This window comes from Notamacropus eugenii, chromosome 5 (assembly GCF_028372415.1).
Source record: "Notamacropus eugenii isolate mMacEug1 chromosome 5, mMacEug1.pri_v2, whole genome shotgun sequence".
NCBI lineage: Eukaryota > Metazoa > Chordata > Mammalia > Diprotodontia > Macropodidae > Notamacropus > Notamacropus eugenii.
The window spans coordinates 295,296,659-295,440,837 of NC_092876.1; the positions used below are offsets into that span (position 1 = coordinate 295,296,659).

General features: G+C 36.7%; 1 protein-coding gene across 1 annotated transcript; it reads right to left on the minus strand.

Moving 5' to 3' along the window:
* Positions 1-54,765: 54,765 nt before the first annotated feature.
* Positions 54,766-108,809, minus strand: HNMT (histamine N-methyltransferase). The gene is made up of 6 exons (XM_072613201.1): positions 108,500-108,809; positions 105,544-105,596; positions 80,938-81,045; positions 79,507-79,637; positions 76,649-76,742; positions 54,766-56,258 (listed from the first exon to the last, which is right to left on the minus strand). The coding sequence occupies exons 1-6, from the start codon at positions 108,688-108,690 to the stop codon at positions 55,903-55,905; spliced, it is 933 nt and encodes a 310-aa protein (XP_072469302.1). The 5' UTR covers positions 108,691-108,809; the 3' UTR covers positions 54,766-55,902.
* Positions 108,810-144,179: the final 35,370 nt, after the last annotated feature.

Consider the following 144,179-nt stretch of genomic DNA (forward strand, 5'->3'; position numbering starts at 1 on the left):
GCCCATTTTACAGTTGAGGAAACTGAGGCAGAGGATCAAATGACTTGCCCAAAGTCCCACAGCTAGTGAATATCTAAGGCCAGATACAAACTCATCTCTTTCTAACTTCCAGACACAGCACTTTAGTCACTGTATTATCTCACTGTTCCTAGAACAGCTCTCAAGTCTTTGGTACTTTGGTTGGTTGTAATATAATCCATTCTGTTGATAATATATGTGGGGGATTGGGTACAGTCTGGAAAATATTGTGATCTGTCACTTGTCCCATCCCAGATTCCTTACACTGAAACAATTATTTCAAATTCTTTGGGTTCTGACTTTCCTATTCATATTATTTCATTCCCTTAGAGACTCAACCCCTTTTAACTAGCATAGGTAGTTTTTAAGTATCCCCTGACACTATGTCTTTGAGTTAGCATTCTGAGGGGTTTCAAATATAAATGGCCTTGCAAAAGATTGTGAAATAGGCGAAGTTTACCTTGGGATCCTATCCGCTCCCCTTTTCACTGTCCTCTGCCTGGTAAGGCCTCTTTTTATTAGCAATAATTGCCCTCCTGCTTTTCTCTAGATTCCTAGGATCCTCACACTTCCCTACCTCTTCAAAATATATTTTGAGTAAAATTCCCACAAGGGGCCTGGCTTCTAGCAAGCAATCATGAGTTCGAATAGTCGTGAAGCAATGAAATCTAGTGCTATGAGAAAGGGGCTGAAAAGTCGAGAAACTTTGATGATAATCTGAAATTTTCCACTGATTAACTATGTGACCTTGTGATATTTCACTTCTCTGTACTTCATTTGTTTATCTATAAAAATGGGAATAATGATGCCCATCCCTTAAGATAATAGATGTAAAAGCATTTTGAAAAGTTACAAAGTTCTCTACAACCACATATTGCCATTGTATGAAGAAACTCAGTTGTGTGCTACCTATTTAGTGTTTTGCCTTTCCTAGAGCATGAATGAATGAATAAATGGAATATATTTTTTAAACACTTATTGAGTACCAAGCACTGTGCTATATGCATAAATACAAAAGCAAAGTTTTTCTTTGTCCTCAGAGAGCTTACATTCTAATGGATGAGACAACACCCATAGGAACATGGTAGCCAGGGAGGAGCACTTTAATCCTGATCATTTCTGGTATGGTAAATAGATTCATGGAGTAAAGGAAGGGTGGGCTGATCAGTGCTTTTCATCTAGGAAAAATGACAGGGTTGATTTGATCATGATTCTAGAAATAGTATGTGTGTTGTGTACATGTATGGGGTGTGGAGGGCGAGTAGGGTACAAGGTGCGCATCAAGAAAGTAGAGTGCATGGTGATAAGACAGTTGGTGAGACTGCTGAGGAGACCAAAGAATGAAGCATGGCAGGGGCTTTCTTAAATCAGTGTGTCAAAAGAGGAAGTCACCAATCAGAACATCATAGAGCAAGTCCTAGAGTTGAAAGGATTAAAACCTCCAGGGCACAGTCTCTGTCTGGTATATGACTCAAGGTGGTTGAAAGGTTTTTGAAGAAATACCTGGAGAGAAGGGATAACCCAGGGGTGGGAGATCCTTGTTATGTAAAGTTTGGATTCAGTCAATGGGCCACACTTGAGTACTTAGAGGACCACATGTGGCCTCGAGGCTGCAGGTTCCCCACCCCTGACCTATTTGGGGAATGGGAGGGATAGCATAGGGATGGAAGATAGAATGGTTAAAAGATGTAGTCACAATTTGTAAAATTACTATGACCTTCGAGTGATTAGCCACTCAGGTTAAGTCATTTACTCTCTCATCTTGGGCAGAATGTATATATATATATGTAAATGATCAAGGATAAGATCTCTTAGTACTAGCATCTGTTGCCTTTTGCTGAGGATCAGGAACATTTGATCTTTCAATATATTTTCCATCTTGATACTCTACAATATCCATAGAATACTTCTAAAATAATATATCCCCAGGAAGTTTGTTAACACACATAAATATTCCATTGTGTCATATAGTAATAAGGGGAAACAATATCGATGTTTAGCTGACAAGTCAACACCCTCAGTTGTGAGACCCAAAGTTTATTTTTCCCCTCTTCGGTTTGAAACTGTCAGTTTGAAACTAGCCACACTCAGCTGATGTTTCATGAAAGCTCCATTCTTTTCTTTGGCTTCCCCTTTCATACTAGGACATCTGCAGGTTCTGCTTTGGCATTATTCCTAATTACAGTATTATTAGCTCTCTTTTCATCTGTTCTTGGCCATTTAGCTTGTGTAGACTGGTTTTCCTTGCCCTACTGATAACATATAAGTCAGCCAGCTGTGGAAACAAATTCAGGATGTGTCAATAGATAACCTCATCCATCCTTAGTACCCTCATTTGACCCGTCTAGAGTTAACTGTCCCCTGAGACTTTTCTTTTGAATTCTAATCTATTATTTAGCATTACCCAAAAAAATTAACAACCAACAGACCATATGGCTTGAGCATCAGAATCTCATGAGTTCCTATTATTCCAATTTGGATAGCAGAGTCAAGGTACAGAATTATTTCTGATAGGCCATGTCTCATATGAAATTGCCATTCAGCAATATCACTGATTGCAAATACAGAATAATCTTTGCTCCAGAAATCTGTGTCTCTGTCTATGCTATCAGCCAAACTGAAATAGCAAATTTAAATAATCTAGCTTTGCCACTACCCAGATCAAAACTGGCTCTATCCATTGTCAAACATCATTGGACAGCACATTTCTGATCTTCTGTAATTTGTTCCCACCTAAAGAGATATTGGATTTGAAAAATAGTTATTGGGTCCAAGATTCCATGCAATCCTGCCCTGATTATTCATGAGATTCAGATATAACCACTTAGTGATTAATGAGGAGACAAGGGAAGGAGACTAACTGAAAAAGAGTCCCAATTGCATGAGTCCCAAAGCATGAGGCAATGAGGATTTTTATATACTGTAATACTTTTACCATAAATGTTCTAAACTCTGCATCCCTGGAACTAGGATTACAAGTGTAGGGAGTACAATGAGGAGACAAAACACTAAATATAAGTGATTTGAATAAATATCAATTACTGTGACTATCCTGAGGGGATCACAGGAAGAAACTGAATCATAGCAAGAGAAAATAAAGAAATATCAAAGGGCAGGGACGAAGAGAGTGGTAACCTGACGTAACTGTGTGGAAGACTGACCTTAGAATTAGGAAAACCCTGAGTTCAAGTCTTCTGATGTTTACTGGGTGATAAATTCAATTCAGCAAACATTTATTAGGCATCTACTATGTGCCAGGCACTGTATTAAATGCTGGGGATACCAAAATGGGCAAAAGACATTTCCATCCCTCAAGGAGCTTACAGTTTAATGGGGCTATTGGTGACAACTTCCAACAAATATATACAAGTCACTCGCTCTCTCAGTACCTAAGACAACATCCTAAAATTCTAGGTTACAGATGAGTTATAACACTATATTGGGGAGAGGGGATTTCCAGTGCTGAAATCAGTGGTCTGGATTATTTTCTCTTCTTCCTATTTATTTTAAAAAAATAAATGCTTGCTACAAGACATAGCTATCTGGGAAGTGAGAAGGAGAGTGATACAGGGGCAAATGTAGAATGTAGAAAAACAAAAGATATCAAAAAAATCTATTTTTTTTTAAAAAGGGATTGCTCAACAACCCATAGATAATAAAGAATTACTGGTATTTTCTTTTTTAATAGGCAAAAGCTAAACCAAGGTAACTAACTTTCCTCCTGCCCCTACTTTCTCTTTCCCTCTTCATTGCCCTCTAGAAAATGCTCTGCAAGACAGTCTGGTTGCTGGCTGTATCATTCTGATCATTTGGATTCTAAGTATGCCATACTGCTTTGGATGAACTGTGAGGAAAAACATTTACCTTTCTGTTCCCTTTTTCATCTTTTCCTACTGCAATTTAGTTGAAATCAAAATGCTGCTTTCTCTCCAGGATTCCAGTTAAGTGAAGTCCATGTGGAGCCTGTAATGCACAATTGAGTCGGTGAATGTGTGGATGTTAGAATGAGTACTTAATTTAATATGCTGCTAATGGCTACTGTCTAGCTGGTGATCTCCTGTCCCGGGTGGGGCCTTTAACTTTGGTAATTACTTGAATGGGCATCTCCAGGTGGAATGCATACATTAGCCTCTACTTTCCTAATGATTCAAGAAGTTCAATCTTTCTTCATTTAAATCCTCAGCCCTGAAAAAAAAAAATCTCAATTCTTTCCAGGAGAGCATTTTTTTTTTCCCTTGGACTTCAGTTCTGTTCCTCTTGACTGTTCCCAGTGAAGAGGCTCTCAATAAGCAATTAGGAAGTAGAGAGTGAGAACAACAGGAAGCTTGAAAGATGCTGAAACAACTCTTTCCACATTTTCTTGAAAGTCTTTCCAATTGAATGTGCTCAGACAACATCTTCTTGAGCCAAATGTGGTTCCAGAAAGGGAGAAAGGATCCAAGAGAGCCCCTATCAGACTCCATTTGTTTGCTCTGGCTACAGTATTTTTAGGGCCTGTGTTAGTGCCTTGTTTGTGAGCCTGGAAGCCTTAAGACTTTAGTTAACAATACGATTTAGCAGAGGCAGTGTGGTGTAGGTTCAAACCCCTTTTCCGACACCATTGAGGGACCATAGAGAAATTATTTAACTGCTCTATGCACCGGATCACTTTTAAGTTATAGCTCATTAATATATGATTTAATTGAAAAGGCACCAAACTAGGAGCTAGGAAACCTCTGTTTAAGTCATTGCCACATCATTTATTGTGACCTTAGTTATTTCACTTAATCTCTCCCCATCTCAGTTCTCTCATTTATCAAACGGGGGTAATCTTTGCTCTGTTTCCCAGGACAATAATTGTGAGAAAATGCTTTTGTTGAAAACTGTGATCTTCCCTATAAGTGCAAGGTATTATTACTATCACTATAATGTAACAATTTTTTTCAGTCTCACACTATGCACACAACACTCTGCTAATGGCTATGAGTAGGACGCTCCCCCCCCTCCCCCCCGCAAAAGACAAACTTCCTGATCCCAGAGAATGTCTGATCGTGGGATCATACTGAGAAAACGATAATGACACACATGAAACAGAATAGAAGAAACTAAACAGAAACCAAGGTACAAAGTCATGGTAGATGGATTATCAGGGTGTTGTTCAGCCATGTTTAATTCTTTGTGACCCCATTTGGTTATGCAAAAATATTGGAGTAATTTGCCATTTCCTTCTCCAGCTCATTTTACAAATTAGGAAACTGAAGCCAACAGTGTCAAATGACTTGGCTAGGATAACACAGCTAGTAAGTATTTGAGGCTGTATTTGAATTCAAGAAAAGAGTCTTCCTGATTTCCAGCCCAGTGCACTACCCACTGTACTACCCAGCTGTCCAGATTTAGAGTCAGGAAGCCTCGGTTCAAATCCCAACCATAACACTTACTATCAGGGACCATAGACAAATACCTAACTCTTTAAGCTTCAATTTCTTCATCCCTTCTAATAAGAGAGTTGTAATACTTTAATAACTTATTTCATGTTTTGTTATGACAGTTTGGTAAATGGAATCTGTCATTATTATCATGCTAATAGCAGCACCAATAAAAGCTTTTCATCTTATTCATTTTAGTTTCCAGAAGCACTAACCCTGCCAGAGATTCTGAATCCATGGGGGTACATTGTAATGTTTTGAGACTAGTAATTCTGTTGTTGGCATAACAAAAACAGGAATTAGAACAAGGATTGACAACCCCAACTGTCCTTATTTATTTTTGTTCCTGAATTGATTTTTAGGGTCACCAGGGCCAAGAGGGGAGTTACAACTCCAAGCAGAACCTTAATACTTTCCCAAAATAGTATTCCTGGAATGATTTCAAGGGAATCCAGACCAGTGACCCAGGTATATAATATAACTAAAAGAAATTTCATACTATAACTCAGGTAAGAATTTAGACTGAGTTGCTCTGAGCCACCAGGAGAAAAAAAAGCATTTGAAAAGACAGATTTAAAGATGCCAAGGGACTTTTTTAGCTGACTATATGTGGTTGATTGGGGTTTACATCACAAAAGAGCTAAGAATTTCCTCTGGGGCTATCAAGGTAAAAGAGCTGGCAAACTCTGCTTTCCACTGGGTGAGAAGAGGCACTATAATAACTGAAGAATAACAGATGGTAACAGAAAGCAGCCACAGAGGCATCCAGGGGGAGAAATTTATAGCAGAGAGCTAGGTGTCAGTGACAATAGAGTATCAGATCATGGCAGCTAGGTAATTCTGGAGGGAGGAGGACCTGAGTTCAAATCCCACCTCAGACCCTAGACATTTACAAGCTGTGTGACCTTTGGCAAGTCACTTAACCCAGATTACCTCACCTCTCCCCTATGAAAAAAGGATAGAGTATCTGAGGACCTAGGCTTCATGGGGAAAGCAATTTACCTAATGGTAGAACCAAAGAACACCTGAATAAGGAGTCGTTCCTAATACCTATGCCTGGTCATACTTGTTCCTTATAATATGTATTATTGTCACATATATTCACTGTATATGTCTCCTCCTCTAGAAGAATGTATCTCTATAAATACCTGGAAATCTTGTCTCTTATTTCATAACATATAATTGTCTTTTGCTTTGAACTCAACCGTGCCTTAGTCATTTGGTAAAAGAAGTAAATCAGTGGGAACTTTGAAACTCTCCCTAGTAGGTGCTGAATGGATGCTGACCCAGTCTCAAACCTAAGAGCACCATTCAGGAAGTCCACATGTGAGGGGGATACATTGGAGGCAAAGATAAAAAGGGTAGAGCTTTCTAGGAGCATTTCTTGGGTTTAGATTTATTCCCAAAGTGAATGAATACAAAGCCTGAGGCACTGGTCCAGCCTCAGCACAGCCAGGGCTACCCATCCCTCTGCGGAAATAACAAAGTCATCTTCGCTATCCCAGGAGGGCTAACTTTATCTGCATGCATATGACCATCCCAAAGTGTCCCCAGCTAACCTGAAAGAGTTGTTTATTAGAGCTTCTACATATCTGAGCTCCCAGAAGCCAATGGGCACCACGCTGTCATCATTACACTGTGACAATGTGCCCAGAAGCTACTGCAGGGCTCACTAAATTAGAGAGCAAATGCCAGACTTCCTCAGCATTATTATACGTACATCTTCCATATTCTCTTTATTGGGCTCTTGTATCTTGAGGGGGTCCTAAAAGGATGGAATGGAGGCTTGCTAGGTGCAAACGAGTGCTGTTTGACTATTTAAAGGCACATTTAATTAAACTGGATTCATTGCCTGCATGGGGCAAGTTAAATGAAAACTAAATAGATGGAGTATGATTACATATTATTAAGAAGACAGACAGCTCTGGAGACCAAACTCTTTTAACACGACATTAAGCTAAGCTCATTTCATATGCACAGTTTAGCACTGGCCTATAAGGAGAACGTGTTTTGAGAAAATCAGCAGAATGGTTATGAGCTCTAAACAGCTTTTAATAAAATGCAATGTTTCAGGGAAGGAGCAGTTTCTAAGCTTCACTTAAATATGCTAATTAAGGAAAATGAAGTTTCCCACTGATTCCAGGTTCCCTTTGTTATTATTTCTTCCCCCTTCCACTCTGCCCCCTTAAAAAAAATGTTGTGCCGATATAGACAAACAAGCAGGCTTTTCCCTGCTTTATTTTATGAACTATGAAAGTCTTTCTTGACTTTGTTGTTAGAATGACACCTGAGTTTATTGATAACTGCAGAAAAATCAATGTTTATCATAGTGATAACATGATTCAAATTGGATATCCTGAAGCCTGGAGCTGGATGGAAAGAGGCTAAAACTACCCATACTGCACCAGAAGCATGACAATAAACCCAGCTGGATAGATGTCGCTCAGACTGGCATTGACCATACTTTTTAACTCCCTGTTGACTCTGTTTTTCCCTGGACTTTGAGTAATGGCAAGTGTAGACACTTTACTGATGAACTCATTATGCTAAACTATATGATGCAAACTCTAAACAACCATGGAGGAAATGAAAATAAACTCATGTCAAGTGATCTTCAGCCATTTGAAAAAAATACTAACTGAGTCACATTGGTTTCTATGTGTTGGCAAACAGGGTTCAGGAAAAAGGAATCAGCTATTCAACAATAATGTGATTCTACAAACATTTATTAAATCCTCATGACACATAAAAAGATGACTGTGAGGTAGCCAGGTAGCATAGTGAATAGATTTCTAAACTTGGAGTCAGGAAGAACAGCATTCAAATCCTGTCTCATGAATTTATTAGCTGTGTGACCCTGGTTAAGTCACTTAACTTTTCTGAATTTCTGTTTCATCATCTGCAAAAGTGGAAATAATATGAGCACTTTTCTCATAGGGTTATTATGAAGATCAAATGAGATGATATTTGTAAAACTCTTTGTAAATCTTAAAGCTCTATATTATTGCAAGACAATATGCTGGGTACTATGGATATTGCTTTCAAACAGCTTTCATTCTTTTGGAGGAGACACAAATAAGTATAGAAAAAGGAAAATTGAGGAGAAAGATTACACTAGACTGGAGGAAATATGGGAAGGTTGAAGGAAAGAAAACGCACATGAGTTGTGCCTTGAAGGATAACAAAGATTTTGAGATTTAGGCAACAAAGCATTCCAGGCATATAAAATGACCTGTATGAGGACCTTGAGTTGAAGAAATGGTTAGCGATCCTGTCTGGCTGCAGTAAAAAGTTCGTGAAGGTGAAATAAGGCTGGAAAAGTAGATCCAAGTCATAATGGGGCAAACTCTTTAAACTTGAGTCAGGCTAAGTATGTTATGGCTAATGTGGAGCTGTTGCTCTTTGCAGCAACATTGAATTCACTAGCCAATTGCTAAGTGCTGGTAATGTGCCAGGGTAGGCCCTGGGGATAGAAAGATAAAATAAAATGGTCTCTATGTTTAAGGAACTTACCTTCATTTGGGAGAGAAATATAGAAAATCAAATTCAAAATATATTTTAAAAAAATCCAGGGGTGAGGGCATTAGCAATTCAAGGGATCAGGAAAGGCTCTCTATAGGAGGTAGCATTTGAGTGGAGGAGGGCCCCATTATTAGTATGAAGAACAAATTATGCCAAAGCAGGGCAATGAGAAATAAAATGTGATATACGAGGAAGTTTTAGCTGGAACATAAAATGGATGAAAGGGAATAATGTGCAATAAACCTGAAAAGGTGGGCTGAACTTGGATTTTGAAGGACTTTAAAAGCCAAACAGAGGAACTTGGGGTTTTTCATACTAAAGGCAAGAGGGAGCCACTGGAGTTCCCTTAGCAGGACAATGACATAGCAAGAACTGTGCTTTAGGAATAGTAATTTGTCAGGTGTTAGGGAATTTTTTTTAAGGGAGACTACAGGCTGGAAAAGAAACCTAATTGTTGGTGTAATGGTCCAGGTAGCAAGTGATGAGGCTCTAAATCAGGGAGATAGTCATGTAAATGGAGTGACAAAGATGGATGTGAGATATATTGTGAAAGCTGGCCTAAAAACTGACTTCATATGAGGGATGAGGGAGGAAAGAGTCAAGAAAAAGTCTAACATTACATACATGGGTGACTGGAAGGATGGTGGTGTCGCAACAGAAATTGAAAATTTGGGACAAGGAGAGGGTTTTGGAAGAAAGATAATGAGTTCTGTATCAAACAAGTTGAGTTTGGGATGTTTATGGGAAATCCAAGTGTAAATTCTAATAGTCACTTGGAGATATGATACAGGGGTTCAGGAAAAAGATTGGGGTTAGATGTATCATCTCCATGGAGGTGATGTTTGAATACTTGAGGACTAACGGAATTGCCAAGAAAGACAATATAAAGAGAAAAAGAGAAGAGGGCCCAGGGCATACTCCTGTGGCATGTCCATACATAAAGGGTAGGACAAATATTTGATCCTGCAAAGGAGACTGAGAAGGAGGGATTGGAAGGTAGAATGAGAGCTAGGAGACAATAACCAAGGAAGGAAATGATACATCAAAATAACCAAGAAAGGGAACAATATGTAAAAGGAGGATAATCAATAGTGTCAAATATTATAGAAAGGTGAAGAAGGCTAAGAATTGAGAAGGCTTTGGATTTGGCAATCAATAGCTGATTGTGTATTCGTCCTTTGTTGTCAAAGAAGACCTTGCCTTCAGAGAAATGATGACTTGACTTGCACTTGACTTTGTTCTAAGTGAGGGAGAGCTGTGCAGGTCACCAGCCTCACTTCTTCTCCAGAGCCATCTGAATCCAATGACCAGATATTCATCAGGATGACTGGAGATGATCCAGCATGAGGCAATTGGGGTTAAGTGACTTGCCCAAGGTCACACGGCTAGTGACTGTCAAGTGTCTGAGGTGAGATTTGAACTCAGGTCCTCCTGACTCCTGCACTGGTGTTCTATCCACTGCACCACCTAACTGCCCCCAGGAACTTAAAAACAAAGAAAGGGGGAAAAAAGCATGTCATGTGCCTAGCAGAACATTAGAAAGGATTGAAAATATGTACCAATAAATTTTCATTTCAAGAAAGCTTGCATGATAAACAGTACACATTATGTTGAGAACTGTTCATCTTTTCTTTGTTTCCTTGGAAATTTTCTTTTGTTCTCTGCTGTGCACTTTTTTATTTTGTTCTTCTCCCAGAAGTCTACAATTAAATGGGAATATACTATAGATATAAACATATACATATACATATACATACATATATAAATAGACATATGCTCTCCCAAGCAAATTCTTCTCCTGATCTTTATTTTTATATTTGTGCATATAACATTTTTTATCCCTCCTGCCTCCTCTTCAAGGATTCCTTCCTATCCTCCCATTCCCATAAATCTAAGCACCTTTCTATAGCTCCCTATAACTATTCCCTCACCCTCCCCTCTGAAGATCCTTCCCTTGTCCTTTCCCCCTTCCTTATCCCCTTGACATTTTATTTCTTCCGAAATTAGAAGACTTATATTCTTCTAAATATATAAGTATTGTTCCCTCTTAGACCCATTTCTGATGAAAGTAGGTTATCAGAATTACCAGCCCTCCTCCCCCATCTAATTCCTCTGTATCAATTCTTCTTGCACCTCATTTGTATAAAATAATTACTCATTTTTACTGCTCCTAAATGGTTTTAGTTTTTAAATTTGTATCATACTCAAGTTTACCCCAGTCTTTCCTATTAGAAATTATTAATTGATGATCTTAGACATATGCTTTGCATTTTACATATGTAAAAAGTAAACTTGTTACTAATTCACCTTATTGACTCCCTTATAATCAGTCTTTGGTATGTACCTTATGTTTGTCTTGTCACTTGTATGTCAAATCTATTTAATTCAGTTTTTTATGAACAAAGTCCTGAAAGTCTGACAGTTGATTAAATGTCATTTTTTTCATTCAGAATTATGCTTAACTTTGGTGGGTATGATGATTTCAGCTGGAGCCCCAGTTCTTTTGCTCTTCAATACATAGTACTCCAAGATCTATAGTCCTTTAATGTCTTGTGTGATTGTAATTGTGGCACCATCATATTTAAATTGTTTTATTTTTGTTGCTTTTAATATTTTATCCTTGAGCTGGGGGCTTTGGAATTTGAGTACACTATTCTTATGAGTTTTCTCATAGGATCTCTTTTAAGTGGTTATTGATGGATTTTTTCTATTTCTACTTCCCCCCTTCCTTGTTCTAATGCTTGAGTACAATTGCCTTTAATTATTTCTTGCATCATCGTATTGAGATTCTTTCCTTGATCATAGTTTTCAGTTGGTCTGATTATTTTTATGTTTTCTCTTCTTGATCTTTTCTCCAGATCTGCTGCTTTTCCTTTAAGATGTTTCACTTTCTCTTCTATTTTTTCATTATTTATATTCTGTTCAATTATTTCTTGATCTGTTATGATTTCACTGACTTTGCCTTGCCCAATTCTAATTTTCAAGGAGTCATTTTCTTCTTTAAGACTCTGGATCTCCTTTTCTAATTGGTTGACTTTCTTTTCTTAATCTTTTTTTATTTTTAGTTTTTTGCCCATATCTGCCATTTGATTTTTAAAGTCTTTTTAAAGATTTCCTATGAATTCTTTTTGGGCAAGGGACCATTTAACATTACTCTTTGGAGTAGAAGGGGGTTTATTTACTTAAGTATCCTCCACTGAAGATGAATCCCGGGTCTTCTCTATTCCCACAACAGCTTTCTATGATTGGATTCTTTCTCCTTTCCCTGTGCAATTTTTGTGGTAATAGCTTAATTTTTGTGATTACCTCTGTCCCTGGGGTATGGGGAAAGTGCCTCTTGCCCCAGATCTTCAGTTCTCCCCTCTTGCCTAGAACCAAAGCCAAACCTCCAAACACCTGTAAGTACCTGCAGTCAGGGGCTTTCTGCCTCACTGATTTGGCACTCATCTGGCATGTGTTCTTTCTTTCTTTCCCCCTGCTGCTCTTTGCAGCACAGAAGGGTCTGGAATCCCTAGTCAGAAGAAGTTTCCTTGATCTTTCCCAGCTAAAATAGCCCAATTCCCTTCACTATCCTGGGATGAAAGTTCCTGTGTTTGGGGCTGAGACACCCCCTCAAACCAACTAACCCCAGGGCTTGCTGCTGGTTGTTAAAGCAGAATCTAGACTGGAAGCATTTACTCTTCATGGGGACCAAATACTATTTTAGGATTTTTCTTCTGATCTCCTCAAGTTGTCCCAGGAAGACCCTTGTTGTGCCCCAGTTCTTATTTATTTTTACCCACACTTTGTTTGCCCTAAGGTGCTATTTTATCTCTTTTGTGGGGAAATGTCTTGAAAATTTGGAAATTTCTAACCTACTCCACCATCTTCCCAGAATCCTCTCCAAAAAGGCAGTTTTAAGAGGAAGAAATTAAAGCTATCAATAGCCATATGAAGAATTGCTGTTAATCTAATACAGAATTAGAAATTAAAACAACTCTGATATTCTACCTCATAGCCTTCAAATGAACAAAAATGATAAAAAAAGAAGAAAAATGACAAATTCTGGAGGGACTGTGGGAAAATCAGGAAAGGGAAGAGAATAAGTATTTCTATAGCACCTATATCTATGTAAAGCATGGTGCTAAGTTCTTTACAAATAGTATCTCATTTGATCTGCACAACAACCCTTCAAGGTAGGTGCTGTCATGATCTTCTTTTTACAGTTGGGGAAACTGAGATAAACAGAGTTAGGTAATTATGGAGAGTCAGGTAACTGGTAAGTATCTAAGGCTGGGTTTCAACTCCCATCTTCCTACCTCCAGACCTGGAACACCATCCACTGTGTCATTTAGCTATCACACAGGTATATTTATTATACTGTTCTGTGGACTAGTCTAGTCATTCTGGAAAATTTTTGGAAGTATGACCCCAAAGTTATTAGGCTGTGCATACTCTTCGACCCAGTAATATCACTTCTAGGTCTATATCCCAAAGAGCTCGAAAGGACTCATATATACAATAAATTTAAAACAACTCTTTTACTGTGGGCAAAAAACAAAAGGAAGCTGAAAGAGTGTTCATCTGTTGGAGAATGGCAGAACAAGTTATGGTATATGAACGTGATAAAATATTGTTGTGCTATAGGAAGTGATAAAGATGATTTCAGAGAAATCTGGAAAGACTTGTATGAACTAGAGCAGAATGATGAGAACAAAACCAGGAGAACAAATTTTACAATATCAATATTGTAAAGACACCTTGGAAAGACTAGGGAACTCTGATCAGCACAATGGCCAACTACAGTTCTAGCACACTCATGATGAAATGTCCTATTCAACTTGAAATAGGGAGGCTATGGATTCAGTGTAGATTAAGGTAAACCAATCATCTAAGTTTCACCCTTATTTCATATTGTATAGGAGACTGCAAGAGTCTACTAATGGGCAGATTAAAGGCAAGAATTTATTGTGTACCCTCTCCAATACATCCTATACATTGTATCCAGAGAAATCTTCTTATTGTGTAGACCATGTTATTCCATTGATCAAACACTTTCAGTACTCCCCATCACTTCCTGAATAAAGTCCAGAATCAATTGTCTGTTATTGATGACTCTCTATAATCCCTCCCTAAACACAATATTCTGGGCTTCTTTTCTATTACCCTCAAAGGAATGCATGCTCTTTGAAGTCAGGGACTACTTTTTATTTTGTTGAACACATACCTACCACATAGCACATAGCAGCCACTTAAAAATGCTTGTCAAATGAATGAATGAATCTAGAATGGATGAATCTGAAAGGCATGAGATGAAATCTCAGAGTTCTTTGATTTGTATTTCTGTACTTATTAAAAATTATTAAATATATTAGATATTCCCTAGATAGTAAATAGAGAAAGAGACATATTCTTGAGAATTCATTTTAAAAAATTACCCTACTCTGTCAAAAAATGCTTCTTTCTAGCTCTCTAGCTGGAATTTCACCATTCCATCTCTAATTAGGATGAAGGATTGCCATTATGGAGTAAGACAAAGTCAGAATGTTTGTAGTAACTGTGACTCTTCCACAATGTTCTCTAGACCACCTTCCTTCTACTTTTGTAATGCCAGTAGTTAGTGGAGTGTCCTGCAAATAGTGGACACTTAATAAATATTAATTTAATTCAGGTGAATATCTAAAATAGTATTCTTCCATGGAGGAAGATTTGTAGATCCTATAAAGGTAAAGTGATTTTTTTTTTTTTTTGAAGCAGAGAGGGGAAAGCAGAGCATAAAAACACCCAGAGAACGTAGAAAAATGCTGGAAACATTTTTTTTTCTCCCTTCCATAATAGTTTGTTTATCACTTTCCAAGTTCAATGGGACAAAAGTGTTCAACTCAATGAATTTGTATTTAGTGCTGAAGTTTTCTCTTTAAGTGCACTCTCAGATCCATTCATTAACCCTTCCCCTTTTCTGTTCTCTCACCAACCCTGTGCTCTCATTCACCTTAGATCTTATCAAAGACCAAGGATAAATTCTTTTACATTACAGTATTATTGGATAAATATGTTACTCTCAGATACACTTTGCTTTTATTTTAATGGCAATAGAGGGACAATAGTAGAACAATACTTAACCTAAAGTTAATGGTGGAATTTCAGGCATCTGTGGGAGAAATATTTTCAAACAAGGGGGCTTACTTGTAAGATCACACCATATAGATAATTACTTGCTATGTCTACCTTTAAGACTATCTCCAGGGTTTCACATTTTCTGAAAAGTAACAGCTTTCCTCCAACTTCAAAACATTGAATGGATTAAAAAAAATCTAATAACAAAATAAGGGACATTTCCTCCTCACTCCCATTTTATTCTGTAGAAACAGCTCATTTTCAGATGTCCTCACACTTGGAGAAAGATCAAATTAAACACATGTTATCTTTGTAGCTCTTAATATCCCAGTTTTGCTCCCTATACTACGTTCTAATTGCTCGCTTTCCTGGGCTGCATGCTCTGCACTTTATCCTTCTTTTTAATGTCATCAGATTCAAAGCAGACAGACGCTACAGCAGAGTTGTTGGAAATATTACAGTGGTCCAGTAGGAGATATTTGCATATTTATGAAAATAGTTTACCTTCTGCTATGACAATAACAAATGCTCCCCATCACAGCAGTGAGTTCACTTTGTTTAAAGAAAAAAGATTCTGAGTGCATGAACAATTTCTCAAGGATTTTTTTGAGGGGAGCATTGTGAAGGGTACCTGTGATCGTACAATATAAAATGATTTCATTTTCCTTAAAGTTGTCACCCTAAGAGCTCTCTACCATCTGTCCCCATGAGAGGAAGAACCTTTATACGTCTGAGGTAGCTGAAAGATCCTGCGTCTCGAAGGCACTCTCTCAAAGTTGTCAGATGTTGTCTGTATTGTGTTTATCCAATTCAGTGGAATCAATATTTCTTGATTGTCTACCATGAGTAACCACTTAGAGTTAACACATATGTGATCATATTTTCTGTACCAAACAAGGATAATAAAGAAATAATTTTGGTGGTTAACCCCACTCTTTGAGAGTTGCAATAAACTGGGTCTAGTTTCAGAATTCTAACAAATACTTCACCCCAGATGTTTTGATCTCCATTATAGACTATATGAATATTATTAAGTGCAATGTGTGATTCTGACTCAGTAACTGCCCATCAGGAGACTCTTTTCTATAAACTAGAAACTTAAGGTGAAAAGATCATGGGGAAAATGGATAGAGCACTGAGGCACGGACTTTCCACTCTGGTCGCACTAGATTATTTAATGACAAAAATAGTTGATTATTGAACCACTGACACAGACTAAAGATGAAAAAATCAATTTGACTGTGGTACAGTAGAAAGAGCAGCAATTCTGGAGCCAGAATACCTTGGTTCAGTCCTACCCTTGATACTGAAATTTGCTGCCTGTGTGATGTTTTTCAAGTCACATAACCTCCTTGAGTCTCAGTTTCCTTTTCGGTAAAATGATGAGACTGAACTGAATGGCCTTATGAGGTCTTTTCCACCTCTAAATCTCTGAGAGAGATAGACATATGGACTGAATACATGACTTCATTGATATAGGACCCTGAGCTGAGAATATTCCCTCTGCCAAAGCAGGTAAACAATTTATGGTCTTAGAGGATTGCCTAGCAAAATGAAATTACGTGGCCAGGGTCACACAAGTAGGATGCCTCAGATATGGGACTTGAACTCAGTTGTTCTTAGTTTCAAGGATAGCTCTGAATGATGTTACCTCTATGGCATACTACCTGTCAGAAATGTATGATGCTGAGATTTTTTAGGGATGTGAGGAACCAAGACCAGGGCTTTCTTTTTAGTGCCAAGGCTCTTACCTTGGGGCAGTGATATCCATCATGTTTTAGAGGAGATTGTGATCTGGGCTTCTAGAATTTCCTATCTCCTCTGAAGAAACAGTATGGCATCCCATGCTAGGCTCAGAAATTTCCTGTCTTGAAGAGGATGCTGCTTCTGCACAGAGTGACTAGGATAAACCCCTTTCTTCTGCCAAAGGGCAAGATAGAGCGGAAATTTTTATGCCTTTGAAAGGCAGCATCAATACAATTTGCCCTTCAGGAAGACAGCCTGGCTCCCTCAGACTGGTCCCTAGTATGCTTATCCAGACACAGTAGGTTGACCCCATGTCTATATTTTCTACATCTGAGCATTGATTCCTACCTAAATGTTTCCCTGTTCCTGACCTGATTTGATGGGGAGTCTATCTTTGGCATGTGTGCTGGCTAACTCGCTCTTAGGCTGTTCTTGCCCATTCTTAGCTCAGAGCCATCCCCCAGCTTGTCTGACAAATAATGTCTTCCATCCTTCCTGAAAAAGGGATTGTTGTTTTTATCCTCTATGTTTCTTTTTAAACAAACTGGGATAGATAAAACTTTTAAAAGTATATTTAGATACTAAGTAGCCAGCCTCATTGGTCCTCGAACTGTTTCCTTGATCTTTAAGGAAAGTGATTTACAGGGAGATTGCATGGGTAGTGGACAAGTAATATTATTGGTTCCAGATTTCCTCTCTCTCTCCATATATATGCACGCAATACATATATTACATGTATACATACATATATATATACATAATATACATATATGGAGAGAGAAAGAGAAACTCCTTCTATCGTATCTCTCTCAACTGCTTTCCAGAGAGGCTTTGCCGATGACTACTCACCTGACTTTTCCCAATAAAGAATTCTGATTCCGGTGACCTGCTCCTGTTAATCACAGTCACACTGACCTGGACCTAGGTAGGGTATAGTTTATACAGGACTGTGGTTTCTCTACTTTCCAATAAGCTGCTCCCTTGAGTACCTGGAAATCTAAGGCATCACAACAGATTTGATCCTAAGTAAGTTTACATCAGTGAGTCCTGGAAATTGAGCTGAAATGACCTGCCATTTATGTACTATTTTTGTTATTGTTTATTTTTTGTGTTTCTTTGTAAAATAAACTGAAATAGATATAACTTTTCAGACACCTTTGAAGAGTAGGGTGAAATCACTCAACTCATTTCCATTGGTGACCTCAGTTTGAACTCATTTCTCTGAAAATAAAAGTTTAGTGCACTACTAACTCAACTTGGAAAGTAATTGGAAGACTTCAGCAAATGAAGGAAATTCTCATTTTATAGGAACGAGGGACCTAATTCAAATGAAAAAATTTCATTGATGACATGAGTTAATTGTGCAGTTAACATGAAATAACCTTACCTAGCACTGAAAGGACACTTAAAGAATGAGTTTGCAGGTACCAGTGATTAAAAGAGCCTTTTAAGCAGAATTACTTTTTTCTGAATCTTCTGAAATGATGGGAAGCATTATATGTTGAGGATGCATCTCAGTGTCCCCCTGGTGAGTTCTATCTTCTGGATTTTATAAAGAAGAAACACTTTCTATCTATCCATTGTAATACTGGTGTCTGGAGACAAGTATAACCTATGCGTTGCATGATAGACTTTCCATATTATAACTACAAAGGTATATGATGCATCAGTTTCAACATGCACAGGATTAGACCATAGGTATAGGTGTGACACAGGGGATAGAGCAGAGCACGGAGACAGGAAGATTGGTCTTCCTGAGTTTAAATACGACCTCAGACACTCGTTAGTTACGTGACCCTGGACAAGTCACTTAACTCTGTTTACCTCAGTTCATCTGTAAAAAATGAACTGGAGAAGGAAATGGCAAACCACTCTGGTATTCCTGCCAAGGAAAACCCAAATGAGGTTACAGAGAGTCAGACACAACTGAAAAATGACTGAACACCAACGACATAGACATAATGCAACACAAATGGTTTAACTTTTTGTAAAAACGTTTCCCTTTTAAAAATAAAATATACATGCACAAATATGTGTATATAAGGCAGAGCAAAAAATACTGCTTTTCTACTATGAACTCGCTTTAAGGAGAAGTCTAGAGCACAGAGGTGATATGGCTTCTGCTTGGGTCACATCGGAAGTTTTGGGTCCAATCCCAGGTACCACATTTTAGAAAGGCCACTGATAATTGGGAGTGTCTAGGGGAGAGAGCCAGAATGCTGAATAGCCTCCAGATTATGCCGTAGGGAGACGATTCTAACACTGGGATTGTTAGCCTGAAACAGTGATATTTATGGGAGACATAATGATTGTTGTCACGTACTTACAGGGTTATCATGTTGAAGAGAGATTAAATTTGTTCTTTTTCGCCTTCAAAAGACAGAACTAGGAGTAAATCCTATCTGTGGCAGAGACTCAAATTTGTCCTTGATAGAAGAAAAAATGTCCTAGTAGATCTAGCCAACGATGGAATGAGCTGTTTCAGGATACTCTGGAATATGCCGGACTCAAGCCAAGAATTTTTACTTCATATTGGAACAAAATGAGAACAAAATGCCAGCTCAATTAAGAGAGAGATGAGAGATAGAGAGACAGAGACTGAGATAGAGAGACAGAGTCAGAATCTCTCTCTCTCTCTCTCTCTCTCTCTCTCTTTCTCTCTCTCTCTCTCTCTCTCTCACACACACACACACACACACACACACACAGAAACAGAGAGATTTACTTAATAATAGCAAAGTGATATTCAACATGTATTGAAGCTGAGGATACTACAGGTTGATTTAGCTGAGTGTAGCTACATGGTAATCCATCAGATAGACATCAGAATGACCCTGGAACTACTTCATCCCTGCTTTTGTACTCATTTAATAAAGAAACAATATTACAGTTTAAATCTTTAGTCCTTTCAGCTAACCAAGGAGTCATAAAGTTGGTCTCAATACCTTTTAAGAAAAAGGTAGCCTAACTTGCATAGTGGGTAAGGTTAGGATATTTCTCCGATCACATAGGAGTTAATAATAATACCAAAGATTTGTATAGTACTTTACATAACATGATTGTGAAAGTATTCCAGATGTTGTTGGTCATCATTTTAGATATAAGGAAACTAAGGAAGAAAGAAGTTAACTGACTTTCCCAGGCATAAAGTTAGTAGAAATCTAAGGCAGGATTGGATTGTAAGTTTTATCGACTCTGTATTTTTTTTAAATATAATTTTATTTTTATCATGAATTTAAGTATTCCCCTAACATTTCTATATATACAACAGGACACAAAATTTCATACCATTTGGCTTTTTTTTAATTATATGAAAATTATACTTATTACTTTCAATTTTTTTTCTTCTATTCTATGCTTTCTTCTGCATTTAATTTTTATTTTTGTTCTCTGCATTACAATGTTTTGGTGGCCCTCGTTTTTTAGCATTGTCACTTTTAAACTTCTCCCCAATTAAAAGCAGGATGATAAAGGAAGAAAACAACTCTTGTGACAAATAAGAATAGTAAAGCTAGATGAATCTGGTTAAATGATCATGTCCAAAAAATGTTTTCTGTATCACATGATCACCTTTCTGTCAGGACAAAGATAAATGCTTCATAATAGGTCTTCTGAAGACATGATTGGTCATTATATTGATTAGAGTTCTTATGTATTTCTAAATTTTCTATGTATATACATATATGTGTGTACACCTATATATGTATATACATACACATGTGTGTATTTATATTAAAATGTTGTTCCTTGTACAAATATTTACATCAGAAAATTTTTAAAATTCTACATACCATTAAAGATTCATTTTCCCCATAATGCATTATGTTTAGATTTGCAAGGTAAGATATTTTTCGTTATAAGTCTATGTCCTTTAAATTCTGCCATATTATATTATCAGCTCTCCACTCCTATATGGTGGTAGCTGCTGAATTATGTGTGATCTTGTCTTTTTCCTTGGAGTTTGAAGTGTTTCTTTCTTCTTCCTTGCACCATTTTTTCTTTACTGTGAAAGCTCTACATTTTGGCTATGATATTTTGGAGACTTTTCCTTTTGTTTATACTTTCAAGTAATGATTGGTAGGTCTTTTTCCCTTTTCACTCTGCCTTTTCGAGCTAATGAACCCTGGCAGTTTAATTCGATTTTTTAAAATTTATTTTAAGTTTTCAACATTCATTTCCACAAAATTTTGAGTTCCAAATTTTCTCCCTGTCTCTCCCCTTGCATCACCCCAAAACACCTTGCATTCTAGTTATTAAAGAACTATTTTCTTCAGTAGCTTTTGGACCTCCTTTTCTATTTGGCTAATTCTGCTTTTTAAAGCATTCTTCTCCTCATTGGCTTTTTGAGCCTCTTTTGCCAGCTGAGTTAGCCTATTTTTAAAAGTGTTATTTTCTTCAGCATTTTTTGCATCTCCTTTAGCAAGCTGCTGACTTGCTTTTCATGATTGTCTTGCATCGCTCTCATTTCTCTTCCCAAATTTTCCTCTACCTCTCTTACTTGATTTTCAAAATCCTTTTTGAGCTCTTCCATGGCCTGGGACCATTGTATATTTATTTTGGAGCTTTTGGATGCAAAAGCCTTGACTTTTATGTCTTCCCTTGATGGTAAACATTGTTCTTTCTCATCTGAAAGAATGGGGGAAAACACTTGTTCACCAAGAAAGTAACCTTCTATAGTCTTATTTTTTCTCTTTTTTGGGCATTTTCCCAACCAGTTATTTGACTTTTGGGTGTTTTGTGAAGAGCAGAGTATACTTTGGGGACCTGTAAGTTCTTAGTTCCTTGTGGCTGAGATTCAGATCAGATACTCAATTCTCCCAGGGTCTTTAAGCTGAGGCTCCCACAATGCCTGCTGCTGCCACCACCACCACTGCTGCCTGGGGCTGGGGCTAGGGGAAGACCCTGTTCCCTTGTCCCAGAGGTGAAAAAGCTCTCTCATTGACCTTTGAAGCTACCCCTGGCATTTGTGGTTTAAGAGATCTGTGAATCTTCTCTGCTGCTGCTGGGGATTTGGCCCCCGAGGCCTGCTCCAGCCCTGCTCCTCCTTGCACCACAGGGCTAAGGCTGGGCTGTGCTCCACTCCATGTCTGGAGGGACAGACCTTTCCAATTGGCCTTCCAGGTCACCTTGGGCTGGAAATCTCCTCCACTCCATCATTCCGTGGCTTCTGCTGCTCTAGAATTTGTTGAGAGTCTTTCTTTACTTTCTTGTGGGGAAACAGCTAGAGTATGTGCATCTTTCCACACCACCATCTTGGCTCCACCCCCTTGATTTCTTAAAATGTAGTGCCAAGGCACTGTCTTTATGGTATCATAGTCTAATAGTTGTTAAATTATAATTTCTTTGTCTGTTTCCTAGGGCAGTTGTTTTTTGTATCAGTGCTTCTTTTTTAACTTTTTGGTTTTGTTCTAATAGTCCCTGTTGCTAATGGAGTCATCGATTTCTATTTGGCCAATAGTTTTCAGGGAGGCTATTACTTTGGCACATTTACCTCTTTCTCTGCTAAACTCATTCTAAATATTTCCTATAGAGTTTTCATTTATTTTCTATTTCTTATCATTTTCCTACTTATGTTTGTATTCCTTGTGAAAAATTAATACTTTTTTCCCTTTTGAATCTCAATTTTTCTTATGGAATCATCCTTTCTTCCTTTGGGGAATGCTAAACATGCAATTTTTTAAAAATTACAAATCTGCATCTTTTTTTCTCCTTATTTCTTCAAATTTAGTTTCTGAACTGGAGTTTTATGCCAGGGCAAGTGATTATTCCCTGCTCTTCTTCTGGGTGAAGTGTTTGTCCTTAGCCTGGATCACTTGAGACCTGTACTAACTTGTACTTCCTAAAGTTAGGGTCTCCTGGACCTTCGAGTTTTAGAAAGCTGAATCTTCGGGGCTCTTTAAGCTATTTCAAGGCAGAGTGATAGGGACCCCAGAGCCCTTGGACCTTAAGTATTCTGGTTTGAATGCTGGTCTACCACACAGGCTATCACTGTATTGCTCCATCAGGACTTTGAAGGTCCTTACCCTGAGACACTCTCCAGGAAGCCCTCTGTTCTTTCTGACTCTTTGCAAGCTACATATTTCTCTAGCTTCTTTCTGGTCACTCCCTGCTGCCATTGGCTTGGTTGCCTGTGCTGGCACTGTTTTTGCTGGTGGTCCCTTTTCTTATTGTCCATAGTCTTCTTGATGACTTTTTCCATAAGTCTGGCATGAAGGAAATCACTTACCATAGTTTCTTATTGGATTTATTGATCACTATTCAGTTTGGTATGAATTTTATGTTTTTTGCTGGAGTAAGTGTGGGGTAGCTAGGTTCTCTCCCTCTTGTTCTAAGCAGCTATCTTTAAATGAGTTCCCTCTCACTGGAGATCTTCAAGAGAAGGCTAGATGATATCTTGTAGTGCAGTGCAATGGAAAAGGCTTGGACTCTGTGGAACTGGACTTATGTTCTGATCTTGCTTCAGACACTTACTAGTTGTTTGATTAAGGGCAAGTCATTTAACTTCTCTCTACTTCAGTTTCCTCATCTGAAAAATGGTAATAATAATAGAAACTACTCTCAGGATACAAATGAGACAAAAAATGTGAAGTTTTTCAAAAACTTTACAATGATATATATATATGTGTGTGTGTGTGTGTGTGTGTGTGTGTGTGTGTGTGTGTGTGTGTGTGTGTGTGTGTGGTGTGTGTGTATATGCATTATGTGTATATATATATATATACATATATATTCAGTTATAGGTTGTACTATGTGACCTCTGAGGTCACTATCTCTCCTTTGAGACTGTGCAAAAAGGGGTATAAAAGAGACTTAATACCATGAATTGTAGGATCATAGAACTTGAACCAAGAAGGAAAGTTGCTCTCAAAAAACGGAATAATTTCATTTGCAGAAAAGCGGAAAGATTTCTTGGTGTGGGAACTAAAAAGGATTACTGGGTTGTAGATTTAAAATTTATTACTAACCTTCAGACACAAAGATTATATTTCTTTGGAATCACTTCATAACCTATCTGCTTCCTACCTTTCCCATCTTCTTATATCTTACTCCTCTTTATTTATTCTGTGATAATAATGGCCTCCTTGCCATTTCTCAGATGCGTACTCCATTTCCCAAATGCATGAATTTTCATTGGCTGTCCTTATGTCTGGAATGCTTTTCTCCTCCTCTCTACCATCTTGCTTCATTGGTTTCCTCTAAATTCCAGCTAATATTCAACATTTGCCAAGATAGCTTTCCTTATTTTCACTTTATCTTGTACACATTAACTTTGTATATCATTGTTTGCACGCTCCTCCTTCCCCCTTGTCCTGTATTAATCTGTAAATTCCTTGAGATCAGGGATTATTTTTATATTTTCTTGTATCCCTAACATGTAGCACAGTGTCTAGCACACATTAGGTGCTTAATAAATGTTTTTCAACTTTATTTGACATGTGCATACTCAGTTCCCTTGGGAATCTGCTTCTCCAACTCTTATTTTTCCAAAGTATTTTCTGTAGAGGAGTTACTCTATAGGATTATAGAATCTTATGGTTGGAAGGGACCTTGGAGAGGTCCACTATGCACCTCATGCAGGAATTTTCTCTGTAGCATCCCTTTCCTTTCACATTGCAATCCAGATTCTACCTGCATTCTTTTAGTGACCTGTTTTGTTTGCTGATTATAGTGATCTAAACTGTAAACAGCTAAAGTTAATGTGCACAGATGTTAATGAAAGTGATACAACTATATAAAAAGTCATCAAATAGTAGAATCTTTGAATTTGAAGAAACATTAAAGGTTATCTAGTCCAAAGCTGATGTTCTATTTCATTATTTAAGCAACAGTAAGAAGAAATAGTATCATAGGGACATAAATTTAGAACTTGAAAAGACCTTGTTGTCCAACCCTCTCATTTGTTAGAAAAGGAAACTGATGCCTAGGGAGGGTGTTATCAAACTTACCAATGATCTCTTAAATCCCCAAGTATGATGATTTGGTCTTAAATCTCCTCCTTTTTGACCTCTCTAGAACAATTGACTTTGCTGACCACCCTCTCCTCATGGACACTCTCTCCAGACATCTGGAGATCCTCAAGCCAGGAAGAATTGAGTTGAAATTTGGTCTCAGACAATAACAAACTATGTGACAATAGGTCACTTTGTCTCTATTTGCCACAGTTTCAGCTGAAAAATGGGAATGATAGTAGCACATGTGTCAAATGAGTTATTTTTTTAAAGTGCTTAACACAGTGTCTGATAGATGCTATATAAATTCTTATTTCCTTACCATTTCCTTCCATTCTGTGTTTCTATGACACTGCTTTTTGGGGTCTTTGTTTACATGTTTAACTGTCTTTTCTCAGCCTCTTTGTCAGGATTGTTATTCATGTTATGCCTCCTAACCGTGGATGTATCCCTAAAGTTCGATCCTGGGCTTTCTTCTCTATGCTCATTTTCTTGGTGACTTCACTCATTTACTTAACTATCATATCTATACACATGACTTCCAAATTTATATATGGAATGCTAGTTGCTCTTATCATTTCCATTCCTACATAATCAACTGTCTATTGGATGTTTTGAACTGGATAGCTTATAAGTATTTTAAACTCTCCATTTCCAAAACAGAACTCCTATCTTTTCCTACAAATCCACCCTTCTTTTTGGGGGGGGGGGAACTTTTCTGTTCTTGAGGAAAGCACTACTATCCTTTCAGTCACCCAGGCTTACATTTTTTATCATCTTTAGTTAAAGAATCATCTTTAACTCCCTACTCTTTCTCATATATTCACTTAGCTACCAAGTCTTGTTGATTTCACCTCTACAATATCTCTGACATCCTTCCCCTCATCTCTAACATAGTTGAAATTTTTGTCACCCTTTGACTCTTCCTAATTGGTATTCCTACCTCAAGTTCCTCCTTTCCATTTTATCTTACATTTTCTGGACAAAATGAGTATACTAAGCACAGGAATGTCCACATTACTACTCCCAGTAAACGCCCAATGGTTCCCTGTTTATGCGGGGTGAAGGGAATTTGGGCTAAGTGACTTTCACTGGATCACACAGTTAGTAATTATCTGAGGTCACATTTGACCTCAGTTCCTCCTGACTCCAGGGCTGGAGCTCCATCAACTCGACCACCTGACTGTCCACTGGTAAGTGAGGGTTAAACATAACCTACTCTGATAATTTAAGCCTTTTGCAACTTGGCTCTACCCTACCTTATTTTCTATAGTTCTTGTACTCCATAGTGTGCTGTAGCCCAACTGGTCTTTGTGCTGTTGCTAATATATAATAAATACTCCATCTTCTTACTCTGTCCTTCTACAGGCTGTCCTTCCATGTCTGTAATGCAATATAACATTCTTCTACCTCTTAAAATCCTTAATTTCTTTCTAATTTTAGTTCGTGTCCCCTTCTACATGAAGCCTTTTCTGCTCCCTCAGCTACTAGTTCTTTCTTTTCTTAATTTCCCTTTTATTGATTTTGCATGCATTTTACACATACTTATATATCACATATTATCTCCCTCAATGGAATAAGTCACTTGAAGTTAAGGACCATTTCAATTTTCTCTTTGCATCCTCTTTGTCTAGTGCACTGACTGGTACATGACAGATGCTCATTAATACTTGTTCAGTAACTATCCCAGTTTACATATGCAATAAACATTGAAGCTGCCACTTGATCACAGGTCTTCTGACTCCAGAGTAAATGTTCTTTCTAGTGTAGTATTCTGATGCTGTCATTTATTTGTTCATACTGGCTAATTATAAATGATTGAAAAAACAATGTTTATAAAGCACTTGAGAAAGACCCTTTAAGATCATGACTCAGTCAAAACTTTTCTCTCTAAAGTTGCCAGTGTTCTCTTAATTGCCAAATCTCATGCTCTTTTATTAATCCTTATTCTTCTTGCCCTCTCTGGAGTAGATGATGCTTTTGGCCACTCATTTCTCTCTGAGTAACTCTGCTACATAGCTTTTTCTCCATCTCCTTTCTTGGATTATCAACCATACCATGCCTCCTAACTGTGAATACACTCCCATATTCTTTCCTAGAACCTCTCTCTTCTCATTTCCCTGTACTTTTTCTTAGTTACCATGGATTTCATTTTTTTAAGCTTCAGTCTCACATTACCAATTATATAAAGAATATTTAAAATTTGATGTCCAAAAGACATCTTAAACTCATCAGGCCCCAAACTGAATAATACTATCTTTTCCCCTCTTCAAATCTTTTTTATTTCTGTCAAAGGCACCACCATTGTTCCATTCTCCAGATTCATAACCTTGGAATTATTTTAAAACTCAGTTTATACCCTGCCTGCAGGGTCCATCTGCATAAACTAGTGACCCTGGTTTCTGTTTGAGTTCAAAATCACTAACCTAGTCAATTCTTTGAGACTATTTCCTAAGGAGGAGGTTGATGGCCCTGGTAGAGAGAGTTTCTATATCTGCTAATTTCCCTTTATCAATGGAATCACTAGTCCATTTCCTCTCTGGTCCTTATCAGTATTTCTACACACCAAAGCACTTTGCTAAATGATAGGGATACAACTAGAAAAAACTAGAAGCCACAGTGTATAGAGCACCAGGCCTGGAGTCAGGAAGACCTGAGATTAAATCAGGCCTCACACACTTATTATCTGTGTGACCCCGGGCAAGTCACTTAACTTTGTTTGCCTCAGTTTCCTCATCTGTAAAATGGTCTGGAGAAGGAAATGGCAAACTGTTCCAGTATCTTTGCTAATAAAACCCCAAATGGGGTCTTGAAGAGTCAGACACAATAGAAAACTACTGAACAGCAAGAATAACTCTAAAGGAATTCACAGCTAGGTGGTGCAGTGAACAGAGTGCAAGGCCCGAGTCAGGAAGTCTTAGGTTCAAATCTGACCTCATATACTTAATAGCTATGTGACCCTGGGTCAATTAGTAACCCACTTCCCAACTTTTTAGTATTAATTTTATCAATACCTAACATTTATAAAGCACTTACAATGTACTAGGCACTATGCTAAGCACTTTACTGCAAAAACAGCAACCACAGGGGAAGATAACACATAAAGGAGATTTTGGCTACAGGGTGGATAAGAAGGGCATAAAGGAGAGTTAGGGAGATGGCAAGGCCCAGGAGCACATTGGGTGTAGAGATCGATAATAAATAATATTAATTATAATTATCATAATGAAAAGGTGAACATGGTAAGAAGTAAATCAGTATAGGTCATTTTAAAGCAGTCAATAAGCAGGCTGTTTAAATTTGAGGAGGAAAAAAAGACATGAACCATCCTTTCCATTTTATGTTCCTATTAGGCTGCCCTCGTGTAGGGAGGTCACAGATGAAAGAAATGAACTCCTTTTAATTTAGAATTCTTCAAGCCTAAATTATCATCCTACCTAAAAAAGTAAGTTATCCAGTGGTACCTTTTAGAGTTGGAACAAGGTTCAAGGTCTAAGATTTGGAATACATTAGGCAAAATTAAGAACAAGATTCTTTGGAGATCTAGAGCTTGCCCCAAGGTGAAAGGTACATGGACAGCTCAGCTAATTCATTGAGGTTGCAGACCTACTTCTCTGAGGTTCTCCTTTGGGCAAGGTAATAACATGTTGACTGGGTCAGTACAGGTGACGATGATGTAATTGGATCCTCAGGAAGAAAAATCGATGTCTGGAAAAGGGCAAGAGGATTGAAGGGATTCTGAGGAGTATTCAAGATACAAAAGAAATAAAGTGACAGGGACAAAGGAAGGGCCCTTTTCTACTATTTTTCTTCTAGTTTTTTTCCAAAGTAAGCAAGAGAGAGAGGAAGATGCCTGATTGGATAAGTCAGAGAAACTATGTGGCAACCACCAAGCTTATTATTTAAGCTATAAAATGGCATTTTACAGACTTCAGTTAGGAACTGCTGACAATGAGCTCACTAAACAGGAGATCAAGTTAAGGGTTCACAAGTTAAGTGATTCACATTTCAAGAATGATCAAGTACTAATATTCCAGAAATAGAGAAATTATAGTAGTTTTGCATAGGAGGTTTTTAATATTATTTAAGGTTTTGGGTAGCTAAGGGCCTCAGAGTCATGTTGCTGTGAAAACAAATCTAGCTTTCTTCCCATACAAAGACTACACAACTGACTCTGTCATCAGAGCAAGCATCCTCTACTGGGAAAGAATTTTCATTACTTCATTCCCATCATCAAACTCATTCTTGCACTACTGTTCCTTACTTTACATCCATCTAATAAGTGGTACGTATTTAAAGGGTAAAATTTGTGATTATGGAAGTTACATAGACTCTACAGAAGTAAATTCTTGACAACGTAGTGGGCTTAACTTGATCAGCATGAATTTAATTGTAGATAAGAGTTCACTAGACATTGTCTAAGGAGATACCAATGGGGGTGGGGGGAAGTTATGTCTTCAGTGACTCCTTTTTAAACACAAGATGTAAATGAGTTGCTTCTGGAAAATAGTAGGGTATAATAGGTCAGTAGCCTAAATATGAACATATATCTACATATAATTAATCAGAGGGGATTTATTCTGAAGGCTAATCTATCTCAAAGCTTTCCATATTTCTTGGCTTCCAATAAGCCTTACAATGTTCCTATACTTATATGAGAAAAATAACATTGTTTTTAAGACATATAGTTCATCCATAGCTACAGGGTAAGTCACTCAGGTCCACTGATTGTAAAATGAACTGATGTCTCCTATCGGGTCAAATGAGATGACGTGTGTAAAATGCTTTGCAAACTTTAAAGCACTATTCAAATGCTAGTTATAATAATAATTATGAGATAATAATGACTATTGTTGTTTTTTGTTATTATTAGCTCAAAGAAAGGATGTGAAGCATAAAATATTTAGGTCAGTATAAGGTCTTAGTCTCTAGCCCAAACAGCTCACTTTATAGCTGAGGAAATTGATGACCAGAGAAGTTAAGTAAACATTTCTAAAATCATAAGAATATTAAGTTGTAAAGGCAAAAGTTGAACCCAGGCCCTCTGACTTCAGACCCAGCATTTTTTTTAACACTTTCATTTTAATGAGGTGCTTTGCTTTTGTACTACAAATGTTATAGATTGTACCTACTTCATGAGAGGTTTCTTATAACAGATGAAACAATCAAGTAAAACTAATGATATATTGATTGCATCTGAAAGTTCATGAAATATTCCACACCTGTAGCACACCTTCCTCTACCCAACCCCACTTTTTAAAAGTAACAGAAATTCATTTTCTCTTCCTTCCACTCATTGGGGAATAGAAGGAAAACATCAAATTTCCATAACAAGGCTGCATAATCAAACAAAATGAATTGGTTGTACACAAAACTATACATAGCTCATTCTGTACCATAAATCTATCATTTCTCTAGCATATTTCATCATTGGTTGATTGGAGTTATGAATAGTCATTGTACTGGTTATAGGTCTTGTGGCTTTCAAAGTTGCTTGTTTTTATTTTTGCTGTTTGTAAATCATTCAGTAGTGTTCAATTCTAGGCAACACCATGGACTTTTGTCTTTGGGGTTTTCTTGGCAAAAATGCTGGAGTGGCTTGCCATTTCCTTCTCCAATGTGTTCCCATTTTACAGATGAAGATCTGAGAAAAATAAAAATTAAGTGATTTTTCAAGGGTCACATAACTAGTAAATATTTGAGACCAAATTTGAACTCAGACCTTCTTAATCCCGGTTCTCCATTAACTTCACTACCTAGCTTGTTATTATGGCAGAAATTGTTCTCCAGTTTCTTTCTACTCATTTCGTTCTTGATCAGTTTATAAAAGTTCTCAGAATTGTTCTTTTTGTTGTATTGATATCATAAGTTTTTTTAATTATTCTAAGTTCACTCTGAATTAGTTCATAAAAGTTCATGTTTTTCTTGAAATAATTGATTTCCTTATTTCTTATAGCACAAGAGTACATTGTCATATTTATGTACCATAACTTATTCAGCCATTCCTCAGTTGTTTGATTTCTTAGTTTCCAGGGTGTGTTTGTTTACATTTGTTTGTTTTCCCACAGCAAAACCCAAAAGAAATCAAAGAAAGAGGAAAAGAGCTTTTATGTACTAGCATTTTTCCATGAAACACAGTATTGGCTATTACTAATAAAAAAAATTAACAATCCTGTTTTCTTCTGACAGCTGCATCTTTACATAAAATCATTTGTACTCTGATGGCTCAAGATACTGGCCACTTAAGGTGACCCTAAATTGGAGAAGTTTTCTTTTGATTCTGGCCTATTTCTTCTTTGCTTCCATCTCTAGTATCTACTGCTCTACCTCCCCTTCTACCCCAGCCTGAAATTGTTTATATTGTTATCTTTCTGAGGCACTAAGGAAATATTCATTATTTCAAAGTCTTTGTTAGAATTCCCAGTTTTGGAGAATAAATGTGTTCATCTAAGGATCACAATAGCAAGAGCAAAATGGCTGTTTGTAATTTTGGCTTGGTCTGTTTACATTAAAATTTAACAAGTTGCTCAAGCATCATAGTATGGTTGAAGAAATATTGAATCTGGGGTTTGAAGACCTTAGTTTAAGAAACTGCTATGATACTTAATAATTTAAAAAGTCACTTTTCTTTTCTAAATCTGTTTCTTTATCAATGCATGTGTGTATGTGTGTGTGGGGGAGAGGTAATAATACTTGTACTATTACCTCATAGGGTTGTTGTGTGGAAAGCACTCAGTAAATTGTAAAGAGCTGTGTAAGTTATGAGGAGGAGGAGGAAGAGGATGAAAAATGGCTTAAAAAGTAAAGGGGGGGGGCGGAGCCAAGATGGCGGAGTAGAAAGACGCACATACACATAGCTCCGAACCCACAACCCATAGAACATCTACAAATAAGTAACTCATGGAGAATTCTGCACCCAGAGGCCATAGAAAATTGGAGCGAGGGAGATTTCTTTTCCAGAGGGACCTGCAAACCTCTCTCAAAAGGTCCTTCGTGCCGCAGACTGGGCGCCGGGACTGGGAGCTGGGACTGGGAGCTGAGTACAGCCCTGCTGCAGCCGCGGCACCGAGAGGAAAAGATCCAAGCGGGCTTCAGGGACGGGATCTCCAGCGGCCACGCGGGTCCCTCCACCCACAGGTGACGGGGGTTGGTGAGAAGGTCTCTTTGGTGGGTCGGGAGGGGAGTGGGGTGCCCCCATAATCAGGCCCCCTCGGAAGGCAACAGCAGAGGCGGGAGCAGACCAGGGTTCCCCAAGCAGGCAGGAGCCTGGATCCATTGTTGAAAGTCTCTGCATCAACCCCCTGAGGGAACTGAGCCTGTGAGGTAGCCCTGCCCCGACCCAGGCAGCTGAACTTGATCTCACACTGATTAGCAGCCCTGCCCCCATCCAAAGCCCTGAGGCTGGGAAGCAGCATTTGAGTCTCAGACCCCAAGCCCTGGCTGGGAAGCAGCATTTGAGTCTCAGACCCCAAGCCTGGCGAGGTGGGTGTGAGGAGAATATTCAGAGCTCAAGTCACTGGCTGGGAAAATGCCCAGAAAAGGGAAAAAAACCAAGACTACTGAGGGTTACTTTCTTGGTGAGCAGGTTTCTCCTCCCCTCCCTTCTGATGAGGAAGAGCAGTGCTCACCATCAGGGGAAGACACGGAAGTCAGTGCTTCTAAATCCCAGCCCACTCAATGGGATTTGTTCTGGGAAAAGGTCTTAAAGAGCCCAAACAATTTTCAAAATCATGATAGAGAGGTGGAGGAAAAACTGGGAAGAGTAATAAAAGACTTGCAAGCAAAGTATGAACAACAAATCAGCACCCTGCTAAAGGTGACCCAAAGAAATGCGGAAGAAAATAACACCCTGAAAAATAGGCTAACTCAATTGGCAAAGGAGGTTCAAGAAGCCAATGAGGAGAAGAATGCATTCAAAAGCAGAATTAGCCAAATGGAAAAGGAGATTCAAAAGCTCACTGAAGAAAATAATTCTTTCAAAATTAGAATGAAACAGATGGAGGCTAATGACTTTATGAGAAACCAAGAAATCACAAAAAAAACCCAAAAGAATGAAAAAATGGAAGATAATGTGAAATATCTCATTGGAAAAACAACTGACCTGGAGAATAGATCCAGGAGAGACAATTTAAAAATTATGGGACTACCTGAAAGCCAGGATCAAAAAAAGAGCCTAGACATCATCTTTCATGATATTATCAAGGAAAACTGCCCTGAGATTCTAGAACCAGAGGGCAAAATAAGTATTCAGGGAATCCACAGATCACTGCCTGAAAGAGATCCAAAAAGAGAAACTCCTAGGAACATTGTGACCAAATTCCAGAGTTCCCAGATCAAGGAGAAAATATTGCAAGCAGCTAGAAAGAAACAATTCAAGTATTGTGGAAATACAATCAGGATAACACAAGATCTACCAGCTTCCACATTAAGGGATCGAAGGGCATGGAATAGGATATTCCAGAAGTCAAAGGAACTAGGACTAAAACCAAGAATCACCTACCCAGCAAAACTGAATATAATACTTCAGGGGAAAAATTGGTCTTTCAATGATATAGAGGACTTTCAAGCATTCTTGTTGAAAAGACCAGAGCTGAAAAGAAAATTTGACTTTCAAACACAAGAATGAAGAGAACCATGAAAAGGTGAACAGCAAAGAGAAGTCATAAGGGACTTTGCAAAAGTTGAACTGTTTACATTCCTACATGGAAAGACAGTATTTGAAACTATTCAGCATCTGGGTACAGGGTGGGATAACACACACACACACATGCACACGCACACGCACACACACATAGAGACAGAGTGCACAGAGTGAACTGAAGAGGAGGGGATCATATCTTAAAAAAAAAAATGAAATCAAGCAGTGAGAGAGAAATATATTGGGAGGAGAAAGGGAGAAACGGAATGGGGCAAATTATCTCTCATAAAAGAGGCAAGCAAAAGACTTTTTAGTGAAGGGAAAAAGAGGGGAGGTGAGAGAAAAACATGAAGTTTACTCTCATCACATTCCACTAAAGGAAAGAATAAAATGCACACTCATTTTGGTATGAAAACCTATCTTACAATACAGGAAAGTGGGGGATAAGGGGATAAGCAGGGTGGGGGGAATGATGGAAGGGAGGGCATGGGGAGGAGGGAGCAATTTGAGGTCAACACTCATGGGGAGGGACAGGATCAAAAGAGAGAACAGAAGTAATGGGGGACAGGATAGGATGGAGGGAAATATAATTAGTTCTTACACAACACTACTATTATGGAAGTCATTTGCAAAACTACACAGATCTGGCCTATATTGAATTGCTTGCCTTCCAAAGGGAAGAGGTGGGGAGGGAGGGAGTGCAGATTGGTAGACAGGGGCAATTAGAACGCTTGGTGTTTTGGGGTGGGGGGAGGGGACAAAAGGGGAGAAAATGTGGAACCCAAAATTTTGTGAAAATGAATGTTAAAAGTTAAATTAAAAATAAATAAATAAATAAATGAAAATAAAAAGTAAAGCGTTTTATGAATGAAGAATGGTTCTTCTACTTCAGCCATCTTATATTTGTGTGAAGAGACAAAGACAGACAGAAACAAAGATAGAGAGATCTATGGAGACAAAAACAGTGAAATAAAGAGAGACATAGAGAGGAAAGAAGAGGAAGAGAAAGGCAAAAGTTTTCCAGGTTTCCCCTGACATTCAGGGATGGACCCTGATACTAAGCTATGTCATGGACAAGTATCTGGAGCCAAGATGAACTGACAGAACTGGTTTTGAAAGTTCACAGCCATTTCTTCCATGTAATCCATGTTCACCATTGTAATATGACATGAAGCTTGATGGAAAAATCTGTGATAGATTAGCACACCAGGACAGAGAGCTGTGGAAAGTGAGCCAAGTGAGGGAGCAGATATCCATCATTGGGCATCAAGGAACCAAAGAAGGTAGCCCAGCACATTATGGAATCTGGAGTTAATGTAGCATATCTTATACCTGGGTGTGGATAAACACTATGCATATATGACTGTCTTACAGATTGACAGATATGTGTGTGTGTGTGTGTGTGTGTGTGTGTGTGTGTGAAAAGGGAATCTTTTATTATGAATTTGTTTTTAAAAAATACAATATTCAGTGTAAAATTTTGAAGGACCCCAAGAGAGTTATGCTTGCAAAGGGTCGTTCTTTAAAGATGCTATTTATTTCTTATGTAATCCCTGATGTCATCTACAAATTTTTCTGACTTTATTAGCTGACACTTTGACAGACAGGCTGCAACACATATACAATCAGATTCTCTAAATCCACCAAGTATTTCTTGGTGGTATAGTCAACACAGAGAAAATTACTTAGGTTAGTGGAATCCTCTTGTTAATTAGAGCTGGCTCTTCATAAACGAAACAAAAATATGTGGATAGTAAAGAAAGTAATATGCATAATTTTATAACCTATTCCTCCAATCTTTGTGCCTCCTATTGGATGAACAGAATTTTGAATGAAAAAATTGACAGTCTGGGCTTTTTAATTGATTAATGAATTTAATAGCCTTGATAGGCAGATAATTTGGAGATACTGTAATCTTTACTTATCTTGGTTGGCATTGTCCCCCAAATAGCTTTTAGGTTGAGTTCAATTAAGTTGATACATTTTCATTGCCAGGCCTGCCTTTAAGGACCATAAGAATTAAAACCTCATCATTCTGTGTTGCCAAAGACTGACATCAATGACATATCTTGTTCACTTAACAAGATTCTAAAACAGAAAATGACTTGAAGACGAAATTGGATTTTGACCAGTTTTTTATGCAAATGGTGCATTTAGAGCACAAGTTTGTACAAGTTTTCATCTTCAGGTATCTGGTACAGCTAAGAGTTTTCAAGAATGACAGTGCTGCCAAATTCCATTTTGTGAGGTTTTTTATCCAGAACTTAACAAACACAAGCATAAACATTTCAATGTGCAAATGATAATAAAATAAAGATGGCTGTATATAAATATATTATAGATTTCATAATGCTACTTTTAATAAATATTCACATGTGCATATCCAGATAATATGTGTGTATTAGTCTTTTTATTATTGTTGTATTATTTACCAATAAACACATTATTGTGTTCAATAAACACATCACACATGACTGCATATATTAATATACATATGCATAGAGACATGCATGTGTCTATATGTATGCTACATATTTACACAAATGTATGTGTATACGCGTGTGTATGCGTGTGTACATATATACATGTATATGTATATATAAATATGGAACATACTAATTTCAAAACTATTTTATTTGTGTTGCCCTTTGCTCCTTATTCTGGAGTATCTCCTATGAATTTTATTTAACTGCTTTATTGACTTTTCTTTCTTCATTTTTTTTGGCATTGCTATCACTATCTCCCTTCTTACCTGTAATTTCCCTGTTTAAAAACAAGCAAACAAACAGCCATAACAACTGCCCCTGTAGAAAGGTAGCACAGTTGAGCAAAACAAGCCTATATCTTGCTCATGTAGATCTTTTTAGCTCATCACCTCTCACATGAGACATAGGTGGTATTCTTCACCATCAGTCCTGGGGAATAATGATTTATCATTACATTGATCTTACAACATATAAGATTCTTACAACTTTCAAATTTGCTTTTTTAATAATATTGAAACCACTCTATGGTTTTCTTCTGTTCACTTCACTCTGTAACAGTTTATAAAAGTCTCCTTCCTTTATTTCTCTAAATCCAACCCTTTTGTAATTTCCTGTGATGCAATAGCATTTCATTATACTTGCATACCATTTGTATACCATCATGTATTCAGCAATTCCTCTTTAATTTCTAGTTATTTGTAACAGCAAAAAATCCTACTGTGAATATTTTAGTACATATAAAGTAATGGCTAGCATTTATTATTAAAAATATCCCAACAGAGAAAATCACCATAACTTGAAGAATCTAGCAAAAGGGCCTCCAGGAACTGTGAATTACCACTTTGCTGCACATGCTCTGTAAGCTTGAGCCCACTTTCCCAAGTACTTGTATCAAAGTATGCCGCAGATATGGGGGTGGATTGGAGTAAGGGAAGGTGTTTTATACCAACCATTTTAGTAGTTATATAATTTTCCATTACTTAAAGCTAAATAAGTCTGGCTAACTATATCAACAGATTATCATAAAGGAGAAGCATACCCTTGAAGGTTCATGACCTATAGCACTAAAAAAGAAAGTCAATAACCTCTCAAGTCTATTCCTAGACTCCAAGGAGACAAATAGTAGTCTTGGTCTAGAGACTTTCTTAGCTTATGAAAATAGAAGTTTATGAAGTTACTATATATGCTAAAGGCCTTTTCAATGAGATCAGAGGTAAAGCAAGACTATCTATTATCACCACTTTATTTTATATGCGGGTAGAAATGCTAGCTATAGCAGTGAGACAAGAACAAGAGCTTCAGGAAATAAACTCAGGCATGTAAGAAATAAAATTATAGGTTTTTTTCTTTCCAAATTATATGATCATATGATTGGAGAAATCTAGAGTTTCAAGACAGGGAATCAATGAGTACTAGATCTCAAATTATGTTACAAAACAGTAATTATGAAACTGATTGGGGCCCGGTTTAAAAAAAGAGGGGCTGATTAATGGAACATATTAAGCATACAAAATACAAAAGCAAATGAACAGAGTACCATGATTTTCAATAAAACCCATGACTGCAGGACTGGGGTAAGAACTAATAATTTGATAAAAATCTGCTGGGAAAACTGGAAAGAAGTTTGGCAGAGATTAGACATAATATATCACACCACACAACAAAATAAGTTCTAAATGGCTACATAACTGCATATAAAAGTGACGTAAGCAAGTTGGGAGAGCTAGGAAGAAATCACCTTTCAGATCTATGGATAAGGAAAAAGTTCACAGTTAAATAAATGCTAGAAAGGATTATAAAAGACAAAATGGACATATTGATTTTAATTTTAAAAAAATACATAAAAATTGGAAGGGAGACAGTTAAGTGGGAAAAAAAAACCTGTGGAGCAAGTTGCTATGATAAAGTTCTCATAGCCAAGACATGTAAGGAATTGGCTCAGTGCAATACCAGGAGTCATATCCCAATAGATAAATGATCAATAGATATGAATAAGTAGTTTTAAAAGGAAGAAACTATCAGAAATCACATAAAAAAAGTTTCCAATAACTAATTAGAGAAATTCAAGTTAAAGCAACTCTCTGACTCCTTTTCACACTTACTGGATTGACAAAAAGGAAAAAAAAAAGAGAAAATTGATAAATGTTGAATAATGAATAAATGTTGATTTTAAAGAGGTCTAAAAATCTACCAAACTTCTAGAGAGGTGAGAAAAGTGGAGGTAGAGATGTGGGTGGGGCTTTTAAAAGGGTGTATAGAATAAGATCAGAAGAGTTGGGGAGATGATAAGTGAGGGAATTTTAGAGGGGTGGGTAAATAAGAAATAAGAGGGTAAAGGGAAAAGATAAAGTAATGGGGAAAGGACAAAAAGAGAGGCTGAGAAGGCCAATAATGAGTAAACATAAGATGGAGGGAAATTCACAAGTAGTAATTAGAACTGTGTCAAATCTATAAGACTATGAGCCATTCCCATGTTGATAAATGGTCAAAGGATATGAACAGGTTCTTTTTTTCCAATGAAGAAATCTAAACAATTTGTAGTCATATAAAAATGGTATAAATCTTTATTGATCAGAGAAATGCAGATTAAAATAGCCTTGCATATCATTTTGCACTTATCAAATTGGCTAAAATAATAGAATGAGAAGTAACAAACTTTGGATAAAATGTAGAAAACTTGGGACACTAATTCGTTGTTTGTAGAATTGCAAAATGATCTAACCATTTTGGAGAATAATCTGGAATTATACCCAAAGAGTTATTAAATTGCCTATACCCTTTGACCCAGCAATACTACTATTTGGTGTATTTCCAAAGATGATTGAGGGGAAGAAAAGGAAAAGAACTTCTATGTTCCAAAGGGAAGAAAAGGAAAAGAACTTCTATGTTCCAAAATGTTTATAGCAGCTTTCTTTGAGTGGCAAAGAACTGGAAATTGCAAGGATGCCCATCATTGGGGGAATGAATGAACAAGTTGTGGTATATAAATGTGATGGGATACTATTGTGCTAAAAGAAATGATGAACTCAATGATTTTATGGAAAAAATGGGAAGGTTTGCAAGAAATGAGGAAGAATGAAATGGACAGAATCAAGAGAATATTGTATGCAATAACACCAATATTCTTTTAAGAATGACTTTGAGAGAAGAAATTATTTTATATATTATAAATACCCAGATTAACTGTAAAGGACATATGAAGAAAGACACTACCTGAATCCATAGAAATGATAAATAGAAGTAGGTATAGAATAATTTTACATATATATATACATATTATGTGTGTATGTATGTTTATGTGTATATTTATATATATATATGTATATGTGTGTGTGTGTATTTGTGTCTAATGGTAGCCATCTAGGGGGGAGGGAAGAAAAAGAGGAAAAAAATATACATGATAATTTTGTTATATATTTGAAAGGAATGGAAAACTATGCATAGTAGATTTGCAGTTTCATGTTCAACCTTTTTATTGTACTATGTTATGAGAAAGCTGGTTTCATTCCATAAATTAAAAACAAAAATTTTAAAATGTAGAAGGAATATGAGAAAATAGACACTACTCTATCATTTGTGAACCTGTGTTTTGGTCCAATCTTCCTAAAAAGTAATTTGGAAGCACAACCCTAAATTACACATATTCTGACATAGCTCTAACATTTATTCCCCCAGAGATCAAATAAAGCAAAAGAATTTATAAATATAAAAATGTTTGTAGCTGCTCTTTTCAAGGTAGCCAAGAACTGGAAACTAAGGGAATATACTCCCATTGCTAGACAAATTGTGTTATATGAGTGTAATGGAATGTAGTTTTCAATAAGAAAAAAATGGTCAATTTCAGAGGATACTAAGAAGATTTTTATGAACTGATGTATCTCCAAGGCAATATTCACAGCAATGGTGGTGACTATGAATGTGCTAGAGTAGTTCTCAATCACAAAGTATAACAGATTCTCCATGTAGAAGGGACCAGAAAAACATTTATTTGGACAGCAGAAAGCCAAATCCCTGAACCAGAAAGCAAAATCCTTCACAGCAACCAAGAAGTCGATACATGTTATCACCGCAGGGGGCAAAGCCATTCCCAAGTCTGCTGGGACCTTCTCACAAACAAACACTTAAGAATCACCTGGTTCTGCTCTACCTTTCCTGTTCTGACTGTTCAGTAAGCTCCTCACACCACATGTATCTTAGATTTCCAGGTGACATAAGTAAATCACATGGGCCTATTAATGAATGAAAAAAGATCTTTCCATTTAAATCACTATTACAATTGATGTAGAATAAAATGAACAGACAAAAGTTTGTAAAATGATATTGTAGAGAAAAGTTACTTTAAAAAACTGTAGAATTATAATTGAAAATATGATGAACTGAGAAACCAGAGGAATAAAGATGAAATAGGACACCCAAATCCTGTCAGAGAGATAATAGATTTAAAATGTAGAGAAAGACATACGTTTTTGACGTGGCCGATATCAGAATTTGTTTTGCTGGATTATGCATATTTGTTGTGAAGGTGGTTTTACTTTTCATTTTTAAGAATTAATTGGAAAAAAGGGAATAGAGGAGATATTAAATGCCTGTAAAAACAAATAAATAAAATTGTTAAGGATTCAAATAATCTTGATCCTGAAAAAATTAAAAGACTGATCTGTAGATGGAGGTGGGGGAGGAAGGGATGGTGAGAAGGCAGACAGACGAAGGTCTCGGTCTCTGGTCCTCCCCTCTACTTCTAATTATGATGGTTGGCTGGATTGCACTTTCCTCACTGATACTGGCCACTGACATCCCTGATTCCAACCTGCTTAATGATCTTATATGTGTGTTCATCCTTCATTGTCAAAGAAGACCATGACATCAGAGAAATGATAACATGACTTGCACTTGACTTTTTTCTGAGTGAGGGAGGGCTGTGCAGGTCACCAACCTCACTTCTCCTCCTGAGCCATCTGAATCCAGTGACCAGATATTCATCAGGATGACTGGAGATGACCCAGGATGAGGCAATTGGGATTAAGTGACTTGTCCAAGGTCACACAGCTAGTGAGTATCAAGTGTCAGAAGTGAGATTTGAACTCAGGTCCTCCTGACTCCTGCACTGGTGCTCTATCCACTGCACCACCTAGCTGCCCCAAAATGATCTTATATAGGCTCAGAAGGAATGAGCAAGTTACCTAATCAATCTGAAGATAATTTTAGAGTCCTATACCTAGAGAGGTATACAGGTCATGTTCACATAGTGAAAATTGAGGTATATTCTCACCTGACAAATAAATCATGACATAGCATGCTATCCCTTAACTTAGGTGTGATTTTATTGATTGACTCAGTTGTTTCCCTCAGGTTTTCTGAGTTACTTATTCTCCATTCAATTATTTCCTCCATAGAGTGTATTATTCCTATAATTCTATTAAAAAGTATTTTTTGTTTTATTTCTTCCAAGTACTCTTGGAATTCTTGTGTTCAAGCCATTTTTTCCCTCTGAGACTTTGTTGCTATTGTGGAGCTCCTCTTTTCTCCTAGATTTACCTTTTGGGCATCTCTTAGGTATGATATTTCTTCATAGTATTCGGAATGTTTTTTCTTTACTTATCCTGATTTAACTTTTTGCGCTTTGTTTTGTTTTCAGGGCCAAGAAGTGCTCCTTCCCATACTCTTTGATGGGAGGGCCAGTTTCTGTTTGATCCTGAATTTGATTTTCTGGGTTCCTGTTATTGATTTCCATCTCTTCTGAGGTGATTAAACTCAAAACACTTACAGGCTTCAGCATCCTGAGTCAAATGTCTGTGGTCACCTTTCCCTGGGTCCACCCCCACCCAGGTACATCTGTAAGCTTCTGATCTGCTGGGGCTTCCTGTTCCTGACATGGCTATTGACTTTCATCCTGTTTATCTAAGCTCATGCTGTCTTTCCTGGTGAAATATCTTTTTTCATGGAATCTAGCTTAATACAATTCTAGAGTAGATGAAGAAGCTTAATGACATTTCTATTTGGATTTATTTACCATTATTTGCTTGGTACACTGCTTACATCATTGCTTGAATGTGTATGGAAAAACTCTGCTTCTCTATGACCTTTCATCATCTGTTTCTTAAACAGAAGTCCCCAGGATTGCTAATTTCAATTTAGACAGCTAAGTGGTTGTATGGATAGAGTGTGGGTCTTGTAACCGAGAAGCTTTGCATTTAAATTCAATGTTAGACACTCATGAGTTGTATGATTCTGCAAAAGTAACTTAATTTCCCTCAAACCCAGCTTCCTCATCTGTCAAATAGGTATGATAATAACACAGACTTGCTTTGAGAATCAAATGATTTGATATATGTAAATCACTTTGCAAATATTGATATGTTACTCTAGAGACAACTAGACAGTACAGTGGATAGAGTACCACACCTGGAGTTAGGGAGACCTGAGGGAGTTAGGGAGACACATTTACTAGCTCTTTGACCCTGGGTAAGTCACCTCACCCTTCTTGCCTCAGTTTCTTCATCTGTGAAATGAACTGGAGAAGGAAATGGCAAACCACTCCAGTATCTTTGCCAAGGAAACACCAAATGGGATCATGAAGGGTCTGACCCGACTGTCAGATCTGACCAACGACGAATATAAGGACTAGTGATTATTATTAAAATTACGTCTGCTCAGTTACCAATGTGGCCAAAGCTTCTTCCTTCTCTTAGCCTTACATATGGTAAGTTATGATAACAGTATTATCCAACAGTTAACATTTATATAGTGTGTATGAGGTGTGCAGCACTGTGCTAGACACTTTAAAATCATCATCTCATTTGATCCTCATAACAACATTGAGAAGTAGGTGTTATTATTATCCCTATTTTAGAGATGAGGAAACTGAGGCAAATAGGTTAACATAGAGTCACATATCTAGTAAGTGTCTGAGACTGAATTTGAACTCAGATCTTCTGGCCCACTACTCTGTCTACTAGGCCTGCCATAGTAGATCCTATGTGTCACATCCACTTTCTCATTTCCTTCGTTATTTAGGTATGGAGAGAACATAGTGACCAAGTACGGATGACAATCCTTGACTACTACAGGAATCTATATTTTGACACCTATGCTCTACTAGTAGAGGCCAAGAGAATATCTTGCAATGTAAATGACAAAAATTAATTCCCGTTTTTATCTACAAAATTCTTTGACATTATTAGCTGACATTTTGATTAGTAGACTTCAATACATACTGAACCAGATCCTCCCAGGGCATTAAATACTCCTCGAAAGTATGTTCGGCAGTTTGGAAAAGCCAGTGAGGCCAGTGGAGTCCAATTTCTTCAATAACTGTGTCACTGCCCACAGCACTCTCCCTGTGATCTGAAAGAGCCTGACTGACCCTAGGGAGTCTGATTTCCTATGTAAACATTTAAGCATTTCTAATCACCTTTAGCGAATACCTAAGTAGCCATGGTTACTATCAGTTTATCCATGGAAATGCATGCCTGTAGTTCTGAGATTAAGTAGAGTTTTTGCAATAGCATTTCTCTAAAGCCTTTTTTGAGATGATTCATTTGGGAATGGATATGTAAGAAACAGTGCATTCTTCAGAGACTAGCTCTAAAATTCTGCTCCTGACAAATAATATGGAATATGATGACACCGTAAGGAGCAACAAACGTGAAACATTCAAAGACATACGTGAAGCCTTGTATGAAATGATGCGAAGTGAAGAAAGCTGAACCATAGGAATCATGTATAAAATGTCTCCAACTGTATAAATAAAGGCAACTTCAAAAGGCAAGGAAATGGCTCCAAAAGAATGTATAATTCAGGTACTATTTATTAAAGTTAAAACATAAATCTTTCCTTTCTTCTCACAAATGGTTGCTTGCATTAATATTCACATTTACTGCTTTATGCTGTAACACTTGAATTGTTTTCTGGAATTTTTACTTGGCTGGGGTGGGGTGGAGGTTATATGAGTTAGGGTTTGTTTCCTATCAAAACAGAATTTATCAACACAACACGAGACGAAATAAAAGAAAAGAAAAAAAGTGAAATCCTGGTCCTGGTAGAGTTAAGCAGTTTGGCTTCCTGAATAGGGGAAGTTAGGAGAGCTCTGAGACTCAGCAAATACTGGGGTCAAGTTCACCTTCTGACACGTATTGTCTGTGCGATCAGAAGCAAGTCATTTAATGGCCCAGTGCTGTATCAAAGTCTCTAAGTTACAAGCCAGTTGAGATCTGCATTGTGTGTGAAATTTTCATGCTAAGAATTCCCTACATCAATGAAATCCCAGGTCCAGACCTCACCTTCCTCTTGTCCTCACCCTCACCCTTCTAGTCCTACAACCTTTTCCATTTATACTAAGAAATATCACAAGTTGGTAAGTTGCACCTCTGAGAAATTAAAGAATATTTCTACATCTTTGCCAACAATGTTTTCTTATTGCTCTAGGTAAATTCTTGTTATTAAAAAAATATTGATTGGAGAGAATACAGATATAATTTTTAGGCATGTAGAATGGCCAGGAAGACCCATGGTTGCCCTTCAACATTTGACGACACCTTCTTGCAAATTAAGCAATTTCCTTTAGAAGCATTAAAAAATAGAAATCTTTTTAAAACTGTTCTTTAAAATGGCCCAGGCAATTCATAGACCCATTCTCGTTCATTTCTCCACCTGTTTTATTAGAAGGAAGCCTGTATCTTGCAGATACCCTCCATGCTTTTGTGTAGATGCCAGCAACCGCTGTGTTTTTTCTGATGATAAAATGTAAATCTCACTTAGGAATTGTTTTCAAAAGAGTCTGTGGCTGAGTCCTTGGAAGCTAAGTCTCAGCTCACTGCAGATCCTGATGGTTGAGTTATAACTCCCTGAAAACCAGGGGTTTAAAATGGAAGTGCTGACAAACCTTCAAGCCATGGCAGCGCAAATGGCGCCTTGATAATTTATAGTCTACAGGCAGCTCTTGGGTTTATTATCACAATGACAAATGCACTGTCATTGTTAATAGGATATTTCCCAGCAAGGACTTCTTGTTATGCAAGCCAGGTTCGGTATGTCATGCAGCATGATAGCAATAAAGTCTACAAGAATTTGTAATGAACTTCAATTACTAATAGATTATGGTTAATGGGAAATATGTGCAGTAAAGATATGGGTTTTTATATGCGCCTTCTGGTATTCTACAAGGCAATGATTTATGCTACAATTTATGTTAACATTCTCCAGTATGAAAAAAGCCCAAATTGGTAGAAAGGCACTTCATCTATAACAAATATTTAAGATAATTTTGCACATGATGTAAATGAAGGTATAAATTAGATATTAATCTATTTCATTTCAGCATTTTTATTTTTATTGAAAATGAAGACTTTCTCCTACTGTGTAATACCATTAAAAAGAATATATCCCATTAAGGTTGGCCCGTGAAATATAGTGGTGTCATTGAGATAATGATAGTATCTAAGATTTTAATATCTTTGTTCAACTTGCCGTAATTAAGAGACTGGTTAGAACTTGTTATATGGTCAAATCTGTATATGCAACACAAAATATTTTAAGTCAAAGGACTCACAATTATTTAAAGTGTTATGAATATGTAAACTATACCATGATCCCTCTATCACAGATATTGATAGCTGTCTCATTTTCAGAAATGAGTCCATTTGGAAATTGGAAGGTGCAACCTGGCCAAGTTCAGAGAAAATATATGATGGTGTTTAAAAATCAATGGATTTAACAAAAGAAAGAAAATTAATCCAAACCATTTTACTGAGTTTGAAAGCAGTAAATTAAACAAATCAACCAAAATTTCAACACCTCTAGAACTCAATGAAAATGTGGAAAAATTTTTAGATTAAAAAAGAATTAAACTCAGTCTATTATCTTAATAAAGGCATCTGTGTTAACCCCATCTTGGAGCTGAATCAAAGGACATTTTAATTAGTTTGTTTTCTAGGTTTATCCTTTAAACACAAGGAGGTATCTGAATAATATTTCTGGGGCGTATTCTTTCAGAGGAACATGAACAAGTTTTGAAAAGTTGTAATAGGCCAGAAGACCTCTGCATATGGGCCCAGCAATGGACTCTAAGTCTGTCTGTCCTGTGAAGACCAGTCAAGGTCCTTGTCAGAATTTTGGCCATATGATTATAATTGTTTTTGACCAAGAATTTTGTCAAGCTTAAAAACTAGGGAATTGAGGGTTGGAAACTGTACTCACAAAAGTAAGTACCACACCAATAGACTTATGGATCCCTGAGATATTAAAATAATTAATTATTTTTTAGATCTTAAATTATATTTGTTGCTTGTTTTGGATACTTAGATAAGCCTCCTCTGTTGCCTGGTCTTGGACATTATCTGCAGAGAAATCTGAATATATGTCTACATTTAAGCATATATTCATTTGCATACATATACACTAACACAAAGACTGTTGTCCTTCATGTTCAAATTACTGTCTTATAACCATTTCTATTAGTAAGAATTCATGCATAAACTTTTTGTATCACCAGGTCTTTGAATGACCTGCAGCACTGACTTTCTGTGTCTATGCAGCATCAAATATTTAGCTGACTCTGGAAATGCAAGGGTTTGAACATTATGCAAAAAAATCTTTTAGATGACCTCTGAAATTGCCAGCTTTTTGTCCCAATGGTTTTTTGGCACCATGTTCTCATCATTGCATTTATTCCCCAACATGTACTTCCATCTCTGATTCTAACTTAGTCTATCCCTGCTATCCCAAGCAATGTCACATAGGCTGAAATGTTTTTATCTGTTATTTTGGACTTTCTGTGTAAAATGGAGAATTGCTAAAAGAAGTGGCAAAACACTAAAGACAAGTTTCATTTTGTTTAATCACACTGATAGTCTTATGGATGGAGGCCGTACAATTTTCTAGAGAAGTCTCTTTAGTAATAGATAACTGACAGATGAATAAGACTGTATTTATACAATGTCAGCACAACAAGCCAATTCAGTAGAAAAGGAAAAAGGTGTAGAATTTAACCAAAGTATTTGCCCTTAGAAAATTTGACTGCTTTTCACTTTTTGGCTGGGGTTGAATAGTGACGTCTATAGGTTTAGACCCTATATCTGAGTGACTACATTGTAAATTCCCTGAGGCAAAGATTGCCTCTTATTTCATTCCAGCACTGAGAAAGGTTCTTCACACATAGCAGACACTAAATAAATATTTGTTTAATGAATATTTTTGGCATAGATTTAAAAAATAATCCTATGTGCACCACATTACACTAGGTCTTCATGGTTGGGGACAAAAAATAATAAATAGTCTTTACCTTAAAAGAATTTATTATGTGGTCATTTCCATAATCATCAGATTGTGAATTCTTTTGACCACAGAAACTCATAAAGACCAAAGGCATAAACTGACGTAGTGAGTTTTAGACAATGTATGTCTTAGTTGTTAGTATGATCAGTTCCATTCCACACTTATTTGTCTATATTCATCACTATGCGAATCACTTAAATATTCACTAAGATTCATCTCTTCCATCAAAGAGGCCATCAAATTGTCTTCCATGTCCTCCTGCTAGGATACTTCTCTAACACTGTGATGGTGATATTATATTCTCAGAGACTGCAACTTAGATACATAAGCCCTGGCAAACTGAAGCTAGTTAGAGAAGCTTCAAATACAGTCATCGTGACGTGGTGGTGAACCATAAGTCTGAGAACTTACTTAACTAACTGAAAGATTGTTACTGATGTGATTTATTAGTTTGTTTTAGCCACAGTGACTCATAAAAGCTAACTTTAATAAGGCAAATAGATTATCTGCATCAATGAATGGATAGTCCAGACAAATGAATTCATAGGTATTAAAAAAAATTCTTTTTGAAGTGTTCTCCTACTTCTTAGTTTGTGACCTCTAGAGTAGACAGAATATAAAGATGATCTAAGGAAGTAACTAAACATGAGTTTTACTTTAGACACTCACTTACAATCTGGTGTTATCCTTCTGTTCCCAGAACACATAACTGAGAGTCTCATGGTTATTTTACCTTTCTCAAGCAACATTTGGTCACCCAGGAAAGATTCTACCTTAGGTTGGTATTCCATGTCTAATTTTCTTGACATGACCTTTCCAAACATCCATGAATGTTAACAAGTCACTTCACCTTAACTGAGTATGGTTTTGGTAATCAAGGAAGCCACATCAACTTGTATTCCAGCCTCCGGAGAAGAAAGTAATAAAAAAAAAACATTTAGCCATTGGTCTATGTGAGTGAACTCTAAGAAACATGTTCAACATTGTTCTACATAAACCAAGGATATCTTTATATCCTTTTATGTGTCTATCTTTAGAAAAAGGAACATGAAACAATTGTCTTCTCTTCCACAAAGCCCTGGAATGTATATCCAGGCTACGTACATCTAAAATAGCAGTCAATTCATAAAGCAGATGAAACAATTATAGATGAGAAAAGAGTTATATTCTGGAATGGGAATTAGCATGAAATTAGTTACTAAGAGGGCATAAATAGGGATTCTGACATTTGCCCATATCTTCTGATAGAATATCTTTTGAGAAGTTGCTATGCTGGAGCTTTGCCTGATGGCACATATGATTTATTCAAGAATATTTTACCTTCAACAAGTGCTTTTGCAAAGCTCAACCAGTATCATTAAGAAAAATCAGAAACTATAGATATTTTTCAAGAGGGGACTATGATCACAGGAAAACAACACAAGTCCAACATCCAGAACATGTCATCTTTGTTACCAGACTCAGGTGCTGCCATATTTATTAATTCACTCCTAGTGAAATTATGACCATCAGACATGAAGCATTAATGAATTTTTTTGCCCGTTTAGGAATTGTGACTGTCATTACCCCAGGAATCATCTTAAATCACTTCTATTTTTACTACAGCAGCTTCTTGCTGGTGTATATCACGTTCAGAAATGGATTGCATGAGTCATAGCTTTAACTGCCCTGCATTAGTTGGGCTGGTAGTACGGATGTGTCATTGCACAGTATATGAATCACAGGAAGTTAGGATGTAGGTGACGAATAATTTAAACATGAAATCTAGAAGAATGGAGTGGGGTTGGAGAATGGGAAGCTAAGAAGAGGATCACAGTTACTAAACAATGACTTCTAACCCAGAGAGAACAAATTTGGGGGACACTAATTTGATAATGATTACATATTTGGAGAATGTATCATTTCAGCAATTGAGATGGCTACAATTAATATTCCCCAATACTTTTTCTTTTGTTTCTTCCTCTTCTGCTTTCAATTGTTCTCCATTTTGGAAATGGTGAGGTTGGATCAAATAGTTTCTGGTAAAGCTGTTAGTGTACCAGTATCTAAGATGAAAGGGCATCATGAAAAAAACCACTGATAGAATTTATTTACTGTCTTGTACTCTTGTTCCATTAGCACATAAAAGAGAAAAATCAGCTTGCTGAAGCCACTGACTCCAAGTAGGTTGGATATTTAGGGAAGTCAAAGATTTTGCCTTCATTTAGTGAAGATATTTGCTCCCTGCCATGTGATATGCCCTCTATATCAGCTGATTTCCAGAAATCTTTTTATTTAGAAAAGACTTTTTAGTATTTTTTTACATTATATTTGCCATAATTCACTTTTCTGGGCTCAATGTTTTTATTCTTTCTTTTAACCTATCATTCCAACCTCTATTGTTTTTGAGGTTCTTCTTATGTTCTTTAATATTTTGTCTCTTCACAACTTTTCTTCTGCCTTGTTTATGGCACTGTTCCCAATCATGCTGATATGATTTCTTGTGCCTGGACCTCTGGGTCCAGCACTGTCTCTTCCTATTTGTGGACTCCTCAATTAGCCCTTTATCACAGTCCTCATCCTGAACTAGTTCTCCCAGGAATTTTTTCAGTGATCATATCAAACCTTACCTAGGCAATAACAATTGTATCTAGTGAAACAAAAGCTTAAATGAAAGGAAATTGCTGAAAAATCAATCCTAAAAGGACAATGATATTTAACTTGAGAACTGTCTTCCCTGTCTTAATGGATGTCTTCATGACTTTGTTGTTTTTCAGCCCCTTAGAGATGGGGAAGAATTTTTATTGTACCAAGAGCTAAGAAAGGATCATCATGAATTCAATATTTAAAATGATTTTGCCTAATGGACTATGTGACTGGCTCAGTGGATGAAAAAGCTAATTTGACTTTATTCTATACATGGTGAAAATATCTTTATATCTTAAATATATACAAATTATATGCATTTTGGGTGAGTAAAGGACATGTAGCTAGTAATAGCTAACCTCATATAGAAGGTTTCGCTTGAGTTTTGAAGAAAATTACAGATCCAAGGAGGTGAGAAGGGAATCAATGCTAGGCATAGGAGAAAACTTATTCTCATTACTATTACCTATTTAATCCAGCCTGCTCTCTCATAATAACTTGGCATCATGCCCAAAGACTAGGAATGTCAAAATCTCTCAAGATGCCAATTTCCTGACCTGATCAATGAAGCTGAATTAGATGAAAAGTCCCCATAGGCTTTAAAATTCTATGATTCTTTGGCTGAGAGATCTTGTGATGGTATGACAGGTCTGGTCTGGGCCTTTTTACAAACTGACTGTGACACCTTGGGCAGATCAGTGAAATTTTTTGTCTGAACTTCCTTACCTATAAGACAGGATCTATAACAGCTCGCTTTTCTATCTTACAAGGTTATTGTGAAAACCAAGTGTGATAATTTATGCTAAACAATTAAAAGGCCAAAGATGTTTTCATTTTTGTGTTTGTATTCATCTGATAGATAATAGATGCTTAAGAAATTCTTAGAGTTTCTTTGCTTTTTGTCTTATTACAGACTTGATGCATATGAATGAAGATATACATTTTCATATAAAAAGGGGCAGAAAAAGAGGATTAAATATGAAATCCTAAATCTATATTGCATATATAAGGCCATTGTTGTTGTTGCTTATCAGTGTCCTGTATATTCAATTTAACACCACTACCCTACTTATCCGTGTCCTCCTCTGAGCTTTCTTTTACTTTCTTTTGTGCATTTTTATAATGTTTCACTAACATTTTATTTTTTACTTTCCTTCTCTCCAAGCTTCCTCCCTTCCTTCCTTCCCTTCCACCTTCCTTCCTTCCTTTCTTCCTCCCTCCTTCCCTTCCTTTTCTTTATTTTTTCTTCCCTTCTTTCTGTTTCTATCATTCATACTCTTTCACTGTCACTTTGCCCTATAACTTTTTCTAAAAAAAGCCCTTCCTTATGAGAAATAAGCATAAGCAAGGGGAAAAATTACAGTCATCATTTAATCATTTAACTCTGCCTTTACATTTTCTCTGCTAAGAATCATTAATTCCCCATCATTAATTCTCTGGCCTCCTGATCAGTCATTGTATTGACCAGATTTCTTAAGTCTTTCAAAGTTGTTCTTCCTTTACAACACTGTAGATATTATTTAAAATGTTTATTTTTTTTCTTTTTGTTCACTCTACTCTGCATTAATCTGTTCAAGTCTTCTCAGGTTTCTTTGAATACAACTAGACCTTTAAAAAAACCCACAATAATATTCTGCTATATTAATTCACCACTACCCAGATGATAGCTATCTACCTATCACTTTCTTTCAAGTTCTTTGTTATACCAAAAGTGCTGCTATAAGTATTTTTATACTATAGGTTCTTCTCTTTTTTATGTTTAAGTTTGGTATAAATGCCTAGTATGGATAGTTTAGTGACTTTGAGGGTAGTTTCAAATTTATTTCTATTTTACTTTGACCAATTTATTCCTTCATCAACAGGACATTAGGGTGCCTACTCTCCCTCAGCCCTTCCAAAATTTTCCATTGTACTTTTTTCTAACATCAAGGCCATGCATGAGGTGAAGCATCAGTTATTTGTGTTTTTAAAATTTTTAGTCATCTGGAGAATTTTTTTTACATGGTACTTGATAATTTGGAAGTCTTCTTGAAAATTGCCGGGTCAGATACTTTGATTTTTTGTAAAAAGGCTCTTGTTCTTCAATTTTTAAATCATTTATCTGTCATTTAAATCATATGATTTTATTCTAATTGAATGGATTTTTGTGAACAGAACTTTTAAAAATTGTACATAATCAAAACTATCCATTTAATCTTGTTTCAGCATCCTTATCCTTCATTTTTTTTCTCAAAAACTCTCCTCCTACTTAGAGTTGTAAATAATATCTTTTCTCCGACCAATCCCCTGGTTTGTTTATAAGATAAACATTTATATATAGGTCACATATCCCCTTAGAGGTTGTGGGAAATGTAGTTTGACACATGATTTTTGAGCTTTCCCTGAAAGTTTGTTTGTTTTGAATAGTAAGTACTTATTCTATAAACTGATGTACTTGATTTTATACAACATCATAATATTATATTTAACTGTTTCTGGATTTTGAGCACCTAGTTTCTTAGTTTGTTTCACTGATTAACTTTTCTATTTTTCAACAAGTACCAAATAGTTTTGATGATTATTGCTTTCTAACATAGTTTGAGATTTAATGCTGCTAATACCTTTTTTCCCTCACTTAAAAATTATTTTCACCTGAGATTCTTGATCTTTTTTTCTTCAGGTTAAATTTTGTTATTTTGTTTTGTTTCATAAAGTAATCCCTTGGTAGTCTGGTATGATGCTAAATAAATTGATTAATTTAGGTAATGTTGCCGTTTTGAGCATGCTTAGATAGACCCAATCATGAGCAATTTATCTCTCCAACAATTTGTCTTTATTTTTTAAAGTGCTTTACAGTTACATACTATTTGAGTATATAGTTCCTGTATATGTCTTGTAAAGTTAACTCCCAGATTTATACAATTTTTCATTTGAATTAATCAAAATTTTTTCATTTGTGGAACAAAACAAACATTTCTATAACATAATGCCATAAAAAGATTACACATAAAACTGCAAGCCTAATATGTACCACTTGCTGTTCCTTTAAAATATATAATAAAGCTATCATATAAATTTCTTTTTTGCTCTTTTGCTTCCCTCCCCCTTCCCTTCCTAGAGATGGTTCCCATTATTTTTTAATGTATTTTCTTTTTCTATCTCTTCCTACTAGGTTTTGTTGGTGATTAAAAAAAAATCTTAGATTTAATTGCATTGAATTGTCTGATTTTGAGTGACTTAGGCTCTCTGTGACTTGAGCAAAAACATAGGACTTATCTGCCAAATCAGAGGGTCTCTGTCCTTAAAGTTCTCCATACTGATGCAAACAGATTATTTGTACATTATCATTATATACAAATTATGTGCACTGGAGTTTCAAATGTTTTCCTGTTTTTTGTTTGTTTTGATTAAAGAAATGCACCTGCTGTCTAGAACATAATGTATTTTCTGACCCACGCAATTCTTTTTTTCACAGCAAGTAACATGACAGAGAAAAGGCATGATTACTCAGTCCTCATTTTGTTTTCCTCTTAATCACCAAGGAGAATGATCATCAAACAGGGAAGGGTTTAACAAACATAGTTAAGCAAAAAATGCAGCCAAAGTTGGGAGAGAAAATGAGAGAACATGTTGCTATTTAGAATTAGAGCAAGTCTTTAGATCCAGACAAATTACACCCTAGGGTACTGACAGAGCTTGATGTGATTGAAGAACTATTGCCAGTAATCTTTGAGAAATCATCCAAGTTTGAAAGTGTGGCAAAAAACTGATGATTTAGCAAATGTAACAATTTTCAAAAAGAGGGTGAAGGTGGATTTTGGAAACTAAAAAGCATGAAGTTTGATGTGAATTTCTGTGTGTGTGTGGGGGGAATGGTGGAATGAGCTGTTACATAGATGGTTTGGGGCACTTAAAGGAATCAATGGATGCCAATACAGATTTGTTACAAGCAAGTCATGCTAAAGTAAATCCATTTCCTTTTTTGATAGAGTTGCTTGACTTGTAGCTCAGGGGAATACTAAAGCTATGGTGTATCTGGCTTTTAGCAAGACATTTAGTAAAGACTGTCTTGCTATCCTTGAAGATAAAATTGAGAAACGTGGGCTAGAGATAATGTCATGACTTCTTAGGTGGTTAAACTATACCAAATAGTATAGAAAGGCAAATTTCAACTCAATATTAGAAAGAAATTTCCAATAACTATTGAGGTTTGAAAACGAAATAGGCTGCTTCTAACTCTTTATCAGTGGAAGTGTCCAAGCAAAATAGGGGTTCTTAACCTTATCAGTGTCATGGTATTCTCTGGCAGCCTGATGAAGTCAAAGGACCCCATCTCAGAAGGATGATTTTAAATGCATAAAATAAAACACATTGGCTTATAAATGGAAAATATACTGACATTTAATTATGAAAAGATTAAAAACAATAAATTTCTGGACTCCAGTCTAGAAGATCATTCATTAGGTCTACAGTAGAAGGTGTTCCTACACTGATGGGGGCAGGAAGGAGGTAAGACTAGATTCAGTTCACTCTAAGAGCCTATAAATTCCTTACAACACCAATGTTTCCTCAGCGTAGGGAAATACTAATTGCTATTAGCTGTAAAGATGAATCATCTCCTTCTACATTCTAGTTTTCCAGTTTTGTATTTCTAAGTACCAAGATTCCTTCCATTAATGGAGAGAGGAAAGAGAGAGAGGGAGGAAGGGGAAGGGAGGGAGGGAAAGAGAGAAATAAGGAGGGAGAGAGAGAGAAGGGGAGACAAGAGGGGAGGGGAGGGGAGGAGAGGAGAGAAGAGGATAGGAGAGAGGTGGGAGGAGAGGGGAGGTGTTGGTGACCTGAGAGATTAAGATATTTTTTTGCACTGGGCAACCAAGTCAGTAGGTGTCTGAGACAGGTTTCCCTGAATCTAAGGCTGGCCTCTTCACTATGCCTTTCTGCCTTATTGTCTGATATATGCTAGGAAATGGTAAAGATAAATTTCAAAAATATACTTTAGCTTTATTTTTTCTTTTAAAATAAAGTACTACTTGGCCTTCAAAATATCTTTATTTATATCATATCATAATGATAATATCATTCAAGGCAAAGTCATTTAAAGTCATCATTGATCATATCTGTCAGTTAAATGTGCTTGTGTTATCTTTTTCAATCTTCAAGACTAATGGTTTAAGGTTCACATTTAGTAATCTGATTGGACAAACCACCACTTGAGCAAAATAACCTATTTAGAGAAGTATTTAAGAGGATATTTAGAGAAGAGAAATCAAAACTTGTTCATCACTGAATAAGCAAGAGACTTTCAGGTAAGTGTGGCCAGGTACGTGCTGGCAAATATCTAACAAGAAAGAGAGAGAGAGAGAGAGAGAGAGAGAGAGAGAGAGAGAGAGAGAGAGAGAGAGAGAGAGACAGAGAGACAGAGACAGAGAGACAGAGACAGACAGAGAGAACTGCAAATTATAAATCATAAAACCCTTTTAAATTTAATTGACATTATAAGAAATTTTTTTTCGACACTTTCTTAAATCTAAACAATCGTCAAAAATAAATCAAGTCCTGATTTACAGCATTTGCCAATATCCAAGGTATAAATGGTTACACTGAAATTTTGACAATTTAAAATTTAAAGAAAAATTTAACTGGCTCTCCTAAGCCTATGCAAACTGGCCATAGCACTTCACTATATAGAGAGTACTGAAGTTTAGGTAGCTGGATTTAGCTGGATCTCTTATGTAAACTTTAGAAATAAGCTTTATGTAGGAAAGGGGTTGATGAGGTCCTGCTGTATCTGGTAACATTAAAAAATGCCATTTATATATATGTAAATGGATGACAGAAGGAAATGGACCTTCCAAATTGTCACAGATCTGCACTATGCTCAGCTTCAACCTATATGAGACTGTGATATATTAACGATGTTATATGTTGTACTATTAATGCAAGAGTAAATTACTGCTAATTCTGTACCTTGTTAATTCCAGATGAAGTCACTTATTTTGCATATAATTCTATGCACATGTTATCTTCTCCAACAGAATATACACTCTTTCAGGCAAGGACATTCTTTTTTGGCTTTTGAAATCCCCTTCACCTCCCTATCCGGAACAGTACCCTGCACACAGTGGGTGCTCAATAAATGCTTGTTGATTGACAGATGAACCACAGAGTTATGCCTCAACCACTATGAAACTCAAGTGATTGTGAAAAAGAATCTTTTCCCTTTCTTTTACACTGAATCCTGGCCTTTGAAGGTCTTCAAGAATCTCAGCTTTGAGATCAGGTGGAGCAGTTTTGCTAAAGTGACAGGTTTCTGTTAAAAAGTCCAGAAGTAGTTCTCCATTTTCATTGCCTTCAACAAAGCAATCTGATATATCCATTGTGGACAGAAGGTCAAAGCAGTCATATTTAATTTCCAAAGTTTCCAGGATTTGGATGATGTCAGGGGATGACACATAGAGGCAGAGATCATTTTGGGGTAAGCGGGATCCATACTTTTTCCACAGTTTGTCCCAACCACTGGTTCCTATCATAGAGAAAAAAAAAATTAAGCATTGGATGACTGCAGGCAAAACCACAATAAATACTTTGACAATGCAAATGAACTATGAAGGAAGGTGACCTCTTTTAACTTATAGAAAACTTCCTGAGGGTACTGCGTATTGTGGCACTGAAAGATTAGCTTGACTTGTCATTTAGCTGTTTCACGATGTAGGTGTGAGAGACAGGGTGATGTAGTCACTAGAAAACCATCCATGGCACCGGGAAGGACTGGGTTTAATTCTTGCCTCTCACAAATACTGGCTGGGTCACCCGGGGAAAATCATTTAACCTCTTAGGGCTCTAGACAACTCATAAAAGTGCAAAATAGAGGAAATTTTCTTCCTGGATGAAATCACATGTCTTGATGAAAAAAAATGTAAACAAGTTTTATTTTCCCAACTAAATTATAATCCCCTTCATGAGGGATTATGTCTTAAACATCACTCAATTCCCCACAATACTTATTCCAATACTATTTGTACACATAATGAATGAATTGGATTGTGAGTCCAATGGGAATGTGTGTGTATATACATACAGATATTGTTTATTTGTGTGTGCATGTATGTATATATGCATGTATATATACACATATGTATGTATACATGTATGTGTGCATGTGTGTTTTCACACACGCGCGCACTATGTTGTGGTTCAGTTGCTTCAGTTGTGTCTACTCTTTATGAACCCTGGAGATTTTCTTGGCAAAGATACTGGAGTGGTTTGCCATTTCCTTTCCCAGCTCATTTTACAGGTCAGGAAACCAAGGCAAACAGGATTAAGGCACTTGCCCACGTTTACCTGGTTAATAAGTGTCTGAGGCCAGATATGAACTCAGGTCTTCCCGATAGGCCTAGTGCTTCATCAACCTAGCTTTGTGTGTATATGTATGTATGTATATGTGTATGTGTATGTATACATCTATCGACAGATAGACATCTATATTTATATATGTGTATATCTATCTATATATACATATATATGGAAGATGAATGTGTGTGTATATATGTAAACATATAATATACCTATATGCATATTTACGTGTGCGTGTCCAAAATGTGGTAACCTGACATTTCATCTTCTTTTAGATTAGATCAAAATGACATAAAAGGGGAAAATCTAGAAAATAATTTTTTTATTTGAAATTTTCTTGAGAAGCCATACTACTCTTTTAGAACTTTGTTTCTCCTGCTTTTACAAAGTTTTGCTGAAAAAGGAAGTGAAATAGAATGAGACAGAATCCAGTTTTTCTTAGAAGTAGGGTCCTTAAAATCCACTCAGGTAGATGGTAACAGTAGAGAGAGCACAGGGCCTGGAATCAAGAAGACTCACTATGTCACTTCACCTTCATCTGCCTCAGCTACCTCATGTGTAAAATGAGGATGATAACAGCCCTTCCCTCCTGGAGTTGTTGTAAGAATCAAATGACCTAAAAATGGTAAAGTGCTTAGGACAGTGCATGACTCATAGGAAGCACTAGGCAAATATTAGCTATTATATGGTCTAATATCCTCATATTATAACTGAGGAAACTGAATTCCAGAGAGGCAAAGTCACTTGCTGGAGGTCATAAGGCAAATTAATAAAACTAGGAGTACTGCCCACATTTTCCTGACTTGAGTTATATTCTTCTCCTTGCCTCCCTCTTATATCTGTTGTATTTTTCATCTTAATCAAGCAATATGATGTTCAAGTTTTTATAATAATAAAAACCTTAAATGAGCTCCTGATCTGAGCAAAGTGCTGTAAGGGAAACAAAGAAGTAGATTGCATATGTTAGTCCTTGAGGAGCTAGCTTGAAATTAGTCAAAAATGTAAAAACAACAATAGCTAACATTTATTTTAGCACTTTGAGGTTTGCAAAGGAATTTACATGTATTAACTTGGGATAATTCGAGATGGGTGAAGATTACAAATCAGTTCAATTAAACAAATACTTATTAAGCACCTATTATATGCAAGACACTGCTTTAGGAAAGCACCAGGGAGAAAAAGATACATATGACACAACTTGTGCTCTTGGGGAGCTTATAAAATTTTTTTTATTTTTTTCCAAATTTATTAAATTATTTGTGTTTCAGTTTTCAACAATAACTTCTATAAGTTCCAAAATTTCTTCCCCTTCTTCCCCATGATGACATCCAATCTTATACGGGCTTTACATGTACATGCCTATTAAACACATTTTCACATTAGTCATGTTGCATAGAAGAATTAAAACTAATGGAAGAAACCATGAGAAAAACAAAATAAAACAAAAAACCTAATAAAAGAGAAAATAGTCTGCCTCATTTTGCATTCCTACTTCATAGCTCTTTCTCTGGATGTGGATGACATTTTTCATCATGAGCCCTTTGGAATTGTTTTAGGTCCTTGAATTTCTGTGAAGGGGTAAGATCAAAAATCTTCCTCACGTACTGTGAAAATTACTGTGTATAACGTTCTCCTGGTTCTGCACACTTCACTCAGCATTAGTTCATATAAATCTTTCCAGGTTTTTCTGAAGTTCAGCTGTTTGTCATTTCTTATAACACAATAGTATTCCATTACATTCGTATACCTCAACTTGTTCAGTCGTTCCCCAACTTATGGGCAGTTTTCCTCGATTTCCAGTTCTTGGCAACCACAAAAAGAGCTGCTATACATATGTTTGTACATGTGGGTCCTTTTCCATTTTTATGATCTTTGGGATACAGCCCTAGAAGCGATATTGCTGAGTCAAAGGGTAGGCACATTTTTATAGTCCTTTGGGCATAGTTTCAAATGGCTGTACAGAATCATTGGATCAACTCACAGGGGAGCTTAAAATTTAATGGAAAAAAGATGCCAATAGTCATGGAAGAGTTTAGTAATGGGAATAGGATTTGCAATTAGATAACCAGGATTCAAGTTCCACTTGCCACTTGCATAACCTTGATTAAGTCTCTTGATTTTTCTCATCTGTGAAATTAGAAGGTTGGACAGGCTGACCTCTAAAGCCCCTTTCAGCTTTTAATAATAAGTATAAAGGAAGGGTCCAGGAAAAAAGGAGTGGGGGAAGTCTTTTTGCATCATGAAGCAGCTAAAAACCTCATTTGGACTTTAAAGGATGGGAGGGATTTTGAAAAGTGGAAAACAGATCAGGGAGAAAGATATCCATTTCAGGCAATAGAGGATGCTGGACAGAAAGCAAATCAGGTTGGTTGAAATACTGAGTTCTCAAAGAGGAGACTGTAAATAATTTGGAGCCAAATCATCTAGTACCTCAGTCTCTAGGATGATGACAGAAAAGATACTACAAGGCACTCTGGTGTTTAATTAATTTCCAAAATGAATGACATGGTCCTGAGTTCTAAGGAAGGAAAGATTGTTTCATGCTGGGTAGAACTGCATGTGAGGAATGTTGGAAAGGGAGAAACCCTAAGTTCAAAGAAGGACAACACAGAAATGCAAAAGTTTTCATTCAAAAGCTAGCTGTTTATCTTTTTGAACAGAAATCTGTCTACAAACAAGATCTTACAGTAAAACAAACACTGCAGTGATTGAAAATAACCTCAGTGCTATTTTTTCACCTGAAAGAAAATGAGAACTAAGCACTAACTGCAGAAATGGTGCCTATGTCAGTGGTCTGTGACTCAGTAGTACTTCCAAGATGAGCTGTATACATTCCCTAACTGATACATTATTATAATAGTTTTCAGTGGGTGTGACTATGGTGTTACTTTTGGTTTCAACATGCTAGAGCCTGGATTTCTTTTTTTTTTTTAATGGCATTAAAAATAACACAATATTATTTGCGTATTTCCTCAGACAAGCTAAAAGAGAAGAAAAATTTAGTCTTCTTCTGATCTTCTTTTAGTTTATAGCATCCTAGAATTTCAGAGTTGGAAGGGATTTAAGAAATTGTCTAGCTCAATCCATGCCTGAGCAGAAATTCTCTCTACAACATCCCTGACAAATGGTCTAGTTGAAGAGTCTGGTGACTTGAAGAATTTATCAAAAGGGCTTTAAAGAAAATGGAGGTGGGGAAGAGAAAGCTGACCACATACATGCACCGTTAGTTCTCACAGAAAGTGGCAGACAAAGCACAGGAAAAAGAATGTAAGTAGGGAAGTAAAGTAATTTATAAGAGACACTACCAGCAATAGCTGTAGCAAAGCTCATGGCCTCATATGTCTCTACATAAATACGCAGGTACGGGCAATAAAGAAAGTGAAACACGTCTTAATGCAAAAAGGAAAACTTGACCTTGTAGGGACTACTGAGACTTGGTGGACTGTGCCTGATGGCTGTAATAGAACAACCAAAACGTATACCTTATTTAAAAAGAACAGATCAGATAAAAGAGGCAATAACTAATGGTAAATACTCCTACAATCCACAAACTGGAAGGACATACATTGTGGAGAGCTTTTTTCTGAGACTGGATGTGGGGGAAATATTAACAATATTGCAGTAGAAATATAATACAAACTACCCTGCTCAAGGGAGAAAATGAATGCATTCAGGAAATATGCTTATCAGGGAAGTGAATTGTAGTAATGATGGGAAACTTTAAATAAGTAAATGTTGGAATCTGTCTCTAATAAAAATAGAGTGGCTAAAAGTATTATTTGTTGTGAAAATTATTATTTTCTTTAAAGTAGAATAAGCAGCAAATGAAGATTCTAGAACCGATTATAACAGATAAGAACTATTTGCTGAAGGATGCTGAGAAACTAGGGAGGAAACATCATGCCATCTTAAGAATTTATGTTACATATGTGGGAAAGAATGTTGGTACAGTTTCAAGTACACTCTGCATTTGGGGAGAGTAGGTGTCAAAGAGTTCAGGTAAAGGATATGTAGCATTCCATGACCTAAAATTCCACAGGGGAAATCAGCCCAAGGTGAATGGAGTTGGCTCGAGAAAGAATGCTTATGATACAAATTGGGGAATTGTAAAGAGAGACAAATGTGGATATTACAAGGAATTCATTGACCAAGTTATAGTTTTAAAAGATTTATTCAAAAGAAGGAAGCAAACATAAAGTAATCGAGGTCAAAAATAAATCTAGAGTGGACTGGTCTGATAAAGATAGTGTCAAGAAAATTCCAAAGGACTCATGATGAAAAATGCTATCCACATCCAGAGAAAGAACTGGTGCTGTTTGAATGGAAATCAAAGCATACTTTTTTCACTTTTTTTCTTTTTTTTTAGTCTGTGTTTTCTTTCACAACATGACTAAAGTGGAAATATGTTTTGCATGACTGTACATGTATAACATATCAAATTGCTTACTCTTTCAGGGAGGTAGGGCAAAAAGGGAAGATGGAGAATTTGGAACTCAAAGCTTAAGAAAAAATAATGTTAAAAATTGTTTTTACATGTAATTTGGAAAAAACATTCATAAAAAAAGAATAATATCAAAAGCATAAAACACATAATGAGCCATCAATGAATGTGGAAGGAGGGTAAAAGTATCAGGTACAGGACAAAGGTCAATAAAAGTACTACTATTTGTAGTATTAGAATTAGGATTAGAAGAGAGATTGTCAGAGAGGAAGCATGACCACTAAACTTTTGCTTCTGTTTTTTGTTTTTGCCAAAAATAATAATCTTTGAATTGGTAATGACAGAAAATCCAAAAATTGTCTAACAAGGTAAATAAGGAAATAGCCTGAGATCACTCAATGAATCCAAGTCAACTTCTCAGACAATCTACCTTACAAAGTCCTGAAAGAATTCATAGAATTAATTCATAGATACTGTTACTAAACTATCAATGACTTTAGAAAAACTGGGAAGAACAGTAGAGATGCCTCAGTACTGGAGAAATGCAAATGTTATCCAGGTATTTTCAGAAAAAGAGGCAGGTGAATTCTTCAATTTATAGTATGATTAATTGCATTTTAGTTTCAACAAAATTCTAGAATGTGATGTTAATAAAGTGACTTGTGATCAATTAAAAAGGGAATCAATGATCATTAAGAACTAGAATCAAAACAGGTCATACCAGACTATGCTCATTTCTGTTTTGGATAGGTATTAGCAGGAATGAACTGGAGTTGGCTCATATTGGCCCTTGAGAGCCTGTCGTTAAATTTCCAGCATGAATATTTGCACCTTGAGAATCAGCAGACAATACAAATCAGCATGTTATTTATTGTTTTATTGCTTGCTTAGATTTAAGAAGATGATGTAGAAAACGTTATTAATGCAGATTAGAAGCAAAAGTGTGTCATGTGTCCATTTTTTTTCAGAGAGCCTATTGTTAAAAATTTACCAACAAATGCTAAGTTATTAGTATTATAATCATAGCATACCTAGATTTCAGAGAAATACTGAACATCTCTCATGATATCCTCATGGATGGAAAAGACAAAGAGTGTGGACTAGACAATGGTAGGTGAATCCAAAACTGGTTAGATAATACAAACCAAAACTGTAATAAATGGATTGATGTCAATCTGGAAGAAATTTTCTGGTGGAGTGCCCCAGGGACTTGTCCTTGGCCCTATGCTGCTCAATAATTTTTTATCAGTGCATCAGTCTAGAAAAAAAGCTTTAAGTGCTTACTCTGTGATAGCCACCGGAGTATGCTTAAGTAAAACAAAGTGCAAAATGTCTAATTTGTGGCTGACACAAAGCAGGCATGGATAACTAACACTTTGAACAAGAGAGCTTGAAGGTAACAACAGACCAAATCGAATCATATAATATGGTACAGAGATCAATGTGAAATTCTATGTGTAGGTTGAAAAATAGAATAGACAAGTACACAGGATGAGAAAAGAATGACTAGATAACAGATTGTGTGAAAAGTTTTTGGTCTTTTTTTTCTTAACTTTCTTTTTTTGTTATTTTTAAGTCCAAAACTGTCTCCCTTTCTCCCTCCCCACCCACATTAGAGAAAGCTACCATTTGACATAGATTTACAAATGCATGCAAAACTATACTCTGTATAGTTTTATTTATCAGTTCTTTCTCTGGAGGTGTATAGCAAGTTCCTTCATAGGTCCTTTATAGTTGATTTCAATATATTATTAAGAATAATTTGTTTGTTCACAATTATCTTTAAACAATACTGTTGTTACTGTGTTCAGCATTATCATGGTTCTGTTCACTCCACTTTTAATCACTTCATGGAAGTCTTTCTATGTTTTCCTAAAATCAACCAGCTCGTTATTTCTTATAGTGCAGTAGTATTCCATCACAATCATATACCACAACTTGTTTAGCAATTCCCCACTTGAGGGAGTCTTGATTTTCAGTTCTTTGCACGAAAAAGGGAGGTGTTATAATTTTTTGAACATGCATATTCTTTTCCTTTCCCCCTAATCACATTGGGAGACAGTTCTAATAGCTGGTTCAAAGGGTATACACAATTTTACAACTCTTTGGGCATAATTCCAGAGTCCCCAAATGGTCGAATGAGTTCACAATTACATCAACAGTGTATTAATGTCCCAATTTTTCCACAATCCTTCCAAAATTTGTCATTTTCCCCTTCTATCATTTTAGCTAATTTGATAGGTGTGAGATGATATTTGGACTCTTTAAATTTGCATTTCTCTAATCAATAATGAATTAGAGCATTTTTTTATATAGTCATATACAGTTTTGATTTCTTCATAGAAAAACTGGCTGTTCATATCATTTGACCATTTATCAATTGAGGAATGACTAATAATTTTATAAATTTGACAAAGTTCTCTATATATTTGAGATATGAGACCTTTATCTAAGAAACTGTCTCTAAAATTTCCCCCCAATTTTCTGTTCTCCTTGTGATCTTGGCTACAGTGGTTTAATTTGTACAAAATCTTTTTAAATTCAATTTAATCAAAACTATACATTTTATGTCTCTCAATGCCCTGTGTTTCTATTTTATTAATAAACTCTCATATTTATTAGTCTAATATGTAATATGTTCCATGGTTTCTTATATCTTCCTTCATATCTAAATCATATATGCACTTTATTATATGGAATGACTAATGAGGTAATAAAGTTATCTCTCTTTGCAGATGATATAATGATATACTTGGAAAACCCTATATATAAAATAGTATGCTTTGATGTGCATTCATCTCTGGATGTGGATAGAATTTTCCATTATGAGTCTTTTGGAATGCTTTAGATGATTTTATTGCTAAGAAGAGCTGTCTATCAAAGTTGATAGACTATATATTTTCATAAATATATATTTGTATGTATGGTTTAGTTGATCATTGTACAATGTTGCTCTTACTGTGTACAACGTTCTCGTGATTCTGCTCACTTCACTCAGCATCAGTTCATATAAATCTTTCCAAGTTTTTCTGAAATCTATGTATTCATCATTTCTTATGGAACAATAGTATTCCATTACATTGATATACCACAAATTGTTCAGTCATTTCCCAATTAATGGGCATCCCCTCAATTTTCCAATTCTTCGTCACCACAAAGATGCTATAAATGTTTCTGTACTTGTGGGTCCTTTTCCATTTTTTACAATCTCTTTGGGATACAGACATAGTAGTGGTATTGCTGGAACAAAGGCTATGCACAGTTTTATAGCCCTTTGGGCATAGTTCCAAATTGTTCTCCAGAATGACTGAATCAGTTCATAACTTTATCAACAATGCATTAGTGCTCCAATTTTCCCACATTTTCTCGAACACTTATCAATTTCCTGTTTTGTCATAGTCAATCTGATAGGTGTGATGTGGTACCTCAGAGCTGTTTTGATTTGCATTTCTCCAATCAACAGTGATTTAGAACATTTTTTCACATGACTATAGATAGCTTTAATTTCTTCATTTGAAAACTGCCTGTTCATATCGTATGACCAATTATTAACTGGGGAAGGACTTGTATTCTTATAAATTTAACTCCGTTCTCTATATATTTGAGAAATGAGACCTTTATCAGAAACACTGGCAGTTAAACTTGTTTCTCAGCTTTCTGCTTTCCTTCTAATCTTGGTTGCATTGGCTTTGTGCAAAAAAAAAAACAACAAAAAAACAGCTTTTCAATTTAAAGTAGTCAGAATTATCCATTTTACATTTCATAATGTTCTCCATCTCTTCTTTGGTCATAATTTCTTCCCCTTTCCATAGATCTGATAGGCAAACTATTCCTCGCTCTCCTAATTTGCTTATGGTATCACCTTTTATGTCTCAATCATGTACCCATTTTGATCTTATCTTGGTGCAAAATATTGGTCTATGCCTTGTATATGTCATACTATTTTCCAGTTTTCCCAGCAGATTTTGTCTAATAGTGAGATCTTAACTCAGAAGGTGGAGACTTCAGGTTTATCAAACACTATTGTCATTGATTAGTGTGTTTTAGGTACCTAACCTATTCCATTGATCCACCACTCTATTTCTTAGCCGGTACCAAATAGTTTTTGATTGCTGCTTTATAATATAGTTGAAGATCTGGAATGGCTAAGCAACTATCCTTTGCATTTTTCTCATTAATTCCTTTGATATTATTGACTTTTTGTTCTTCCACATGAATTTTGTTATTATTTTTTCTAGCTGTTTAAAGTATTTCTGGGGTGGTTTGATGAGCATGGCATTGAATAAGTAAATCAATTTAGGTAAAATTTCTTTTGAGTGTTTTTAATAGGAATGTTTTGTCATGTTAGCTTTTTTGGGTCAAAAGCTTTTCCTGTATCAAAGTAATCGTAGGAATTTTTTTTTACTTTTTTAATTGATGTGATCAATTAGGTTAATAATTTTCCTTATGTTAAATCATCCCTGCATTCACCATATAAATCACACTAGATCATCATGTATAATCTTTGTGATATGTTGTTGTAATCTCCTTGATAGTATATTTAGAGTTTTGCATTCATACTTATTAATGGAATTGGTCTGTAATTCTCTTTCAATATTTTTGCTGTTTTTGGTTTAGATATTAATACCATATTCATTTCATAAAAGAAGTTTGGCAGAACTCCTTCTTTGTCTATTATTCCAAATAGTTTATTTAATATTGGAATTAATTGATCTTTAAATGTGTGGTAGAATCTTTTTTGTAAATCCATCTGGTCCTGGTAATTTTTTTCTTAAGAATCTCATTTATGGCCTGTTTAACTTCTTTTTCTAAAATAGGTTTATTGATTTATTTATTCTATTTCTTCTTCTGTTTATTTAGGCAGTTTGTGTTTTTGTAAATAATCTTCCATTTCACTTAAATTATTACATTTATTGGAAGTGAGTAAAATAACTCATAATAATTGCTTTGCTTTTATCTTCATTAGTAATATAGTAGCCCTTTTCATTTTTGATACTAGTAATCTGGTTTTCTTTTCTCTTTTTTTATTATGTTAACCAATGGCTTATCTATTTTAATGTTTTCTTTCACAAAACCAACTTCTAATTTTATTTATTGATTCAATAAATTTCTTACATTCAATTTTATTAATCTCACTTTTAATTTTTAGGATTTCTGATTTGTTGTTTAATTGGGTATTTTTAATTTGTTCTTTTTCTAATTTTTTAGTTGCATGCCCAATTCATAAGTATGCTCTTTCTCTATTTTATTGATATAAGCATTTGTGGTATAAATTTTCCTCTGATTACTTTTTTTTGCTGCCTATCCCATAAGTTTTGATATTTTGTTTCATTATCATCATTATCTTTAAAAATTATTTATTGTTTATATGATTTGTTCTTTAACCCATTCATAAATTAAGATTTGGTTATTTAGCTCTCCAATTAATTTTAATATGTGTTCCTATGGTCCCTTATTAAATTAAATTTTATTGCATTATGATCTGAAAAGGATGAATTTAATATTTCTCACTTTCTATGTTTAACTATAAAGTTTTTATGCCCTAATGTAAAGTCAGTTTTTGTAAAGGTACCAGGTACTGCTGAGCAAAAAAGGTATATTCCTTCCTATACTCATTCAGTTCTCTCTATATGCCTATCATATCTAGCTTATCTAAGATTCTATTAACTCTTTGACTTCTTTCTTATTTATTTGTTTGTTTGGTTGGTTGGTTTAGCTAGCTCTGAAAGGGGAAGATTGAAGTTCTCACTATTGTAATTTTGTTATCTATCGCCATCTATATCTCACTTACTTTTTGCTTAAAAATTGTAGATGCTACATCATTTGGTGCATATAGGTTTAGTACGGATTATTCATACTTCATTGTCTGTGGTATCTTTTTTCATATTTTCATCTTTATCTCTTTTAAGTAAATCTATTTTTGGTTTTAACTTTGAGATCATGATTGTCATCTCTGCTTTTTCTGCATCAGCTGAAGCATAATAAATTCTACTCCTGTCTTTTACTTCTACTCTATGTGTATCTCATTTTTAAATATGCTTCTTTTCAATAACATATTATCAGATTTTTTTAAAAATTCAGTCTGCTGTTCATTTTCATTTTGAGTAAACATCCATTCACATTCAAAGTTATAATTACTAGTTGTATATTTCCCTATATTCTGTTTTTCAGTACTTTTTATTCTTCCCTCTCTCTCTTTTTACCCCATCTCTTCTCAAATGTCTAATTGAATTCTAACCACTGCCTCCCTAATCCACACCCCTTTTAAGAATCCCTCCCTTATCCTCACCCCTTACCTTCTAATTCCTTAATCTATTCACCCTTCTAAGAGTCTCTCCCTTATCTTCTTTCACCTTTTAAAAATTCCTCCCTTACCTTCTCCCTTTACCTTCCTTTTTCTTAATTTATTCATCCTTCTAAGAATCTTTCCCTTATTCTCTCCCCTTACCCTCCTATTTTTTGATTTGCACGTCCTTCTAAGAGTCCTTCCTTATCCTATGCCCTCACACCACTATTTCTTTGTAAGTTAATGAGACTTTTATACCCTTCTTGATGTATATGTTATTCCCTCTTTAACCCAGTTCTGATGAGAATGAGCTTCTAGCACAATCAGTCCTCTACCCCTTTCTGCTTCCACTATTGCAGTTCCTTCATTTACACCTCATTTGTATGGGATAATTGCTCTGTTTTACTTCTCTCTACCCAATTTTATTTTTTAGGGTCATCCCATTATATTCAACTCAGCTCCAAGCTTTCTATCTATGTATGCTCCTTCACAATACCCAAGTAATGATAAAGTTCTTAAGAGTCACAGATAATATTTTCTCATATAAGAAGTAATGATTTTGACCTTCTTAAGTCTTTTATAATTGGTCTTTAATGTTTACCTTCTTGTGTTTCTCCTGAGACTAGAAGGTGAAATTTACCATTTATTCCTGGTCTTTTCTTCACAAATATCTGAAAATCCTTTGATACATTAAATATTCATTTTTTTCCATTCAGGATAACACATAGCTTTGCTGAGTAAGTTTTTCTTGTTTGAAAGCCCAGTTCCTTTGCTCTTTGGAATACATTGTTTCATAACCATTGGTCCTTTCACATAGAACCTGCTAAATCTTGTGTTATCCTAACTGTAGCTCCACAGTATTTTTTTTTTTTTAGTTGCTTGTACTGTGTTCTCCTCAATATGGGAGCTATGAAACTTAGCTATGATGTTCCTATGAGTTTTTATCTTGGGATTCCTTTTAGATGGTGCTTGGTGGATTTTTTCTATTTCTATTTTACCTTTTTGTTCTAAAACTTCATGTCAATTTTTCTTAATAATTAATTGAAATATAGTATGTAGACTCTATTTTTTTTAATGTTAACTTTCAAATAGTCCAACAATTATATTGTTACTCCTCAATCTATTCTCCAGGTCAGTTGTTTTTCTAATGAAATGTTTCACATTCTCTTCTTTTTTATTCTTTTGATTTTGTTTTATTATTTCTTGATGTCTTATAAAATTATTAGCTTCTTTTTGCCCTATTCTAATTTTTAAGAAGTTATTTTCTTCCATAAGTTTTTGAATCTCTTTTCCCAACTGGTTGGAAAAATTAGTTGGAAAAATTTCTTTTCATAGTTTTATTGTTTTTCTTGCATTACTCTTTTTTTCTCACTTTTCCTCAACCTCTCTTTTTAGATTTTTAAAATCTTCCAAAAACTCTTTTGGGGACTGTGACCTTTTGCTTTTTCTAGACAGAAGCAGTCATTTTCACTATCTTCTTCTGAGTTTGAGCCCAGATCGCTATTCCCATGGTGGGTATCGATGGTTGGTTCTTTATTTTTTGCTTTATTATCATTATTATTTAGCAGCTTATTTCTTGCCTGTTTACTTAGTGTTAAAGTTAGGTTTAGTCCTGAAGTGTGGGGACAATAACCTAGGCTTCAGGTTTTTGATACTGTTGTTTTCTGAGCTGTATCTGGGATCCTTCTTTCAAGTATTCCTCTCTTTCTGGAGTTCTGACCAGGTCCCCCTGCAGCACTGTCAGCACAAACATTCTTATTTCATGTAGTCCATCTTGGAGCTACAAGTTTCGGTTCACGCCTCTGTCCTGGAACCAAAACCAGGCACTCTGTGAGTCTCACACCAACAGAGTCCCCATACTTTGTGACCATAATCATGGACAATGTGCTCATTCCTCACAGCCACAGCTCAGGACTGCATCAGGTCAGTACAACACCAGAGGAGAGCCCTGCAATCTTCCCCTGATCTGATCCCCCACTGTCCATGAAGGGAAAGTTTCTGAAAACAAGGCTGCCTTCTCTACAGTTACCCCAGGGCTTGTTGTTTGTTGATTGAGAAGTATCTGTCTGGAAGTATTTGTACTTGATCAGGTCAGCCTGAGAGAGGTCTGGTATCTCCAAACATCCTCTGAAGTTGCCTTAGGAAGACAAGTGATTTACCACTGACTTTAAATTATTTCTGCAGCTCAAAGTTTGCTCTGAGGCTTTATTATACATGCATACATTCATTCATACATACACTCATACATACATGTATACACATGTATACATACACACATATATATGCGTACACACATATACACACACACGTACACATCTTTGTGAGGGAACGTAGGAGAGTCATATAATTTCCTGCCTTATTCCACCATCTTCCCATAATCCTCCAACACCCATTGAAATTTTGTGAATATGATCATGAGCTCCATTAATACAGGTACTTTTTCCTAACATAAAAGAAATAATAGCTTTATTATACTTTGCCTTAACTGGATATTTGGAATATTGTATTCAATTCTGGGGTCCCAATTTTAGAAAGAACCTTGATAATCTAAAGCATTTTCTAGGGGGTATGTGAAAGAATACTGGAGACCCTGCCAATGAGGATCTGTTGAAAGAATTGCAGTTGGCTAAAGGAGAATAGACAACTGCATATAAGGATTTGATGGAGCTATCATGTTTCTCTATTTTCTATTTTTCCCCTTTCTTTTCTCTTCTTATGCCTTCTCTTCTGTGCCCTTTTATCACCCTGACCATTTTTTTTTTTCTGAATCATTATTTTTCTTATTAAACATTTATTTTTTTCCCTCCCATCTCTTGCTGTCTACTGTGATTTTGGTTATACTTCCCTTATTAATCTATAATCTGATTCTAAAAGATTTCCAAAATTTTGAATGCTGGGACAGGTTGTCTTTTAATTTTTTTTTACATGCCTTAAAATCAGCATATCAATTAATAGGAATTGACTATTGGTCAGTAGTTTATATGGACAGTTTTGAAGCTGCAGATAGGGAGATTTGATAGAAATTTGACCCAATTGTATTTGTCATATATTTAAATAAACAATAATACATTTATATTATGTAGATCATATTTTGGCAATAATTAATTTCATAGTTATAATGTATTAGAAAATATGTCATGGGAAAGGATTTATGAAATAATTTCCTCATGCATTTCTGATAGCACTAAGGAGAGGATGTATCACTAAATACTTGTTAAAAATTAGTGAATCTCATACCCAAAGGAACTGGAAAGCTGAAAATGATATCTTAAGAAAGGAGCCACTGTGAGAACTATGATTCTGTGCCTTCCTTGAGCTTCATCCTCAAAATCCAGTGTGGCTTTCTTTACTCTATTCTGTGAAGCTACATGATCTATTAGATATCTCTTAATACTATGCTGTAGTGTAGGCATATTGCTGGCATGCCCCTCAGTGACTACAGATTTCTTGGAAAATGAATGGGAGAATTCTTTCTAGTTACTTTGGATTCTATTTTAGTTAATTACTGAATTTTAGCATTGGATGGGACCTCAGAAATTGTCTAATGCAAACAAGTGGGTAAGGTGATTTTCCCAAATGACCTTGGATCACAGTTAAAGGCAGAGCCTAGATTATAACCTACTGTTCTTTGCACCATGTTATATCTGTTGCCTACATTTCTTGATTTGCGGAAAATCTAATACAGCCATTAAACAAAGGAAATTCACAAAATTTTGCCTCTTTACTACAAGGTAGAAGTGAAGAAAATGCATTCTTGTCTGAGATTCAAAAATACTTGGTAAAAATAAGCACTAATTGAAAACAGTTTTTAAAGCCATATCCTTGACACAGTTGTGATAACAAGTCCTAGCGCAAGCCCCTACTTCAGGGTATGTTTCAAAACAGCATGTAGACACTGATGTGAAGAGACAGGTTTACATTTTAGGTGGAGGAAGCAATCTGGTATTTAGTGATTCATTGTCTTGGAGTCACATTGTAGGACTCTAGAATGCATTTGATCAAGCTGGACCACAGCTGACCAATATATAAGCTCAAAGAAATAGTATCATTATTTTGAAATGTTTGATTATAAATTCTTCTTGTTGCATTTCTAATCAGTGCTGTAGACTAACTGTCTAAAAATCTTAAAATTTAATCTCAAAATGTTTGAACAAATGCTGGCATATAAAAGTAATAGAGTATTATTTTTCTATAAAAAGAATGAATATGATGAATTCAGATTTCTGTGAACTCATATAGAGGATGTAAGTAGACCAAGGAGAGCAATATATGTAATGACTACAATAATGTTGTCATTTCAATAGAACGACGCTTTGTGATGGCAGGGACTGTCTCAGGGATTATTAGCACAGTGCCTAACGTACTAGATCTTTAAAAATCCTTGCTGATTGATACCAAATATTTAGCAAGAAGAACATTAAAAGGAAAGATAAACTTTAAGTCATTGGAATGACTAATCTTATTCCCAGAGAACATCTAATGAGGCATGCCTCCTTCCTCTTAGCAGAAAGGTGGGAGATTATGGAAACTGAAAGCTGTAAAGACATCTACACATGGCCACTGGATCCACTGGTTTTACCTAATTGTTTTTCATTATTTTAAAGGAAGATTCAGTACTTGGGATGAAGAAGGGAGGTGGGGACATCTCTGGAAAGAACTGCACAGTAAGAAAAAGTACCAATAATGATCTTCAGATAAATAGGTAAAACACTTATTTTGTGGTAAGTGCATTTTCTGAAGTAACAATGAGTTATGTCTTAAATGTTTTCCCTAAATATCCATTTTGAAAGAGAGGATAACTTTTGAGAAGAAGGACTGATGCAAACAAGGAACTAGTTTCTTTTGGTTTGCAATGATCTCCTTAATAATCATCCACAAACATTATGTACCACATGGTGTCTATAAATAAATGATTTGCTGCCACATCTGGTTAGTTACAACACATATGGATATGAAAAAAAGTACCTTGAATTGGATTATAAACACTGTCTTTAAGCTTTCTATAAAAGTCTAGATTTATAGAGAATGAAGAAACTTGGTCCATCCTCAACTCACTTTCCCTCATCCCATATATCCTGTCTATTCCAATTCTTGTCACAACAACTTGCATTAATTTAGGGTTTTATAGTTAGCCAGGCACTTTATGGATATTGATTTATTTTATCCTCACAACAACCTTGGGAGATAGTTGCTATTGTCATCCCTCTTTGCCAGATCAAGAAACTGAGGAGAGTAGAAGTTAAGTGATTTGCCCAGGATCACATAATTAGTCAATGCTTGTGGTTAAATTTGAAGTTGAGTCTTTTGAACCTTACACCCAGCCTTCTATCCACTATACCACCCAGCGGCCCTTAATTTTTAACTCTATGTCTCTCATATCCATCCCTTCTCTCCACTTATACTTCTGGGGCCATTGTAATAGTGTAATAGAATCCTATCAGATCTTTCTCTCTCAATTCAATTCTTTCTTCCACACAGCTGCCAAAGTGATTTTCCTTGTGCACAGGACTTACTATGTTACTCCCTCACTCAATATGTTCTACATAGTACCCTATAGGATAAAGTATAAACTCCTTAGAAATTTAGATCTTTATGACCATTCCACCTTCCCAGCTTCATCACTTACTATTCATTATTGCACCATAGTCTAGTCAAACCATTACTTGTAGTGACTTTCTTCTATGCCTGGAATGCCCTTCATCCTCACTTCTGCCTCTTAGAATGTGTAGCTTTTAATGTCTAGCATAAATGCCATCTTACACATGAAGCATTTCCTGATCTTTCCTGCTATTAGTACCTACTCCTCCAAATTACCTAGTATTTGTGGTGTATGTGCCTATGTATTTATATACTGTATTCCCCCATTAGAAGGTAAACTCTTTGAGGGTGAGGCCTATTTCACTTTAGTCTTTTTATGCTTAGTATCTAGCACAGTACCTGGACTATAGCAGGGTTGTTGATCAAAATGACCTTGACTTTCACCTATATTCAATAAATAACTCTCAAATAAGAAATTTTTGGTTTATTAAATTTTTTGATGGGTGTAGAGAACTCATGGTGAAAGAGCTTATTCAATCAATAAAGAATGTTAAGTATCACTTATAGTCTTAGAAATTATTTAGGAATACTGGAAGATGACATGATTTGTTCAGACTTACATAGTTGATGGGTATCAGGTCTTCTGACTATATGCTATTTTTCAGGAGCGGGCATATAGTACGTACACATAATATATACACATATATAAGTATACAGTTTTACAAATTATATATATATTATATTTATGATATTATTATGTACAAACTATATATATTATAAATATATGTGTTATATATTATAAATATTACAAATACTACTTGTTTGATGAATATGCTTAATTTATTTTTATAGTTTAGCTTACATTTATTAGAATGTTCTTTTTATTAAATATAAGGATTAAAATTAACCCATGCTAATTGAGTTTTGACATAATTCTAAGTTAAATGGAAACTATTTCATTGTTGAGAAATACATTTGCTTAGAGCAAAGAGTCATCACTTCTCCGTCAAGAGGCAGATAGGATGCTTGTTTCATCATGGGTCCTCTGGAATTGGCCTTGGTCATTGCTTTGGTCATACTTCTTAAGTCTTTCAAGCTTACCTTTACAATGTTGTTATTGTAAATTGTGCTTCCAGTAGAATCCATATTTTCTTATTATTTTGATTGTAAAATACCCTAAAGAGTGCTATGCCCATGGGAACACTTAGTGAAGACAGCTTTCTGCTATCTTCATGTGACCTTTCTCTGCCAAATTTTCTATCTAAGCTTGGCTTCCTCTTCCTGATAAATATATTCCTAGACAATTCTTGCTGTTGCTTACCCTATGAAAATGCAAGCTAATTTTAATATTAGTCATTATTAATGGATGAAATAAAATTAGGAAGGTAGAGATGATACATAGAGTTGTCTCAGTAATGATTTAATGTGAAGGAGGTAGAATTCCAACTTCCCTTTATGAATAGGTACTTAGAAGAGAGTGTACCCTTTAGAATATAACTTTTTTGAGGGTAAAGACTGTCTTGTTTGATTGTATTTGTATCCCCAGCACTTAACATCTGTCTCTCTCTCTTTGTCCCTCCCTCCCTCTCCCTCTCTACCTCTCTTTTTCTCCTCCCCTCTTCTTTCTCTCTCTCTCTTCCTCTCTCAGACCCTTCCCTTTTCTGAAGGATTCACTCAAAGTATCATCAGTTTTATCACTGTGAGTACTCCCTCTAATGACCCAGATTTCAACAATTTAGTGAAAGGTCATTAAGAGTTTTTATTGCCAAAAAATTCCTCATATTATGATTAACCTAGTGATAAGTCTATCAGAATTTAGACAAGTTGATGATCATGCAGTAGGCATATTATCAGTTCTATATTTGAAGGATTTCCAGTTTAGCAGTATGGCCTATATTCTGTTGGCATGGCCTTTGAGAATCCAGAGTCATCTCTCTCTCCTTCATGCTGGGACTTCAAAGAGGATGTGAGTGCAGGCTGAGTAGTAAGCATCGCTGAACATTCAGATTCCTGGTAATCCTACACATTACACCTGAGGCATTTTAGAGACTTTCTACCTGGAAGTCTTATAGTTACACACACACACACACGCACACACGCACACACATGCACACAAACCACACACAATCTAGTACAAGATTTGTGGAATCAATAACTTCCCTTCTAAGCACTTTTTTTTCATGTTCACTTTCTCTTTGCACATTCTTTACTTACTTAACCAGACATAGGTGTCTAATAGTTAGGAAACAAGTAACCAAAAGGCAATGTGCTGACACTCTAGTAGAGTGTTTAAGTTTTCTTTAACTACATTTCCATGCTAGCATTTCCGTATAAAATTGCATCTATAATGGCTAAGTATAGGGTCCAGACCTCATCAATACAAGGAACTTTATGATGAGAAAACTTTTTACTAGTAAAAGTCAGCACCTTTGCTGTGACTTAGAGGCTTAGAAGAGAGTTGTCCAAAGCACCTAGAGCTTAAGGGACTTGTCAGGATCATGCTGCCTGTATGTGTCAGAGATGGGAACTGAACTCAGGTGTTCCTACTTCCCAAGGAGAGCTCTTCATTCACAATACCATTCTGTCTTTCACATGTATGTTAATAGTACAGATACGTATTTCTGGATGTATTCTGAGGTCATTTGAAATTCTTAAAGGTATGAAAATAACTGGCATTTATACTGTATCTTATGGTTTGTAAAAGTGCTTTGCGTGTATTATCTCATTTAATTCTCATAATAACCTATAAGTTAAGTACAAGGAATCACTCCACATCTTAATTTGACATTCATTAGATGAAGAAATGCAGGCTCGAAGTGATTAAGTAATTTTTTGGGTATTGGAGGTAGAATTCAACCCCAAGTCTCTCCTAACTCCAAGTCCAGGATTCTTTTCACTGCACCACATTCGCTTCTTCTCTTCTAAGTACCTATTCAATGCCTGAGTTTAGTTAAAGGAGTAGGTAAGAATGATAGTTTCATCTTTTCATAGTAAAATAACTCCACTCTGCCTTGTTCGTTCAGCAGCAGCTCTTGTGAAGAGTTCTCAAACTAAAGCCAAGTATTTGAATTGGTCCCACATGGGAAATGCAGATTCTTAGCCCACTAGAGGGCTCTCAAATTAAGACCTGCCATGAATGGCCCTCCCAATTCCCTTAAGACCAACCGACTGTCTAGCAAAAGTCATTTTCATGCAATTTAGGATGAAGCTAAATGATATAAGCCATTCCCACACAAATACATGCATACTCGCCTATTTGTACTTTTAAATTCAGGTTGGAATGAGAATAACCTACCTGACACAAGAATAATAAGTATCTTGCCCATGGTATCCAGGAGACTGTGGAAAAATTTCAGAGTAGCTGGGACATCTTTTACATAATACAGCATCTAGAAATAAAAAAAAAGGAAAAATGTAACAACAAAGTGATCGGACTATAGTAGCTGACAGTCTCTCTTTTCGTTTCTTGGAACCAAATGTTCACGACAGAGTTTTGGTTTCTAAGGTACGTAGTTTTTGTTCCAGAAAAGAGCAAAGGCGGGGGCGGGGGGGGAGGGGAGTTTGAATGTTGCACAGAAACTGAAATGTGAGACAAAAGGGAATTTTCAAGTTAGGGAGGCACTAGCTATTAAGCTTGAGGATACCAAAGTCCTTTCATGCCTGTAGCAAAGGAGATAATCATTAACATTTATATTGTGTATATAGTATACACATAGTGTTTTTTGTATATTATAATTTATATATTTATATAATATAATTTATATGTGTATTTTTATATTAATCATTTTATTTATATTATATATTTATAGTAAATCTATATTATATTTTGTATATTACCTCATTTGGATATCACAGTATTATTTTCATTCTCCCTCCCTCCCTTCTTTTTTTTTTTTTTTTTTTTTTGAGACTAGGTCTTTCAACCTCATTCATACTGAAAATGCAGTTTCAATCCACAGGCTGATCCGAATACTGATAATTAACATAGAAACTAACTCGATTCATTTTTTTTCTGATATGGGCTACTTTTCCTCTCCTTAGATAACCTGTTGACCCTCTCCTAGAGTCACTCTATTCTGGTTCCAGCCATAGTACAAAAACATCCTCTTGGCTTTAGTCTTATTGTTGGATAGCATTCCTCAACTTAGGTGACCCACCAGCTTTAGCCTCCCTAGCAGCTGGGACTGCAGGCATGTGCCACACCACATCCACCATCTATATTTTACAGATGAGGAAACTGAGGCAGTATGCTACTATGATACATAGTATAGCAGCTAGGTAGGTTGGAGCAGTGAACCTAGAGTCAGGAAGTCCTAAGTTCAAATTCAACTTCAGATACCTATGAGCTATGTGAAGCTAGGCAGTCACTCAGCCTCCAGTTAAATGATTCCATTTGCCTCAATTTCTTTATCTGGAAAATGTAAATACTAATAGCATAGGTATCCCAAGGTTGTTTTAAGGATAAAATGAGCTAATATTTGTAAAGTAGTAAGTTGCTTTGCAAATCTTAAAGTGCTATAGAAATAGAAGTAGTGGTGCTGGGAAGAGGAAGAAGAAAGTAAGAATAGGAGGAGGAAGAGGAAGAGGAGGATGGAGAGAAGGAGAGGAGGTGAAGTAGGAAGAAAAGGGATAGAGAAATAGTGGTAGGAGTAGGAGCAATAGGATGGATAAGATGAGTAGTAGTAGTAGTAGTAGTAGTAGTAGTAGTAGTAGTAGTAGTAGTAGTAGTGGTAGTAATAGCACTAATGACAGTAATAGAAAGCAGTGGACTTAGACTCAGAGAGTCTAGGTTCAAATTAAGAATTTGACACTTACTGTCCAACAATGAACAAAGTGCTTATATTCTGTGGGCCTTAGTTTCCTCATTTGTAAAACTAGAGGACTAAACTAGATAACTTCAAATATTTATCCTTCAAATGTCTTCTGAATCCAGAGGACTATAGGATCCTGGACAAAGAGAATTTAAATGACTTTCCATGATTCTCCAGCTCATCCTCTGAATCCAAGTTTTACTGACTCTAAATGTCACACTCATCTCTGCACCATACAACTTCTCAGATACTGGTAGAGCAGCCAAGCAGGAGGAGCCATGTTTTTTTTTTTTCTCTGTCTTATGAAAGTTGTAGTATTTCTGAAAGATAATGGTGCCAACACAATAACATCAGGTTCCATTTCATAGAACACTGGTTTAAAATTAAGCCCTTTGCACTGGCTCAACTGTTTGTGTACAGATGCTTCTTTAAATCATAGAAAAAGTGACAGCTTTGAATGTTATTGGCAGATTCTCCAGTAAATTGACTTGGGCCCAGCACTAGGCGATATGCTTGGTTTTTGGGAAAGATGTGCCAGCTCACTCAACATGAATAACTTTGTGCTGACCAATGGGAGAGCACTAACTGCCACCACTTCGACAATATTAAAGCATTATACTCCTTAGAGTACATTTGCTCTGAAGGGACCCTGCCTAGGGAAAAATAGTTGAAGACTACTGCAGAAGAACCATGGGATGGTTTCTTCTCAGAACTCCTTAATTGCTGCCCTCTGACCTATTCAATGCAACTAGATAATGAACAAAAGACTGCTTTGAAATTAGTACACAAAAACAGAGCGAAAGCAGTTCAGTCCCATAACCCAGCATGAGGGTTAGACTATTTCAGAGGTTACTTGGACCCTTGCCTGATGGCCCATGGGACAGCACTTTCCACTGATTTTTCTTACCCTTCAAACACTATGACAGAGTGTGAAAAGAGCAAAGTCTAGATGGGCATATTACCCAGGTAATGAGATCAACTGAAACAGCTGTACCTGAAGAGGAAGACACAATATTCCTTAAACCTATCAAGGGCTTTCAGCCATAGGAGACATAAGGGAAGTAATGACCCAAAAGAACAGAGACCTCCAATTTAACTTCTGAAAGAAAAATAGAATAACATACTGAATATAGAATAGAATAACATACTGAACTTGAGGGAAAATGCTCGGAATCATCAAGCTTCTTTTTCTCAATTAGGCTAGATTAAGGTCGCTGGTAAAATTAAGCCTCAGAAGAATTTCACTGTTCTAAGGGTTGGAATATTTCTTGTCCTCCATATATATTTCTGATAAAAAATAAATCTTCTACTTGACAGCATATTATCATAAATAGATCTGTACCTGAATCATGTGAATAAAGTTCCATTTCTGAAGCTCTTTTTTCTCTGTTATTCTATTTTGATATTCAGATGATGTCTCCTGATGCCAAGCAAACTTTATGTTCTTGAGGTCTGATACTGTGGCTACACGCTCTAAAATACAGAGAGGGGAACACACTGTCTATTTCAATTGCAAATTCGGAATCCATTTTCATTTAGAATTTTAATGCAATCAAAGTTATATAGATAACAGGTATAAAGTGTATTTTTCTTTTTTATATAACTCCTGAAGGCCATTGATCTCATCTGAATTAAAAAAAAGTAATATTAAACTAAATTAAAGGCACAAAGAGATAACAAGAAACAATGATGGGAATCATGGCCAGGTGAAGATTGCTATTTCCTTGGATGAATCTTTTATTTATTTCTTTTCTTTATTATTTTTGTGTTTTATTTTTGTATTACAAACATTTACAGAATATCCCCAGAGAGGTTTCCTGTAAGGAAGTAAAACAATTAAGCAAAGCCACCGATGCAGTGACTTTATCTGAAAGTGCATTCAGTGCTGCACATCTGTACCACCTCCCTACCTCTTTATTTTTAATTGTCTTTTTAATGAACAGGAATCATTGTTTTTTGTCTCTCCAACCCTCCACCTCATTAGAAAAAAAAAGAAAGAGAGAGAAAAACAAATTCTTTGTAACAAATATGCATAGTCAAGCAAAACAAATTGGTGAATCATCAATAAAAAGTCAATCTATTTGATTCAGAGGACACAGTTGAACACACCTTAGAGTAAACAATTACATAAGATGAAATGGCTCATGGTAGAGGATAGGGAAGAACTGGATAGGGTTGAAGATTTTTGTAAATAAACAACACTTAGAGGTTTTACTATCTATTGCTTAGTTTTCCAGGGACTTGTGCTCACCAGGAAGCTGGTTTAATTAGGCTTCTCTCCTAATAGCCTTAGAGCAGAACAACCAAAAAAGCCATTCTGCAAATGATTAAGGGGATGAGAGGAAGCATCACATAGTAGATGTAGAAAAAAAGGACTTAGAACCTGGAAAACTGGCTTCAAATCCTGCTTTTGCTGCTTGACCACGGGCAAGTCACTTTAATATTTCAGTGTTCTAGGCAGCACTATAAGACCATCAGTTATTCATAAGGTATGAATTTGCTACTTACAGATAATAAAATTCCTGAGGGGAAAAGGTGGGGGAGAAGGAGGTGGAGGGAGGTGCAGCAGAAGAAGGAGAAACCAGAGAGGAGAAAGTTTAAAAGGAAAAATTTGCACAAGGTCATTCTGGTGAAAGTTGTTTTTCCTTGACAACTTGCCCTCTTTCAAATTTTCCAATCTTCTAGAAATTTTCTCTTTTTTTCTCTTTCAAATTTTCTAGTTTCTAGTTCTTCATCCACTTCTATTTGCTCTTAACTTGATAAAACACTGTACCTTTGTATTTGGCGATTTGTTCAGCATTTGGTTCAACTACTTCATTGTTGATGTGCCTTCCTGGATAGTGAGCTTGAACTTGAGAGAGAATTTGAAGGTCAATTTCCCCTGAGAGACAAATAAGAGGATTAGTCAAATTTAAGGAAAGAAAATAAATGCTAAGGATAATTTGATTTGCCTGCTTCCTTCCAGTCCCTAGGATACTGGTTCTCAATGGGTATGCCAGGGATTATGTCATGAGTTTTTGCTCTGTGAGTTTCCAATGACATGGCATTTGCACTTACGTGAACATGTAAGAGTCTCACTCAGTTTGAATGAAATTTGTACTTGTAGTTCCATTCATAAGGTTGGAATCTCTGCCTTATGGCCAGGAATAATACTGAGCTATGAACAACAGTAAAAGTCTAAGAACTGCTGAAGTAGAGCAGTGTGGAGGCAAGTAAAGGTCTCACCACAACAGAAAGACTGCTAGCTGGTGTCTGAACCCAACGCCTGCAAAACAGCTGTAGCAATGCTGCCACAGTGATACTAGCCCAATGGTCCCTTCCACCTTCTCTGTGTCCCAGGCCCTTGGTAGTCTGGTGAAGATGATGGATCCCCTCTTAGAAAAAATGTTTTTAAATAAGTGAAATATTCAGGACTACAGTAAAAAAAAAATATTAAAATAAAGAGGAAGGGAGGAGATGCAGATGTATAATATTGAATGAATGTTCAGATAAAGTCACTGCATTGGTGGCTTAGCTTAATTGTTTTACTTCCTTACAAGATACCTCTCTGGGGATAATTAGTAAATGTTTGCAAAGACAAAATACATAAGTAAAATATTAAAGAAAATAAATGAATAAAAGATTTATCCAAGGAAATAGTAATCTTCACCTGGCCATTACTCCCATCATTGTTTCTTGTTATCTCTTTCTTCATTTCCTTAATTCAGTTTAATATTACTTTTTTTTTAAATTCAGATGAGATCAATGGCCTTCAGGAGGTATACAAAAAAGAAAAATGTACTTTATATTTGTCATTTGTGTAACTTTGATTATCTGAAAGAAAGAAAGAGAGAGAGAGAAAGAGAGAGATGCTTTCCCCATTTAAGTTCATGAACCCCCTGAAATTTATTCCAAGTTAAAGTCCCCTGGGACTATGAATTATTGATAAGACCAAGTTGTAGATGTGGCTGTCATAGCTGCTCTCATAGATAGCAGGTAGCCAACATGATAGGAGAGAGAGTGTGCTACTGAGTTATCTGACCATATGAACTAGTCATTTTGCTACCTTACTTGTCTTAGCAGTGGGAAAGTATAAGTATAAGTGTTCTAAGCTTGTTTTATCCTGAGGTTCTGTGAGGATCTGAGTTTATCATTGTCATTTACTCTGCAAGTCTTTCCACCTTTGTAACAGCAAAGACCCCAGCATAAACAGGAGGGCCTCCTGTACTGGTTCTTAGATCTGCTTCTCTAAAAGGAAAGCAACTTCTGAGGGGTCAACAATCACTTTAATCAAACATATACCAACAGAGAAAATAAAGAGAAATTAAGACCAACAGACAGTGCTTCTAACTGTCTGACCACAAGCAATACATACATTACAGATCAACAGAAAGATCCAACTGTCTGACCATTACATACATACATAGTTACCAGAGACAGAAGCACCAATATCTGGGTTTTCAAAGTTTGGTGGGGGGCTCCTTAACAACTACCCAGTCTCTATGGCCAAACAAACACTTCCAAAGAATAAGCCCCCCCAAAAAAGGTCACCTCAGAGTATTTTTACACTATTCAGAATCAGAGAGTATGACCCTCTGACCCATTGTCTCAGTAGAAATTAACAAAAGATATTGAGTCCCATTAGTGGGCAGGGAAAATCTTTAACTCTTCACTCCACCCACAATTAACCTCACATTAACATTACAACCTTCCTTTTTCAAGTTAGTAGAAGCTAATAAAGAATAGGACCCCAGTATTTGGGTGAAAGTTTGGCCTACAAGGAGGAGAATGTAGGAGGGTCAAGCCTGTACAGGGATGAAATCAGTTAAATGACTGCTTATGCGGTATGATGTAAGGGGTGCCAAGAAGTCCCTTCAGTTCACAACTCCTTGAAGCTGTTATGGAAACTTAAGCTTCTACCATTTCAAAGAGTTTCAAAGAGATAGAGACAAAACCTGTGTTTTCATTGATATAGGGAATTCTTGATGAGGAAACACCTTCTACTAATACAGGTTGGTATCTTCCCTGAAACTCATACTCCTGGAGAGCTGCTTAGAGCACTGACAAGTTAAGTGATTTTCCCACAGTTACACAACCAGTATGGGTCATGATGGAGACTTGAACCCAGGTCTTTGTGTCTTTGAGGCCAGTTTTCTTTCTACTAAGCTTCTGTCATATGTTATGATTAAAGAAGTACCAAGAAAAGACTTCCAGTTTAAAATAATCTCTTCTTCCGTGTCTTATTGACCCTTAAACTTCAGACCATATGGGCTACATGTCTTTAGGACATTCACGCTGATCCTTCTTAATCTGAAAGAGGAAAGAAGAGAGGCCAAGCATTTATTAAGCAACTATGTGCCAGGCACTCTAAGTGTTTTACAAATACTATCTCATCTCAACAATCCTGTGAAGTAGGTGCTATTATAATTCCTATTTTACTATTGAGGAAACTGAGGCAAACAGAAGTTGTGACTTTCCTTGCGTGACACAGCCAGTCTGTGTCTGCAAGAGGATAAGCCAGATTTGAACCTCAGATCTTTCTGACTACAGGCCCAGCACTCTATCCACTGAGCCATCTATCTGCTAAAATCATAAAGGTTCCTGGTTATTAAAGTCTTGATGTGAATTAGTTTACAAGATTCTTCCCAAAGTGACAATGTACTGAGAGCAAACAGAGAAAAAGTAGCTCATAGGACTAAAAACTTTGAAGATTTCTGGGTACAGAAAAGGTTGTACCAAAAAAGTCTGATATGGTAGCCAAAGAGTTAAATTGGCTATGGGTAGGCCGATAGGTAAGGATAATGATCGGCAAGGTCCATGTAATGTGTCTTTCAAAATCACTCACTGACTTTTCTTCTTCCTTTCTCCTCCCCTAGTCCTTGAGACTTATAGATCAGAGACTTGAGATTTAAAGATTTAGGACAGGAAGGAATCTTAGAGATTATCTGTTCCAATCTTAGAGATTATCTGTTCCAAGCTCCTCATTTTGGAGATAAGATAACTGAGGCCCAGCATGTTTTAGTGACAAGAATGTGGGGTTGGCGGTGTGTGAAAGAAAATTCTGTGACCTGCTTTGTAGGCAAAAGCATGCCAGAAACAATTTTTGTTTCTTTAAAATTATTTTAATATAAGCATTTCTGCTTAGAGAGAACCAGAGATGGACAGAACCACCCCATGACTCTGAGAATCTCAAGCATAGTCATTTTGAAGACAATTTCTCAGATTTCTGAATAAAGAATATTTCACAGTTAAGATAGAGCAAGAGCTCACAATTTCCGGTAACAACTGGCTGAATAGCTCGCTTCCTCAAACTAAACAATAGCCAGTTAAACCTTTTGCCACACTCTTCAATCACTTCCCCTAAACCTTTCAATTCTTCTCTGGCCTCTCTTTTCAATATTTTTCTTTTCCAACTGGTCAAAGGTGAACAAAAGGGATACTTCTATTAAATGAAGTAATGAAAGAGGCTTCTTCCTTATCCTGGGAGAATCATTACCTTAATCCATTCAAGGCATGAGAAAAGGTAATCTTTTATATCATATCACACAGACAAGGAAGGTCTGACTATAAATCTAAGGGCACTTGTATCTAAGTAAGATAATGGACTTGGTCCACTGCTAGAATTCCCTATTCTTACTGCTCCCCTTTATTCTTCTTTGCAAAGGATGGCTGTCTTGAAAACGTGAAAGGATACACTGGGAAATATAGGCACTGGTATACTGACAAATATTTAACAAGTGGTTCTCTAAGGGGGAAAAATATGCATAACATACTTTTAAGCCTAATTTACAACATGAGCATTTTCTTCATCTCTTTCCTAAATCTAGATAACCAACAAAACAATAAACTGAGTCCTGATTTGTAGCATTTGCTGATTCCTAAGGTTTCCCTGCTGCCACTGCAAATTTGACAATCAGATCTCAGTAGCCTGTAGAAGCTGGCTCCAGTTCCCTGAATATATAAAGGTGATGTAAAAAATAACAGATATCAATAAAATGTTATTTTTAAAAATCCATGCACTTTTCATGATTTAAAACAAGACAAATCTACAGGATGATGAGAAAAATAGAAACCAGTATGCTTACTGAAGGACTGGGATGTTGCTTCCCTTACCTTAAAACAGCATCTTTAATGGTAGTCAATAGCAAACCCCAAATCCCTATTCCTGAAGCACCAACAGATGAATTCTATTTTCTATTTTGTCTTTCTTTTCTGAAACTTTGTGAATGCTTGCTTTCATGTAACTGAACTAGATATTGTGGGTCTACATGTTACAAGCTGCAAGCTGCATAGAATCAGAGCCTTCATGCATCATTCACAGTCAGTCGCATCGATTTCACTATATTCTGAGTTCAGTGGTTCTTGCTAGAAATGCATTAATAGAAGATATATGGCACATGATGCTGGAGATAGGACTGAAAGATGAAGAGTGTTCCTAAATATACCAAGTCAAAGAAAGAAAGAAGCTCTTTCTTCTTAGTAGCCCTGGCCAAAGCTATGAAGTCCTTCAGCATTTATTGTCCATACCAACTGTTGTAGCACTTAGCATAGACTATTTTGTTTCTTATTTAACTGTTCAATCACTTGTCGCCTATCTTCCCAATGACATTATTGATATGTTCAGGTGTCCTTGAGATACTTATACCTTTGATCATCTCTGACATCTAGCCCAGTATTAGATATATAGCAGGTCCATCAAAGAGAGGAGGAAGTATGAAAAATCCCCTCAACCTGATTTTTTTAAATGGTCAGGAGTTATAGAAACATAGATGTAGGGTAAGAAAGATCAGCAACTACAAGTTTTCCCATTAACCCTATCTGACTCCTGAGTTGACCTCTCCCTATAACTAAACTTTCTAATTCTCTCCTGGCAGCTCTCTTTCTGCTCTCATTTTTGCTCACTCCAGCCTTATTGCCCCCAGATCTCTAGTCATCCTTGACGACAGCTTCCACTACACAGTTGGGTGTGCTTTGTTTGTTTTTGTGGAAACACCTTGCCATCATTAACAAATTTTTCTTCATTAATTCAGCAAGCATTTAGTAAGTCCCTTCTTAACAGGCAAGGAACTACACTGAATACAAGTACAAAGGCAAAAAAGATATGGTACCCAACATCCAGGAACTTACATTCTATTAGAGGGGAACACCAAGTGCTCAAATATGTCAGTACAAAATATATACCAACTATACACAAAATAATTTGGAGGAAAGGGTGAGACTACTAACAACGGGGGAGGGGGAAGGAATTAGCAAAGGCCTCCTGTAAGAAGGGGCCTTCAGTCAAACCTTGGAGGAAGCCAGAGCTACTATGAGATAGGAGAGCAGAGAAAGCATTCCAAGCATGGGAGAACAACTTGTAGAAAGGAAGGGAAGGAGGAGGTACAATGCAATGTACAAGGTATCTTACTGCAAACAAGCCTTTACATTTGGACGCAAATGATAAGGAGGGGGTAGAGATAACAAGAAATCAGTCTGCATAGATTGGAACCAAATTGTAAAAGATTTTAAAAGCAAAATACAGGAATTTATATTTTATCTCTAGGCTGGAGGTTCCCAAACTTATTTGGTCTACTGCCCCCTTTAAAAAATTACTTGTTACCCCCTTGGAAATCTACTTTCTTTAACCTTTTAATGTTTTTTTTTAATTTGTATCATTTCCAAAAATAAGATTTAATAATTTGTCGTAAATTTGTGGGTTTTTCCTGCATTGAAATTTTGATGAGCATCATTGCATCACACAGCCATATAGTATCATATTGTAAATAAGCCATTACAGGCACATGTTCCTGCCAAAGCATGCTGGACTTCCCCACAGTGCACAACATCCTGGCCTGCCAACAACTCCTTGATTGGATTAGTCAGGGAACTTAACCACTGATAGGTTATAACTCGCATTTTGTATGTTTATTTTGAAAATAATGTAAAGTGATTACATTAGGTAAAGTCATAGGGAATGACTTTAACTGTGTTACACCACAGATGAAAGATACGTGAACATTTTTTCAAAATTTTCTTTTCTTCTTTACTTCCATTGCCATCTTATTTTTATTCAGTGCCCCCCCATTGCACCAGAGGCTGCAACTGCCCCTCATCCCCACAGGGGTGGTATCACCCATTTTGGGAACCAATTCTGGGTGAAAGAAGGCATTTAACTGAAGCTTCTTATACAGAGGAGTGAATGATCAGAACTGTGCTATAGGTTTATCACTGTGGCAGTTATGGGGAGCATTAATTGAAAAAGAGGAGAGATAGTGAACAAAAAGGCCAAATATGTAGCTAAAGCATTACCCCCTAGCAAGAAGTGGTGAGGACTTTTGCTAGGGCAGCAGCCGGTAGGGTGTAGCACAGTGCTTGGCACCTAGTGAGTATTTAGACCATGATTATTGAAAGATTGACTGACTGAATGGAGAGAAGGGAGCATAGGCAAAGCATGGAAGGAAGTAAAATGATCAAGACTTGGCAAATGCCTAGATATGGGAAAGGTGATGAGGAAGAATAATATTCAAAGATGATGACATGGTGGTGAATTCAGATAGCTGTTAAGTATGGTGTAGTAAGATCCTTAATTGAAAAAGAGAAGTAAGTAACATGTTACACTACTTCCACTTCCTCATATTAATTGAAAACTGGCTTTCTCTTGAGGAATTTGCCATGTTGCAGCCTTCTTTAACACTAACCATTTCCGTTTCCTACCTCTCATGCGATCTGGAGCTAGAGTCTTTAATGGGCACAAATTTCTAGAACATTACTTTGCTACCATCATCCAACCAATTCTTCTTTGAACTTCATTGCATCCAGTTATTCAAATCCTACATAATTACGGACACAGAAATGAAAAAGACTCAGTACAAGAAAAACAATGAGAAAGAAACCATTTGGTTTTTCTCAGAGTAATTCTTCACGGCAGGAGCCGTGTTGAGTCCAGTACCCAACATGTTAGTTCTCTATAAATCACCTATAAAGCACATTACCAAAATATCAAGTTAGAGCTCATTGTGAAAGGGAAACCAGAAGCCACTAATGTAACAATTTGGGGCAATTTTAGATTAAGTGAAAAAAGGAAATCTGGAAGCATGCAAGCAAGCTTTTATTGTTCATTCTTAAGCCATCTGGGGCCCACAGTTCTGAGTTCCAAAAAACTGAGTGCAAACGTAATGAATGTATGTATCTGTCTGTATATGTTGTTGTTTTTAATGGAACCGTATCCTTCTACCACGTGCTCACTCAATAAACACTAACTGATGATGATTTTGATAGCTCTAGACTGACAAAATATGGGACCTTTCACACTTTCAGAAAACTCAAAAACCAACAGTTATTTGGGTAAACAAAAACCTTATTAAGCAGGGACACATTTGAGTATTTCCCCTAAAGAACAAAATCTGCAAAGGTTTATATGACAGATGGAAGGGGTAAGCAGAAATAACAATGGTTTGACTATTTTTACAATTCACCATTTCCTCTTCCCTTTCTTCCCAACCTTCGGTGAAAAACAAAGCAAATTAAGTGGTACAGAGCCTACTGTCTCAAAATTAGGGGAATGTCATGATTAAATTTAATATGTTTTTTCATTTATTAATATTTGCTAAACATGTAGAATCACTGCAAATACAAATCTATATCAACATAACCTGATAATCTTACAGTATGTCATTCAAGTAGTCACTGTTAATTTTTAACATTCATCTCCCCCATCCAAATCACTTTATGTCATAATTTAACCTGCGGTCTTAATTGACTAGGCTAGTTCTTTTATATGTAAATGAATGTCCTGAGGCATTTATAGTCAAATATGTGGCAGCTTGCATTATCAACCATTTGGCATTTGGGCCATTGGAATTATTTAAACTCTCTGGGATAATTACCTTTTAAAGGCTACCACAATGTTCACCATTTAGTTTCTAATTAAACATGTCAAATAAAGAGACAGCTTAGAACAGTAGTTGCTTTGTAGAGCAGTAGAGGGCTTCTAATTTTAAAGGTTATGGGCTAGTTTTCGAGATGGAAAGGACCTTTAGGGATCATCTAATCCAATGATGTCAACCTCAAAAAGAGTGTGGCTACTAGGGGCCACTAATTCATGGAGAGGGACCTTCTGGCCACATATTGACAGGTTTAAAATATAATGTTATCTGTGGTTCATTGTTTTTTATTTGTTTTGCTAATTATTTCCCAAATATATTTTAATCCAGTTTGGGCCTTACTCAGGCCCACATCTGATACCTGTGTTTTAGTACAATCCCTTTGTACTACACATGAGGACACAGAGTCCCAACAAGGTAAAATAATTTGAAGTTTAGACAGGTAGTAGATAAGGGGCAGAGCAGGGATTTGAATCTGGGTCTTCCAGCATTAAATCTGGTGCTCTGTCCATTGCATTAGTCATTACACCAAATGGCAGAGATGCTGTAGACTACAGGATGACAGAAATGGTTCTGGTCTGAAAAAAAAAAAAAAGAGGAGGGAGAAGTCTGCAAAGTCAGATAAAATAACTTTGATTACTGGCAAAATTCTAGAATGAAATCTTAAAGGGATGGTTAAGGAACACATAGAAAAGGAAGCAATCATCCAAAACAGCATGACTTCATCAAGGATATGTTAATCTCACATAATTACTGTTACTGAGATGGTTACTAGACTAGATCAGGGAAGTCCATCAGCTATAATTTGTCAAAATTTTAGCAAAACATTTGATAGTCTACCAGCAGTGTGGTGGTGTAGTGGATACAGTGCCCGGCCTGGAGACCAAGATTCATCTTCCTGAGTTCAAATATGACCTCAAACACTAACTGTGTGACCCTGGACAAGTCACTTAACTCTATTTGCCTCAATTTCCTCATCTGTAAAATGAGCTGGAGGAAATGACAAGTCACTCCAGTATCTCTGCCAAGAAAACCCCAAATAGGGTCATGAAGAGTTGGACAAAACTGAAACAACAGGATTGGTAACCTTAGGGAGAAATTATGCACACATACTTTTAAATGTAATCTGAATTATTTACACTTTTGTAAGTCTAGACAGTCAACAAAACCATAAAGCAGTCCGAATTTTTAGTTCACCAGTTTCTTTAGTGTGAATTTTCCCAATGAAAATTTAACAACGGGAACTTTGATCAGAGCTGCTTGGAGCACACTCCTGCAGCTAGGTCATTAACATAAGGCAGAAAGAGGAAGATGAGAGAAAGCCTGGGAGAAAGATTTATCATTAAAATAGCCTCTTAAATAATCTCATTTCCTTAACCTTTCCCTAAGAGGGTTTCTAATTATCTTTGTGATTTGGGCAAATTAATTAACAAGGTCCTAATCTATAAAATGAAAGGTTTTGACTAAGTGGAATCCTAGATTCCTTCTGGCCCTTAACAATCAATGTAACTCTTTTATGGGACAGAGGGCTTTCCCAAACAGTGTTTTTTAGCTTGTGGACACAACCTTAGGATTCTTGTAGAACTGGGTGACTGAGTTAAGTTATTTGGCTTCTCTGATGCTCAGTTTTGTCATTGGTTCAAATAATATCTGGCCTATCTTATAGGTTGTTGTGAAGATGAATTAAGAAAAAGTAAATGAAAGACTTTAAAATTATTTATTAAAATCATTATTATATTATTATTAGCAACTCCTGGTGAGAAAACCCTTTCTACCAAAGATGAGCAATTGCTCATCTATAAGACATGAAGATTTATAGTCACAGAGTTGCCTGAGAGCAATGAAAAGTGAACTAACTTGTCAAGGTCATTTAGTCAGTATACATCAGGCCTTGAACCAAGGTCTTTTTGGCTCTGAGACCAGCCCCCTATCACAAGGTAATACTGCTTTTTAAGAATATAATGATAATTATTATTAGCATTAGTTTGTAGCCTATAAAGCTATAGGAAAGATCGGAAAGATTTAGGAATTCACCTTTACTTCATTTTACCACATCATTTCAAAATGTGTGTAAATTCCTTCGATTTTCCATCTGGGTCAAAGGAAGGAGAACATAATTACTCTGGTACATGTTGTATTCAAATTATTCTTTATCTAGTGCTTATTACAAGTCTCAACCTAGAATATGCCTAGGATTTGGAAGACTGTGGCTGATCATAGAAAATACTTTAGATTATAAGTGTGGAACCAGAAGATGTATAATCTGATCGGGCCTGTAGTGAAAAATGTATCTGTCTCATATGTAGGTAGTGTATTCTTTTCTTGGTATTTCAATATTGATGTAGTTTGTCAATGTGGAAAGTTGGCAGCAGAATATTAAAATGGCTATAGAGTCCAAAGGGAAGAAGGGTAAATAAACATTCAGAGTCAAAAGAACATTGACATTTGCTTTCTGATGTCTCTTGGCATTTGGCTCCTGAAAACTTCTGCCCTAAAGTTGTGAAAATGAATGAAGCTGTTGGAAGATACTAGCCCACAAAAATGCCTTATGGAATGGAAACATTAAGAAGATGGCATAGATGGGTTTAAACACAAGAGGCCAGCTAAACAGATTAGGTACATCAAAGAGATATTTAAAAAATTTATAAATATACTTGTATGTATACACACATACATATTTCTAAAACCTTGATTTTATCTTTATTTTAAATTTATAAGTGGTACAATTTGCACGTTTGTTTAATTGTCATGGAAGTATATACAAAGACCCAGGAGAAGATTCTGAAGCATAAGTACTATATTTTCAAAAATCTAAGTGTTCAGTTAAACTTAAGGACTATAATGATATATTGGTTCTCTCTTCCCTAGGTTAATTGCTTCAAAATTGTAAACTTTAAGGCCTCTGAGTTCCCTTCCAGCTCTAGACCTATATTCTATCTGTCTATCTATCTATTTATCCATCTATCTTTCTGTCTCTCTGTCTGTCTGTCAATCTAGCTACCTATTTATCTATCTAAAATATATGTATATATGTGTGTATGTAATAAATAATGCATACATGTCTATTATACACACATATGTGAGTTGTATCAAGAAGAAACTGGTGAATGTGAGCATGGTTGTCTTTACAAACAGATGGCTCCATGAGTTCAGAACCATTGGGAACTCTACATCCACCAATAACAGTTCATCTACTGAGAAATGACTGAAACACTTCAGCAGAGCTTTATCCAATTAGCTTAAGATTTTGGCACCAGTTCAAAAAGAATTATTCATGAGGTTAATTGCATAATAGTATCAGGCATTTAGGGCAACTAGGAGGTGAAGTGGATATAGTATCAGGTCTGGAGTCAAATCTGGCCTCATATTCTTACCACCAGTATGTTCCTGGGTAAGTCATTTAACTGTTTTCCTCAATTTCCTCATTCAAAAAAGGAGCTGGAGAAGGAAATAGAAAACCTTTCCAATATCTGCCAAGAAAACCCTAAATGAGGTCACGGAGAGTCAAACATGACTAAAAGCAGCTAAAATCAGTCATTTACAAAGTAATACGCATAAAAGATCTGAGGCTTTGAGGAGAAAGAAGTAGATATGGCAGGGGAAGCTTGAGGAGAACATTGAGCACCTGATTGAAAACAAAGATACCATTGAAGGTTGAAAAGGTATGTTCTAAATCGAAACTCCAAGATATACTGTGCCTCCTTCTCAATTCTGACTATGAGTACACAAGGTCCTTTATGGGCACAGATGATATATTTTTAAAGAAAAATTCAGACCCACTAGAATAATGTTTTCATGAAGACATATTTTTTAAGACTTTGTATTCCCCTCTACCCACCACCTTGGCTTCCCAATATACCTGTTGATTTTTCATATTAAAAATTTCCCTTTGTTTCTGGGCTTTTGTTGTTGAGTATGATAGGCCCATCCAACTTCTTTTCTCCCATTCACAACACTGGGAGGCTTTACTTCAAAGAAGAAAAAATTGTTCCACAGTGTGATCAACCTCTGCTTTGCTGACACCACTTCCTGGTCATCCAGTGACATAAAAATTCCCAAGATATCTATAGTCTGGGCCTCTTAAACTTAGTGGGAGTATAAGACCAGAAGAGACCATTCTCTGAGGACCTACTTACATGACCAGTGTTTCCAAATGGAGATGAAGGAGGTTGAGTCCAGTGTAGCTAAAATGTCCCTATATATTCACAGCATATCCTTGTTGTGTTATGGCAAAATAAATCTCCTGTTGTTAACTGTTCAATGACTTGGAGTGACCCATTTCAAAACAATATGGAAACTTAATTAAGAGGGTACTATAATAAAGCCACACCTAAACCTTGAGCTACAACCTAAATGGTATTTTCTTGTTTTCTCCAGCCATCAATTATAATATAACTAAATGATATATTAAAGGTAAAAGCCTTAGCCACTATACAGAGTGTGCCAAAACACTTGCTCAGGTTAATAACTCTTCTTATCTTTAATACTTTATTATTACTAATAGTACTTCTTTAAACCACATATCCTGTTCTACCTTTCAGCACAGTATTTACCTATCCCAAGGATAAATGGTTTCAGTGGTATGGATACAAAAAGGTTCCAATCCCAGCTCTCCAGTCTTGCGTGATCTTGAGCAAGCCACCCTTTCTCTGCTTCTCAGTTTCCTCACCTTTAAAATGAAGGAATTAGAAGGTGGAGCCAAGATGGTGAAGTAGAAAGACACACATACACATAGCTCCGAACACACAAACCACAGAACGGCAGAGGGGACTAACCCAGGGCGAATTCTGCACCCAGAGACCACGGAATATTGGAGCGAGGGAGATTTCCGTTCCCGAGAGACCTGCAAACCTCTCGCGGGGGGACCTTCGCGCCAGGGACTGGGCGCCGGGGCGGGAAGAGGAGTGCAGCCTTGCCGCGGCAGCAACACGGTGGGAAAGAGATCCAGCGGCCACGCGGGTCCCCCCACCCACAGAGGGACCTGCAAACCTCTCGCAAAAGGTCCGTTGCGCTGCAGACACGGTGCCCAGCCCGGACCTGCGGCGGCGATGGCGGCCGCGGCTCCGAGAGACAAAGTTCTGAGAGGGATCCGGAGGCAGGATCTTCAGCAGCTGCACGGGCCCCCCACCAACAGGTGACTGACGGGGGTAGGTGAGAGAGTCTCTTTGGCGGGTTGAGAGGGGAGCGTGGTGTCCCCATAGCTCGGGCCCTCCCGGGAGGTGGGGACTGAGAGGCGGCTGCGGACGGGGGCTCCCCAAACGAGCGGGAGCCTGGATCTATTGTGGAAGGTCTGTGTATAAACCCCCTGAGGGAATTGAGCCAGAGAGGCGACCCTGCCCCTGACCTCAGCACCTGAGCCTAATTTAACACTGAATAACAGCCCTGCCCTGGCCAAAAATCCTAAGGCGGGAAGCAGCATTTGAATCTCAGTCCCCAAACGCTGGCTGGGAGGAGCAGGAGGCGAGGTGGGTGTGAGGAGAACATTCAGAGGTCAGGCCACTAGGGGGAGACAATGCCAAGAAAAGGGAAAAGAAATAAAACTATTGAAGGGTACTTTATGGGAGAAAAATCACTTCCTCCCTTCCTTTCTGATGGGGAGGAACAAGGCTTGCCATCAGGCAAAGACACAGAAATCGAGGACTCTGTGCCCCAGCCCACCCAATGGGCTCGGGCCATGGAAGAGCTCAAGAGGAATTTTGAAAATCAAGTTAGAGAGGTGGAGGAAAGACTGGGAAGGGAAATGAGAGGGATAAGGGAGAAGCATGAAAAATAGATCAGCTCCCTGCTAAAGGAGAACCAAAAAAATCTTGAAGAAATTGGCACTTTGAGAACTAGCCTAACTCAGCTGGCAAGGGAGGTGCAAGGGGCCAATGAGGAGAAGAATGCTTTCAAAAGCAGAATTAACCAAATGGAAAAGGAGATTCAAAAGCTTACTGAAGAAAATAGATCTCTCAAATCTGGAATGGTACAGATAGAAGCTTTGGACTTTTCGAGAAAGACAGATATCTCAGAACATACCGCGCAGATTCGAAAAATGGAAGATAATGTGAAATATCTTATTGGAAAAGCAACTGACCTGGAAAATAGAATCAGGAGAGACAATGTAAAAATTCTGGGTCTACCTGAAAACCATGATCAAAAGAAGAGCCTAGACATCATCCTCCACGAAATTATCAAGGAAAACTGCCCTGAGATTCTAGAACCAGAAGGCAAAATAAATATTCAAGGAATCCGCAGAACACCGCATGAAAGAGATCCAAAAAGAGAAACTCCTAGGAGCATTGTGGCCAAATTCCAGAGTTCCCAGGTGAAAGAGAAGATATTGCAAGCAGCTAGAAAGAAACAATTCAAGTATTGTGGAAATACAATCAGGATAGTACAGGATCTGGCACCTTCTACATTGAGGGATAGAAGGGAATGGAATAGGATATTCCGGAGGTCAAAGGAACTAGGACTGAAGCCAAGAATCACCTACCCAGCAAAACTGAGTATAATACTTCAGGAGAAAAAATGGTCCTTCAATGAAATAGAAGACTTTCAAATTTTCCTGATGAAAAGACCAGAGCTGGAAAGAAAATTTGACTTTCTAACACAAGAATGAAGAGAACCATAGGAAGGCGAACAGCGGAGAGAAATCATAAGGGACTTACTAAAGTTGAACTGTTTACATTCCTACATGGAAAGACAATATTTATAACTCTTGAAACATTTCAGTATCTGAGCACTGGGTGGGAGTACACACACACACATGCACACACGTACACATACATAGCGACAGAGTGCACAGAGTGAATTGAAGAGGATGGGATCATATACTAAAAAAAAAAAAATGAAATCAAGCAGTGAGAGAGAAATATTGGGAGGAGAAAGGGAGAAGTTATATGGGGCAAATTATCTCTCATAAAAGAGGCAAGCAAAAGACTTATTAGTGGTAGGATAAAGAGGGGAGGCAAGAGAAAAACATGAGATCTACTCTCATCACATTCCACTAAAGGAAAGAATATAATGCACACTCATTCTGATAGGAAAACCTATCTCATAATACAGGAGAGTGGGGGACAGGGGCACAAGCAGGAAGGGGGGGAGGATAGAGGGGAGGGCATGGGGAGGAGAATGCAATACGAGGTCGACACTCACGGGGAGGGAAAGGACCATAAGAAAATAGAAGTAATGGGGGACAGGACAGGATGGAGGGAAATATAGTTAGTCTTATACAACACAACTAGTATGGAAATCATTTGCAAAACTAAACAGATATGGCCTATATTGAACTGCCTGTCTTCCAAGGGGAAGGGGTAGAGAGGGAGGGAGCTAAAGAAGTTGGAACTCAAAGTGTTAGGACCAAATGTAATGTTCTTACCACTGGGTAACAAGAAACACAGGTTAAGGGGTCAAGAAAGCTATCTGGCCCTACAGGACAAAAGAGAAGACGGAGACAAGGGCAGGGAAGGAGGATAGAGGAGAGAGCAGATAGGTCACAGGGGCAATTAGAAAACTTGGGTCTGGGGGGGGAGGGGGAAAAAAGGGAGAAAATTTGTAACCCCAAATTAAAAATTTAATAAAAAAAAATAATAATTTAATCTTAAAAAAAAAATAAAAAAATAAAATGAAGGAATTAGATTCCATTATCTATCTCTCTCTTATTTTTCCCATCTTCAGATCCTAGGATCTACCTCACTTTGAATTTCAATCCATTCACATCTTAGTAGATGGATGGTCATGACTTGCTGTGGGCAAAAACAAAAGTCTATTGTTCATTTTTCTGGTGACTCATCTTTCCTCATTTACCTAGGCTGCTTCTCAGAAGGCACATACATGGTTCCTTGCAAAGCAGTGTCACTGGATCAGTAAACAACAATAAATTGATAAGCACCATGCCAAGAACTGGGGATATAAAAGAAGCAGCAAAACTCTGTCAGCTGTCAAGGAGCTTACATTTTAAAGACAGAGAAAATATGAATATAAATAAGCATATATAAGATAAATTCAGAGCAGATAGAATGTAACCTTAGATGGTAAGGCACTAGCAGCAAGGGAACTGGGAAAGGTCTCTTGTAGAAGGTAATGCTTGAGCTGTATTTCAGAGGAAGCCAGCAACTGGCAAAGCTTTCAAGAACCCTGGTTCACCTCCTCACTCTAATGATGTTATCAGAGGAGGATTTTGCTGGATATTAAATATAATCAATGGACAGAGGAGAAATAGCTGGGTCTAACAGTAGAACATAATTAAGAAAAACTCATCGTGTATGTATAACAAATTTAGGGTACATTTGATATCTTTAAAAATTCTCAAAATTAGGGGTACTTTAGGCTCTAAACTATACCTACTTAATGAAGTAATTTCTAATGGGTTACACAGTAACCCTGCATCAAAACCCTGCGTATAAATGAGCAAGTATCAGTATCTTTCCAATAGGACAGACGCTGCTCTTTCCTTTTTCCTCTTCTCCTGTTATAGTTTCATGTCATTAAAGCTATTTTTATTCCCTTTGAGTTACAAGAGATGAGGAGCTATTCTGCGGAGCTTAAAAGATGTCCAGGTGTTTAGGTGACTTAGTTAGTTTCTAACTCAGTATCACAGCTATTTAGGAATCAAATGAGTCATATACATGGGGACCTGGGAAGGTTACTGTTCCTCACCTTGCAGACCGAGACTTTTGGTTTGCTTTTGCCCAGAGTTACATATTGATTCCTGTTATATATGACCCCTACTGAGTCTTCTCCTTACTCCCAGATACCCAGACCTTTTTTTTTTTTTAATGTATTGGGTCCTCACATATCACCAAATCCCTTGGCCTTTCTCTCCATCAATCCTTTCTCACTTTAACAATATTAGAAATTCTAAATTAAATAATTCTAATTAAAGTGAGACAAGGTTAGTATATTTTTAAAAATGAGTACAAGACATGAAATCCAGAAAACCTCATTTCCTACCCATAAAAAGGAATTGGATAGAAAATTGTTTATAAACCAGAATTCAACAGTATGCTGTTTACAAGAGACACATTTGAAACAGAAAGATACACACACAGTTAAAATAAGAGGCTAGTGCAGAATCTATTATACTTCAACTGAGATTAAAAAAAAAAAGCAGGGATACTAATCATGATCTCAGACAAAGCAAAAGCAAAAATAGATCTAATTTAAAGGGATAAGCAGGGAAACTACATTTTGCTAAAAGGTCAATGAAATAATATCAAAAATTTTATTGCAAACTTCTCAGATAATGGACTCATTTCTCAGTATGTAGTCAATTTCTCATTGACTCAATATGAGTCAAATTTATAAAACTAAGAGCCATTCATCAATTGATAATGGTAAAATGATATGAACAGGCAGTTTTCAGAAGAAGAAATAAAAGCTGAAAAAATGCTTTAAATCACTACTGATTAAAGAAATACAAATTTAAAAGAAATTCTGACATACCAACTCATACTTATCAGAAATAATGAAAGTGGAAAATAGTTACAATAATGAATTGTTGGTGTAGTTGTGAACTGATCTAATCATACTATAAAACAATTTGGAACTATGCCCAGAAGGCTAAAAGACAAACAACCAAAACAAAGAAACCAAAAACCAAAAACCTGTGTATACCCTTTGGCCCAGCAATATCACTACTAGAATGGGAATATTTAGCTTGGAAAGGATAAGTCCATGATCAGTACAGCACTCTGCACCACACATTGCCTTCATCAGTCTCACATCCTATCTGTCTCTTTTCCTTATAATCACATAGTATATTAAATGCCAATTGTTTGCTGTGAGGGTACATCCATGAAGTTTTATTGTGTTTTAAGTAGACGGAAAGCAGTATTGGTTATGAGAAGGTCATGAGATGCACAAGTCTTCAGTAGTAAGTGACCACTGCCATTGCTACTTCTGATTTCATTTTACCCTAGGACTCCTTGTCAAGTCTGGTTGTCTGAGCCTACTCTAGCATTAATTCACCCAGAATTGTAAGCTTCTCTTCTTTTGAAACATTGATGATAAAGGTTTCCAGGTCTGCATAAATTTTTTTTCTTTGACCTCATCAAGGTTCGTCATAACGGGGAGCATAGGCACTGATGATGGTGGTGTGACATTTTCTTGCAAATGGCAATTGCACTGTCATGGCCACGTTGTTCAAATGCAGAGCATATGCTTGCCAAAAGACTGTTTTATGGACAACTCACACAGGGCAAGTGATCACATGGTGGTCAGAAGATGCAATACAAAGACACTCTCAAGGTCTCTCTTAAGAACTTTGGTATTGATTGTATGACACAGGAGACACTGGCACAGGACCACTAAGCATGGTGTGCCTACTCAGAGAAGGTGCTGTGCTTTATGAGCAAAGCAGAATTAAAATAGCTCAAAGGAAACGCAGGATGCTATCCTGAGTATCTATCCCAAATGTTCACAGGGACTATTTGTGCCTGATCTGTGGTAGAGCATTCTGATCACATATTGGTCTGATCAGCAGCAATCAGATACATTGAAACTTGATTCTAGCATAGTAATGCCATTTTGGTCATCTTTGAGAACACAGGAAAACAACCAATCAACCACTACCAGATCTGTACTCCAACAGATCCAAGAAAAAGAAAAATTATATATATATATATATATATGTATATATGTATATATATATGTATGTATGTATATATATAATATATATAATATTTAAAGTAGCTCTTTTGGAAGTGGCAAAGAATTGCAAATTGAGGCGATGTCCATCAACTGGGAAATAGCTGAAAAAGTTATGGTATACGATTGTGATGGAATACTGCTTTGCTATAAGAAATAATGAGGGGAGTGGTTTCAGAAAAACCTAGAAAGACTTATATGAACAGATGCAAAGTGAAGTGAGGAGAACCAGGAAATCCTTGTACACAATAATACCGTATAGCAATATTACAATAACTTTCAACTCTGAAAGACTTACTCTGATCAATACAATGATCTCAGACAATTCCAAAAGACTCATGATGAAAAATGCTATCCATCTCCAGAGAGAGAAGTGATCAACTCTGAGTGCAAACTGAAGTATAGTTTTCTCACTATTTTTCTTGCTTTTTTGTGACATGGATATGGGAGGAGCTGAAGGGAAGAAGACAATTTGGAACTTGATTTTTTTTAAAAAAATATTAAAGATAACTAATAAACTAAAAAACCCCAGGGAGATGGGGGGGAAGAAGAACTGAGTTCAAACCTGGTCTAATATATGCTTATTAGCTGTGTGATCCTGAGCAAATCACTTAACCTCTTTGTCCCTCAGTTTCCTCATCTGTAAAGTGAAGATAATAATAGCATCTAAGTCACAGGATTTCTATGAAGATCAAATGATTTGACATATATAAAGCACTTGGGGAACCTTTGTAAGGTAAATAAACTGATCACTATCACAATTATTTTTAATACTATCTTTTAAAATAAAGGTGGTAGATTATCTCTAGCTTTCAAGTTCTAAAATTATATGAACTGTATAATGTATATAACTCCGATGTTTACTTCAAATAATTCATTAAGAATATGACATTTGTATACTTATACACAAGTCAAAAATAGCTATTGTGTGTGATGGTACTTGGTGAAACTGGGTTTAGAGTGAAAGGATGTGTGTTTGAATCCCAGATCTTCTCTTACCAACACTGTGACTTTGGACAAGTCACTTAATCTCTCCAAGCCTCAGTTTCTTCACCTACAAAATGAGGGAGTCAGACTAAATGGCTTCAAGCTATAGATCTATGATCATATGATCAGTGACCTCATGTATATTCATACATATATGGGTTATACTAAGGCATTGAGCTCAGTCCCTCAATAGGCAAATAAAAACCAGCAGAAATCTGAGTAGAGTGAATTCATCTGAGATATACCTCAGTCTATTCCTTATAAAGCCCTCTAGCAGCTGGATATAAGTAGGGAACAGCAGGGAAGATAATATGGTTCTTCTTAAAGCAGAGCCTAGAGTAATAAGAAACCATAAGGCATTATCCCTTCCGGGATTTTCCTTCTAGGCATAAGTTTATATATAGTAAAATTACAGCGTCCTATCCTTCCCAGGAAAGCCATGGGCTTTTCCTCCATCTCTCTAAACCATCAAGTACATAGATAATATTCATTAAATGGTGAATAATAATGAGGTTACACAGGGCAGTTTTATGTTAGGAAATAGGATTGAGGCCATTTCAGAAAAGACATTAAAAGCATATGGAATAAAATAATTCTCAGTATCTCAAAAGATGTGTTGAAATTAAAATAAAATGAAGAATGTGAGAAACTGAAAGAAAGAATTTTGAATAACAACAACAGTAATAATGAGAGACATCTTGTTTCAACTCTTTAAAAAGTAAGACTTCCTACTTCCCAGTTTAGACCCTATAAATCCAGCACTTTTTGAGCTTCTGCTGAAGATTTATTTCCCTCCTGATCTATTACCTTTGCCTTTCTCCCTACATACACAAAAGGAATGGACTTTGCACACCTTGCTACATTAGAAAGTATAATCTATGTACCACAGTACCTGCTTATCTGTAGTGTTTTATTGATGTGAGAGATTACTTGAAGGCCACATAAAAAGGTTACCATTGATTTCCTTTCTTTAGGAATGCTCAAGGCTCTAGCTCTTGCTTAGCTTCCAAAAACAGTTGCTGAACACCTTTGTAGAAAGCCTTGCTGTTTCTCTCAACTGGCCCATCTGTTTTGATTCTACCTAAGTACAGTTGGCCAGCTAATATTTTTTTAAGTTCTTGAAATAAGAAGTTTTACTAATTCTTGGGATACTTCTCCTTAAGCCAACAATCAGGTTAACATGCTGGCAAAAAAGAATATTTTTATAAGATCTCCTTAATTTAAGACATGTCCACACTTCTTTTAAAAGCACAAAGTATATGGAAAATAACAACTAATTATGAGAAGATACCCATGTTGCCCCAAGTACCTAGCTCTTCTTAATTTGCTCCAACCTGAGCATGAAGCTCAGAGTTGATACATTTGAACATAGCTGGATGTCAAATGCATTTCCGAAAAATTTTCTCATAGAATACTTTTTTTCTCCATATGGTTCATAAACTTACAAATGGGAGATGCTCAATAAACATGTGTTGTTATAGATGATGGGTTTTAGCCAAAGTAGTAAAGTCAACAATTCACTAAAGCAGGAGTTCTTAATTTTATCTTTGTGCTGTGAACCTCTTTGGAAATCTGGTGAAACATATAACACTCTTTTCAGACTAATGTTATTAAACACAAAAAATAAAATACAAAGGGTTACAAAGGAAATCAATTATACTGAGACACAAATATTTGTCCCTGTCTCTTTGTCTCTATCTCTGTGTATCTTTCTGAACAAGTAGTTATGTGGCATAGTGAGTAGAGTGTTGCCCCTGAAGTTGAGAAGACCTGAATTCAAATTTAACTTCAGATGCTTACTAGCTGTGTGACCCTGGGCGAGTCACTAACCCTATACTTAACCCTCAGTTTCCTCATTTGTAAAATTGAGATACTAATAACACCTTCCTCCCAGTATGGCAAGGATCAAATGAGATAACCTATGCATACTTACATATGTGTATATATTTCTACATTTAAGTTAATGGACTTCAGGTTAAGACTTCCTGAAAAGGGCTTGTTGATCATGTGTAAGCTGCAAATACCTTATAAACCAGGGATTACACAGGCTATAAAAGATGCCATTAAAGAGATGTATGATTGGGGAAAAAATAAAAGATGGAATTGGTCAATCAATAAACATTTATTAAATGGCTTTATTTAAGGATAAGTAAGCATTTACTATGTGCCAGGCAGTGGATATAAAGTGGATATAAAGACAGTCTTTGCACACATGGTCAGGTACCAACAGTGACAGATGATGAATGGAACATCCATTCCCTCTGTAGCTAATCATACGATATACAGAAAGCACAAAGAAGGTTCCCAGGATGTTGGGTGGATTCTGAGGAAACTTGCAAGTGTACATGGACTACAGTCCTATAGATCTGGGTGGGTTGTGTAACCTGCGCTGAAGGAATCACATATTCACTGAATGTCCAAAAATGCCCCTATGATGAGATCACAGATCAACAAAGATTTCAGAAGGTTTTCTTTCTTATACTTTCCAAAATAACTCAAAAAACAAACGTAAACAAACAAAAACCATGCATCACATTTGACTTCAGGTAGTCACCAAGGAAAACGAAATCTGGTTTGTAATAACTTGACTTCTTACAGGGCATTTCTACTGCATCTGATTCATACCTTAGGGAAAATTAAGTTACAGCTCTAAGTGACCTGAAAGGTCATTCATATCACACTTGGAGGAATTCATGCTATTAATATAGTGTTTAATTTCAGTCAGGCTCAAATCTCTTGCAATTGTTTCTCATGTTCTTTGTAAGTGGTATATGTTAGCTCCTAGATACAACTCTAAGGGACCACTGCAATAGGCAAATATTCCTTACTCCAGTTAGCTTAAGAGCATCTGGCTAAATGTACATCAGGAATTCAATTAACTTTGTATTAAGAGGTCAATTAAATTGGCCTTTGTATGGATTGTTTTTAATTACTTTTCCTTGTAATCCTTTATCCCCCCTTGTCTAAGCACTAGTGAAGCACTCTGATATGATATTCATAGCTCCTGTTTGGCCTATGTAACTTACATGCAGAACACATAGGAAATGCTAGACTGGGTTATAATAAACTAATTAGACAATTAGTAGCTGTGAATTCTCTCAACCCAAGAAGTCAGTCATCAGCAACAGATTATTTTGGCCACAAGCTTTTGGAAATTTTCCTATGTAGCAATATCCTTTGTTCTTTGTTCCTTAAATTTTCTTCAGTCCAAGTGGCACTTCAGCTGCATTTTGTTTTCTGGGTCATGAGTGAGATTTCTCTGGTTTTCTTGTGGCTAGATCTTAAACCACTTTCTGTAAAAGAAAAGCCAATCCATTCCATTCCATAAAGGACTAGTGGTGATTTTAGTGGTAATGTAGTCCTACATACAGCACTAGGTAGTATATATTTACTAGATTCACGCTGGGAGTATTGAGATAAACTTGTGGATACAAATATGAAAATGAATCAATAATTTAGATGTGATGCCAACATCAATTAATTAACATATATTTATTGAGAACCTACTATGTTCAAGGTATCTGTATATTTGGAAATAGAAAACTGACCATTTTTAAAGCCTTTTAACATTCAGCATGAGGCTGATTGTTAGGATATACACACACACGAGAGACAGACAGACAGAGAAAGAGACAGAGACACAGAGGCAGAAAGAGAGAGAAAGGGAGGAACAGAGAGAGAGAGAGAAAGAGAGGGAGAGAGAGAGAGGGAGAAAAAGAGAGAGAGAGAGGAGAGAGAGACAGAGACAGAGGGAGAGGGAGAGGTAGAAGAAGAGGAAGAGGGAGAGACTGAGACTCTTTCCAGGTCTAAACTGGTTAGACAGGAAGAAATCTTTAATTTATATCAGGAAATATTAAATTTAAGACATTACCACAAGAGATTGACTAGAAGAGCTGGGAGTCACTGACTAAGTGAAATTTTAGAATTTCCTTCATAAGATATGTTTAAAGAAAGGATATAGATAGTCATCTTTTCAGATTGGATGGTGTGCATTTTTCTTACCAAGTTAAGGATGTACATGAGATAGCTTTTTAAAGTACCTTTCAGCCCTATGACCATTTGGGAAAATTGCACAAAACACAGTCTTGGTACATTTGTCATGTATAGATTAGGATAATAAAATTATACTTATTACTATATCATTATAGGTGGTATGAATACTAGTACAAAGGCCTATTAATTGAAATAGTAGTATCATTAGTACTATTAATGATAATACATTGTTGTATTAAGTATGTGACTTTGCCAATATGAGAATTATCTTAGCTGACAGAAAGTTAGATTACAACCCATCTCTATTTTATAGTCTCAGAGACTGAATTAAGTTTCCAGGAGATTAAATGACCTGCCTATAGTCAAGCATCCTAAGTAGGTTTTGAAACCAAGTCTTAACTCTCAGTCTAGCACTCTATTATTTCAAATTGATTCATTAATGAAGATAACAATGGTTTCAATCTCTCCTTTCTTCCTTCCTTCCTTCCTTCCTTCCTTCCTTCCTTCCTTCCTTCCTTCCTTCCTTCCTTCCTTCCTTCCTTCCTTCCTTCCTTTCTATATCTTAATCTATTTTATCATTACTATATGGACTCTTGGTAAGGAAACTCTCTTTACCAACAGAAATTAACAACTATTCTTAGAAAGTTGTCTTGACCACTGAGAGGTTAAGTACCTTGTCAAAGGTGGCAGGACTGCAACCCAGATCTTTCTGGCCCTAAGACCAGCCCTCTATCCACCACCCTAAGCTAACTCATTATCATTATCATCATCATCATGAAGAGGAAGAGAATAAGATAATATTAATTCAATCTGCCTAATGAGGAAAAAGAAAAGGAATCACTATGGCATTAACAACATTTCTATTGAATATAACCATGGTTCTTTGCAGAACAATATGCAAATCATAAAACACAAATCTTTATTCATACCTGCTCCACCACCAATGCTTAGAATGTTAATTTCCGATTTTGTGTCTCCAATCCTGAAAATAAAAGACATTTACATATTTTAAAATGGGTGCTAGGTGCTGTGGAAAAGCTGATCAAAAAGTTTAGCTGCAGATGACACAAGTTCCCCCCTCCCAGAAAAAAAAAAAGGAACAAAATCTGTACAACTGAGAATTAAAAAACAAACAACAACTTTGATATTTGTCTCCTTCAACAACTCAGTCCCACAAACATTAATTAAGGGCCTCTGGTTAAAGCACTGTATTAAGTAACGAGGACCTCAAAACTAACCAGTCCTTTTCTTCAAGTAAAATTGTACATCTTTGGATACAGAGAAGAATTTGAAGAAGCATTAGTAGATAATAGAAGGACACAACCGAATGTTTCTTCCAGAAATGGTATTCCAGAAATTTTCCTGTCTGGATTTGGGCAAGTCCCTTTGCCTGTCCATGTCAATTTCCTCATCTATAAATTGAGAGAAAAGAAACAGAAGAATATGTGTGGACATGGGAAAGGAGAATTAACAGTGAGAAGAAGGCACCTATCCCTGGTTCATAGGGATTCAGATCAAGAAACTGGGAGTGACATCTCATGAATTTCTATTGTTTATACTTTTTTTAAAATAAAGCGAGAGCATTCAACAAGATTCTTCACAGGTTGCCTTCTTTTATTCAAAATCTACTTCAAACTTCTCTCCCAAAGAGACTTCCAGCCCATGTACCCCTTTGCTTTATATCACCTGGCTTTTCTGAGCAAACATATACATTGCTTTTGAAAATTCTTGAGTTTTTTTTGTTTGTTTGATTTTTTTTCTTAACCTGGACTCCTGTTGTGTATATCCAATTAGAATGGACATCCAATGAGTATGGGCACTGTTATTTTTATTTTCTTTGCATGAATACAAATAGCCCCACTGCAAATTTCATGTGCACAATAAATAAATAAATAAACAGATAAATAGATAAATAAACAAATGAACAGCTAAACAAACAAATAAGGAAATAAATAAACATCTGGCATTTCCATGCAGTAGATCATCATCAGGCTTTGAATAACAATATCAGGCCTGTTCCATATCATGTTGTATTCTATACTTCCTATCTTTATAACCTTGGGCAAATTACTTAACCTCTCTGGGCCTCGGTTTCCTTAGTAGTTAAATGAATGGGTTGGACTAGATGACTTTCAGCTGTAGGTCCATACTCTTACTATATAACCTATAAATACTATATTCTATAACACTTCCATAAATCTTTTTGGAGGGTTGTTTTATAGCAGGGCATTTCTTTCTTGTATGAGTTAGACTAGATAAGAACTAGTTCCCTTCCAACTTTCAAATTCTATGATTTCAAAATATGTCAAGGTTTTGTAATTTCTTTGATGTGGAATATTGACTCTACCCACACAGATCACAGCCCCTCCACAATTTAATCGATGATCTTACAGTCACAGGACACAAAAAATTCATTGTCTTAGGCCTAATCTGTAGATGAGTTCAGTTAATTTTCAGTAGGCTGGTGCTATGACAACAGAACTATAGCCTGTCACCTAATGTCTAACTGGAAGCCTTTCTTGGCAAAATCTGAGCTCTGCTGGTATAACCTTCCAGAACCCAGGCTCGCTTACATACCTGGTAAAGCATCAGAGTGGGACCTTGGTATTCTATCACAAGAAATTAAATACTATTTTTTTTTTTTTTTGCTGAACTCCTGGGATATAACTGTTTTTTCCCTAAAAAAGGAAACAGGACAGGCTTGGGAAAGGCACAGTAGATCCTATTAAAATTCAAGCCAAGGACTGTCTCGTCTGCTATTGTCAGACATGCCTAATGACAAAATTTAAGAGAAACCAGAGTGAAAACCAGGAGATGACAGAATTTAGGGATTTTGGTGCTGCTGAAGATGGGATCTAAAGTTCACCCATTTCAGTATCTTTTGTCTTGCCCCAACTCAACACTTCTGTTAATTTATTGAAATTCACATCCCCAAGGCAGAATATTTGATTATCTTTAGAGTGTAGGATCTAGTCCTCTCATAACACTTATCAGCACTGCCACAAATTGAACACATTCATCACACACACACACACACACACACACACACACACACACACACACACACACACACACACAAGAACCCCATGGATTGTAGGGGAGCAAGTCTGTTTCACTGATAATGAGGAAACCCTCTTTTTAAAGGGTCATACAGCTAATATCAGCTTGAAAAGAGAGACATTAATGATTTTTCTTTCGATAAATGATAAGCGAAGTGATAATCATAGTAATACATAAGGAAACACATTTAAATGGATATTACTAAGGCTAAGGGGCATCCAGTCTTTTCACTAGTAAATGCTATTTAATGACTGTTTAAAATTCCAGCTAATCCAGAAAATATGAACGAAGAAAACCCTATCTTGGGATCTAAAGATACTAAGAATGATTTTTGCTCAGTAGAAACAGAACTGAACAAGTACAAATACCAGCAGAGTTAAATATGATGTCCAGTGGTAGGTCAAACTCTAGGCAAGTAGGAAGGGAGGTGGTGGAAGGAAGGAGAAAAAGGAAAGAAGGAAGAAAGAAGGGAGGGAGGGAGAGAGGGGGGAAGAGGGGAGAGAGAAAGGAATGCAAATATCTGAGTTTAAAAGCTTTTTATCTTTTCACCCAGAAAATGTATTTGGTGCCTAGAAACGGTTAACTCTTATCTCCTTGCAGCGCGAAAGGCTCCTATGGCAAACAGGGCCATTGGGTGGAATGTCTACATGAAAGGTTGGCCTGAAGCCTTTGGACTGGGGGAGGGGGAGAGAGAGGAGAAGCAGAAGCAGAAGCAGTCTGTATCTGTCCCAGCCTGGGTCCTCCCGCAGCATGCACTGATCACTTGCAGGGGCTGTGGTTTCCCAGGGAGCTGTCCTTCTGCAGAAAGCGTCTGTCTTTTGTTACCTTGCTATAATGCCTGGCAGCTTCTCCTCAATGAAGTTCTGCATGCACTGGTGCTCCGTGGAATTGGCCAGAAACCGGCGGAAAGCTTCAATGTATCTGCCATGATCAGAAAACAAGCTCCTCATGGAAGATGCCATGTTTGGTTTTCTGAGAAAGGCAGAAGGGGAAGGGAAGTTTCTCTCTCCTGCCATCCCGCTCCTCCTCCTAGCCACCACCCTCTCTTCCCATCCCCCAGTCCAGAACTTAGACTTGTGGGGAGCAGGTCATTCGTGGCTGCCACTGGAACGGGACTCCTGAGCATGTAAAATGCCCCACTGGACCTGGTTCCAGAGACTTTAACCTCTGCTGAATCGTTATTTTAGGGAAAGAGAGAAAGGTAGTAAAACCAGGTTGCACTACTGAGTGCAACTTTTGTTTCAAACCTCAGGGGGCTTTTTAAAAAGCTAGACCTATTAAAAGCCAAGATGACTGGCTTCATTTCTAGTTTGTCCTGTGGTTATCCCCGCAAAGTCAGCTCCAAGTAGGAAAGTTAAATGTCTAAAAAAGCCAAAGAGATCTCAAACCTAGGAAAGCTTAGGTCATTATGGATATAAAATCATATCCTAAAAATAGAAGAGAATGGATGGATTTGCAGTCTCTCTCCAAACCCTTGGGGGAAAATACCATGTTTTCCAATTCTCTAAGTGGGAAAAGATTCAACAAGTGACATTTTAATGTTAATTTGACCTTTAGAAAAATTGATATGAGATGAAAAAAGTGGAAATTGGATCACATTTCCACTAGTATCCTTTTTAAATAGAAAACTAGTCTTGGAAAGCTGACAAGCAGGAAGAAGTAGTCATAACTACGATTTTTTTGCACAGGGAAGACACACTTAGTTGGAGACTGTTAGGGGAGCAGGACCCCGGAATATGAAAACGAGACAGACAGTGCAGTATGCTAGCTGCTGGAGAGACTACCATGATGAGGAGGAGTCAGATGGCTCACTTTGTGTGTGGGGTTGGCAGTAATACTGGCTTCATGCCACTGCTGGAACCCAGATGAATAATGTTTCAGGGCAGGAGCTCACCCAGCATGACAAAGGATTTCAAGTATTATCAGGGCCTTATAAATTTGGCACTCTGGGAAATAACCCCAGTTACCTCACCCTAGATTGCTTAGGTAAGATGATATTGTGAACTGGTGAAAGAAAGAAGACTGGCAAGGGAGGCTGGGAGAAAGAAGCGTTGCCAGCAATTCCCAGCCCTAACGTGATGGTCTGGATTCAGCCAGGCAAAGTGCTAGCCTGTCTGTGGTGCACTTTGTTTAGTGTCTCCATAATCTTTATTAATTTATTCAATCAACTAGCATTTATTACCTATGATGCAATGCGTGCTGTATTGTCTGGTGATATAAAGGGAGACAAAAATCCCTTACTTTAAGGAGCTTACAGTCTATTGGGAAAAAATCACATGTACACAGATAAATATGTGTAATATACATGAAAAGTACATACAATTTCCCTGGAGAAGACACTAACCAAGTGGGTGATTAAAAAAAGGTCTAGCCTAGAAATTGTCTTAAGTCAAACTTTGAAGTTAAGAAACGGATTTTAAGAGCTAGAGGAGGAAGGAGAGTAGAGAGTTTTTAGTATTTTAGTATTTGGTATTTTAGAATTCTTAACCCTGGAAGAGACCCTAGAAGTTGACAAGTTCCTTCTCTAACCAAATACAGTAACCCCCCCCATCGTGCCCTACTCCTAATTTTTTTTAATCTTCCCAGACTTCAGCATTTCTAGTGAATTCATAAGGAAATACGTTCTATGTTGAAATTACTCTACTTTGTATCAAGTTCTTCCATATATGGCATCAAAATCTACTTCTCCGTAACTTCCACGCACTTGTTCTAGTTCTCCCTTTGAAGCCATATTGGTTAAATATGACTGCTTTTTTTTCTTCAAATATTTGAAACAACATCAGTTCCATGTTCTCCAAGCTAAATATGCTGTAGTGTTTCTTTTTCCCAAATATTCTTCATATGACATTGTTTCCAGCTCTCTTGCCATCCTGGTTGGTGATAGTATCCTGTATATTTTCAAGTTTGTTGGTTTGTAGAAGCTATGTCGCCTGGACACAGTATGATGATGGGATCATTATAACTTTTGGTCTGAACACTATGTTTTTGTTAGTGTAATATAAGATTTTCATCATCTTTGTAAGGTAACTGCTTTCACACAGTTCAAAGAACTATAGGATCATAGATTTGGAGGTGGAAAAGACTTTAGAGGTTATCTAATCCAACCTCATTTTACAGATAAATAATAAACAGAGACATATTAAAGTGAAGTGATTTGCTTAAGGTCATTCAGGAAGTAAGTGGCAGAATCAGACTTAGAGCCAGAGCTGATGTCTATATGAAGAATTTACAGACAGCTAAAATCCTAGGAGTTTTCTGCCCCATGATTGGCTGTTAAGTTTGTATGTTTCATCTTCTCCTTGTACAGTTGATTCTTTACACCAAAGTACAGAATTTTCCATTAATCATTACTAAATTTCACATCATTAGTTCCTTCTTATTAATCCAGATTTCCAGAATATTGCTTCTGTCATCCAACCTATCCAGAAATTAGATATATATGCTTTATGAAACCTTCATATAGAGTATGACATAATAGTCTTGGAAGAAGGAAAACAAGTACTGCCCTTGACACATGTTAATTGTATGACCTTGGACAAGTGTCTTCTCTTCTTTCAGGTCTGGATGACATTCTAAGATTACAAGTTACATATAAGTTACTGTTCTACTTTAATGGAGGGATAAGCTCATCAGGAGTTCCACATTCTAATGAAATCATTGGTCTACCCACCCCTCTCAAAAAACAAAATGAAACAATAAAGAAAAAGTCTTTATAGGATCATAGAATTTCAGAACTGAGGAAGGAACTACTGTAGTTCCTTCTAGAGACCATCTAGAATCCACCCTTCTTGTATGACTGAGGTAAAGTGACTAGTCAATGTCATACAGCAATAATCAGCAGAATTAAGATATGTACCCAGGTCATCTGTCTCCAAATTCAGTGCTTCATCCAAGTCATTGACCAAAATAAAATAAATACAAATAAAAGTACCACTGGAGACCTCTTTTTACATTGACATCGATTCATTAATCAACACACATTGAATGAGGATGTACAAAGGGCTAAAACTGACCTAGCTGTACTATCATACAGCCCACATTTCTTAATTCTATTAAAAAGAATCTCATGAGAGTCTGTCAAATGGTGTGCTGAAATCAAGCACATCAGTGGTATTCCTTATCTGCCAGCCCATTAAAAAAAAGAAATGAGGTTAGTTTGGCATGACTTGGTTTTTGTAAAACATTTCCCTCTTGAAGTTCTCATGAACCATTCATTTAATACTTATTATTAGAATTTTTTAAGGGTTCAGTGTCAAGCTTTCTGGGCTTTAATTTCTGAAATTAAGATTTAAAACTATTTTCAAACATTGGACATTTGTCTCTGAGACAAATATACCCTGTAACCCACTCCTTCAGGGCCAGGCCCACTGTATCTCCAGGTGCCTGAGTTCCAGGGCTACCTAAAGGGTTGGGGTATCTCTGCTCTTCCACTGCCATCCTCTGAATGTGCATTCCCATTGACTGTGTTTACCTTTTATTAGGGGTCTTAAGGCCCTCATCATTCTGGCCTTCCTCCTTTGGATATCTTATCAGTGTTCTCTCTAAAACCTGGTACCTCGAAGTAAACACAACACTCAAAGTGTCCTCTGACCAGTTGTATTGTTAATGTATTTTTAAAGGAATTAATGAATTTTTAATAGAATGGGAAGATCTTTCCCACCCATTAAAAAGTCTAAGTGATCTGCTTAAGTCATATGGAAGCCTAAGTCCCATGATCTTGAGTCACATGGAGCCTGTGGTGGGAGGAGTTTGCTGAATGGGTAGAACAGGAAGAGGTGGAGCTAAAGCAGAACTGAGAGGAGGGAAGTCAGACCTGCTGGATGAGGAGAAGAGAGAGAAAGCAGGCAGCTGGCTGTGAGTGAGAGAAGGGCATTTTGCTTGAGAGAGTTTGTTTGTGGGAAGAACTGATAATGTGTACGGACTTCTTGGTTACTATGATGGATTTCTTGGATACTATGATGGATTTGATTTTCTGGTGTTGGGATTTGGCTTTCTGGTATCTGAATAAATGTTTTTCTTCTGCCTTCTGTGTGGAGAGGCTGTTATACTTTGTGATTCACAACTGCACCAGCATATTTATAGTAGCCATTGGTGCTATGACTTTTGCCTTGGTCATATACCAGGGCAGAATTCTGAGATGCTATCTTAAATTCTAAATAATTTGTAGAATAATAAAATGGGACAGACACACCTGGTTCTTTGGGTAGTAGCAGGGAAAGAACATGATGGCAACAGGACGTAAGGCTGCAGTTGCACTTTAAAAAGGCACAAAAAGTATGGGACAAATGGCACAGAAAGTACAGGGACAATTGTTGAAAGAAGGGTGGGATATAGAGACTCACAGTGTGGGGACCTAGATAAGGTGATACCGGCATGCAGTGTCAGGAATTAATGAGGCAGTGGGAAAGTCACTTATGTGATTATGGATCCAGGGTGAAAGTACTGGAGAAACATGGATCCAGCTAAGGAAAAAAAAGAAGAGTGTGCAGTGGGTGGGGGTTTGAAGTCTCATGTTAGGGGCGGGGCCCTATTTACCGCATCACTCACCCTGCCCAAGGGTCTTCAGATTTCTCTGGCTCCCCCCTTGGGGATCGGGGGGAGAAATTATCAGGCAGAACTCCGGAGGTGGGTAAGAGCACCTTTATTACATGACGGTCAGCAAGAAATCCCGCCGTCCCCTTCCGTGTTGTGCCTTAAATCACCCAGAACTCGCCCTCCTATTCCGGGTAAGCCCCTCCCCAGTTCCTCCCTGAGGGCGGAGCCCAGCCCAGTCCAGTAGAGCCGCCCCAGTGCCAGCGTGGCAATGCCGCGTCAGCAGTGCCACCGTGGCAAAGCCACGTCAGCAGGTCCAGACTCTTGGGCATCTCCTATCCACCCAGGAGGCCCAGGTCCAGAGCGCCCCTCACAGTCTCATTTTATAGGGTTTTGGTAGGGGACAGACTCTTCTCTGTGTCACTTAATGAACACATTGAAATCATCTCAAAGTTGTCAGTAAAACTTTAAAGTTAATGTATCCATGTCATGGAAAAGTTATCTGCAACATTTGGTGTTCTTATGGTCATACTGGAGATGTTTAGAACTTCTCTGAAGTTCATATATCATAGGTTCAAAAGGTCTTGATAGCAAGGCTTAGATAGCTTCCCTTGTTTTAGTCCGTAGTTTCAGGATGTGATTTTTTGTTAACATATAATACATTTCTGCTCCCATGATCTTTGGGATGTTCTTTTCTTGACTTCTAGGTTCTACTTTGCAATCTTAGTTCCTGACATTATAAGTTTATATTGGCTACTTATAAGCTTACTATATTGTCTAGAACTGGACTGTTGGCCAAGGGGACCAGAACAAGATACAGTATTAACACTGTTGTTTCCCTCATTCTCAATAGTCAGTCTAAACCTTTCTTAATATAGTCGAATCATATTGACTTTTTTTGCTGACTCATATTGTCCTTTCATTCCAGTAAAGTTCCCATATTGACATTTCATATAAATGGTTTTCCATCCACATCTTCCATATCTTGTACTTGGGAGCTGACTTTTTGATGTCAAATATAAGATTTTATCTTTATCCATATTGAATTTGACCTTATTCTCAACTTCTTGCTCTCATCCCCCATATTCAATATGCTCCCAAGTCCTATCAATTCTACCTTCACAATATCTCTTATATACATCTCTTTCTCTCCTGTGAAACTAGCCCTACTCTGGTTCAGACTCTCATCATCTAATGTATGAACTATAGAAAGAGCTTTCTGGTTAGTCTCCTTTCCTCAAGTCTCTACCCACTCTAATGCATTGTATATTCAGCTAATATCAAACTGATCTTCCTAAAGAGCAGATCTGACCATATTATCTGTCTACTAATTAAACTCTAGTTGTAAACTGTTATCTCTAGGGTCAAAAATAAAATGCTTTATTTGGCTTTTCAAACTTTTCATAAATAGGCTTCTTCCTACCTTTCCAGTCTTCTTCCACTTTACTCCACTCCATATATCTTTGAATGGTACTGGCCTTGTGTCTTTACACAAGACACTCAAGACTCCCAGCTCAGTGTATTTTCATGAGTTTCCATACCTCCATCTCTCTTTCTCCTTCAATGTCCAGAATGATCTCCCTTCTAATCTTTGCCTTTTGGTTTCACTGGCTTCCTGCAAGACTCAGGTAAAATAAAAAGAAGTCTTTTTCAGTCCCCCTGAATGCTATTGCCTCCCCTTTGATATTAACTTTAATTTATGTATATTTCTTGTTTGTACATACTTGTTTGAATATTGCCTGACATTAGAGTATGAACTCATCTCTAGCACTGTCAACAGTATCTGGCTCATAGCAATTAAGTGCTTTTTGACTTATTTAATTAGTTTTAGTATTCTAGTCTGTCAATATTTTGGGGGAGATTATCATACCTCAGTAGAAGTGCTCTACCCCTTCTAGCTTTGTCCCACAAAGCACAGAGCCAAACACAGATCCTTAAGGCATTTCACTCTAGATGCTCTTCCAAGTTAACATTGAATCATTAATGACTACTTTGTGGGTCAGAATAGTGTGGACATTTATGCAATTACAAATTTAAATAACTGTGGATTTGTCTAGCTGATATTTCTCCATCTTGTCTATAAGAAATAACATGAGTGATTCCACTACTTTGATTTGCTAAAACCTAGTTAAAATACTTTTTTTTTATCATATTCTGTTTATCCAACAGGATTAGTGATGTTTTATTGAAAGAAATATTACAGTTGATTAAGTAATCTAACATAATTTAACATCACATGAAGCTGTGCTGGATGTTTTTTGGTCACTGGTTCATTTTTAGATTCATCCTTTAATAGTACTGGATTTGAAGTTAAACTTACTGACATATAGATATTTGGCTCTACTCTTTAAAAAAATGGACCAGTGTTTATCCTTCTCCAGTCCTACGATACATCCATTTTCCTTGACTTTTCAGAGATCATTGACAATTGTTTGACAATCTCATCTATTAATCTTTTTGTATCCTTAGATGACATTCTTTTGAGCCTGGAAATTTTAATCCATCAAATTTAGATAGGTATGCTCTTTCTATCCCCCTACTTATCTTGGGAATCAGCTTCTTATTAGTCATTTTTATTTTGTCCTTTTCAGTCCAAAGATCATTTTTATTGGTAGAGAAAACAGAAGAGATATGAAAAGTGAGCAGTTCTTATTTTTTTCATTCATTATCATTGTTCCATTCATCACAAGCAGTGGTCATATCCCTTCTTTTATCTTCCTCTTCATTACTCAAGAACGACTTTTTAAAAATTTATTTCTTTTTAGTTTTCAACATTCACTGCCATATAATTTTGAATTTCAAATTTTCTCCCGATTTTCCCCCTTCCCCACTACAAGAGAGTGTGTATTTTGATTACCCTTTCCTCCAGTCTTCTATCCCTTCTATCACACCCCACCTCATCCCTTTCCTTCTATTTTTCTTTAGGGCAAGATAGATTTCTATATCCCATTGCCTATCTATCTTATTTCTTAGTAGCATATAAAAACAATTTTTAACATTTATTTTTAAAGCTTTGAGTTCCACATTCTCTCTTTCCCTCTCCCCACCCACTCTCATTGAGAAGGCAAGCAATTAAATACAGGTTTTACATGTGCGGTCATGCAAAACATTTCCATAACAATCATATTGTGAAAGATTAACCATATTTCTCTATTCTGTCTTGTCTTCCATTTATTCTGTTCTCTCCTTTAACCTGTCCCCCTATCAAAGTGTTTGCTTCCTGTTTGCTGCTTCCCCCAATCTGCCATCCCTTCTATTACCCTCTCTCTCTTATCCTCTTCCCCCCTGATTTCCTATAGATTAAGATAAACTTCCATATCCAATTGAGTGTGTATATTATTCCCTCCTGAAGCCAAATCTAATAAAAGTAAGGCTCACTTATTTCCTCTCACCTTCCCCTTCTTCCCTTCCATTGTAAAAGCTCTTTCTTGCCTTTTTTATGTGAAATGATTTGTTACATTCTACTTCTTCCTTTCTCTTTCTCCTAGTATATTCTTCTCAACACTTATTTTTCTTTTTTAGATATCATCCCTTCATAATCAGCTTACCCTGTGCCCTCTGCCTCTCTTTGTCTCTTTCTCTCTGTCTCTCTCTCTATATACGTATATATACATATATATACATATACTAATCTGTGTGTGTGTGTGTGTGTGTGTATTCCCTCCAACTGTCCTAATACTGAGAAAGGCCTCGAGTTACAAATATCATTTTTCCATGTAGGAATGCAAACAGTTCAACTTTATTATATCCCTTATGATTTATCTTTCCTGTTTACCTGTTCATGCTTCTCTTGATTCTTGTATTTGAAAGTCAAATTTTTTTATTCAGCTTTGGTCTTTTTTTATAAAGAGCCAACATTTTATTTTATTTTTTGAATATACAATTTATTTATTTTTCAGTTCTTAACATTCACTTCTACAAGAATTTGAAATCAAAATTTTCTCCCCATCTCTCCCTACCCCCACCCCAGGACAGCATGTCCCTCATCTATCCCTTCCACCAGTCTATCCTCCCTTCTATTACATTCCCTTTTTACATTTTCCTCCCCTCTATTTTCCTGTAGGGAAAAATAGAGTTCTGTACCCCATTGCCTGTACATCTTGTTCTCCAGTTGCATACTAAAACATCTTTTAACATTTATTATTAAAGCTTTGAGTTCCATATTCTCTCTTTTCCTCCCTCATCACCCACCCTCACTGAGAAGACAAGCAATTCAGTATAGATCATACATGTACAACCATGCAAAACACTTCCATAATAATTATATTGCAAAAGACTAACCACATTTCCCTCTGCCCTGTCCTGACCTCCATTTATTCCATTCTCTCCCTTGACTTGTCTGCCCACAAAAATGTTTTCTTCTGATTATCCCTTTCCTCAGGTTGCTTTCCTTTCTGTTATCTTCCCTCTCCTATACCCTTTCCCCCTACCTTCCTGCAGGGTAAAATAGATTTCCATATCCAACTGAGTGTTATTCCCTCCTTAAGCCAAATTCCATGAGAGTAAGGCTCACTAATTTCCTTTCATCTCCCCCTCTTCCCCTCCATTGTAAAAGCTCTTCCTTGCCTCTTTTATGTGAGATGATTTGCTACATTCTACCTCTCCCTTTCTCTTACTCTTAGTACCTTCTACTCAACAGTAAATCATCTCATCCTGTGCCCTCTGTCTATGTATATATGTACATACACACATATACTTATGTACATATACATAGCTGCATATATATAATATACACATACATACCCATACACACCTACATACACACCTACACACACTCACACCTACACCTACACACACACACACACACACACACACACACACACACACACACACATACACACACACATATTCTTTCTAACTACCCTAAAACTGAAAAAAGGTCTCATGAATTACAAATAACATCTTTCCATGTAGGAATATAAATAGTTCAACTTTAATGAGTAACTTAAGACTTTTCTTTCATGTTTACCTTTTCATGTTAGTCTAATTTTAAAGATGTAACTTTCTACAGCATTTTTTGGGGTCTCCTTTAGCAAGCTGTTGACTCATTTTTCATCATTTTCTTACATCACTCTCATTTCTCCTCCCATGTTTTCATATACTTCTACTTGATTTTCAAAATCTTTTTTGAGCTCTTCCATGGCCTAAGACCAATTCATATTTTTCTTGGAGGCTTTGGAGGCAGGAGCTTTGGCTCTGTTCTCTTCTTCTGGTTGCATGTTTTGATCTTCCTCATCATCAGTAATATAAGAAAATACCTCTTCACCAACAAAATAAAAATCTATAGTCCATTTCTTTTCCTCCTATTTGCTCATTTCCCTAGTCAATTACTTGCCTTTTGATCTCTTTGTTAAGTGAGGGGCTCCAGAAGCAGTCTCTGCTTCAGCAATGGCTACCACTGCCTTGAGGATAAGGCCAGACCACTCTCTCCTCCCAGCCAGATGAGAGACCCCTCCCACTGACCTTCCAAGCTGTCTGATGCTTGTGGGTTGAGAAGTGTGGAAACTACAGCTACTCCCAGCTTACTAAAATAGACCCTTCCTTTCAACTTTTCAGATTGTCTTGGTCTGGAAATTGCTTCTGTCTATCATTTTGTGACTGTGGATGTTCTAGAAGTTGCTTAGAGTAATTATTATATGTTTTTGAGGGGTTTGGGATAAGAGCTGTAGTGGGTCTCTGCTTTTACTCCACTATCTTGGCTCTGCCCCTCAAGAACAACTCTTAATTGACATTGGAATTCCTTATTCACTCTAGCTCATTCTGAATTTTAGTATTCCTGATAAGTTGAACTTGTCCTCTTTGGGTATTCCTACTTCCATTTAAAAAATACTTTTAAAATTTTAATTTGGCAATTTAATTACCTTTACATCTACATTGTTCTCTTTGCCAGTTCTTCCTTTTCTTCATCAATCAGACAGTCAATACAAATGACTGATTTCTTACTGTATGTAAGATACTGTTTTAAATGTTGGATATACAAAAAAAGGCAGAAAGAGCCCCTGCCTTCAAAGAGTTTATATTTAAATGAGTTCTTCAGATTCTTTTTTCTCTATGCATTTCCAGAATTTCATTCTTGAGAGCTTTTTATTCCTCCTGGGCTGACTTCTACAGAATTTTAGTCCATTAGGTTCTGCCTATTATCTTTTTGAACCCCATATTTTGTCTGTCTATTTCAGGTCTTAGATATGTGTCAAATTATGCCTCCCTGTTTTTCCTGTTTTTCTTTATCATAAAACCTTACCTGGAGTAGTCACTTTCCCTCAAGGTTGCCATTTTCTCCATAATAGCAAGCAGCAATCTTCTTGGATTCATTTCTCTCTTAATCATACTTTCTACTCTTTCAGATTTCAAAAATGATGATTATTGACGTAGAAGACAGAAACAAAATTTGGAATTAAATTCATAGCTACTGGGTTTTTTTTGTTCCCAATACAACAAAGTTCTTTTATCTTGCCTTTTGCATTTAAACAATATTTTGCTTATCCTAATCTTTGGAATTTTAAAAAGACTATTTTTAAAGATCTGTGGACTTTTCTTTTTGCTCTTTAATTGTGGCTTCTTATTGTCACTTGCTATATGTGTATTTTTATTTCATAATGACCAAAAAAAGGGTTAAAATACATTATTTGGGGAGAATTCTGTGATGATGCATTAATGTTAGAAAATTTCAAGGTCTCAAGATTTCACCCTACAGTAGAGATGAAATAGCACCTCACAATGAATATTGAATGATAAAAATAAATAAGAGTAGGGAGCAGAACAGGGGTCCTCCTGGGACAATTGGAGAAGATCTGAAGAAAAGTAGCAGGGTGAGGTTTGTTCCCTATGAACAATAAATGCCTCAATGCTAGTTCCTGATTCTGCTTAAATCACAAGCCACAAGTCCTGGGGGTAGCTGGGTTGGGAGGCTGCCTCTCCCCTGCTGTAAGAATTTTACCTCCAGGACAGTGAGAGGTGTTGGACATCTGAACCAGGGAAGATCAAGGGAACCTCTACTGACAAGGAAAAGTAGACTCAGTTGTGTTGTGAAGTGGTGGGGGTGAGAAAGAACCAGCACATGCCTAGTAAGTGCAGAAACAGTGGGGCTGGATGCCCACTTACAGGATGTGAGAGGTCCTGGTTCCAGTTTCAGGCCAGAGGGAAGAAGTGAAGGAGAATCTGAGGTCAGAGGCACATCTCCCCATATCCTAGGACTAGAGGTAATTAAATTAAGCTACTACACAAAATATATGCAACCAACAGAGAAAGAATCTAACCAGAGAGTTACTATGAGAATAGAGAAGACTGGGATAAATCTTCAGAGGAGGATACTGAACCAATGAAACCCTATTCTAACTGAATGAGTAATGTCAAATGGTCACCTCCTCAAAAATAATTCACTGAACTTAAAAAAGACTTTAAAAATAAGATGAGATTGAAGAAAAAACTTAAAAATAACAAACCAAGAACAATCCAAGGAAAACAAGAGGATAATGAAGAGAAAGTCAACCAATTAGAAAAGGAGATCCAAAATCTTAAGGAAGAAAACAACTCCTTGAAAACTGAGATTGGGCAAGGGGAGGCCAGCAAAGTTATGAAATCAAGAAATAATAAAACAAAATAAAAAGAATGAAAAATTAGAAGAGAATGAGAAACATCTCACCAAAAAAAAAAACCAGCTGATCTGGAGAACAGATCAAGAATAGAAAACATGAATAATCAGACTACCTGAAAGCTATGATCCAAAAAAAAAAAAAAAGAATATACAATAATACAAGAAATAAAGAAAATTTTCCTAACGCATTAGAACAAGAGGGGAAAGTAGAAATAGAAAAGGATCCAACAATCCAACCTGAAAGAGATCCTATGAGGAAAACCCAGAGGAATATTATAGTCAAATTCCAAAACCCCCAGCTCAAGGATAAAATATTACAAGTTACAAAAAAAAAAAAACAATTTAAATATGGTGGTGTCACAATTATAATCACACAAGACCTAGCAGTGGCAACACTGAAAGACCACAGGTCTTGGAATACTATATATTGAAGAGCAAAAGAAGTGAGGTTCTGGCCAAAAATATACCCAGCAAAGCTAAGTGTGATTCTGAATTTTAAAAATGGACATTGAATGAATTGTCAGACTTTCAGTACTTTGTTAAAAAAAAAAAAAAAAAGACCTGAACTTAATAGAAGATTTAGCATACAACAGCCAAGAGAAATAAAAGGTACATACCAAAGACTAATTACAAGGGAATCAATAAGAACAGATTGCTTACCTTTCATGTATGTAAAATGTAAAACATATGTCTAAGATTGTTATTAGTAATTGGGTAGTTTATAAGAAAGATTGGGGTAGACCTGAGTATGATACTTTAAAAAGTAAAACTGTCTACTAACAGCTAAAAAGAATAATTATTTTATACAAATGAGAGATAAGAGGAAGAGCTGAGAGTGGAATGGGGGAGGAGGGCTGTTAGTTCTGGAAACCTACTTTTGTCAGGAATGGGTTCAAGAGGGAAAATACATATTTATCTAGAAGAGCAAAAAAGTATTCTAAATTCAGAAAAATATAAAATGCTAAGGGGATAGGTACTGGGGAGAGGATAAGGGAGGGATCTCTAGAGGGGAAGGTGAGGCAATAGTTTACTGGGGTGGAGTATAGAAGGGTGTTTAAATGAATAGGAATACAAGGACAAGGGAAGGAACCTTGGGAGAATGAGGAAGGGATCTTTGGGGTGGGGTAGAGAAGGTTAAGTAATAGGAGAGCAAGGTAATGGGTAGAAATAAAGTTGAGCAGTGAAGAGGGATAGGAAATAAGAGATATGCACAAGCATAAAAGCAAAAATAATGCATGCATATATGTGTATGTATTTGTATATATGTATATGTGTATCTTTATATCCATATCTATACATAAATATATCCCTGTTTGCTTGTAGCCTTCTGGAGGAGGGAGAGGAATGAGTTGGGGGGGAGAACAAAGTAAAAAGTGCACAGCAGAGAACGAAAGGCAATCTACAAGGAAGCAAAGATGGACAGTTGTTAACACAACTCAGAGTATTTGTTACATATGCTTTCTTGAAAGGGAAATTTATTGCTATATATTTTGCGTCCTCTCTTACGTTCTGCTGTGCATGACATGCTTTTGTTTTCCTTTTCTTATTTTGTATTTGTTGCAATGTTATATATATTGAATATGTATACATATATGTATATATAACAGGTTTTTTTTTTTTAACCTGACGTTTCAGAGAACTCCATTATCTCTTTTCTTGGAAAAGAAGAGGAATAAGAATACATATGCGTATATCAGAGTATAATCCTAGCAAGGCAGCCAGGAATAGTAGGCAGTCATAGTGCATGGAGTATGAAACTTGAAGTCAGGAAGACCTGAATTCAAATCCTACTTCAGGAAAATATTAAATGTGATTCAGGGCAAGTCATTTAATCTATCTGAGTCCCAGTTTCCTCATATACTAAATAAAGGAATTAGACTTGGTGGCTTGAAAGGCAAATTTACAACTCAAAATATAAGCCAATGAACTCTTCAAGCCTCAGTTTCTTTATCCATAAAAAGGAGGTTATTATCCCATGCCTCAAAGCATTCTTGTGAGGATCAGTTGAGATAATATATATAAAGGTCCTTGGCAAATCTTAAAGCACTCTCTGAATGTTTATTATCATTATTCCATTTACATGCTATCTGCCCATTTTAAAACTGGCAATCAGGATCCACAAGAGCAGAGAATACTTTGATTCATTAATTAAAAATCTATGAGGATCACTTTAAAATAATTTCTGAGTTTAAAATCAGGGGATTCAAAAATCTATTTTTGTTTTGTTTTTCACTGAGCTAACACAGAAGTTTTCTTAGCACTAAATGAGAAAGAACCTCCAGGGATCATCTGGTCCAGTTGGCATCCAGTTTCTGCCTGAAAAAGTATTATTATCCTTGGTTTATAGATGAGTCAACTGAGGCCCAAAGACGTTAAATGACTTGCTTGAGCTCGTCCAGCTAGCAAGTTAAATAACAAAGAAATGAATAAAACCTGAGAAGCCATTTGAATTTTTTTTTTTTTTAATTCACTGTTCTTCAACTCAGTGTGTTCTTAATTAGATTTTTTTTATGGAGTAGAACAAAGGCAGTGGTATTCCAAAACACAGAGTCGAAACACAAAATATGGGGAAGAAAAGGATACAAAATAATCCTAAAAGCTAGAGAACAATAACTAGTAATAGTTTTAGAAACATGAGGATAGCAAAGGAAAAATGGATTCAAAAGAGGGAGTGAAGAAACAGCATAGGGAGAAAGGGAGGACAGTAGTACAAGTTTAGTATATGTGCAGAATGGGATCAATTAAGAAGTAACCTAGAATGACCTAGACCAAAAACCACAGCCACGAGGGGACATTTGGCAAGGAGCCAGACCCTGGAAAGCCAGGGGAAACTACACAGCTGTCAGGGCACAAGATGTAGAGGATTCATTAAATAACTAATTTCCAAGAGTCTCAAGGTCAGAAATTACAAACTTGCCAACCACCAATGGCTATAAGGAAGCACATTAAGAAGACCAGTCAGGGTGATGAGAAAGAAATGGGTTTTAGGAGGTCTAAGATATAGAAGGTAAACTGGTCCTTTAAGATGCTACTAGGGGTTGTCAGGTTTATCTGCAGGAGTTTCGATATATATATATATATATATATATACCCAATAAAGGCTTCCAGGTTTATCAAATTATAGAATATTAGAGCTGGGATGGCCTTACAGTTGATCTCATCTACCACCAAACCACAACTATTATAAATGAAGTTGACGAGATGAAGCAGCTTCTCAAGACTGCACAGTGAGTACAAGGCAGGGTCAGGAGTAGAACCAGAATCCAGACTGTCAGGCCAGTGTCATAAATTTCCTCTATGTCTTGCTCTCAGGGATCAATAATTTGTGGCATTGAGAAGATAATAAGCAAGGGATTAGAAATTGTCAGCTCTTCTTGATTTTGTGACATCAATGTCATTTTTTAATCCTGGACTCCTTCTACTTGAAGGATCCTACAATTTAGTTTTCTAATGCAATTTTTTGGGTAGTGCCAGATTTAGGGGTTGCCTTGTAAGTAGCTTGGAGTTTGAGAGTTTGTGGACCTGACCTTCCATTGAGAGAAAGGGGATTTCCCAGGCAGGCAAGAGAAGAGGATCATGTTCTGTGAGGAGTTATTTCATAGGATCAAAGCAATGATATGGAGGCATCAAGGATCTAAATATTCAGCTCATTTCAGCAAAACTTTTTTCTCAAATGTTATAATGAATTATTTGGACAGAGTAGGTTAAATGGGAAGGAAGTTAACTGCCTACAAGCCCCAAGTGTGTTTTCCTTCCAGAAAAGCACAAATCCTCAGAGATTCTCTATGAGTTTTAAGCGAAGCTAGATAGAGTATCATGAAGTTGCCTATCTAGCAGCCCACGTTAATTTCTCTTCTGACCCCTGAAATGGGACTGAGTCTGGAGGACCTTAAGATTCAATCTGCATTCAGACATCTTCAGTTCTCTCTCTCTATGGATGGATATATTTCAAAGTTGTCTTGGAACATTGCTGTATTGCTGAAAATAGTTGTCATTCACAGCTGATGATCTTATATTTCTGTTACTTTGTACATAGTATACTTCACGTTGCATCAGTCCATGCAAATATTTCCAGGCTTTTCTGAGAGCATCCTGCTCATCATTTCTTATAGAACAATAATATTCTATCTTAATCACCTACCACAAGTTATTCAGCCATTTCTTTATTCAAGGTATGTTTTTTTTTTTTAATATGATTAGCTCTCCTCCCCAGTCTTAACCAGGAATTACATAAATTTGCTTCACTTTATAGACAACCCAACAAGGGTTATTGATGGTGGGAATTGGGAATAATTTTCCATGAGGAAGCACCCCTATGCCTCCCTATTTTCCCTTCTCAGTCTCCTGACTTCCAGGCAACCAGAATATCCCTAACTACATTGATTGCTATACCAACATTTTACGGGATCCTCTGAATTTCTGACAGCATAGTGAGCTTTGCAAGATGAGGGCCATTTTAGAAATACTGGCTCATAAGCTTAGACTAACTTTTGTTCCATTGGTTGGCTGAAAGCATTCTTGGAGGGGTACAAAAGCTGGAGGTGTCATTAAGGTTATTGTTAACAGCTGTTGCTTCCTGCTCCACAGATCATTTCCTTTATCTTTCCGATAAAGGTCGCAGTGCTATTTCCATGAGGCCACTCTAAGTCTGATCTAACACTCTCCAGTATGCTACCTTTTCCCTCTCCTTCCAGAAGGACATTCCCACCTCCCACAGTGTTGGCATTATGCCTACTTAGTTACTGAATGTGGCAATGTGAATTGTGGCAATTGTGAATGTGGGATGAGTGATAGCTTAACTCAGACTTTTTAAAGCACTTTAAAATATGCCAAATACTTTTAATTTTAACTATTTTCATCCTTTATTTCTAATGTACTTTAGAAGCTCAATCAGAATAATAAATCCTATAAAAGAAACTACTTTAATCCATTTCTTTGAGATTAGGATTACAGATCTATTTAGTGTAAATCAGACTATTTATGATGCCATTTAGTTTTTGTATAGTATGACCTCAAATAGCTCTAGTAGAGGCTATGTAGCCTTGGCCTCCCTCATTTGTGAGGCCCCTTGAAAGTTCTTTGGTTCACTATTCAAAGCCATAGCTCATGAGCCTCAACCAACTATTTCTCAATGCCACTGGGAGGCAGACAAAATAGTAGTTTAAGGGCTTAAATTCTTTTTTTTAAAAATTAATTAATTTATTTTAAGTTTTCAACATTCATTTCCATAAAATTTTGAGTTCCAAAGTTTCTCCCCATATCTCCCTTTCCCCACCCCAAAACACCTTGCATTCTGATTGCCCCTTCCACCAATGTGCCCTCCCTTTGAACATCTCTCCCTTCCCTTATCCCCATCTTCTCTCTTGTCCTGTAGGGCAAGATAAATTTCTATACCACCTTATCTGTATTTCTTATTTCCCAGTTGTATGCCAAAACAATTCTCAACATTTATTTCTAAAACTTTGAGTTCCAACTGCTCTTCCTTCCTCCCTCCCCACCCATCCCTACTGAGAAGGCAAGCAATTCAATATAGGCTATATATGTGTAGTTTTGCAAATGACTTCCATAAGAGTCATGTTGTATAAGACTAACTACATTTTCCTCCATCCTATCCTGCCCCCATTTCTTCTGTTCTCTCTTTTGATCTTGTCCCTCCCCAAGAGTGTTGACTTCTAATTGCTCCCTTCTCCCATTTGCCCTCTATTCCATCATCCTCTCCACCCTGCTTATCCCCTTCTCCCCTACTTCTCTGTGGTGTGATAGATTTTCATATCAAATTAAATGTGCATGTTATTCCTTCCTTGAGCCAAATATGATGAGAGTAAGTTTCACTTTTTCCCTCTCACCTCCCCCCTTTTCCCCTCCATTGTAAAAGCTTTTTCTTGCCTCTTCTACAAGAGGTAATTTGCCCCATTCCATTTCTTCCTTTCTCCTCCCAATATATTCTTCTCTCATCTCTTAATTTTATTTTTTTATATATGATCCCTTCCTATTCAACTCACCCTGTTCTCTCAGCCTCTCTCTCTCTCTCTCTCTCTCTCTCTCTCTCTGTGTGTGTGTGTGTGTGTGTGTGTGTGTGTGTGTATATAATCCCACCAACTACTGAGATACTGAAAAAAAGTTTCAAAAGTTGCAAATATTGTCTTTCCATGTAGGAATGTAAACAGTTCAACTTTAGTAAGTCCTTTATGACTTCTCTTTCCTGTTTACCTTTTCATGCTTCTCTTGATTCTTGTGTTTGAAAGTCAAATTTTCTTTTCAGCTCCAGTCTTTTCACCAAGAATGTTTGAAAGTCCTCTATTTCATTAAATGATCATTTTCCCTTGAAGTATTATACTCAGTTTGGCTGGGTAGGTGATTCTTGGTTTCAATCCTAGTTCCTTTGACTTCTGGATATCATATTCCAAACCTTCGATCCCTTAATGTAGAAACTGCTAGATCTTGTGTTATCCTGATTGTATTTCCACAACACTCTAATTGTTTCTTTCTAGCTGCTTGCAATATTTTCTCCTTGAACTGGGTACTCTGGAATTTGGCTATAATATTTCTAGGAGTCTCTTCTTTTGGATTTCTTTCAGGAGGTGATCAGTGGATGCTTTCAATATTTATTTTGTCTTCTGGCTCCAGAATATCAGGGGAATTTTCCTTGATAATTTCATGAAAGATGATGCCTAGGCTCTTTTTTGATCATGGCTTTCAGGTAGTCCCATAATTTTTAAATTGTTTCTCCTGGATCTATTTTCCAGGTCAGTTGTTTTTCCAATGAGATATTTCACATTATCTTCCATTCTTTCATTCTTTTGGTTTTGTTTTGTAGTTTCATGGTTTCTCATAAAGTCATTACCTTCCATCTGTTCCATTCTAATTTTTAAAGAAGTATGTTCTTCAGTGAGCTTTTGAACCTCCTTTTCCATTTGACTAATTCTGCTTTTTAAAGCATTCTTCTCCTCATTGACTTTTTGGACCTCTTTTGCCAGTTGAGTTAGCCTGTTTTTCAAGGTGTTATTTTCTTCAGCATTTTTTTTTTTTTGGTCTCTTTAGGAAGCTGTGACTTGCTTTTCATGATTTTCTTGCATTGCTCTCATTTCTCTTCCCAATTTTTCCTCCACCTCTCTTACTTGATTTTCAAAATCCTTTCTGAGCTCTTCCATGGTCTGAGCCCATTATGTATTTATTTCAGATGTTTGGGAAGCAGAAACCTTGAATTTTATATCTACCCCTGATGATAAGCATTGTTCTTCCTCATTGGAAAGGATGGGAGAGAATACTTGTTCACCGAGAAAGCAACCTTCCCAAACATCCCCTTTTTTGGGCAGGTTTAAATTCTTCAAAGGAATTTTATAAGTTTAGCTTTCCTTTTCTTATATTTTAACTGCCTTTCAACATTAATTCAATATTTTACAAATATTTGTTAATTGCTTACAATGTGTCAGATATTGTTCTAGTCTCTGGGCATTCGAAGAGGGAAAATTTTAAATGTCCTTGTCATCAAGGAATTTATTTGCTATTAAGTAGGATAGCAAAGTTATCTTGTTGTTTGTATTTAACAACAAATACCTTATGATCTTAACAAATGAATGAGAAAGCACATTGTTGGAGAAGAATGTTTAAGATTCCATTTTGCTCTACTGAATCCATTATTTTTTAATAATAAAACAGATGAGATCTGTGAGATTTTATTCTCTCTCCTTTCAATTTACTATGTAAATGCAATCTGCTATGGAAAAAATTATCTGTAAAAATCTTATCTCTTGCCTTTTCATATTTTCAAAGGATACCCTCACTATAGAGTAAATCATTTCCACAAAGATTTCATGAAGATTTTTTAAAAGTCTACCATTTGTACTAGTTTGGGCTGAAATATTATAGAGTAACTCAAATCCCAAAGCTCACTAGTATAGGATTTTTTCCACATTGGTGAAGATCAATGCCACACAAATGAATTCTGTGTGAGGGGCAAGGCAGAGGTGGAGAGAGCTGAGTTCTACTTTCTTGAATCTTTGCAATCTCTTTGCATTCTGCAGTTACTTTGAATGCTTCTGACTTACAGCTTCAGGGAGAAGATAGAAGATGCCAACCGTACTTCAGGTTACTGAAAGGAGAATAAGACTAGCAAGAAGCAAACATGGGAGGAGCATGAACATCTCCAACATCTCTCTATCCCCAGCTTTCTACCCTAGAGATTTCAGGGAATTTCTTCTTTGAGTGAGACCTCCCTCCCTCCTTCCCTCCTTCTCTCTCTCTCTCTCTCTCTCTCTCTCTCTCTCTCTCTCTCTCTCTCTCTCTCTCTCTCTCTCTGTTTTGTTTTGAATGAGCAGCAGCAAGGTGTGATTTGCTCTTTTCCCGTGTGTACTTCCCTCACATCAGAAAGCAATGTGGTTCAGTGGAAACAGTCCAGCCATTTCACAGCCATGTAACCTTAGATGATTCACTTAGAATCATAGACCCTCTTGTTTGATATTGACTCTAGAGTGAATTTAATCTAATCTTTAATTGATATAACAATCATAAACATCCCTGAGAGATAGTGATGCAAACTCTGCTTGAACCCATGTAGAGAAATGAAGATGGATACTCCATGGGCTAGCCCATTTTATTCATTCTAACTGGCAGAAAGTTCTGTTATATATTGAAGTAAAATTTGCCTCACAATGACTTCCACCACTAGATTCCAACTCTGCTTTCTGGAATGCCAAAGAATAAGTCAAAAATCTCTTTATCAATATAGTCCTTCCAATATTTAAAAACAGTTGTGATGTTTTCCTTCATAATAATATGTTCATCAATAAAAAAGCTTCATTTCTCCACTAAATTGTTCTTTTCTTTGTGTGTTTATTTTTTTTCAAGAGGGCTTTAGGACTGGGAATTTTCTCCATTGAATGAAAGAGGATGAATGAGCCAGCAGTAGAGCATTTCTCTCTAGGCTATCATGGTTTTTAATATATGCTGTTGCCAAATGTGCATTCTTGTCATTTTCACATGGCTCATAAAAAAGGATGACTACTGAGTTAGCTTTAACTGTAGGAAGTTTGAATAGTGAAAAAATCTCAATCATTAAGGAATAGCTAGGTGGTGCAGTGGTTAGTATGCTGAGCTTTAAGTCAAGAAGATTCATTTTTATGAGTTCAAATCTGGCCTCAGCCATTTACTAGCTGTGTGACCCTGGGCAAGTCAATTGACCCTGTTTACCTCAGGGCAATGAGCTGGAGGAAGGAAATGGCAAACCACTCCAGTACTTTTGCCAAAAACAACAACATTAAAAACCAAGTAGGGTCATGAAGACTTGGACATGACTGAACAACAAAAAGGTTCCAATTCCAGCTGAACTTCATACTTCCTCTTATTGTCTTTTACCTCTTATTAGCTACATAACATTTCTTGTATTTGTCTCTAAAGAGAGAGGTTTAGACTAGTTCTCTTGGGTATCTCCTAAATCTAAGTCCATGAATTTATAGTTTAGAGCCCCTCTTAACATAGTGATTGCCCTTCCCTGGTCACTTTCTGATTTGGCAATCCCTTCCAAAACGTGGTAAACAGAACTGAACACAGGATCTTAGATGTTGGTTGACCAACAAAGAATTCAGTGAGCCATTGCACCACTGAGCTGCCCTAAGTTGAGTTTTTAGTTAATGAAAATCTACAAGCTCTTTTTCACATGAATTGTTTCCAGATTTGTTCCTCCCATCCAGTAATTATAAAATTCACTTTTTTTAACCTATGATTAGAATTTCAGTTTTTCCCAATTTACATTTTATTTTGTTTGCTTCGGTCTATTGTCTAATACTGTTGAAATATTTTTGTATTCTGATTCTGTTATCTAACATATTGTCATCCTACTCAGCCTCTAGTTTCTCCGTGCTTCCATCTAGCATGGCAGAAAGAATACTACTTCTGAAGACAGGGAATATGGGTTCAAATTCAACCTCTGATGCTTACTAATTGAGTGACCTCAGGCAAGTCATTTTTAACCTCCCTGAGACTCAGTTTCCTGTATTCTGTAGTTTAGAGGGGATAGAAATGTATGCTTTCTAATATCCCTTTCAACTTTATGATCTTTTACATTGATGTCAGTGCAGTTTTCATGATGTACAAGTCTAATTATATCTCTTTCCTTTGATGTCTCTTCATTTTCTGAGTATAAAATACTCTTTTTTTCATAGGGTTTATGAATTTTTCTTTTTCTTTTTTATTTTTTTAAAATTATTTATTTAACTTTTAACATTCATTTTCACAAAATGTTGGGTTCCAAATTTTCTCCCCATTTATCCCCTCCTCCCACCCCAAAACACCGAGCATTCTAATTGCCCCTATCACCAATCTGCCCTCTCTTCTATCATCCCTCTCTGCCCTTGTCCCCTTCTTCTCTTTTGTCTTGTAGGGCCAAATAACTTTCTATACCCCTTTACCTGTATTTCTTATTTCCTAGTAGCAAGAACAGTACTCAACAGTTGTTCCTAAAACTTTGAGTTCCAACTTCTCTTCATCCCTCCCTCCCCACCCCTTCCCTTTGGAAGGCAAGCAATTCAATATAGGCCAGATCTGAGCAGTTTTGCAAATGACTTCCATAACAGTCGTGTTGTGTAAGACTAACTATATTTCCCTCCATCCTATCCTGCCCCCCATTGCTTCTATTCTCTCTTTGGATCCTGTCCCTCCCCAAGAGTGTTGACTTCAAATTGCTCCCTCCTCCCATTGCCTTCCCTTCCATCATCCCCCCCACCCTGCTTATCCCCTTCTCCCCTACTTTCCTGTATTGTAAGATAGGTTTTCATACCAAAATGACTGTGCATTTTATTTCTTCCTTTAGTGGAATGTGATGAGAGTAAACTTCATGTTTTTCTCTCACCTCCCCTCTTTATCCCTCCACTAAAAAGTCTTTTGCTTGCTCTTTTATGAGAGATAATTTACCCCATTCCATTTCTCCCTTTCTCCTCCCAATATATTTCTCTCACTGCTTAATTTCATTTTTTTAAGGTATGATCCCATCCTCTTCAATTCACTATGTGCATTCTCTCTCTCTCTCTGTGTGCATGTGTGTGTGTGTGTGTGTGCGTGTGTGTGTGTGTGTGTGAGATCCCACCCACTACCCAGATACTGAAAAGTTTCAAGAGTTACAAATATTGTCTTTCCATGGAGGAATGTAAATAGTTCAACTTTAGTAAGTCCCTTGTGACTTCTCTTTGCTGTTTACCTTTTCATGCTTCTCTTCATTCTTGTGTTTGAAAGTAAAATTTTCTTTTCAGCTCTGGTCTTTTCCTCAAGAATGCTTGAAAGTCCTCTATTTCATTGAAAGACCATTTTCCCCCCTGAAGTATTATACTCAGTTTTGCTGGGTAGATGATTCTTGGTTTTAGTCCTAGTTCCTTTGATTTCTGGAATATCATATTCCATGCCCTTTGATCCCTTAATGTAGAAGCTGCTAGATCTTGTTTTATCCTAATTGTATTCCCACAATACTTGAATTGTTTCTTTCTAGCTGCTTGCAATATTTTCTCCTTGATCAGGCAGCTCTGGAATTTGGCCACAATGTTCCTAGGAATTTCTCTTTTTGAATCTCTTTCAGGAGGGGATCTGTGGGTTCTTTCAATATTTATTTTGCCCTCTGGTTCTAGAATATCAGGGCAGTTTTCCTTGATAATTTCATGAAAGATGATGTCTAGGCTCTTTTTTTTGATCATGGCTTTCAGGTAGACCCATAATTTTTAAATTTTCTCTCCTGGATCTATTTTCCAGGTCAGTTGTTTTTCCAATGAGATATTTCACATTGTCTTCCATTTTCTCATTCTTTTGGTTTTGTTTTGTGATTTCTTGGTTTCTCATAAAGTCATTAGCCTCCATCTGTTCCATTCTAATTTTGAAAGAACTATTTTCTGCAGTGAGCTTTTGGACCTCCTTTTCCATTTGGCTAATTCTGCTTTTTAAAGCATTCTTCTCCTCATTGGCTTTTTGAACCTCTTTTGTCAATTGAGTTAGCCTCTTTTTCAAGGTGTTATTTTCTTTATCATTTTTTTGGGTCTCCTTTAGCAAGTTGTTGACCTGCTTTTCATGCTTTTCTTTCATCTCTCTCATTTCTCTTCCCAGTTTTTCCTCCACCTCTCTTATTGTATTTTCAAAATCCTTTTTGAGCTCTTCCATGGCCTGAGCCCATTGGGTGGGCTAGGATACAGATGCCTTGACTGCTGTGTCTTTCCCTGATGGTAAGCATTGTTCTCCCTCATCTGAAAGGAAGAGAGGAATTATCTCTTCACCAAGAAAGTAACCTTCTATAGTCTTATTTTTTTTTTCCCTTTTCTGGAAATTTTCCCAGCCAGTGACTTGACTTCTGAGTTTTCTTTCCACACTCACCATGCCTCCAGATCCGTCCAGCCAGCACTTGGGGACTGAGATTCAAATGCTGCTTCCCAGCCTCAGGGCTTTGGGAGGGGGTGGGGCTGCTATTCAGTGTGAAATTAAGTTCAGGTGCTCAGGTGGGGGCAGGGCCGCCTCACAGGGCTCAGTTCCCTCAGGGGGTTTATGTGGAGACCTTCAACAATGGATCTGGGCTCCTGCCTGCTTGGGGAGCCCTTGTAAGCTGCCGTCCCCGCTGCTGCCTCCCAAGGGGGCCTGAGTTATGGAGACACCTCGCTCCCCTCCAGGCAAGCCAAAAAGACTCTCTCACTCACTCCCAGCGCCTGTGGGTAGAGGGACCCGCGACTGCTGGATATTCTGTCCCTGAAGCCTGCTCAGATCTGCTCCTCTCGGTGCCATGTGGCCAAGGCAGGGCTGGGCTGGGCTCCAGGTCTGGGGCACCAATGAACCTTTTGCGCCAGGTTTTCTGGGCTCTTTGGAACAGAAATCTCCTCTGCTCTGTTGTTCTGTGGCTTCTGCTGCTCCAGAATTTGTTGGGAGTTCTTTTTTACAGATATTTTATGGGCTGTGTGTTCAGAGCTAGCACATGTGAATCTTTCTACTCCACCATCTTGGCTCCTCCCCCATAAAGACTCTTTAACTTAGTATTCAAGGATCTAAATAAGCAGGCTCCAAGTTACCTCTAGTCTTACTGTAAATTATTCCCTTTCATACATTCTGTGTTCTTCCTTTACATTTTACCTTTTCCTTTCTTCCTGCATTGGTTTACACTACCCTCTCTGACTGTAGAATACTTCCTTCCCTCCCAACTCGATGTTAAAGTCCTTTTGTTGTTGTTTTCTTCAGGTGCTACCTTTTTGATGAAACCTTCTCTGAACTCCCCAGCCCAAAATAATATCTCCTCCTCAAATCTCTTATCAACAATCATATTGTAATTCATATTATCTCCGTTTTTTTTTTAATCTCATCCCCTATTAGATTATAAACTTCTTAGGGCAATCTCTCTCTCTCTCTCTCTCTCTCTCTCTCTCTCTCTCTCTCTCTCTCTCTCTCTCTATTTCTCTCTCTCATTCTTCACACACATACACGCACATGCACATGCACACACAAATATAGTTTCATCTTTGTATACCCAGTGCTTGTATAGGGCATTTGATTCACTTAGTAAATATTTGTTGAATGGAAATGTCTATGTTCTTCCCCTCATCTACCAGTCTAGCAATAATAACAAAAAAAGAAAATGAGGTTAGTTTGGAATGGGTTCTTCTAAATGAATCAGTCCTGGCTTTTTTATTAACACTACTTCAATTTCAAAGCTCTCACAAATCAGCTTCTAATAATCCTTTCTAGAAACTTACCTGGGATCAATAACAAGTTCAGTGACCTATATTTTTTTTTAAATCTACTGTATTTCCCATTTAAAAAGAATTAGGACATTGTTCCATCATTAGTGTCTTGGCACCTTTCCTACACAGAGATAGAAATGGAATCAGAAAGATTTGGATTCAATTTCTTACTTGCAGTATGATCATAGACAAGTCACTTAATTTCTCCAACACTTAGGTTTCTCATCTGTGAAATGGAAATAATCCTTCTACTGCCCACCTCACAAGATTATTATGAAACTCAAATAAAATAATGTATATAAAGGTTTTGCAAACTTTAAAGTACTATGTTTCAGCTATTATTACAATTACTATTTTTTTTAAGCAGACACCAAATCTAACCCATAATTCTATGAGACCATTCTTTACATTTCAGACCAGAGCATTCACTTAGAGACATCTAGTAGGGGAGAGCCCACTGCCTATAGAGCCAATCCCCTCTGTTTTGGAGATCTCCAAGTGTTGGGGCATCTTTCTGTTATATGTAGACTGAGTCTGCCTTTCTTCATATTCCATCCATTATTCCAAGTTCTGACCCTTGAAGTTAAATGGAAAAGAATTAATTTCTCTCTTTGAATTTGACAGTTCTTTAAATATTTGAAGGCAGTTATCGTGTCTTCATCAGATCTTTCTAGGCAAGGTATTCCCATTTTTTTAGTACATAATATTTTATTTTCCTCCCCATTACATGTTAAAACATTTTTTGCACTTTTTTTAAGTTTTGAATTCCAACTTTTATATCTCCCTCCTCAACCATGTCAATTTCTTGAGCCCTTTGACTACACTGGTAATTTTCTGGACATTTTCTGTCTTCACAACAGCCTTCCTAAAATATGATATCCCAAATTGAACATAATATTTTAGATCTGGTTTGACCAAGGAAGAAAAGAGCTATGCAGATGTTAGATTTTATTGTTACTGTTTGCCAATAATCAATCAATAAAGTTTAATGTATCATCTACCACATAGCAGGCCTTGTGTTAAGTGACAGGGATACAAAAACAGGCAAAAGATAGTGCCTGCACTCAAGGAGCTTATAATGTAATGGAGAAGCCAACATCCAAACAAATAATGCCAAACTAGCTATATAGAGGACAAATAGAAGGCATGAGAATTAAGAAGTGTTGGGGAAGCCTTCCTGTAGAAGAAAGGATTTTACTTGGAATTTAAAGGAAGCCAGTGAGGCCTGTAGTTAGAGAAGAGGAGGGAGAGTGAAGCATGGAGAGAGCTAAAGACAATACCTAGAACTAAAATTTAGGATGTCTTGTTTGTGGAACATCAAGAAGTTGAGTTTCATTAGATCAAAGGGTACATGACAGGGAGGAAGACATACAAAGACTGGAACCATAGGAGGGGGATAAGTTATAAAGGACTTTGAATATCATATAGAGCATTATTTGCCTGGAAGCAATAGAGAGAGAGGAAGAGAGAGACAGAGAGATGGAGAGAGAGAGAGACAGAGAGAGAGAGAGAGAGAGAGAGAGAGAGAGAGAGAGAGTGAGCAGTAGCAATCAGAGTTGTAAGAGAACCTTAAAAGTGCAGTATTAGAAATTTGAAATTAGAGAAGACAATATCAAAGAGAACATTATGCCCCATGTCCTTGAAAGGTTTAGAGTAGTATAAAAGGAGAGAAAGAGCTGATGCCTGGGACCTTCTATTTTCCCTGAAAAGTAAAAAGTGACATCATCTACTGTTATTGAGAGGGAGACTATGTAGTTGGAGGCTTGATGAAAGGTCACAATGAGGTCAAAGAATAGGTATAGGAAAAACCATTGTGTGTAGATTTTAGTAAGATATGATGTCAAAGAACAATCATCTTCAGGATATTGGCTGTGAGATGCAAAGATGTTCCTACCCTAATGGGTGACAGTAGAGCGGTCATGGAAGTCAAACCCTCTAAAAGGTTCAAAAAACTATGAAGACAGAGTACCTGGAGGGTGATCAAATTGGCCACTGAAGCATCTCTCTAAGAATGAGGATTGAAACCATCACTTATATAGTGCTTTAAACTTTGCAAAGATCTTTACTAATATCTCATTTGATCTCCACAACAGTCCCTAGAGGCAGGTGCTAATATTATTCCCATTTTATAGATGAGGAAACTGAGACAAACAAAAGTCAAGTAATTTGGTCAGGGTCACATAGCTAGTAAGTGTCTATTGTCCTGTCTCCAGATTCAATATTCTATCCACTGTGGCTCCTAGCTACCCATTACAGGGTTAATCAACCTCAAAGTTCTGATGAGCACATAGATTTTGTTCTTAACCTTTTTTTTCAATTTATTTCTTCCAGTTAATTATTGAATACCCTCAACCATTTTTATTTCTCTTTCTATATTGTACATGATATTCTCAATGGTAATTAGAGTTACAATTTCATCTGGGCATTTTCCGTACCTACCTCAACATTTTCAGGTGTTTTTTTAAATCTTTTATTTCTATTATTTTAAATCTATTATTTCTTGATTAAAATGACATCAATGGGGAAGCACAATTTTGCTAGACCTTAAGGGATGATGATAATAATAATAGTTCACATTTTTGTAGAGCATTAATGTTTGCAAAGTACTTTCTTTGAATAACTCTAGGAGGTAAGTGAGGCAAGTATCATTACCTTTATTTAAACTGAGACCTACAGATGTCATAAATTCACTGAGTTACAGATTGAGGTTACAAAAGCAGCTTTTGAGTTGAAACTCTGAGTTCAACCCCCTTGTGAATTTTATAGTTGAGTAATGGCAGTCTGGAGAGGTAAAGTAATGTCCTCAGGTAGTAAGGAAGCAATACCTGGGTTTGAACTCAGGTCCTTTGTTTTTAAAGTCCAGCACTCTCCTGTATGACTCTGGCCCATGTCGCTCCTTGTCTAGTAGGTGTCAGGTAGAATTCACATCTAAGATTGGCACTCTGCTCTACCCTATGTAGTTTCACTGTGGAAATAGACACCATGGTATCATTTTGGCGTCAAACAAAAGTCCAGAAACCCCTGTCTTGTTTTTCAATATTATGTATCTGGACAACTGTTCCTTTCTTGATGCCCTCCTTCCTCTTCCTTCTCCTCTCTCCTCCTCTCTCTCCCCATCTATATCTATCTATCTATCTATCATCTATCTATCTATCATCTATCTATCTATCTATCTATCATCTATCTATCTATCTATCTATCTATCTATCTATCTATCTATCTATCTATCATCTATCTATCTATCTATCTATCTATCATCTATCTATCTATCATCTATCTATCTATCTATCTATCTATCTATCATCTATCTATCTATCTATCTATCTATCATCTATCTATCATCTATCTATCATCTATCTATCTATCTATCTATCTATCTATCTATCTATCTATCATCTATCTATCTATCTATCTATCATCTATCTATCATCTATCTATCTATCATCTATCTATCTATCTATCTATCTATCTATCTATCTATCTATCTATCTATCTATCTATCTCTCTATCTATCTATCTTCTATCCATCTATCTCTATGTATGGTGTTTGTACCCAGTTATTCATATGTTGCCACCTCCATTAAAATGCCATTGCTTTGAGAGTAAGGACCACTGTTTTTGCTTTTCTTTATATACTTGTTGACTTATTGAGTCCTAACCTTCAAATAGGAATTATAAAAAAAAGTCACATAAGCCACCCAAGTCCTTCAGTTTTCTGATCAGGCCAGATTCCATTTAGAAATCTTCTGGTAGTATCTATTCTCCACCCTCTTACTATAAACCCCACTAGGTCAGTTCATCATCTCTTCTCACATACATTATCATAATTACAAAGCATAATTATTAACTAATTAGCAACAAGTATGAATAACCCATTTATATAATGTTCTAAGGTTTACAAATTACATTCATCACAATAAACCTGTAAGTTAGGCAATGCAAGGATTATTACTCTTAATTTAGAGATGAAGAAAGAGGGTCAGAGAGGTTGAGTGAGATCTTCAGGGATTGCCAGAACTGGGCTTCAAAACTGTGTCCTCTGATACCAAGTTCAATTCTCTTTCTAGAATAAATACAGATGCACTGTCTCAGTTTCCTCATCTTTAAAAGAATAGATAATTTCTAAAGTAATTTACAATGTTAGTATTCCTAGGCTAAGTCCATATTGGTCTAGATGCTATTTCTAAGACAGATGCTTCTGTGTAACTGAGAGGCAAAATGCCCCAGTGGATAGATGGCTGGTCTTAAAATCAGAAAGATATGAGTTCAAATTTTAACTCTTGACACATGCCATAAGCCTCTTAGCTCTCCCAAACGACTAAGACTACAAGTTCTGCATTAGTTGCCATTAGTTACCTCCACATCCTTGGAAATATTTACACTGATGAAATCATAAGTCTACTCCCCCACCCCCAAAAGTCATCTTAAAGCAGTTAGCAATTGACCATACATCAATCATTTTCATATTCTTTGATTCTTTTCCCACATTTTTGAAAATCCAAAGCTATTTCCCATTTCTCTCTGAGTATGGGTTACACCATATAAATGTATTAACCATTAGGAAAACATAAGGGAAAAATAGTAATTACCCATATGCTCCTAGGCAGCTGAAAATAATTAAGATCTGTTCATCAATATGGCTAAGTAATATTTTAAAAAAAATCATATACACTTATATTTCTTATTTATTATGTAGTGCTAACAGAGCTCTCCTTTGGAACACAACTGATGCAGAGAGAGCCTGAAGAAGAGGCTGCTTCCCAAGAAATTTCTAAAATTAAATTCAAGAATTATACACTAGTGTCAATCAGTTCAAGTAGCTAGAAAGACTCCCTCACGTAAATCCAATTGCTGTTAAATTTAGGGACTATCAGTCTTGAATATATTTTGTTCAGTCAGGTAAATTTTGGTCAATGAAAACAGGACTGGAAACTTAAACTTAATGTATATAGGGAAATACAAAATTTTGACTCCTCTCTGCCTCAATTTCGTCTTTTTTAAAAATATAACTTAACAATAATGAAAACTAACTTTTAGATTCAAGGTAGTGAAGAGATAAAAGAGTAACTCAATAACTTCGATAAAGACAGGGTCTCTAGATTCAAGTTTCTAAAGGAAGAATCTCATAGCCAAAATGTCTTGGATATGTAATGAACACATAGACATGAGTTGTACAGGGCTCAGTGATTAATTATCTCCCTCCCTAGAAAAACAATCAAGGCCGTATTTACAAAATTCCTTTGCTGAATTTTATTGTTTCTTCCCAGTTCAAAAGGCACAGGAAAGGTTGATTTGGCATTTCAAGGTTTGTTAAGACCTTTCTGCAGAATTTGGCTTTTCATTAGTTAGATGAACACTAAAAGCTTGATTTTAAAAAACACATTATTATTGTAGCTGAGTCATTTTTCTATGGTTTGTTTTATCATCTTTCTTTTTGAAGTAGGATAAGAAATGAGAGCATATTGAAGTTTAATTGGTTTAGGGAATTCATTTTGTTTAATTTGGTTTCACAATATGAACTACTGCCAGTTATCTGGGAAAAATAATATAACTATCTTAATGGATGGAACCCAGCAAGTTTCTGTAGTGAGAATAAAAAAAAATAGATCTTTATGATATTCAAGGAAGTCATTTTAGAAAAGCCCATGGAATGAGCCAAAATGTATTTTTAAAAACTCAAATTATAATTAGGATTCCGAGTAAAGCCTAGGTGAATTTGGGAGCATTCAGCAAATCCCATTGTTGTCAAAGAGTCAGTAGAAGTGAGGGGAAATGAGCTCAGACTTTTGAGAAAGTTAATTAAAAGTTCTATCAGGTCTGGGATTCTCTAGCAAGCATTTGTACTTACTTTCGTAAAGTCTATTTCTTACTGGATCAGAGATTCTAATTTTGCATTAGGGTCATTTTTCTGTTCTGGAAATGACCTCTCTCTGAAGTTTTGGTTGTTTCACAAGCCTGTGATACTCCATCTCTAGAAGCAGTCCCTTGACATAGAGACTACTATAATCCATGGAGAAATATCAGTAATGCTTCGAAGGCAATATATCCTTTAATATTCTTTATTGTTACAAGCTATAATAACAATGAAAATCAAAACTAAGGGCAATTACTAAGTAAGAGACAAACACATCTCTAGATGGAAGAACATATTTTCCAGCTTTAGAATACAGATAAGTTCTACTTTAAGTCAAAGGAACTTCAATCAATAGCTCAGTCTCAAAAGCTTACTTCCTAGACTTTTAAGACTATTGTCCCCTCTAAACTCACAATCCCTGAAATGTCTTTTAGTTATTTCCAGTGGATGGCAAAGCAACAGTCAGTAGGAACTCCTTTCTTACTTTACTCAGGGTATTTACTTTGGACATCTTTCTTGCTTCCCACTTGTTTTCCTCATTCAAAGCTATACTGGGAAATGTTTAGCAATCTCAGCTCTCCAAAATTTTTTTTTAAGTGCACAGTAGATTTTTAGATTTAATCTGAATTATTAACATTTTTGATATCATTTTAAGTCTTGATAAGCAATAAGACAATGGGTCAAGCCTTGATTCGTAGCATTTTCTGATCTCTAGATGTAAATGCTTATGCAGAAAATTTAGCAATTAGAATTTCAGTTTGAGCTGGCTTCAACATACCTCTGCCAGACTCCATCTCATAGTGATCTCAAGATTACTGGTAAATGATGAGTAGTTCTCTCTCACAGAAAAGTTGGGGAATCCTTCCTGTGGACAATTATTTAGGAAAAGAAGAAAAAACCTTTGAGTTTATGTGTACTTCAGGATGAAAGAAAAAAATGTAAAAGTGTTACATGACTTCATACACATTTGGCCAAAAAAGCATTTGTTAGAGGCATTTAAGAATTAGACTACTTGATCTTTCAGGAGCCAAGATAGTGGAGTAAGCAGTAAATCACAGCAGCTCTCCCATAGTCACCTCCAAACAACCATAAAATAGCACCACAAATTCTGGACAGCAGAACCAGCAAAAAGACAGAGTGAAAAAATGTTTGAGCACGAGAAACTTGGAAGATTGGCAAGAAAGGTTTACCTTCAGGTAATAGGAGAACACAGTCCAAGATAGGAAACATCCTAGCAAGATAGCAGCAAGCCCCATCTCATGAAATCATTGATAGATCCTGAACCCCACTGTGGTGGAATGGGCAAATGCCAACACCAGGATCCCCCACATGCCTCAGCATAGCTAAGGTAACAGGCAGACTCCAAGTCATAGAATCTCCATGTGCTTCAGCATAGCCCTGGGCAAAAAGGCAACTTCCAGGGGCCATACTGCCATGTGCTTCAGTGTATCCCTGGGGAAATGCAGAAACACCCCACTAGCCTCAGTATATGCCAGACACCACCACTAGGACCCTGGCTTAGCACCAGGTAATCCACCAGACCCTTAAGGCCTCCAGCATCACCAGGTACCCCCAAGCTCCTTTGATGTAGCACCAGACACAAGAGTCCTTCATTACCCTCAAAGAAACATCAGTGCAGTACTAGGTAAACAGTCAGGTTTTGTAGCCCCAAGCACAAGAAGTATGAAACAGTACCCATTCCACCCCAGGAGCAGAACTCAAATTTAAAAGAAAGGAAAAATGCCAAAAAAGATGAACAAACACCACCAACAACAAAAAAGAATTTGACTAAAGAAAGTTATGGTGACAGGGAAGAACAAAGATACAGAATAGGACAACAATGTCATAACACTTATGGGCTAAACCTTCAAGAAAAATGGGAAGTGGTTTCAAGCTCAGAAAGAATTCATGGAAGAACTCAAAAAGGAACTTAAAATCATATAACACATTTAGGAGAAATATTGGGAAAAGAAATGAGAGTAATGTAAAATAATTATGAAAAAAGTCAACAGCTTCACAAAAGAAAACAATTGCTTAAAAAGAAGAATTGATCAAATGGAAGAGGAGCTATAAAAATCCACCAAAGAAAACTCCTTAAAAAGTACAGCTGATCAAAAATAAAACAAGATACAAAAGGTAATTAAGGAGAACAATTCCTTAAAAGTTAGAATTGGGCAAGGAGAAGCTAATGACTCAAGACACCAAAAACCAATCAAGCAAAAGAATGAAAAAGTAGAAAAGAAGTGAAATAACTTATTGGACAATAACAACAACAACTGACCTGGAAAATAAATCCAGGAGAAACAATGTCAGAATCATTGGACTACCTGAAAGTCATAATGAGAAAAGGAATCTGAGCAGCATCTTTCAAGAAATTATCAAGGAAAACTGTCCTGGTATCCTGGAAACAGAGAGCAAAATAGGCATTGAAAGAATGCACTTCAGGAAAGAGATCTCAACATAAAAACTCCAAGGAGCATTATAGCCAAAGTTCAGAACTATCGGATTGAGGAAAAAATACTGCAACTGGTCAGAAAGAAACAATTCAAGTATTGGAGAACCACAACCAGGATTACTCAGGACTTGGCAGTCCCAACATTAAAAGATTGGAGGTCATGAAAAAAGACATTCTAGAGGGAAAGGAACTCAGATTGCAACCAAGAATCACCTACCCAACTAAATTAAACATATTATATCAAGGGAGAAAAATGGTCATTCAATTAAATAGAAGGATTTCAACCTTTAATAAGGAGAAGATCAGAATTTAACCAAAAATTTGATTTCCAATATCGAGCCAAGAGAGGTATAAACAGGTAAAAAGAGGAAATAAAACATAAGGGATTCAACAGAGCAAAATTGTTTATATGACTGCATAGGAAGATAACTTATAATTCTTTTAAATTATATCACCAATAGTATAGTTAGAAAGAATATACATAGACATTGGGTAGGGGTATAAGGTGAATTTGAGGGAATGACATGAAAAACATAATTAATGGATGAATTATAGGAGTACACTGGGTGCAGAAAGAAGGGAAAGGTAGAACTGGGTAAATTATTTAATATAAAGAAGTGTAAAAGGTCTATTACAATGGAGAAGAAGATGGAAGAGTAGGTGATAGGCACCACTTGAACCTTATTCTCATCAATATTAGATCTATTACAGTGGAAAAGAAGAGGGGAGGGTAGACATCACTTGAACCTTACTCTCATCAGTATTGGCTCAAAGAGGAAATAATACATGCAATCAGTTGAAAATAGAAAACTATCTTACCTGCCAGGGAAGCAGGAGGAGGAGATTAAGCAAAGGGGGGATGGGCAGTAACAGAAGGGAGGGCAGATTGGGAGAGGCAGTAGATAGAAGCAAAACACAAGTTAGGAGGGAAAGGGTGAAAGGAGAGAGAGAACAAAAAGGAGGGAAAATAAGATGGAAGGAAACACACTGTTAGTAATCATTACTGAATGTGAATGGGATGAATTCTCTCATAAAACGAAAGCAGATAACAGAGTGGATCAAAAGCCAGAATCCTGCAATATGTTCTTTACAAGAAGTATACTTGAAGCAGAGAGACACACACACAAGGTAAAGATAAGGGGCTGGAGACAAAGGAAGGTGACTTAGCAATGCCAGATCTCAAACTATATTATAAAGCAGTAATCATCAAAACTATCCAGTACTGGCTAAGAAATAGAGTGGTGGATGAGTGGAAGAGATTGATTATATCAGACACAGTAATCAATGACCACCATAGTAATGTAGTGTTTTATAAATTCAAAGACCTCAACGTTTGGGATAAGATCTTGCTATCTGACAAAAACTGCTGGGAAAAC

Bases quoted from the DNA above. Each gene is read 5' to 3' on its own strand.
- HNMT (XM_072613201.1), bottom strand. From the start codon at position 108,690: ATGGCAGGAGAGAGAAACTTCCCTTCCCCTTCTGCCTTTCTCAGAAAA. The intron at 105,597-108,499 runs GTAACAAAAGAC...TTTTATTTTCAG, and splicing joins CTGCCAGGCATTATAGCAAG to GATTGGAGACACAAAATCGG. The intron at 76,743-79,506 runs GTACAGATCTAT...TTTTATTTCTAG, and splicing joins ACTTTATTCACATGATTCAG to ATGCTGTATTATGTAAAAGA.